The sequence below is a fragment of the Phaethon aethereus genome (genome assembly GCF_964289735.1).
Source record: "Phaethon aethereus genome assembly, chromosome: 6".
Lineage (NCBI taxonomy): Eukaryota > Metazoa > Chordata > Aves > Phaethontiformes > Phaethontidae > Phaethon > Phaethon aethereus.
Genome location: NC_138580.1, coordinates 17,130,480 through 17,273,857, shown reverse-complemented (window position 1 = coordinate 17,273,857; position 143,378 = coordinate 17,130,480). Strand labels below are relative to the sequence as shown.

The 143,378-nt window shown below is 49.1% G+C and overlaps 2 protein-coding genes across 2 annotated transcripts; one reads left to right on the top strand and one right to left on the bottom strand.

The window, feature by feature from the left end:
* The first annotated feature begins 50,495 nt into the window (after window positions 1-50,495).
* IGFBP5 (insulin like growth factor binding protein 5) lies at window positions 50,496-71,749 on the top strand. The gene is made up of 4 exons (XM_082001615.1): window positions 50,496-51,117; window positions 69,728-69,954; window positions 70,122-70,241; window positions 70,662-71,749. The coding sequence occupies exons 1-4, from the start codon at window positions 50,787-50,789 to the stop codon at window positions 70,791-70,793; spliced, it is 810 nt and encodes a 269-aa protein (XP_081857741.1). The 5' UTR covers window positions 50,496-50,786; the 3' UTR covers window positions 70,794-71,749.
* Window positions 71,750-80,310: 8,561 nt separating this feature from the next.
* On the bottom strand, window positions 80,311-141,777 carry IGFBP2 (insulin like growth factor binding protein 2; the record flags this gene model as incomplete). The annotated part of the gene is made up of 4 exons (XM_082001607.1): window positions 80,311-80,582; window positions 82,815-82,955; window positions 84,454-84,677; window positions 141,375-141,777. 4 exons carry the CDS (start codon window positions 141,775-141,777, stop codon window positions 80,415-80,417), a joined length of 936 nt encoding a protein of 311 aa, XP_081857733.1. The 3' UTR covers window positions 80,311-80,414.
* Window positions 141,778-143,378: the final 1,601 nt, after the last annotated feature.

The following is a 143,378-nucleotide window of genomic DNA, read 5'->3' as shown; positions in this document are numbered from 1 at the left end:
GCACAAAGTTAAAACCGAGGGGTCTCGGGGAAGGTGGGAATGGGAAGGATGGACCTGCTGAAACAGAACAGAGAAAAAGCAGAAGGGCAAGGGGATTTTGAAGAATGGTTTCAAGCCTTGGTGTGGGCTGTTCACACTGCCTGCCTGCTTATTCCTCCTCTTTGGACAATGCTTGGGAAATCATTACCTGATCCCTCCCACCTTTGTTTATAAAGGCAATCTGGTCAATTAATCCCTGCTTCGTTTCTTCTCATTCTATCTGGCTAGGAAGTAAGTGCTAACTAATCTCCCAGCCCATGGAGTCAGTCTGTCTTCTTATTTCCTTATTCATTAAAGCAGACACCTTAGAAAGGCCGGAAAATATTACCAAAGCCCAGGAGACTTGATCTTCAGAATAAGGAACCAGTATTTCAGCCTCAGAGGCGACGTGAGTCTGGGACACGAGACAGAGCTGGGTATGAAAACAGGCCCTTCAGCTGAGGAGCAAGAAGTCTTTGGATGTGCTGCTGTTTTCTTGGTTTGTCTGAGGGTTTTGTTGTTGGGGTTGTGGGATTTTTTTTTCTTTTCACTTTCTGCTCCCTCACCCCTCCACCCTGAATTGGCCTGACATTAGAAACTGATGTGAAATGAAGAAGCTGCCTGCTAGGATGACTTCTTCCCTCTTCATGATCCCTCCTGCATGCCAACTCTCCCGCTGTGTTATTACAAGTGTATTTCTGTACACCACCATGCTAGGTGCTGTACAGATTCAGACCAAAAAGAAAAAAGAAAGGAAGAAACACTGGACAAACAAACTGTTTGTTCATGTGGTACTACTGATGCCTGGTTTCCCACTGATTTGTGTCTGGTGATTAATGAAGACCTCTGTTTGAAACTTTTCCTGTTCTCAGGACTCTAATTTAAACACATGAACTTGTGCTACCACATATCGCTCTGTATATCTCTCTCTCTCTGTGCTTATTTTTGCTTATATCTCAGAAAATCTCTAAGAACTCTATCACTTCAACAACAGGTTTAACAGTTGTTTGGAGAGGAGCAAATTGGCACATACAAATACAGACAATACAATTGCTCAAGCCTAGTTTCCTTAGGAAATTGGGTGAAGAAGATTCTTCCCAAGAAGGATGAGTCCTCCCAAAGAAATGTTATTACCTTGCAGCCAAACAAGCTGCAAGATTTTGGGGCTCTTGTGGTCTGAACTAAGAGACAACCAGTCGATGCAGATGGACAGGCAGGGAAGTTCAGCTGAACAATCAGACAATATTGAGCTTAGTCAGCTCAAGCCAACAGGAGCGTGAACTACTTTTCCTCCTATGGCTCTACTGCTTGCCAACTACTGAGGCTTGGAAGGCATCAACCCTACATCTCTGCTGGGGTGACAAAGTTTTAGGTCAGCTTGTTCAGACATGAACTGGAATAGGAAGGACATTTCACTCTGTTGGATGAATGGCCCAGTTCATCTTTCTTGTGCTGAACTGCATTTTGGAGAGGGCATCCCCACTGCAATCTAGTGGTGGCTGTGGCTTTGGAAGTCACATCTCAACTAGTTTTATTCCTGAGGGAAATAATCAGTGTGATGTAAGGAGTTTCAGTTGGGAGTTCAAGATGCAAAAGCAGACTAGAAAGCTTGACAGGATCTCAATGAGCTTGACTCAGTTTCAAGTCTGTTCAACTTGAGCTGCAGTCCTGCCTTTATCTGCAAGGCAGTTGTACCCTCAGAAAGGGAGGATCTCAGTGCCATTCAGTGACAACTGTGCTGGAGAAGGTGCTCCCTCTGAGTTCAACAGTTGAACCAAAGAAGAGAAAAGCATTGAACTACTGTAAGGACATAGAGCTAGCAGAGGGAGAAAGAAAGTCAATGACCAAAAAAATGTGCCTTATGGTGACAACTGCTCCACTGAGAAGTCTCCTCAAAGACACAAGGAAAAGTCTATACTGTTTTTTTTTAGTGTGTTAACAGCACAATGGAGATGAGATCTGGAGTGGAGACCATATAGCACAATACTCTGCTTTCCTCCAAGAACAGACTGGAGAGGGAGGTCTAACTGGTCTTCACTGTTTTGTGTTTCTTCTATACTCATGGCTGGTTAGCAGTTTCTAAAGCAACTGTGGTTGTAATATATGACAGTTTGCTCCAAAACAGCACAGTGGGTTTTTTGTATCACAGGAAGATATGAACAGACAACCCATGTCAGATTGGGTCCTTCTATTCCATAGCACCACTGCTGGCAGTGGCTAATAGCAGATGCCAAGTGGAAAGGTTATGAACAAGGTGAATAGGGAGTGTTTCATTCTCCCACCAGTCTGCAGCTTAAGGACTTCCAGAGACAGAGACGAGGGCTTTCAGTATTTTTTTTCTGGCTGCCCCTTCTCTTTGAGATCCTGACTTAGTGCAGTTAGGGATGAACTACCTTATGAATATTACCTCATGTCAAAAAATATGTCAAGGTCTCTGGTTGTATCTCAAATAGAATAAATCTGTCTGTATGTTGACTACATTAATCCCTCCCTTTCAGATATATCTAGCATGTCCATCACTAATGAATCTCATCATCACCAGCCAGCAAATAACAAAATACCAAAAACTTGTGGGATACTAAAGACGTAAATATATAGTTACTCTTCCTTATGATTTGGCTTCATTCCCACCCTTTTCCTGTTTATGCTATCAAGGGCATGCTTTTCCTTCTTCTGACATGTTGGGTGGAAAGCCTTTCAGAATGCCTAACATCACCCCTCCACCTTCTCTTTTGTCAGTCATGAGACTAAGTCCCTTGAGAATAACCTTCCAGGAGACACTTAACACATTTGATTTGTGGGGAAGAGTTAAAGTGAACTTTATCACTTATATCACTCTTGGCATAACTCCTAAGGCTTAGAATCAGGCCTGAGCACAGCACAACTTTTGGCAAAGCTTTGTTTCAGGTGTTGGTTTTTGGTAGGGACCCTTTTGTCTTGACACAGACACTCGACACAAACCGATCTGCTTCCTCCTTTGATTTCTCTTAGAATAGAAGGAGAGAGAGAAAGTCTCCTACAGCACTGTAAGTAGCAACCTGAAGGAAGGTCATTACTTACTGGTGCTGAAGGAAAATACACCACAATACAGACCCAGCCCAAGGAGCGTGAAACGACACAGTGCAGGTGTGATTGTAAATGGCCATAGAAAATATAATCTCTTGAGATGAATTCTCAGAGCACTGCCTTCATTTGTCAGTTCCCAAGCTTACCTGGAACACAGGTAAGTAAACCAAGGAAGGATCACTTACTAGTAAAGCCACCCTCAATGTTTCCCCTCCTTCCCATGGCCAGCTCATTCCTGTTGAACATGTTTGCTGACTTAGCCAATTTGTCTCTATCGTCTGTCTGTCTGTTGTTCGGTTAATTCATCTATGGAAAATGGGAGGTATCAGATGCCGTTCAACAGAAACTTGAAACTGAGCATAAGTGCAAGGTGGATATCGTATCTCCTTGCAACTTACAGACACAAATTGCTCTCCCTGCCTTTCTCTCCTGGTCACTCTTGCCTTGCAACTGTTAATGCTCGAGACCTGCTCAGCCCTTGAAATAGGTAATTTAACACAGACTTTCCAGGGCAAGAGAGAGAAGAAAGTACCTGAGAGACAGCAGGATCTAAAATGATGCAACTCATTATGAGTTATTCTAATATCAAGACACTCACTATCCCATTCTTCATGCTGGGCTTTGCCAGAATCGCCGTACATCTCTGCCTTAAACACAAATATATTGGCTTGTCCCCTTTAAGTTTTTGGCTGCCCCTGCCTTATGTGGTTTGACATTGCTTGATAATTGTTAATCCAGTTGAAGCCTGAACCACACACGGATGGGCTTCCCTGACCTCTCCTGTGGTCCTAGTCTAATGGTCTGATTAGTCCCAAGCAATATGTGGTTCCCACCCTCAATTTCTGTGGGTCCCTCGAAGAATTCTCTTCATAGAAACCTAGTCCTTGGGGTTTCTCAAACCCTGACTGGATAAAGCTGGGCTGAAAATTGTTCCTATTATTATTATCATTATTATTATTATCATTATTATTATCATCATCATTATCATCATCATTATTATCATTATTATTATATTATTATTATCATCATTATTATCATTATTATTATCATTATTATTGTGCTTTTGTTTTCTTTTCCCATGGAAAATGTTGAGATTTCACCAAACAATGAAAATGTTTGGCCAAGAGCCCTCCATTTCAGTTCAGAAATGCTCCCCCGTGGGAGTTGTAGCTGGTATGCTTTGTGTCCCTGTCCTTCCCTGTGAGCTGACATTCCTGGCTTGCCCACATCTCTCATGGTGCAGCATGGTCCCCTCTCTTGCTGAGACAATGCCACGCACCATGGAAGTCGTATCACCATGGTGCTTTGTGAGAAACGCAGTTCACATGGCAAGCCCGGCTGCTAGAGCAGGATGGGGTCACAAAGCTCTCTGCAGTGACAGCCTCTAGGAGACACTGTCCGAAGATTAGCCAGCTGAATCTCCAGGCCTCCTACCACACCCTGAAGCCTTCTTGAGAGATTGGTCATAACTCAACACAAAACAAATTTGCTTTTATTGAAAGGCAAATTTTCCACTGAAAAATATTCTGATGGAAAATTTCAAGCAGCCCCAGAAGAAGTCCTTTCCAACACCCTTTGTATTGCAGTTTACTAGCTTAATCTAACTTTTGTTGGATTTCTTTTCTGTCGTCTCTGCTTAATGTCTGATAACAGAGGGAGCTCCCTTTCATGCAAATGTGAGATCAGGGGAAGCTGACATATGTTTATAAGAACATATGGAAGGGTTTGTACCTTTCCAATTGGACAGGTTTACAAGGTGGACTCTCATGAGTCCCTGAAGAGAGGAAGATGTTTCCCTGTCTTTTGTATGTATTAACAATGAAACAAAACCCTTTCAGACCTAAACCCAGCCCATAAAAATCCCCTCTTTTTTTTGTTTCTTTGCACAGGGTCTTGAACCTCAGTATCCCACTCAACTTGTTTGGTTTTTTCTTTCTTTTTGACTCATTTCAGGCTGGTGAAAGGTGCCAAACTGCCTGAGCTAGAGATCTCGCTCCCTCTTTTTTTTAAATTTATTTTTTCTTTTTTCCCTTTTTTAAGACAGAAGCAAGAGAAAAGTCTCATGCTGTAGGCTGAAGACCTCCAACTCACTGGACATCTCAGATGCTTTCAAAGAGCTTACTTTTACAGCCAACATCTACCTTACTACCTTACTGAGATAGTAAGCCTGTCCACCTAGGCTAGTAAGACCTTCTTTCTTCCCAAACTACCAAACAGCGGCTTCCACTCACTCTCCAATGTTCGTGAGCAGACTGAGACTGAAAGAGGTGACCCAGAGGTTAAGAACTGGGCATCCTTTAGCAGGGCATTAAGCTATGTGACATCCCACAAACTTTTCTTATTTTCTTTCTGTTCTTTTTTCTCTTTTTCTTCCTTACATCCCTAACTTGCCTATATTCTTTTGTCTGAAGTGATGCTGCAGCAACTGCTTATTGCCCAGTGGCATTTTTGCTGTGGATGTGCTCTAGATCAGCTGCATTTCAGCCTGGAAAGGGGGGTGGGGGGCATGTTTATATACTAGCAGGTGGGAAAATGCAATAGACAGCATATTCTGTTCCAGGCTAGCTGTACAGTTCATCTCCAGATCCCAGGTTCCCCCATTAAAACCTACCCTCTGCCCCAGGGAACAGCCTGGCAAGCTCTTCTGACCTGACAGCACTGGCAGCTGTTTGGCAGCTTCTGAAGTGGATCCAATCTGGTATGAGTTTGCTGCACTTTCATTTTGTCTACATCTTCCAAACAAATAACCAAGTCCAGAATCCCAAGCTGTGTTTTGCAATGGAAATGCTTCAACGTCTGGGAATTGCTTCTGCTACAGGGAAGATATAGAGCGCTGTTAACTGTTTAAAGGGTCAATGAAGAAGGGAAGACAGTCCCACGCTTATGGGCCAAACACTTGCTTTCAGGGCTTCTTAATGAATGCCTTGTGGTTAGGGAACCTGGTGAAACCGAAGGAGCCTGGTGATAACTGTCCCTCTGAGTCAGTACCCTCAAAATTTTTGGATCAGCATTTTCCTGTTAATTTCCCATCTCTTCCATGAGTCTTCTTTTACTATCAGACCTCTTAATTGGAAACACTATACCTTTACTGAGCAGTACAATTCCACTAAATAACTGTGAGGCCCATTCCACAGCCTTGTGGAAAATCAACACAAATTGAGAGTTATCTTGGTTTTCAGACAGACATAACTTCTCATGTTTAACACCACTGGACTTGATGTGAGGAGCAGCAGAAAGAACTCAGCAGTGTTCAAGGCTGCATCACTTAGTGATGTACACGGATGTCTTTCTGTACCTGACATTCCAGTATAATCCAAGGCAAGAGAGTGAATCAAATAACAGCTGATGCAAACCTCCACTTAAAGCTGGAAAACAGTGGGGGAAATATGGCTGAAGGAAGGTCAAGTTCTTATTCTTGTTTGTGCAGTGCTTGAAAGAAGAAAAATTAGGAGAGAAGAAATCCTTATCTTCCATCCAGAGGTCTCTCGAGCTTTTGATTCTCTTTGCAATGGCCTCGGAGTATCCACATGATTTGACTTCATGGATTAGCTGGGTTATATTACAATGTATGTGTGAATGGACGGTCTCAAAACTTTTCCAAGCAAATATGCTTGCCTTATTTTACAGCTGGAGTATGGGAACAAGAAGAGACTGGCCATCCTGCCCCAATCCACGCAAGAAATCAGCAGTAACGCTAGATGTGGAATCCCTGCCCTTGCTTTATTCCCACTACTGCTCCTCCAGCCCCATCCCCCCCTTTAACAGGACACTCCTTTCTAAAACCTAATTAAAAGAAAGAAGGTTAAATTATTTTTTGCAACTTCTCTCTAGAATTTCTTCTATCTCCCCATGAGAAATCCTAACTGGACAGTTAGAAAACAAAACCGTCAAGATTTCTGCGTTATTAAATTACATATGTCTTGATCACAAAACCAATCACAGTTCATTTCATCTCCCATTCTTTTCTTATGTTACTCCAGTGCAGCAACAGAAGGGCTGATCCAAAATCACACAATTCCCTGAGGAAGGCATGTCAGTTCAGAGTTGTGTGTATCTTTAAAGCAAAATTTGCCCAAATACAGAAGGATGACAGATCAGCTCAATGCAGCATCTTTGCTTTTCCTGCCAGACTAAGTTTTATTCAACTTTCCAGCTGCTCTGACTCAGGTCAATGATTTGCCAGAGGTCAAAAACTGAGTCAGGAGCTTGAAAAACCCACAATCCTGCTGGCTCCCAGCTCAGTTTAGATTCTACAAGCCCTCTAGGTCAAACCCCTCCTCACTTCCATCAATCTCTCCTATCCCAGAGCAAACAGCTCTCTTCGAAGAGGTAATAACCCTTCCAAGCCCCTAACTGAGCAGGATAGACACAGCTGCACTAAAGCACACCTGTACTTTTTCTCGCCAAGTACCTTGCAAGCATCTTGAGAGTGGCTGATGTCAGGTAGGTTCAGAAGAAAAAATTATCTTAACCAGCTCATTTGCAAGACACCTAATCCCTAAGGCATAACCAGCTTGATTCCCCTTTCGTTCACAGCTCACCCCAGAGCACTGCCCTACCCCAAACTACATCCAGCCCCCAGAAATTCCTTCTGTCTCGGAATCGCAACCCTTCTCTGATGACAACACTGGCAGGCAGAGGCCAGGGTCATATTTACCTCCTTTTTAGGACATACCCCTCTCCCTCCATCTTTGCTGCAGCTCTGCCCTGATCGCAGTGCAGGGCATCCTGCAGCTCCATCATAGTTCTGACCTAAGCTGCAATCCCAGCTGGTGGTGGGATGGCACTGGCTTGCAGCCCAAGGACTGACAGAATTTGGATGGGACTCATCTGACGTGGTGCTGACATGTTCAGCGTTCTCTACAGCCCATTGGGATGTAACTAGTCAGCAGAGACATGGGCATGGATCACCACATCCAAAAGTAACTGTCTACATTCATACAGATGAATTGTATCTGAAAGTGCCCGTTCCTCCTCCCTAAATGTGGCTGGAGAAACTAGTTCAGATGGCAACGTCCACATCACAGACAGCTAAAATAAAGTTGGGTAAGTCCTTTATTGCATCCAGTTGAACCAAGGGACGGGCAGATATTCTTCCCATGCAAAATCCTCTTCTTCTTCCACTTTCTCTGCATCATCTCTTCATCGCATCAGAGCAATGAAAACTCTGAGATTTTCTCTGTTTGGAAGAGCTCAGTCAACACCTACCCATTCCTCACTCTCATTTCACAGCCACTGCCATATTTGTTCACAGAACAACTACCATTTCATCTTAATTTTATTCACTTAGAAGACTGTTATTCCAGAATCTGCAGTGTTATTCCAGAATCTCAAGTGCAGAGGTGAGACCACTCCTCTCAGCAGCAGACTTGCCATTAGATTGGGTTGTCCCAGGCACAAACCCCACCTAAGTAGCCTAGAGTTCACTCACAGTTTCTTTGAAACCCTTGGTAGGAGGTGTAAGAAGAACTTACAGCCAAGCTCAAAGAGAATGCTATGGCGATGATTCAGCAGGAGACACCAGGACATCAGGAGTCCTTGCTCACAAACATCTATAATTTGATTTTGGAACAACATTTTGATAGGGAAGCATGACATAAAACAGAGGAAAAAGCAAACAACCCATGCCACAAAATTTGTTGGGTCTGTGTTGTGCCAAGTCATTGAAGAATGATTTGGTTTGGGGAGCATTTGCATTTTTTGAACAAATGCATACAACCATCACTCCTCAATGGGCACATATGTACCCATGACTGACTGCCTGGTGGCTTTGCAAAGTCTTTGGGATGATCAGATCAGAGTGTGGTGCCTCTCGAGCAAAGAATTTCATAAAGGAAGACCTGACATTAGTTAGCTATTTCAGTACGTTCAAAATTATTTCTTAATTTTACATTTGCTTTCCTTACAGACCTCTCAGAACATCTGACAAAGTTGATCAGGAGCATTATTGTCAGGGGAGAATCTTGGTGGGGAAACTGAAGCACGGACTTACCAGAGTACGCTCTACCCTGCAGACTGGTGTCAGAGTTGGGAAGAGACTCCAGCTCCTCCCATCTTGTGGGTAGTGATAGCCAATATTTCCTCAGAGTTTCCTCCATGGCAGGCCTCCAAATGGAGTCCTCATAGCAAAGCTGGACTCATATCCCAAAATAAGTGCCGATACCCTCAATGGAGTCTGTAATTATTCTCTTTGCTGCCTGGCTGCCCTCTCCCCTGCCTTCCCTCCGGGACTGGACACCTGTGTTGCACCATGATTGCCTCCTCATTTATGGCAAACAAGTCTGGATTCTCCCGCTGTATATTTTTAAAACATTTTGAAAAACTCTGTTTTCTTTTTTCTCTCTTTTTTTTCCTTGGCGTGTGTTTTTAATTGGATCCACTGCCGTTCTTCCCGTGCTTGCTAGTGCTTTTCTTTGGGGAAGCACAGGTTTTTAACAGCCCTGCAAATACTCACTCTTCTTTGCCAAGCCAAGTCCATTTCTTGGGGATAACCTGGCTCTGACCTGCTTGTCAGTTATACAACAAACGCTCTGCTTTCAGATCAGCCTACTACTGTTCAAATCCATGCTGCTCAGCCATCGTTTGTACACCTGCAGGAGAGCGGAGGAAAGTCATGCTTGGCAGCTGGTTTCTTCAGGGAGACTCGGTGCTCTCCCTGCGGGAAGTTGCTCACCCATCCCAACAGTACCGACACCGAGAGAGGCCTCTCGCTGGTGCTGGGCTCTCCGTTCATACCCCCCCGCAATGCCTTTTCTGCAGCCACTCGAGCCTGAAGCCAGGCGCTGGTGTCAAGGATTTAATCCCTTGCAGTTTCTCTCTCGTACCGTTTGCTTCGAGGAACATTCCTGTGGTTCCTGCCAGGCTCCTTTCCAGGGGAAAAGATTCAGGTGGCTTCGTTCCCTTTGTCTTTGCCAAACATTTACATTCCTGCTGACGCTGCAGGATAGCAGTGTCACGGGCAGGAGCACTGGCAGGAGAGCCTGGCCTCTGCTCCCCGGCCGTAGTTACATGGCACAGGTCATGGAGCAACTGAGAAAGGACCGATTGGCGTGGCTTCCGCTAGGAGACCCAGCAAGCACATTTTATACTGATGACTGCGTGCTAATTAGCAACGCTGCCCAGCCCAAAGGTAGAGGATTCTTTGACTTTTAAACAATGGTAGTGGTTAACTAAATTCTCTATCTTCCGGTCAAAGCTTTGGGATCTTTCCTTCACTGCAGATCACACTGAAGACACCTGAGGACAAATTTGGTGGCTCTGTCCATATTGCTCCGAGAAAGGGTTGCTGGAGAAGCACATGCAGCACCTTCCACCTCACACCTCAGGAGAAAGGACAGATGTGCTCAGCAGGTCTCCCTTAGATAACTTAATGTTCTTACCACAGGAACAGAAAGGCAAATTTCTGTCCAGATCCCCTAGTACCCAAGATGTTTTTCGTCTGGGGAGCTGCAATGTCTTTGCATTTTGCAGCTCGGTGACAGATATCCAAGCTGGACATCTTTGAATTTTCAAGAGCAGGTTTGATGGTCTCATCCAGACTTCTGAACTAACCCACTGCCTTAAATCACTAAGTACAGTGATTTAAGGCACAGTAGGGTGGGAGATAGCAATCCAGGAAAAAAAAAAAAATCAAACCACAGGTTCTATGTGTGATCAGTAGCCTCAGGAGCTTTCTATCCATTGCAACCAGATTTGTAAGGAGCACTTCCAGGCCTCCATAACCTTGCCTTGCCTGTCAGATCAAGAAAAAGTGGTTGCTATGACACCACAAACCATATTTCTCAGGCTGAGATGTGCCAGAATTTCAAACAGATGTGGCAGTGCAAACAAGAAGCCCCCTTGGGAGCGTGCCAGGAGGCTCAGACAATGCAACAGCATCCAAACATGGTTAGAAGCCATTCAGAACCAGCCCAGCAATAATGGCCCGTACATGTACTTTCTGGCCTGCCTGGCAGCCAAGCCCAGAGCAACTCAGCAAACAGTGGTACTGGAAAGCTTTGAAAGAAAGTTGCTGAGTTGGGAACTCTGCTGAAATAGCACCTGCCTTTTTTTTTTTTTCTCCCCCCAAATCTGCCTTCTTTTCTTTGTCTCTCTCTTTCTCTCTCTCTCTCTCTTTTTTTCTTCTTTTTTTTTTTTTAGGGCCACGTTTATAGCTTTTTAGCTACTTGGAAAACCTAACCCCAGGCCTGTTTGGCATTTGCTCTTGGCCTGAGCCTTCACATGAAGATCCTCTGTAAATAGGCTAATGTTGGTTTCATTTCCACTCTGAAAGCAAGAAGGGATCCTTCTGTTTCACTAATGCTTTCTTCTCTGGCTGTAACGGAGAGGGCTGGAGTGGGGCAGGAGGGGGATTTTGGCTGGAAACACCACCAGCCAGACTGGAGAGGTTCTGCGGGAACAGGTTGACTTTGTCAAACCGTTTGCCTGAAAGCAAGGTTTCCCAGGGAAATGTGCCAGCTCATCTTTCACATCGAAAGGTCAGAAACCCACTTCCAGCAAATTTGGACATTTTGAGGTTTCACTCAGAGGTGGAATGAATTATTTTTATTAGAAGTAGGTTTTTCAAAGAGAGGGAATATCTCTCCTTAGACTAACTCAGAGAGTTAGAAAAACAGATGCATTTTCAGGATCACCAGCCATTCTTCAGGTCTGAAACTGGAGTGCACGGTTTTCAGCTGCACACAGGTGGGGAACACTTGTTTTTGGTTTAATGACTCCATGTCAGCTGTTCAGACAATTTCAGGAAAGAGCAATCAGCCTCTGGGGGATGAGGGGAAGAGATATTAGCAAAGAGAAAGGGGTCAAGGTAATAGTGTGAAACAAAGAGAGTTACAGGTAGCTGAAGCTGTATGTCTCTGTTAAATCCATACTTTTTACCTCCAGTTTTAGTATCCAATTTTTTTTGCATTTTTTTAATTATTCTTTTGCTCTTGTGGCAATTCTGGAACATTCCCTGGTGTAGGAGCCCTGCGCTTTACCTCCCATCCTACACTGGCATTAAGGAGCAAGTCTGCTGCTCTGGGAGAAGGCAGGAAAATGCTGGCATAAGAACAGACAGTAGAGAGTATTTTTTCTCCTTTCTCTGAAAGGGAAGCCTGTGTGGCCCCCACAAGAGGTGTTAAAGCAACTAGAGCTACCCTCAGTTTTATTCCAGCTGCAGTTTGCTATCGGTCATTGCATTAAACTGGACTAACTGGTACATAGAGATCTCCTGACCCTGACTCTTCTCCGTCCCCAGCCCTTGTCGTACCTTCTATGGGAGCCTGGTAGCGGGACAAGGATGAATTTAGCTCAGTCGAAACATCACTTGAGCAACTTATGTGACAAAGTGAAAAACAACTGTTCCCTTGGATGGCTTAGTTCTGCTACTGGTGGTGCACAGAGGAAAAGGGCGTTTGTATTTGAATAGAGAGGGAGCTGAATGCCTGGCAAGAGCAGGCAAAGACAGACCCTCTTTGCTGTCACACATTTGGGTCCCCGGGCAATTCTGGACACTGAGCTCCCTCCTGAATTCCCAGGAGTAGATGGGATAATGCAATCGCTAGATCTCTGCTTATTTTATTGGGAGACAATTCATGAGAACAAATAATGGATTATAGACATGTTCTCTCTATTTTTGCAGGTGTGTTCGCAGCTGAGGACATGACAAAGGAGGAAGGAATGGTGCCTGGTTGTGGGAGACCAGCTCCCAAACAGGAGGGTCAGCTGGGGGAAGCTCAAAGGAGCCACTTGAAAGCATAGTGGTATTTTTTCACATTACATGCACTTTCCACGAGAAGTTCCTTTGCCACTGAATGTTGAGGATGCCAGAAGCAGGACAGAGGAGGATTCACTGAGGATGTTGCCTACTGCAACTGTCTACAGGGCCTCCTTCTTGGCAAGTCCTTTAAGGAGCTGATTAATAAGAGTTGGGAGGTCCCAGCTAGAGAATGGATAGCGTTGTAACTTTCTTTCTTATGCTCTTTCCCCAGGCAATTTGCCACTGACCATGGTAGAATAGCCTGCTCAGATGGGTGGATGTTCAGTCTGACATTTGCACAGGACGTTTGACAAACCGCTTGGGAACTGGAGTGCCACCAGCACAGGCAAACAGGGAAGCAAAATGACTGCCAGCGGGTTGCACTCAGCCAAGGGGATACATTTCTGCAGTGAATCTGAACTTTCTGAGGATCAAACTCATCAAGATGAGAACTAAATCATTGGGGAAACTCAAGCTGAACCCAGCCGGTGCTGTCTGATCCTTGTGAGCTTACGCAGCAGAGAGATTTCACTAGCGAGAACAGGAGACAGTGAATGACAGGTCTCACAAAGAGCAATCCAAAATTCTCTCCTAGGGAATAAATATCATGTTTACCAGCGCTGTCAGCACCCAATGCCCAGCTCTGCGCACCTGCAGATGACTTCCTCCTGAATTTTATTCCAGTCCCTCTCTCTTTATTTAGCTGAGCAAGGTAGGAAGAGCATAATTTATTTTATTTGTTTGTTTATCTATCTATCTATTTATTTCACTTACTGCACGTAAACCAATTCCTCCTTTGCCGTCCTGGCAGGGTTTCAGCAAGAAGGAGGATGCGTGGGAGCAGAGGCTTCTGAATGGTTGCACACAACTCCCTGACTCCTTCCTGGCATGGAAAAACGGTTTCCCAGCACTGGGTTTCCATATTGCTCTACTGGAAGAAACAGAGCCAGGCATGCTCTCTCTGGGCCTGATCTTATCTAAAAACGCTCCCATCGCTGTATTGCGTAGGTATGGGATGGCTGTGGAGAACCCTATTTTGGCAGTCTTCAGCAAGCTGTATGGGAGCTCTGATTTTCACATACCCTGCAGCACGTTTTGTCTCCTTTACATCTCAACTTTTTTTTCTCTCTTTGATCTAAGAGAGACAGAGCTTCCTCCTTTATTCCCTTGTTAGGTTTCAAGCCCTGGAGGATTTATGATCATTGAGTCATGATCATACAGAACCTGATTCAAAGTCAGAGAGACCTCTTCTTGTATCTGCCTCTCCGAGAAATGAGTTTCCAACCTGAACCTGACCCAGGAGAGGGAGGAAAAGTGACACAATCAGTATCAGCATCGAATCTGAAATTGCCTAGCAGGGAAGAAGATAATTTGTGTGAGAATAAGCTATTGGCATCTAACCCCAAGAGGCAATTAGTCACCAGAGACTCATGGTGGACCAGAGCCACAGAGTCCGGACTCACAGCTAGATCAGAACTCACCTCTCCCTTCACCAAAGTGAAACCGCTGATATTTCTAAATCTGGGCTCCCACTGGCAATGGGCCTGAGTCAATTCTGCAGTAGCATTCAACCTAAAGTCATATACTTTTTCCTTTGAGATCAAGCAATTAGGACACGTCAGTTTAAATGGATTTACTTTGCTCTCTTTTGTCTCCTCATGGCAAGAGGCAGGTGCCAGAAGTGTCGCTCAGCAAAGCCAGCTGTCTGGGAGAGACAGAAGAGTGGAAAGAAGCTGCCTGTATGTGTCCTTTGTACGTGTGTTCCTTTTGTCCTCTCCTTCATCCAGATTTCTTCTGTTTCCTTCTGCCGCTGCATGCCTTCCTCACCCTCAAGCTACATCACTGAACCTACTGTTGGCTTAGCGGCCTGGAGAGGAACCCATGGGGCACCCATCAGCAGGGCTTTCTGATCAGCTGGGGACAGTATGGTAGGGTTTTCCCCAGATCCTTCTATACACTGCTTTAGAGAAGTTGAGCAAATGACCAGAGCTGTAGGTGTCCAGCAAAGCAGAGCTGGCGCAGGTAGGCAACCACCGCTCGTTTCTGAGTAAGGGTCTTGTGGCTTAGCTGAGGCAATGACAGGTTTCAGCCATGATCCTGCCCCTTCCTAGCAAACTTACCTTCTGAATAACGAATTGGCAGACATGTCATGTTGGCTGGACCCCAGGCCTTCCTGGATCCTTTCCCTGACTTCTCATCATGCGTGTTTTAAATTACTGTTTAAATCAAAGATGTCAGTGATTCAGGCCAAAGGGTTTTGCTAAGAGGTAATCTCATACTTTTTCTCTGGCATCCTTTCTTGTGCTGATCCCAGCACCAAAGGCTTGGGGATCATGACGGGGCTGGAGGAGCTGCCTTTCCATGCTGCACAGTGCATGGCCTGCTTCTTTGGAGGACCAGAACATTTCATGTAACATTTCATGCTATAGGAAGGACATGGGACAAAAATTACATGCCAGATCTCTCCTGGTTTTTGACACGTTCAAGTTGTAGCTTTTAGGTTTGTTTGCTTTTTTTGTTTGTTTGTTCTTTTGCAAAAGAGTCACATTTGTGCCAGGGGCTTGGGAAGAGGTCGGGGCGGGTGTATGCAATGGTGTGAATGATGTATGGACCGTGACAAGAGCAAATTTAGTTTCGCAGGGTTTGGCTTCGGTGACCCAGCTGCTCTGGTGTACCTGTCCCTGGGTACAAGGTCACCTCCTGCTGATGTGGGATGTACCCACACCCCACCAGCAGTCTCAATGTGAGCTGAAGGATACTTTCAGAGTCACTGCAGACTAGAAGGAATGTTTTAGAGAGCTCACCAACTCCTCTAAACCTTGGACTATAGGACCTCAAAATGAGGGAGAAGGAATCTACCTGCTGCCAAACTCTGCAGCAGAGAGGAACTCCTCTTTAACCATAGTGGCTATTAATGTATAGTCCCTCCCCTATGACAGCATATCCCACTAGGGACACTACCTATACCATTGGTGATATTTCAATGCAGAGGATTAACCTCTCCTGTTATAGCCTCTCCTGTTTTGGAAGGTGTTTCAGTAATTATCTGCAGTACTGAATTCCCGAGGTTGGATAGAAAGGGAAATGCATTTCCTTCCCTGTCACCTTTAACTGCATTGCACCTCCCCATCGTTTCTCGGCCACAGCAACGCTAACAAGATGCCTCTGGTGTGATGGCTGGCATGGTGGACTGGTATTACATCCTGCTCCAGGTCCAAGCTAGCTGGGTAGGATCTGGGGAGGCTAATCAAGCTGTACATTTGCCTTTAGTCTGATGGATAAGTTTAAAGTGTCTAAGTCAGATACTTGCTTTGACACAGCTCTGCCTTGTCTTCAGCTTTGCCCAAGAAGTTCTCTATGGGGACTTATTTCTGCTTTACCCTCAATCTGCCCTTCTGTATTTACTTGTATCACTCAAGGTCCTTCTCTTGTCTCTCCCTTCTTGCATGTGTCTCTATCTCAGCTTCTTCTGTTAAGGTTTAATTTTGCTAGACCTAAGAGGCCTTCTTATAAAAGCCCAATAAAATACGATTGTGGCTTTATAAAGTGCACAAACATGAAAAAGTCAAGTCGTGAACGCATCTCCAGCTGAAAAAGTTCAGCACACAGACTAATGCTCTCAGGCATGACTGAATCTCCTGGAATTAGCCTGAGGGGCATGAACCACCTTCATTTCCAACCCTGGCAAAATCTTCAGTCTCAGCACCTCGGTAGCGATCTCTGGATCCCTTCCGTAGGGGATGTTTCCCCCAGCCCCCAACTTGGCTATAGTGCAGCTCTGTTACTCTCCAGACTTCTATCCTCACCAGTCCCTGCCAGGGATTTGTGTCCAGATCAATCTTTTCTTGCGGGTTTTTTCTGTCCTAAGGCCTGAACAGCTGCATCTCATTCTAAGAAGCAAGGAAGTCCCCAGTGGGTGGGAAGGATGTCTCTTCGTCGTGATCTAACCTACTGTTGTCTTTTGACACCTGATTGCTTCGCTTCTGCTCTCTAAATGCTGAATCCAAATGGACCTAGTCCTGTACTGCTAGACATGTCCTGTTCTTGCACTGTTTTACAGACTGGACAACACAGACTTAAAATTTACTATCCAGCTTTTTAAAAATAATAATTAAAAAAAAAGTAAATATAGATATGTCAATATAGTCCTCAGTTGGATCCTTAATACTTTTTCCCTAAAAAATATGTATAAATGCTGTCATGCACTTGTCTCGTATCTGTCTTCTGCGGTCAGTCAATGCTTTCCCTGGCATCCTAGGAACTTTTGTGGAAATATTCTGGTGAACGTTAAAACCACTCTGGTTCTATGAGATTTCCATGGATAGATAGTGTCCAAGGTATCTTGCAAGTCTCGTTTTTAATGACATCTACTCAGACATGTGGCTGGGACATCAGCGATATTGAAAAACAATCTAGAGATTCTCTCTTTCAGCCAGAAGTGCAACAGGAGGGGACATTCACGTCACAGGGATATCTGCCTTTTCTGAATTTCTAAATAAGTTACTCCCATCAAAAATTAAATCACAGCCACCCTCACACTCCAACAAAGGTTTAGTAACAAAGCACTACTAGACAGAGGTAGTAATAGGATAACTTACTAAGGATTCATTTGTGTAGCAAAACATGCATTACCCATCATTCTCTTGAATCTATTAAAATTAAGCATTAGATGCAACTTTACGTAGCTTTTGAAGGTTTCAAATTTGGAGCCAGAGAACTAAGCAAAACTAGAGCACCAAGCCCAAACATCTCCCAGTTTGAGAGAAGGCTGGAAAGAGAGATGAACCCACAGTCACAGATGATTTTTAATTGATTTGTCCTAGGTAAGGATACATTGTCTCCTTTGTGAAGTAGAATCTGGGTGGTTTGGAGGGCCAATTCAAGTTTATCCACTATTTTTCTCACTTAGTCTACAATGTTTCTGAGATTAGGTTGTTGGTACTTTCTTCCTTCTAGAGCTAGAGCATCGATGCAAAGCTCTCCTAGCACTTACGTGTAAAAGGGAAAACCTTGTTTACAGTTTTATGCTCAGAAGGAAGCCAGAATACCAAACCAATACAAATGTGGTGAGAAAACATTGCTCTTTAGATCTGACACCTGACTGAATTACAGTGAGACAACAGGGGTGTCTTGCACCCCTCCCCTCTTTTTTGTCCTATCGGTATTTCTCAGGGTTTTTGTAACAGACAATTCTAACATCTGAGGGAGATATAGACTCCCCATTTAGTCCTTGTCATCTCTACTGGGTTGGCCAGTTAGTGCCAATGGCCAAAGGGCAACATGCTCCATTTTCTCTTCCCCTGGGGTATCTATTCCCCGAGAGAAGAGACATGGCCAAGAGATAAGCACGGACACTCTTTGTAGGCTAGAAGTTTATTTCCAGGATTCACAGCAATTCAATCAATCAGCTGCATATGTGATTAACGCCACTGTGAATTCTCTCTGGGAGGAGATCTCTGGAGAAATGTCTTTGTACATACAGAGTTTCAAGGTCTACAGTTTCTGCCTGACACCCTTTTCCCTGGATGACCAGGTACCTCCAGTTCCGTGTGCCACCAATCTTTGGATGCATTTCACATCTTCTTCTCCAATGAAAGAAGTGACCTAATGACGTTATAACCAATGAAACTAGAGATGATAACTAATGAAAGAGCAGAAATGAACTTTGTGTGAGGAAGGGGAGATCTTCATGTAATGAAGGTCTAAGGGATGATTAGCTCCACAGTCCAGAGGTAACCTCAGAGCTTCTGCACCAACTTTTCGGGGGAAACAACAGACTTGAAAAATACATTAGCAGGGGTTAGTCCCTGTTTTGAGGCCTGTCCTCTCCCTTCAAAAACATAAACACCCCACACCTCCATACCTTGATGAGTTGAGTTTGTGGAGGAGAAGCCCAGGTTTTATTTTGTACCATCTCTGTTTGAAGGGTTCAGCCATGGGCTAGCCCCCATGCCCTGTAACATTTCAGAGCAATCAGGGAAGACAGACAGATGGAAACACAGGGGGATAGAGGGAAGCTGATTTATATGCAGCTGAAACACAGCCATGGGGCTGCTGCCAAGCCATATAGATGTGGTGGCAACACAAACAGAGACACGCAGAACAGCCTGTGCAAATATAAACACTGCCACACGTGATGAGGGTTCACCAAGTTCATGCAAACACCAGGGAAGGAAAAGAAAAAAGAGACTTAACTAGGGAGGCAAGTGTAAAGATTATGTCAGGCACAGGAGCTCTGTTAAACAAGAAAACAAAAAGAAAGTGCCTCTTCACTTGTTCTGCAAAAAAGCATGCTTAGATAACAGGAATTTGCCAGAGATTTAAAGGACACAGGCCCATCTTCTCCTGTCGTCAGGAGATATTCTTAACACTCCTATGCATAACAGTTGTAATCAGTGATGGGTTTTCCTCTCCCCTCTAGATCTGGTGGCTGGTAGTTCATTAAATCATATGTCTCAGTTCATTCATTATGTTTGTTTCACTGTTAATTCAGGATTGTTTCCAAATGTAGAAGGCTCATTACAGAAAGCTGGCCTGGCACTGGCCACTCCACTGAACCGGCATTTCTCCTCTAGCTTTCCCACGTGAATCTACATCAAGTTCAGCAGAGACTAGAAGTCATCATCCTGCTAGAAGGGGCTCGCATGGAACAAATTTGTGGAGCTCTGCATAGTCCCTAGAGGTTACGAATTGCAGGGTAGAAACCACTGAAGTAATTATTGCTGACTGCCATCCTAGGACAGAAGGGACGTGGAAACTAAACACTCAGCCATAGCTGAGGACGTCTCCTTCACCACCACGGAGTCCTACTGGCCACAGATGTAATAACAAACCGTACTCTTGCTTTTGAGTATCATGTTGCAGAGATGCCAGTGCAGCATTTTTTAGCAGTACCAAACTGCAAAAAATACTGTATTCCAGACAGTTTGTTTTCCAGGGTGGTGTGCTTTTCTTTCACAGAAAAAGCAATTCCAGCACTACTTCTATTGCACATACTCCTTCTATTCAGATCCTGATGTCCCTCTGTCTGCCTCTTTGCTGCCATCCTTTGGCAGCCTCCAGGTAGAAGAAGGGAAGAGAGTCACTGACTGCCATCTGTGAAACCTTCAAATATCCCCATCAAAAGCTAAGCACTCAACAAACAAAGCTGTGGTGTCTTACCAAGGGCCCACAGGGACACCACAATTTCCTTTGGGCTGAGAGATTAGATGGTTAGAGCACAGGGCTGTAAGCCAGAAGGCTCCCATCCAAGCCCAGCCACTGACTCAATGTCCATAACCACCTATAACCCTTTGCCAAATACAGCTGTAAGCAGAAAGTTATATCCATGAGACTGATGAGACACAGTGTCCTCTTGTTTATTGCTGTCCATAATATTGGCCTGAGCAGGCCACAATGGTTAGTTGAAATTGGTTGAGTTATCCTTGAAGAACAAGCCTGGCCATTTCAATACCCTTAGCTCTACGGACATGTCTGTTGGCATGTCCTTTGTCCACCCACAGAGGATGCTGATGTCCATCCCACTCCACGGATGCCAAGAATATTCCAGCCTTACCTTTTTCACGGAGTGGTTCTCCCCTGCAGAAAAATGGGGACAAGACTAGGCAGTTCCACCTATTTTGTATCCTATAGTTTCTTGTTTCTATGGAATATTTTTATCCATATGGGGTTAGCTGGATACTCATCATTTGCATCCTCTGTTCCAGCTGGATGAGGCTGTGCTGGAATCTCTCATGTACTAATGAACCTGCCTGCAATAACAAATAAATACATGCTATTTCAAGATTTCAGTCTATCATAGTGATTTCCTTCAGACTCTTACATTCTTGATGATTCTTTCCTTTTTCTTCAGTGTCTTAATCTCTCCAAGTCTTTCCCAACAGCTGTTAGGCACTGTTGTTACCTCATCTACTAGATGACTGTGTCTTTTGCTCTCCAGACAGATTGAGAAAAGAAAATGAAGTGACTATTGTATTTTGCATCGTATTTTTGATAAAGAGATGGAGTGAACTCCAAAATATAGCAGCATGAAAGTAATTTGTCTTTTCAGAAGACATGCATCAAAATGTCTCCACATCTGTTTACATTCTCCAGTTCTACATCTCATCTCCACAGGGACTGAGCAACTCTGATTGGTCTCACATTGAAGTCTGGATTTTTGTTCTGACTCCTTGTGAAGGCTATACAACCCAAAGCACAGTTCTTTTGGATACATCTCCATTCCAGCATGATTACATTTCACTTTTTTTTTTTTTTTTTTCATTTATAAAGTGCTCTCTGTAGTGTGAAGAAGGTTCAGCTGACAGCCCTGGAAATGGAGGTCCTCTGCTTAGCCATAGTAGATGCAATATAAGTTTCACCACTCCACCCACTGGCAACAAGATATCAGCTTAGAACCTCAGCAATAAGAAGAGCAAATAAAGTTTACTCTCCATGACCAAAAGTTAGCTTTTCTGCTGTTGCAATCAATAAAAGTGGCAGTTTTGAAGAAAAGGCAGATCTGGGCAAGTCTTGCTTACCCTCTTTGGATTATATACCATTTGTTCTTCCTCCTTCCATTAACGATCAGTTCCAAACATTCACATTTCACCAACTCCCCTTGGTTTCAGCCAGGAGCCGTGCTAGCAATTATTCAGACTTGCTCCCAAACCAATCACCAACATCAACCTCAGTTCATGTAGTACTTTGAAGATCTGGAAAGCCCATAAGAGTCCATATGACTCTTGCCCTGTGCACACCACCCAGCGCTTGCCATTCCCCAGCTCAGCTGGAATGCATGGCCAAGCCAAGAATGCTATGATGCATTGGGCATGTGGGAGGGCCAGTAGTGAGCCCAACAGCAATCATGGCTTCAAATTAATAAAATAAAAAAATGTTAAAAAATAAATTATGAAGAGGATCAACTTCTATATAAAACTTTTTTACATTTTAAGACAACTCCTTTCATATATTGTTCCCACATCCTTTAAAGGAGCCCACTATGAATATCTACAAAGTTACGATGTTATCTTCTTTGAAAACTTCCTTTCTTTATAACATGGAAGGTGCTTCTTAGATCTCTGATATCCTGAGACACCTGACCATTATATTTCATTGTTCTCATTGTTCAGTATTGCTGTATCCATTTTTCTGTGCCCTCTCTTACAGAGGGCTATCTTTTTGCTTATCTAGTTTATTGAATAATCTAGTGTTGGCTTGTGAATGAACTTCATGAACACCAATGAGTATAAATAAACCCCATTCATAATATGCACTTTAAATGTGATGCATTTATATTCTTTCTTACTTTCAAAGATAGCAGCTATGTTCTGTGGAAAACCTGAGGTTGGGAAAATGTTCTTTAAAGAATGAAATGGGGAAAAGCAAGCTGGGAAATGGTTACAAGTGATACCTTCTTTCCTGGAAATGACCTTTAAGAGGCACTAGTGTTGGCACTGTGAGGCCTTTGATTGCTCACATCACCCCTCTTTTTAGCAGAGCTGTGCCACACAGATAAAGTGTGAAAGAAAATGAAATCTGAAGGGGGACTCTGAACTGTCCTCCTACAGTATAATTTCAGGCCAGTTATGTCCAGACTAATTAAAACCCATCGGATCTACATATCTCTCCCACCCAGAATCATTGTTTCAGTAATCAGAAAAGAGTGAGGACTGTTGTGTGTTATTTACAGCTGTCAGTGATTTCATGAGCTGTTGCAAACATCCCTGCCACTTAAAGATCATGAAGCGTGTTGAGAATATATTGACCGTACAATGTCACGGTCACTGCCTCTTTAGTAGAAATGAAAATGTATTTAAGACCCCGTGGCTGACTGTGATGGATTGGTTTCCATCATAAAAACTGAAATGCTTTAATGAGAATATGCTTTTATGAGTCTAGCTGCTAGCCATGGGGGTGTCATCACACTGTAACTTTCCAATTCTTTCCCTCTGGGATGAATTGAAGGCGGCTGGACCTCTAATTTATTACAAAGACAGGTGCTGAAGACAGCAGAAAAGATGAAAGAAAGAGTGAGAGAAAAAGAGAGAAAGCAAGCAAGGAAGAAAGAGCAAGAGAAAGCAAGCAAGCAAGATGGAGAGACTGACAAACTTAACTACAAGATAGAATTTGCCTGGGCTGCAATTTGTTTGCATGCCAGATGTCTGTATGTTTCAGGCTGACAGCATTGCAGAGGGTGGGAAGTTCAGCACTGTCCAAAGCCAAAGAGAAGAGAAATTTAAACAAAATAAAACCAAAAATGACTTTGCTGTTTATCTCCTTCACCAGTAAAAATTGGTTCCCTCCAGTCACGTAGTTGACCATACCATGCACTAACACTTTCCCTTGCAAACATGTGGTTGGAGTCCTCCTCATAATTTGGCCAGACCAGTTGAAAAATTGATTTTAATGCAGTAGACTGACGGAGTCATAAAATGCATCTCTCTAATTAGTTTGTCAGTTTGAGACTGAAGGACTTGGGTGAAGAAATGTAATGATGCCAGTTCTGTGATATTTGAACAGGCTTATTTACATTCTTTTTATCTTTTCCTTTTGCACCCATCTTCCTTTCCTGACCTCTCCCTCTAACCCCTGCCATCCTTGTTTCTTTCCTGCTTCTTGCGAAGTCCATCACGTACCCAGGGTCCACCGGACAGTTCTGCAGATGGGTTGATGATACTGCAAAACACTCAGTATGAGATGTTTCTGTCTGGCCTACAGATGGGAGAGTCATCAACACTTGATACACCCAGTCCCCCATTACTGGTTTAACAGTTTTTCTACTGGAAAGCCAAGAGCTTCCCCAGGCAGTGCAAGGAGTTCCGTACACTCAGGTAGTCCCTCTAAAAACTCATGTGTTTTCAGGCTAACATAAGAAGTGAAATTCTTTTCTTCTTGGTATGTTTTTAGTGGTTGAGAAATGATCCAACTATATGGGCTGTTCTGAGGGTATTGGCAGGCTTTAACTGGATGTGTGAGAGTGTGAATGATGCTTTTTGTCTTAAGTCATACAGACTGATTGAATTTAAATCATTCTGCATCAATATCTTCTGTCCCTGATGGTACCTCCTCACAGCTCATCAGAGACACCACCACTTAATCTGCTTGAGTCAGAGCACAGTGTTTCTGAGAGAGTTGCATATACCCCTGTAAAAACCAAGTGGGAAAAAGAGGTTGCTCCACACCTCCAGAGCTCTACTCCACCCTGCACAGAGCAATGGACCTCTTTGAAGCCAGACTGTCCTGGAGTAGGAGATAAATAAGAGAGTCTTTTTTTCCCTGTGAGAATTCAAATGTGAGCTTCGGAATCCACATCTGCCGGAAGAGAAAGTCGCAGGAGATTCTTCAATATGTGAGGCCTAAAAGTGTTCAAGTATCCTACTGGAAGAATCAGTCTTCTTGAATTCCTTTGGCTAACCTGAAATGGAGATGGTCAAACAATGATCAGATGCTGTAAGAAGCAGTGAACATGATAAAATACTCCTTTATCTTCTCTATTTTTTCATGAAGTGCTAGGAAATGAACACCGTGCCTCTGTCTGATGGTACCCTGAGGACGGAGGACTTAAGCAAAGACCACATCAGTCTGTGACAGTGGAGGATTCCAGCCTGCATTTAGTAGGAAAAAGCTCATTAGCCTTGGTTTTCTGGCTGAGTTACTGCAGAGAAATGGCATTCTTCTTCCTGAATCTCTTTTGTGGTTTAAGATTGACAGAGCATCCTTCTTTCTGCACCAGAAATACTTGAGCGGTTGTTGTTCCATGCCACCTTCCGTCCTAGCTATAGTCATATTTTTTGTATTTTATATATGTAAATCCCTAAGGAAACTGTAACAATTTCTGCAGATCTCGGTGAAAGCAAACTGGCTTCTCAGTGAGATAGAAATGAGGTGTGCTGAGAAAAGAACACCTCTAAAGGGAAATTCAGAGCGTTGTTCCCTGAGTTTTGTGCCAAATTCCTTTGTAGCCTCAAGGTCCTGGTGGCCAACAGAGACTACATCACTCTTAGGAAGAGGGTAGAAAACATGACTGAAAGTGCTAAAATGCCATTGTGTACACAGCATCACTCCCTGACCTCAAACACAGTTTGAATCACCAGCCCTCAGAAAATGTGTAACATAAAAAAAAAAAAAAATCTAGAGCAGAAACATGGAAAGACTTCCACATAGAAAACACTTAGAAAGGAGCCCTCTGATGTAGACCATTAACACATAAAATACAAGAGAGGAATATAAAACTATGACTGAAACATGGCAGTCCCTAATGCCCTCATCATACTTCTGGAATGTGGGACTTTCACCTCTTTGTGAAGCACAAAGCTAGTTTGAAATCCACTAGCTGTTCTTGTAACACCTTCATGAGGACCCCTTGGATTACTCATAAGATTTAAATTTTGGCACCTGCCTCAGGACATTGCTGAGTCAATGCCCTAGTTTGAAGAACAGCCAGTGGACAGGACTGCCCCATTCACCGCAGTGGGGCTCTGTGGACAGCGAAGCAACAGTTGTGATTTCCAGTCCCAGACCAGCAACTGACTCATCCTACCTTCATTCTTGGAGCCTTAGTTTCTTCCTGCCAGAAACTGTTCTTCCTGCAGATTAATTCAATCTCTATGACATTGGCTCCCGCCTGTGTACCCTGAGGGTGACTTTCTCTGCCCTCCCCTGAACATTTTAGACCAACGAATAAAGTTCTATCTAGCTATGCTACATTAAGTAACCTAATAGTCCTCAGTTGCTCCAGACCCCACAGTGATCCCCATCACTAATATGAGGAACATTTATGCAGAGAAAATGGGGATTTGTGTTCAGAAGAGACTGATACATGCTGTAGAAGCTATACAAAAGTCTTTTGTGGTGAGATCTTTGTATATTCAAGCTGCCTTTAAGATCTCAGTTTCATAAAAGGCTCTGTCATCTCCAAAAAGAATACTGACATATTTACATTAAAAACAGAAGTCTGGAATCTTGGAAATTTGTTTCTTTTTCTGTTAGTTGCAAAGGAAAGAAGAAAATAGTCCACATCATTGGTAATTCTTTTGTCTACAATAACAGCACAAAGGCCTTGGGGTCCTATGCCATCTTGGCAAGTACTTCTTATTGTTAGTCACATGGTGAAAACAACTTTCTATCTTCTTAAATGTGGTGCAGGAGAATATTTATGTAATGAATCAGAAGAAGGCTGGAAGGACTTATTCTTATCTTCACTGGTGTTCATCCCACCAACTTTAGCCATTTGTAAATTAGGTGCCTAAATTAAGTACCTGTCTAGATTATTCACTTAATGAAGAAAAGTAGGCATTTCTAACCAGGAATACCCTCAACCTCTGGGAGAGGCTAGGATAAATACTCCTTAGAAATACACATCTTTTTCCATTGCCTCAACTGGGATCTATACAGCTTGCTGTGGCAAATACCTAAATACTAGACAGCTTAAAATTAGATGAGTTTGATCCCATCTTGAGACTGGCCTGCTCTGTAACATTAACCATACCACTCACTGGATGAATTCCTTCACTTTATCCTGTTTCTCTAACCTGCTGAATTGTTCCCTCTCTGGTAAAGCTGTGCCAGACCCCCATGGGACAGCAGAGTGATTTTGCTATTCTCTTTTGTCCCTGATGTGATATTTTCTCCCTCACAGCCTATCACTGGGTTGGTAGATCTTCTTGTTTCATGCCACCACAACAGCAGCCTTCTCTCCTTTCTACATCTGCCCCTTTTGCTCTTGGTGCGAGTTCTGGGGACTTTCCCAGCCTGTGTCACTCCATCTGGTCACAAAGCCACAATCCCACCACAGCCTCATTTTCCAAACGCGTTGCGTAAGGTTCAGCCTTGTGGGTTTCCTCCAGAACAAGGAGACAACAAAGATCCTCTGTGGGAGCCGACACACCAGCCCGCTCTCTCAGGCTGCACTAGAATGGGGTTTTGGCCTCTTCATTTCCAAGTGATGTCAGAGTTTAACCTTACATGGGATTACAGAACAGGAGGAAGATGCTCAGAAATGCCTGAAAGTACTAAAAGGAGATCATTTTAGTACTAACTCCCCAGCTAACAGCCAGGGTATGCCTGGGGGTACTGCCAGCAGTACCTTCTAGCTGCCACTCCAATAACCTCACAGATGAGTGGCTCCTGACCCTTACTTGGGGCAGGTCACACTTCCCACCGTTCGCCCCTAAATCCCCTGCCGTATCCCCTGGCTGTTCTCCCTGTACCTCTGGCAATCCCTGTGGTGCCTCTGTACGGCAGTGCCAGTAAATGAGCCAGGGTAAGCTTATTAATCTGTGTCTTGCTCCACACCTACCGTGGAGCAGGAGGCTCTGGATTAGATGCAGGTGGCTGGACACTAGACACATCTAGTCTCGTGGGAGCAAAATGCCAAGAAGGTAATGAGGCTGTGTGGTCACCCAGCACCGTACAGCCTGTAGCAGGAAAGCAGGCTTTACTGCACACACTTTGCACGTGGGGAACCAAGGGAGAGCATTTAGCTCTCATCGTTAGCGTGGAAACTTCCCCCAGCATGTTTAAGCAACGTTGTTTTGTGGACCAGCAGCTGCGCGTAAACATCTCGGCTTATCATCAAGTAACATTTCTCCCCTCATTCTGTTAATGGCAACCAAGAGGGAAGTATATGGTATTCTCTATAAACACTTATGGCAGTTCCAGGTGGGGCATACTTAGGGTCTGTGGCCCATCCCAGGCAATGATCAGCTTAAGGCAGCTGCCAAGGAGCTAGAAGATTGTATAAGGACATGAAGGCAGCTGAGCAGGGTCTGACCACACATACACCTAGGTCTGTGTCCTGGGAAAAGTAAGAACAGGACAAGTATATACCCTGTTTCCCCCAGGTCTACCTAAACACATTTAGTCTCTGCGTATTTATTAATCCCCTGTGAATTTCTTCTTCATGAACTCATCCAGTCTCCCCTGGAAGCTTTTCTCCATCCATGACATCTCTGGCCATGCATCTGACAGATCAACGACACGCCACAGGAGGAACTGCCTCCTTTGGCTGGTTCTGTCCAGGCTCCCCCAGCTACATTTGGTGCCCACCCCATGGGTACCCACTTTAGTTCCCATGCATCCTCATGGGCGGCTCCACATCCCCCTGCACCAGTACTGCTAACGTATGGCAGCTGTGACCAGTGAGCAGGGACCTTTGCAGTGAAAGAGTTAAAGCTCAGCTCCTCACCCATCCTGCTCCAGTGCCCCAGCCCCTCTTTTGCGGAGTTAATAGTCCACACATGGTCTGTACTAGACAGGTATTCGAGACAAGATAGCGATCAGCTGACGCACTTCGGAGTTACAAACTGGCCGGGAGTGCTGTTCTCCGAGACCTCCTCGTGTGCACCAGGAGAAAAGATGCTTAGCACAAGGGAAGGAGACGGCTCAGCGTGTCAGAACATGACACCTGGTCCTGCTTCTGCTTGGCAGTAGTAAGGAGGAAGCAAGAAAGCTTTCTTCAGGCTTTCCTCAGTTAAAGTGTGTGAATAGCTGAGGTTGGGGATGAAGTTGCCCCCTGCCAACACACACACACAGAGGCACAATCATTTCTTCCATCCATATCTCCTGGGGGCAACTGTGTTTCTGGTTAAGCCCAGTGCTGAATCACTGAGGTATAAACTCAACCAATATAAAAACTTTCCTCCTTGGCAGCGATTCAAAAAAACACAAATGAGCAGAAGAGATGGAAGAAAAAAAAAAGTTAGGAATGTATCAGAGCCGAGAGCCCTGGAGAAGGTCCTACAGGAGGTATCAGCACCTTCTCTTTGCAACAGTCTGCCCTGGCAAAATCAGAGCCATCCCTTTCCCCACAACAACAAACCCAAAAGGATTAATGCTTGTTCCTGAGAGATGCCAAGCAACCCTGCTCTCCTACTTAAATCAGGAGATTGCAGAAAGCTCTGCACCTGGCAGGATGAGGTCTTCTGGGTCTTGGAGGGGAGATCCCATTTTATGGCTGGAGACGAATGACAGCCATCTGAGCCCTTGTCCCATGCTGTGATGGGTGGCAGGGCTGCTGTCTGAACTGCTCTGGCCAATATTTACAATGGTGCCATTATCCATCAGCCATCTGGCAGGCGTAGCCTCTATTTTTTCTGCATTCAGCCCTGTGTTGGCAGATGTTAGGTGGAAAGGGAGGTTGGCGGGGGGAGACTGGAGATTTGACATCTCATCCTTTCTCCCCTTTGCTAACATTCCTTTGGCTTGTAAGTCTGACAAACCAGCAACAGGAGAAGATGGTTATCAGATAAGTTATTTGCAAGGACATGGGGTCATGTGTTTTTCATCCATTTCTTTTAAGACTTCAATGGCAACGTACAAGCACGTTTCCCAGGAAAAGCCTGTTTAGTAAAGCAACTAGGGGAAACTTTGGGTCTAGTTTTGTTGTTTGTAAGAAGGTAGGAATGACACATCCTCCAAAACATCCTTGAGGGTCGCTGATATTCTTGGTTATTAAAAAACCTCTCGTGAGTGCCAATGGCAATGTGGCGGGTGTAGTGCAGAGGGAAGGCAGATGGTGGATGAAGGTCTTCAACACATTATCGTCGCACAGGTTTCACATTCAGGCTGCCGACGGGCTGAGCTGCTCCACAGGCTTGTTTCCTGGAAGGAAAGAGTGCATCCTCCCCAAATAAGGCCCGATTGCCTCAGCTGATGATGATGTTATTAATTATTTTAAGACCCAAAGCAGGGATTGAGGTCCCATTGTTCTTCGGCACTGTTTTAACAGAATAAGGACAAGACGAGCTGTGGTAACCAAACCCAGCAGGAGAGGGCCTTCCTTCCACCCAGCCCCTCTGCTGGGTGGCCCCAGCAGAGCTTGCTCTCTTCTGAGGAGACGGGGCTTGAATGGCCAGCATTTCTGCGAGCGGCTGACTACTAAAAGCTAAGGCAAAAGGAAAAGTAAGCAGGCAGAGGAGCTGCCCAAGGCGCTCGCCTGCACCACGGAGCAGGCTCGGTGGCTTCTGCCAAGGGCAGACTCATCGAGAAGCTTGTCCAAAGACAGCGTGTCTCGCTCTCCGAGTTTAACGTGACGCCTTTTGGTCTCTGCAATTCCCCTAGCACCTCTCAAAGGATCATGGATTTGACTTTGGCAGCTGTTCAGTGGGCCACATGTTCAGCTGATCTGGATGATGTGATTGTTTTTGGGAGGACTTTCCAGGAACATTAAAATTGCCTGGAGGATGCATGTAGCTGGCTGGAGCAGGCTGGTCTGAAAGCAGAAACCCATCCAACTGTGACTAGTTATGGTCCCAGGTGCAGCCTGTTGGTCATATCGTATCTTCAGCAGGGTGTGCCTCCACCTCCAGCCAGGACAGACACCCTGAACACAAACGCACCCCGGGAATGGCAGCTGAAAGGAGGCACTACGGCCCTGGATGAGGTGTGCGAGTCCTTGATTTTGCTCTGTATTATCTGGCAAAAAAGAAGGAAGGGGAAGGACACGTGAAAGAGCATCCTGGATCTGCATTCCCAGCCTGAGGATGAGCCTGTAGCAGCATTTTTCAGCTCACCTGCAGTGCTTGTGTGGACAGCAGTGCTGAGATGCTGGTTCCGTTATGTGTCCGTGTTGCTTTCCTCCTACAGTGGGACTCAGCTTTTGGACCCAGGAAATTAAGGTGGGCTGTGTCCCTGCTGCAGCCGTTTTGGGGAGGTGGCATAGAGCTGCACACCCCCAAGGGAGGACATATGAAGATTTTTTTTGAGTTAGCTGATGGTGAGGAGAATCAGGTGATGTTCTTTGGAGTGAGATGTAGGGCTCTTTTTCCAGCAGAAGGACCTTGAGCCTGAACCTCAGCCCAAAGAGCTGTCATGAGTAATGGTCGGGTGTCACACTGGCTACCAGCAAGCAGGGGCACTGAGCCCCCTGGTCTGGCAGTAGCACACTCGGATCACAGATTGTTTTTTGTAGGGCAGGGAGTAAAGTAGATAATGAAACACAGAGATTTCCACTGTCATGCTTGGCTGATAACATGCCAGAAATGTCTCCGTGTTAGGATAGTTCTTCTGTCTTCACAAAAATAAAAAAAAGCAGACAGTACTATGCCAGCTTCTCTAGATATTACAGAAAGACAAATTTAAAAAACCTTACTTTCAACTAGCAAGATTTAAAATGACCAGCAAGTGGCGGCTTTCTAAAAGTGGGGACACCACAGGGAAATGAGCATAGTCCTTGTCCCAATTGCCTGATCCTTCATCCTGGAGTCAGTCCGTTCTTCAGGAGTCTTCTTCTCAGCCAATTTTCCCCTGTCCATCTCTCAGCATCCAGTACAGACCTGTTCAACTGGGCACCTCACAGGAGGGGCACAGACAAACCTTTCAGTGGAGAAATACTGAGCTCACATGGGGATACCTATTTGCAGACGTCTGTTGTAATACAAACCTCACACAAACATTCAAAACTTCCTTGGAGCCTCCTCACATTTCTTCCTTATTTGTAACAGGCTTCAGCACAACTCATTGTCCATCAAATCCATGTGTCCAAAATCATGTAGTAGGAATCCTGAAGCGTGTGTGAAAGCGATTGCATTTTGCTCTTGGATGTCTTAGCTAAAATGCAAATTAGCTGTCACTCTTCAGTAAATTATGTGGTACTAAGCTTTACTATGCTTCCTCCTTTTCCCTCGTGTTACAAATAAACATGCGGGGAAGAACAGCCTCTCCTACACATCTAGAGATGCGATCGCTCAGGCAGCAAGATTTGGCTGGGCCTTTCTGTTTATAATAGCTTACAAATCTTGCAACTTAAAAACTACAAACCACACGCACATGCTGCTAAACCACTCAGCTCCTCACGGTTGGGGGAACCCACCAAGCCTAAGCACAGCACAGAAGCCCAACAGAAAAATGGACATCAGATGGGGTATGCAAAGAGGACTGACAGTCTGGGGGGGGTTGGCCCCTGCACAGCTAGAAATCTGTTTGAAATTGCCTCAGGTAGGAGCTGTGGCCCATTTTCTTACAAGTCTTTGCTAGAAATGTCAACTCCCATCTTTCTATGTTATCTTGTGCTGGTTTTGGCACCACCGAAATCCAGGTGCACTTCATGTCCCAAGCACAAGGTCCTCCTCCGATGGACTGCCACACCTGCGCCCAAGAGCGCCTGCCTCTCGCACTGAGACCTTCTGATGGGTGGAAATATTGTTTTATTACTAGCAATTACAGCAAGAGAAAATTAATTACTCATCACAAGTTTGGATTACAATAAAGCAGCTGATGCTGGGTCTCTTGAGACAATTAATACAGCTTAGCTTGGAGAACAACATGAATATGAGAGCTAACAGCCAGCTGGAAGACTGCAAACAGCCTAGTAAAATGGCAAAGTCGGCAGTTGCTACCTTTTCCCGGCTGGTTGTGTATCTCATACTAAAGAGAGGTGACAACCTTTGGTCACTTTATGGGCTTTAATCACAAACTGTGCTCTCAGCAAGAGAACCCAACCTCCCACAATTTTGCATTCCCTGCTGTAGTCCCATAGAGGACCCCGTTGCACTGCAGGCAACTAAACACGGACCGCCTGCCAGCTCCTCGGCTGCACAAAGTAGATGTATCAAAAATCAGCAAAACGGTGTTTCTGTGCATAACAGGACATTTGTTCCCAGGTTCAGCAACTTCTACAGTTCAATCCAGCCCTTGAAAAACATATGAGTGTGTATTATCACTCAGGCCTGAGCGTGATCCCAGGCAGGAGGAGATCTGGTTGCTAGAAGGAAGACTTGGGAGCCAGCACCAAAATCAGTGAGTGCAGGTGGCTGCAATGGGCCAAAACTCCAGGTACTACTGGAAACAAAAAGTCTCAAAATCTGGGGTTGTCTCATGCAATCACTGAGCACTTGACAGAGGAAAGCATCATTTTCCAAGGCTGCTCCTCTCTCTCTGTCCCTCTGTCTAGCGTCCTGTTTGCTGAGGAGCTCTGCTTTGCACCACTGGGGTCAAAACCTGAGAGAGAATGCAGGACAGAAACATAACACACTGTACAACTGTCCACCAGGCACATCTGGATGCAGTGTAAACCTCACCTCTTTGTCAATATAATAGTATGCATTTATTTCTCCCTCTGGGAAAAGCAAAAACAGTTCAGGTCTGTGCAACAACAGCAAAAACCAAAACAAAACTCTGATTAGTGATGTGGAAATGCTACTACAGGAGGAGACCCTGCAAAATGTGGACTGGTTTAGATACAGCAGGTGAAATATCCAACTCTGTCCAAAACAGAAGCCAAAGCCCCCTCCAACCAGATTTTCCTTTCCCCAGGGGAAAGAAAAGAGAAGCACGGGACTGCAGGACTGCTCACGATAGAGATTACACCCACCTGCTCCCTCCTGGATACAACCCTGAGAGTTACGGTCTCGTACAGTTTCAATGGACTTCCCATTCCCCACTCTCCCATCCTGGTCACCTACCATGTAACAAATGTGACAGCTTCTCCCGTTCTCAGCTAAGCAAATATCCTGTCCAGAATCGTGACCACACAGATACATCTCCTGAACTTCCCCACCACCCTTCCTGCCCTGCCTGACATGATGCTGCCCACACGGGATTGGCCACCCTCATCCTGCCATAAGTATCTCAAAAGTTTTTCCTGCTGTCCTGCCATCACAGTAGGTTTCACAAGAAGCTGACACCAGGCTCTCCTCTCCTCAAATGGTCCACGTCCAGCGGATTATGTATAAACACCGATGGTTCTGCCCCATCAGCTAACTGGGGATTGTTCCTTTCTATCTAGTCACTGGGGCTCGTCCTGGGCAGGGGCTCCCCAATTTCTTTCTCTTGATTTCAGAGGGTTTTGTAAGAAGTTTTCGGGCAGAATTGAAGAGTTGGTGGACGAGGCTTTCATGAATGCCTCAATTCGCGTGGCCTGCCAGGCAGTCTGTGGCTGTGCAGTCAAACACATTGGTGGCTTTTCAAGGATCTTACCCTGTCTTCACCGGGCAGCAGAGTCATGCAGCATGTACAGAAATGTGACCCAAAAAAGCGTCCAATCCCCAGGACAAGGATGAAAGTGGATTTAGAGTAGACATAGATATGTTTCTCCTACCAGCTCACCCCCTCTGTCAAGCCCCTGAGTACCAGGGGTGAATAAGCTCAGCATGTGCCACAGGCCAGTGTGTAATGAACCATTTTTATCACCCACTTCTCGGAGGTACGTGACATCCATGCACTGTTCTACTCTGCTCCGCTCTGCTGGGGGTGACGCATGGGAAAGCTTCAGCTTTCTCCACTTCCCCATCTCTGCCTGCCCATGGCTGTAAAGCATGGGCCAGGAGGGTGCACGCAGAGAAGTGACTCCTGCGTGCCTCTGAACGGCCTTCTCAGGCCACTACAACTCCTGCCTCCCTGCTCTGCTTCCCTCCCTAACCCACCTTAGCCTCTCTGGGTGAGGCAGCCCAGAGCACAGGGTGAACGGTGGGCAGAAGGAGAAGCTGTAAATACATCATCCAGATGGACAGAAAGACAACTGTGGACACTGGAGGTGTTGCAGAAGAAAAACCTGCTTGGAAGTGTGGGGAGAGCAAAGAGAGTGCCCCAAAAAACATCAATGTCACAGTGATGGAGTAGTGCCTCCCACAGCAAAGGAGCAGGGAGGAGGAGGAGAAGATTTTGAAGCAACAGTGAGCTCCAGCTCCGCAGGAGGCTCAGCTACAGCCGTCCCCTCACAGGTGTCAAACCCACAGCAAGGAACAGGCTTCACAAACTCATCAGCACACCTAGCCACACTCTGTAATCTAGGGTGGCTCATCCCACCGCCTCCGTTCCCCTTGTGGACACAGTCTGCTGGCAGCTCATGGGAGGGCTGAGCGGATGGTGTGATTCTTTCCTGTATTAGCCTTTAAGAGGGAAAATAACCCTCAATAGGACATCCAACACCTAATAAAAATTGCCTTAAAGGGAATTCCAACAATATTCCCTGGACCTCACATTTCAGTTACACCTAGGCACAAAACCTTCTGGTGGCAGGGGCAATTCTTATGCAGGTGAGGCTATCGGTGAGCATTTCCCAATGTGGGAACACCTTTGGCAGAGGAATGAACTGTCTGGTTGCAAAAGATCATGCAGGTGTTCCTTAGATGGCCATGACCAAACCCTCACCATCTTGCAACAAGTGAGACAAGCAGATAGACCTTCCACTCTGCTGTCGAGTAGCAGCATCTCTGCGGGGGAGCGCTCCTTTGCCCTTCCCATGAGCGTCCAGGCATCATTAGCATCCCTAGCGTGTGGAAATCCTCATCAAGGACATGACCTCATTATTTCAGCGGCTGCACAAATGAAGCTAAAAGATGGTCTCTGCCCCCAAGGAGCCCATAATCATGTGTAAAATGCTGGATGGGGAACACATTTTGATTGAAAGAGAGCATAAAGGAATAATAAGATAATACTGTAATATGTCCTTGGCCTGTCTCCCTTTCCTCAGTGTGTTACTCCCTCAACCCTGATGATGTGATGTCTCATTTACAATTCTGGAACTGCATGCCATATATATCCTTGTAACGAAGAGATCAGGGACTGTACTCTGGAGTCTGCCTGGCATAAGTCAGCTCAGCTTGGCTCATAACTAAATTCCCTTCTCTCCTCCATGCTGTGGTAGCCACTGCCACAATCCTTACTGGGAATGGCCCTGGGACATGCTATTCCCCGGGCCAAGTCTAGGAAACACAGGTATGAGCTGGACAACAAAAAGGAAATGTTTATTATGCCCAGTGTGTAAGGCTAAGTTGAGGCTAAGACTTGCCTATGGCCACGGGGAAAGTCAATGTCAGAGACCAAGCTTTCCTTTCCAAGGGTCAGACCAGGAGACAGAGAAGCATTTTTTCAGGTTAGGATTAGCCCTTACTGCATATCTGTTGCTTTTTTTAACCCATCATTCAGAATTAGTTGTCACCTAAGGCTCAGCTTCCTAAGAGTGTGCAGGTACATAAATCCTAATGTCCTGTGCTGCGTGCACTTGTGGGTCTTGCCAAGGTGTGAGGCATATTGTCTGCACGTGCAAACACCCACTGCCACGACCGCGAAGCCTTTTCAGCAAACGTAAATGCTCTTTCTCAACCGGTACATGGTTGGTGCTGCAACCCTGGCAAAAACGACCTTGCAGCAACTTATTGCAGCGCTCAGCAGAGGTCTTCTGGCACAGGCTGCTTGAGGAGGATCAAGTTAGCTCCAGCTGAGCCCCAGATATTCAGCCACAGCTTCTGACCCTGCACTCACTACCGAGCTGGAGAGCAGTTGTTATCAAACCTTCACCAGTGGTGTCTTTGGCCACTTTTGAGTTATGGCTTAAAGTTAATCCACTGGAGGTGATTATCTCCAGTGCCATGGCTTGTGGTATAAGGAACTTGGATCTGGGAGTCCTGGATAGCTCAGGGTTCCCGTGAATCACTACTCCTTTGAATTAGGAGGTAGCATTTGTCACACCTCTGTTAAGAAATTATAATTAGCAACTTTAAGCTACAAGATCACATTGCCTAGACGTGAGGCTTTACTGTGCGTGGCTGCAATGGCAGAAATGTCACGCTGTCTGCCTGTGCCTCCGTCCTTCCTCTGTGCTGCCATGGTGTATCTGCAGTAAGAGAGCGGGGAAGGGATTTTTGGGGGGGGTGATATAAAGTGAGTGGGGAACAGTGAGAAGAGAACTGCTGATTTGACCTTGAGCGCCGGGAGAAAGCATAACACACAGTCTGTATAAAGTTTCCTCTTGAAGAAAAATAATAATAATAATAAAAAATCTTTCTGTTCCTCAACCAGAGAAGACTATAAAAATCTGCTCCTGCAAAGCTGAAGTGGATTTCACAGCCAAAGCGAGGTCATTCAGACACTGTTGCCAGGTCAAGTTTTCACTTTGAACATTTTCACAGTTAAAAGAGGATCCAGAACATGTAAGAAAACAGCCCCAGCCTTTCCACTTTAAACTGCTTCTTTCTTGAACTATAAGGTGCAAAGAAGAGAGGAGGATTGCGGGGGCTGGAGTGGCAGGCTTGGGTGATTTGTTTATCTAGAAAATCTTTGCATCTGCTCTTTTGAGTGAAGTTCCCATTGCTTTTTTTTTTTTTTTTTTTTTACTCCATTTTCCAGCTGTGTAGCACAAAGCACAGGCAGGTCAACAGCCTTGCCGAAGATCACAGAGTGAGTCAGTGGCTCTGGAGAGATCAGAGCCAGGACCCCACTGTGTGCCAGCTCTTTGTGCTTCCCTCTGGTTTTAAAATTCATTTCAACCCCAGGTGTTAAAACAAGGTGAAATAGGACAAATTCCAGACTGTGTCTTTGGCAGAGGCTCATGGAGGACCCAGAGAAAATGCCACCACAACGCTGTGACACCAGACACCACGGACTGAACAGCGCTCAGTCATACTTATGCTCAGGGGTATGGGCATTTCTGTGTCCCCATGGCTCTGCAATAGCTTTGTAACCCACTGGTCCGTTTCAACCCAATCTGACAGCACTGCGGAGTCCTCCAAGATGTAACATTTCTACAGTTTTCATGAAAACTGGCAACCAGATAAAGGAGAGAGCTGGAAATTAAGTACCCGCTATAGGAAAAGGTGACTCAGCCGCAGCATTAGCCACCAGCAAATCCGCCCGAGAAAGGGAGTGGGCGCAAACCAGAGGCTGTGGCTGCACTTGCAGAGGCGAGTTAAAGAGGACAGGCTCTCCAGCACCAGCCTGTGACTGTCTGTGCTGTGTAACGGCTAGCACGCTCCTCATCACAGCTGTCATAGCATCTCCTAAGCCTTGGGACAGGTATCACATAGGCAAGAGACATGCCCAGGCATAAGACGGATGACATCCTCCTCTTTGGGGGGGATGGACGGACAGAATGAAGTCCCATAGATGTGATCTGTGGCATGCTACAGGTCTTGGATCCTCCGGACTGACATTGGGTGTTCCTTCTTTTTCCTGATTGGACAATTAACCTATTAAAAGTGATCTCTGCCTTTTCCCCCAGATTACCATTTCTTTGCGTTCATGTTAATCAAACTTCTGACCATAAGTTTTAATTTCTGAAATGGCTAAAAGAAAAAATATTTAGAGAGCTGTTTTGAGGTATTTGCAAAAAAAAAAAAAATCTGACTATTTTGCCAGCAGTGGACCTCAATTTGTTATTGTAGGGTCACTTGAAAGTAATGGCTGGCAAGGGTGAAAGTAATTTGCAAGCCCTGAGCTACGTTGATTAACTGTGGACAAGTTGTGCAGTGATAGTGGGGTCTTTTATTGGGAGGTCACCAAAGGGTACGGGGCTGAACAGAACAGATCATTACTGGAAGGCTGCTGGTTAACACACACTATAGAGCTGTTTATGAACAGGGGGCTCGGCTGGTCTGAACAGGATATTCATGAAGACTGCGCTACAGAATGGTTTGTTGTTGTGGTCATGCGCTCTGGGCTGCTAACATTCGTGGGTGCACTTGTGTGGGCATGTTCCGTTTATTTAGAAAAAAAGGGCATTGAAGCACTTGTTTTCTAAGAGATTAAAAAAAAAAAAAGCACAGAGTAAGAATTACTCCAACTGTGCAAATATTGAAGAGAAAGAAAGGAGAATGTCTCATTCTCCTTTTTACAAGTTTTTAAATGACAAAGCAAAAGATGTGAAATGCTGGGCAGAGCTGTGCTTGCCATTGCCTGGGGTCCCCAGCGCAGCAGAAGGCTGCTAAACCAATAATCTTGCTTTCCCGACCTTGCAGCCTCCTAACAAATCCTTTCTACTTTAGCAGGATTTGTTTCAGAGAACTAGGCTGTGTAATCTGGTACTCTGGTAATGTCCTCATTTAACAGATTCAAGGCCAAATCCTGCTCATACCTCCACTGGCACGATCTCATCACTTTTGGTGTAACTGCTGTGGCTGAGAGCAGACCGTGACGTTTTTCACATTAATCTCATTCCGCCTTCCCATTGTGTTTCATTTTACGGTGTCCTTGAAACTGGGAAACCTGTATGTCTTCAGCTATTTGATGTACAGGAAATGTAGTTGAGCAACTAATCTTTTCCCTCAACAGAGGTGGGGGGGTTTTTTGGTTTGGTTTTTTTGTGGTTTTTTTTTCAGAGCTGGCCTCACAACGCTTATGGACACTGCTTATGGTAGAGAGGAAAAAGATTAGAGATGGTAACTCAGCAACCCCATACATCATGCTCGGTTAAAACTGTAACCAAGCAGCCCCAGGAACAGAAGTTCTGAGACCAAACTCTGTCTAAGGCCACTCTCCAGCTACCCTTTCAGCTAAAAAAGCAGCCTTCCTGGCTCATCCACCAGCTGGAACGGATGCAGGCATGACTGAGCCTAAGACGTCCCGTGCAGGCTGCAGCTGTACCAGGGAGACTGCAGCCGTCCGCCCCTGCCTAGTCCTGGAAGCTGAGCGGCTGCCAGCCAAAGGGCTCCCGAGCCTGCTGGAAAAGCAGCGGAGTCCAAGGCACAAAAGCCAGACTGTTTTGGAGGAAGGACTGAAGGCAATAGCCCTGCAAGCACTGGAGCAGTCGCCACTCAGTCAATTGACCTTGGAAAGGATAGGATTTCTAAACATCCACCAACACTCTCAGGTCTGGGGACATCTCAGATCCCCCACACTTACCTTTAACCATGAAAGAGCTCAATAACTGAGTAAAGCTAAGGATGAGATGGTGGAAGGATGGAGATAAAGGTCTTACAGGACTCTCACTGTGACCCCTCCAACCTCTTGCACCACTGGACTTGAAATATGTTTAGATTTAGGAAGGTTTTGGTGGAAAGTGAGACATAAAGTACAAGGTCTGAAAACTTTGCCCGCTCTTTGAAAAGATGAGACATTAAAACAAGAAGGTCTTCAAGGAAGAGATGGGAAATAGGCAACGTGTTATTCACAGACTTGGAGACATCAGAAAAGCATCAAGGATCTGGCAACTAGTGGCTTCAGGCAGAGCTAGAGTGGAGAGAATAGCTACAGGAGCCAGTCACCTGGGAAAGCTGCTATAGTAAAGTTTATGTTGGACCAGGCTGTCCTGAGGGATTTCTGCAGGAAGATTGAAGAGGCTGCTGAAAACTCCGGAAAAAGAGTGCAAATGAGCCATAAAAATGAAGGCAAGTGGGAGGCATGATCTTTTTCCTTTGGCCTAAATTTGTGCACAGGCTTTTGTTCACAAAGTTCTTGTCCTGAGGAAGAATCCATCACTCTGGTATATGAATGTTGGCAGAATTGGCATCACTGCCAGGATGCTTGTTTATTGTGCTGCTTCCTAATGTGACATTTCAACACCAAGAAAGGGCTCTCCAGCTTTCTTATGCTGCAGGAGAGGGAGATCCCTGCTCCTCTTCCTAACTCGGTTGTAAATTGCCTGATCTTCGTGGCACTATGTCCTCTAAGTCTACCCTGTTAGGTTGGTCCACCTTTCTCTTGAGCCTTTAACCCTCTGTTGCCCATTTTGCACACACTGGTTCAATCGCAGGCACCCATCTGAAATGTTAAAATTAACTGCCTTAGAGGAAGCCCGATGTCTTAAGGCATCATTTACACCAGACTTGCTCCAGAGAGAGGGATGGTGACCAAAGGTCCATGGATCCCAGTGAAACGTGAGCGCCATGAGTACAGAGAAGCTCTTCTGGAATTTCCTTTTGTAGGAGGGCTCAGTTTCCTTGCCTTGTTCCCGTTACCCTCCTCTTGCCAAGCAGCACACAGTTGGCTGGCATTTTCCAGAGACCGTTGCAAGAAGTGCCTTCAAAGACGCTATGTCACATGTGCCAGAGCATGCCTCTGGTCTGAGCAAGTTCCTGTCAGCCCGACGCGTGGGGAGAATACTGAATTAATTCCTGATGCCGTTACATGCATCACAACACAAAGATGTCACCCACTGGCATGAGCGTGTTGAGTCACTACATTTCCCCAGGCTGCAAAAGCGCAAGAATCATAACCATTTCCCAACACGGACCCTCCTGCCGAGAGACCTGTGTGCTCCTCTTGACCTCCCAATGGCTTTTCCGAGGAGTGAGCACCAATGCACGGCACAAGCGGGTCTGCCTTTCCCTCCCTCTCTCTCAGCCTACCATGGCATGGCTGTGAAAGGAAGATAGGAAGAGTCCAGAGAAAGCTACGCGCCTGCCCCAGGTTGTGAAACTTGGTTCGTATGAGGCTGTGGAGATTCCCCCCTCCAAAAAAAAAAAAAAAAAAAGGGTGGGGGGGGTAAGGAAGAAAAAAGCAACGATGGTTTGGACCAAGTTCAGGCCTTTGATGTGTGCTCTGAGTCTGGGATCCCAAGAGACAGTTGTACCTTTAATGCCCCACTATTTCTGCACTGGGCACAGATTCCGTTTTCCCTCACCGCCTCTTGGATTGCATCTGATCTTTTTTCAACTACCTTTTTTATGCATATGCTTTAATACCACTTTTTCATTTTTTTTCTTTTAATATTGAGTGAAATATTAGGTTTTACAGGCCAGTCTCAACCCTAAGGACCAGTGTGTCCCAGGGCTGTTCATCAGAGGGTGGCAAAGCCCCTTGCTGGGTCACCCGTGAGTGACACTCCGCTCCACCAGAAGGGCTGGCAGGGCAGAAACGTGAGTCAGGATGCTTCCTAGGGAAAACAAAGTGCAAGGGAAAGGATGTCTTGTTCACAGGCTGAAAATGCCTCCCCTCACCAACGCAGCAAGGGAGTCAGGGTAGCAGACTGGCAGTGGGGTCCTACAGCTCTTGCTCTATGTACTTTTGCTACTAGTGCACAAGTGGGACAGCGAGGGGGGTCACCGCTGCCAGCCGTTTGTCAGGAGTGCCAGGGAGATCTGTCCCTGGCTTGCAAACACCACCCGTGGCTTCCTGCTGTGAGGACTATGCCCGTCTATGTTAAGGGAGCTGGCAATTGGAAAACAGAGGAGGATGATGGAAAAGGGGAGGTGGGAAGGCTGTTGGTCCTCGATGGACAGACAGTCGGTTAATTATTGCCTTTAGGATCCTGGGGGATGGGTAAATTGTAAGGGAAGCTGTAATACGCCATAAACCAAATATCTCTTGTTGGGGCTGTGATTTGTCACAGCCAGGAGACTTATGAATTTTAGTTCAAGAGTCGGTATTATTTTAGCTTACCCTTGAGGATCAGGATTCACAGGCTGGAGATGAAGTGGATGTTGTATAAGAATGTTTCCCTACTGGTAGGTGGGCGTTTCTGCTCTTCACTGAGTGGTCTGTGTGATATGCAGTTTTGGGGAGGGCATTTGGTATAAGGCATAAAATATATCACATTACAGGTGAGAATATGTGGGATCCAAAGCTTTTGATGGGTCTGAAGTGAGACAGCTCTGAAAACGCAGATAACTGGGTCATGACAAAACACGTTATTTTAATGCCTTTGAGGTTTTGCTTCTGATGACTATTTGGGTCCCCACACCTCTGGCTTATGATAGGAGAGGGGGTCTCAAGCAGGAAATGTCAAGCACAGGCAATGAGAGGAGATAATAACTTGAGCCATGGTGCAAGGGAGAGATTTGTCAGGGATCTCAGCACTGCAGGAGACTGGGGAGGATGGTGGCCTTGGAAAGAGGCACCGGGGGAAGGGGCTGATTGCAGAAAAGCCACACACATTTTGACATCTCTGCTCTCTTCCCTAATTGCTACACCCCTCTGGATAAATCAGGAACAGTTTGACTCGCAGGGGCTGCTCCGAATCGCTGTGTTTATCCATTAGACCCATCCATGCAAGGGCATGTTCCCAGGAGATCTGAATGAAGCAGAGCTCAGCCCATAGCCAGGAGATGGCATCCCTTAATTTTTCTCTGCCTTGAGTAACAGCTTTAGACAGTCACCCCCAGTCCTGCATCCTGCACCTAGCCTCTGCCATGTCCTGGACTGTCAGGGGAATGGGTTAAAGGAACATGGCACTGAAATTCAGCCTCAGAGGAGGCGGCAAATTGGCAAGCCATGCTAGGACCCATTCATGGGAGCAAGCTCTGCCGTCAAGGGGGTGAAGCCATCTGCCCTCCCTGCACACGCACGTTGTCCTCTCCAGCACACTGGGGAGGGAGGTGATGCAGCAGCAGCTGCAAGTCACAGAGGACTTGTTCCAGAGGAAAAGCAAAGACCCAAATGCGCACACAGGTTCCCCTGCAAGAGCTGATCCCCCCGCTTGTCAGCAGTGTAACTGTCTGGAACAGTGTAATTATTGTAAATGTAATTAATAGTGATCTGGGAAGATTATAACTTTCTCTCTCTTCTTCTTCCCCCCCCTCCCCTCCAAAATTTCTGGTTGTGCTTTTTTTGGCAACCCCAAAACAGTAATTTGATGCAAACTCTGGCCACAAATCCAATGGAGTTTGATAGGCTTTAAACGAGGGGAGGGGAAGACAGACAGGGGTGATTGCTTTAATAACTGCTCTTGGAGAAAGGCCATTGATGTGTTTTCATTACTCAGAAGAAGAAGAAAGCCAGAAAGAAAACAAGTGGCAGGACAGCCATTAGAAAATAACTATGAATAATTATAGAGTGGGGGTAAGGGGAAGTCCAGGGAATTACTTCAGGGATATAATCATGAGCCCACATCCAGGCCAGTTACTGGTGGCTAAGAAGAGGATGTATCCAAGCAGTGTTTGAGGGCCCCTCTGGTTTGGGTCCACCTCCATCCAGTCTTGCATGAGCCTGCATCCCCATCACAGAAGCTGTTGTCGTCCGTGTCTCAGCAGGACCCTGAAGGGCTACACGCATTCCTGACCTTACAGTGCTCTGCAGAGCTTCAGGGATGAGGCTCCATGCGTGTGTCCGGGACAGGACGGAGACACGATATTTTCCTTTCACAACGGGGAAGCTGAAGGTCTAAGATGCAGCCTGGATTAGACTGGTGAGGGTCTTAATGGCCCTTTGAATGGTATTACTGCTCTACTCATTGTGGGTATTTAATGAAAGAGGCTGTACACAGGCATCCCACCAGCAGAAAGCTCTGCAAGAAATTGAGGTGTGACAGTCAAAAGGAGGAGAAAGGAAGGAGTTTTCCCTAGTCAAAAGGGCTATAAATGGAAACTGCCAGCTCTTCCCATCCCCACATCCCAGAGCAGTCTGGATGTCCCTGGGAATATCTACAGCACCTCAGCAGAAGAGACAGCCTGGTTTCTGAGCATTCTCCAGAGGCAAGCTGTAGAGGTCATGTCTCCTCATCTCTAGAAAGTGTACAAACCATCCAGACACCCACCCGTGGGGCTCTCTGTGAAAATTACACCTTCCTGCCCTTTGGAGAGAGGTTTCGGTGTGTTCCTGATGGTGATATTCATTCAGACAAGAACATTTCTAGACACGTGGCAGTGCAAAAGGAGATGAAAAGCTCAAATCCATCTTGGCTCATGCACAGAGCAGGAGGGAGTCCAGAGTGGTTGAAAGATGAAAAAAGGAAAAATAAAATCAGCAGAGACCAAGAAGTTATTTTCATGCCAAATCCTCGGGCACTATGCAAAGGTTCAGGAATGAACGTGCACAGCAGGCTTGGAAGGAGGTGATGGTCACAGTCAGGAGTCATCTCCTCCAGGTAGATCACTGCTTACTGCTGTTTCATGGGGCCAAGCAGCAGGTACATGATGACAGAGGCAAAGGGCATCCCATGTCACACCCAGCACACCCTGTAAGGGACCTCTGGATTCTCGGTCAACTACAAGCATAGTTTCTACCCTAAATCATTATCCTAATCCTCACAACAGAGCTTGCAAAACCTGACAAGGGCAGAAAGGAACATCCTTCTGAGGACAACTGCTTCTTCCAGGAGATGCCCTTCTTCCACCACAGCAACAATATATTGTATTTCTTGATCACCCATCACCATGACATCCATCTGCACCACAAAGTTTCTAAAGCTCCTTAGTCTGTGGCAGAGAGACACAGCAACCCCCTGTATTTTATTGCACTACAAGGTAAATAATTAGACAATACCTTCAGAAGACAGCAGGCTGGGGCAGCTGTTTAAGTTTCCCAGAGACCATCTGAATTTATACTCTTCCTTTTATTTATACCATTTTTTCTTCTCGTTATTGATGATGTTTCTCATTTGTTTTTATTAGATGCAGGTGTTTTCTGAACTTCAGCTGGGAGCACTTTCCCTTTTCAGCCAATTCCAGATCTACTTTGTGTCTCAGTCACCTTTTGACTGTGATACTGGAGAGGCAGAGAGAGAGAGAGAAAAAAAAGAGATACTGGGTTTTGCTGCCTCAGCAGATGTGTGTTAAAGTGTTCTAGTGATTCAGCCAGTGCATCTGCCTGAGGCCAAAGGAGAGGCATTGTCTGAATCTAAAACAATTAATAACAAAAAAAGAATGCGGGCAGCACAGAGCAGGGGAAGGTGGAGGTGGAAAGCGAGCGAATCACAGAGATATTTCCAGCTTGCCAAGCGCCTTGACAAGAAGATCTCTAACTGCTTTCAAAGACAGCCCTTTAAACCCACCCCATCCCCGCGGAGATACAGCAGCTTCATCAGCCCTGTTGCGCAGATAAGGGAACCTGAAGCTGCTTTTGCAACTCATGCCCAGTCATCCAGCGTCCCTGGACGAGGGCCAGCCTCCTCCCCAGAGCCCGACTGCACTTTCCCGATGCCCCAGGGAAGCCCATGCCCGTGGCACAAGTGGCCAGGGGGGTGGGAGAGTCGCGGCACCCACGCGGTGCTGGGCCACGCATGTGTGCTGGGAGGGACACCGAGCCACTCGCCCCTCGCTCTGGGAACATCCTCAGTCCCTTTGTGAGACATCAACAATGCAATGACCTCTGCTGTCCACTCTGTCCAGGAAGGTGCAAGGGGGAACCTCTGTTGACTGCTCATGGTGAAACATCTGCTTTTTCCTCGTTAGCAGAAGAAACTAATTTTGTCTGTGCTCAGGCAAAGAGGAATTTGTCCCCTGAGCAACTTCTGCCTCTACCATTTAAACATCCAGTACAGCCTTTATGATTTGGTCTTTGTGAAAGATTCCGAGGACCTCCTGATGCTCAGGATCTGATGTCCCTCACTTACTGAGCGTCCCCATCTTGCTAGCTGACTCGGGCCATGGGGAGATGGAGGCACCCCAGCCACCAGTCACTGCTGGAAATCTTGGCAGCCGAGCCTTGATAATGTGAAACAGAGCCAACACAGCCCCACAGAACACCCAGGCGCTGATCTGGTGAAGGGAGACTCCATTTCTACATGCGGTTTAAAATTGATACCCCCATGAGGCATGTTAGAAAGCAAAACATCGATGCCGTCTTCACTGGAAGCATCGGTTGCTTTGTTTTTTTAATGACACAGAAAGCTGCTTGCAAAGAGATAATTTCATTCAGCCTAGCCCTTGCTGGATGTGGAAGGAAGTCCTTGGAGGTGACTCTCCAACGTATCCAGTATGCCACCTAGCCCTCGCTAGCTCTACTACACCCACCGCTGCGGGATGGGCTGCTCGCGCCTGCTGGAAAGGGGCTCCCCCCATGAAGCTGTGAACGCTTGTTGGGGTTATCATCGCGAGTGGGAAGGCACTGTCCAAGGGAAGGACAAATATCTTGTGAAGAAATCACGTTTTACTCCTGACACTCAAGCCAGTCCCCATGTGAAGTGAAATACCTTGTCGATACCTGCACCGCCTGCTCGTTGCCCACCTTCCCTTTCTGCACTGCTGTCTCAGACTTGCCCCATCAGTTCCACTGCTGCCACTTGCCATTTTTCCCTCTGAGATTTTTAGCCAAGGATGAAATACTGGCATTTTTTCATAACGATGCTTCAGGCACCTGATTTCAAAACCTGTTGGTGTTTTACAATACTCGCACATGAAAAAATAAAAAAGCATTCTTCTGTATAAGCATTATTTTCCTAATGAGTTTCAGATTTACACAAACTGGGCAGTGGTTTTGGAGGGATAAGAAAAAAGAAAATCTCACTCGTGTATCTGTGATTCAGCTCTTAATCTTTCTAGATTGCCTGAACTTGTTTGATGTTCTAAGTGCCTCCAAAACACACAGATTACCCCAAACTGATTAAAGCGTATGTTCCATCCTCTTTATCATACCCAAGAAAGTCAGTGCTTTTGCCCATTACAGAGACTATCATAATGAAGTGTGACGTATCTTGAGATGTAAGGAAGGGTAACTGCTTTCCAAATAATTACTTCTCTTTTTGCAACAAAGGGCCATATGTAACACATGGAGCCTATAGCAACGAAGCATATTAGAAGACGCTAACAGAAACCTTGGTTTCCTCTGAATGTGCTCTGTTCACTCCCCCAGAATAAGAAAGCATGTCTTATAAACAGAAAACATGATTGTGATCTCCTCTGGAAGAGCACAAGCCAGGAGAAATGTGATCTTTGTTAGCTGCAGGCTCTCCTACAGCTCACGACCGGCTGGTATGCTGCGCACTGCCCCGTTGCTGTCGTATTTTCCCAGGTTAGTGGGGCTTTCTGAGCACCAGCAAACGCGTGCCAAAAAGGCAGCGGATGGGCATGTACCAGGCGTTCACCTGCAACTCAATCCCAACTGCTGGGCTCAGTGGTTCAATGCAGGTGGTAGACCCAGGAGCCCCACGGCTGAGGGTCCCTTCGTAACGCGGGAGAAAACCCACCATCAGGCCACGTCTCACGGCTAAAACCTTGTCATCTTCCGGTTGAGGACATGACTCGGTTTCCAGGCACGTTTTCACGGATGAAGGTCCTCGCAGCACGGCATGGGAGTGCAATGAGGGTGGCCGCCCGACACCTTCACACCACCTGGATTTTGGCCTGCTCTGAAAGCCCAGGAGAAAGTTCCCGGACAGCCCTAAATTAGAGAAGCTTCCCCAGGGATACCTCACAGGATCTCTGCCCCATGGCGATCCAGCCGTGCCCAAGCCTCCTATGCCAGGGCTTGCAGCTGGGCTGGATGGAGGCAGTTCTCTACACGCCTCACCATTTTGTGTCTCACAGGTTGGAGTGGGAGTGAAACCTCCCCTCCACCCCTCTAGATACTCTCGCTGCCTCTGTACCAGGTATTAATATACGGGGCACGCAGTTTCTTAAGGGGTGGAAGAAAGAACGAGGAAAGCAAATTCTCTCCCGCCCTAAGCCCTCGCAAAGTGCTTCCAGATCTTCAGGTGAACTGTGCTCGCTCTCTGCCCAGTGCTATTTTCTGCAAAGCACCCATTCAGACCAGCGGCAGATTCTCATAAAAATCAGCGGCAGGATGCAATTAATATGCTGTAAAAGTCGTGTCACCTGGAGAAACCATTTAAAAACATTTCTAGATAAAATCCTAGGGGGTGGCTTTTCTTGCCTTAAGGGTGTCTATTTTTTGGCAGTTAACTGTGTTCTAAGCAGAGATTCAGGTAGCTCTAAATAAAACCTCCTTTTTTTTTTCCAAAAGGAAAACCTGTTGGTAGAAAGAAAAGGAGGAAAAGCAAAAGCTTAGAAATGTGGCTTTCTTTTTTGAAGGGCAGGGGGGAAGAACAGGAGGGAGTTGATCTTTACTACAGAGTCCACATGGGGTAGGAAGGCAATAAAACAAGGAACACCTGAGAGGTGCAAAAAAGCCTTAAGCACGGAAATTTTGGAGAAGAAAGAGTTAATGCTTTTAAGCAACCATCCCTCCTCTTACCATAGATAAGGGTGCATTCTAGTGGCAAAATCCATGCAATGCAGCTGCATAGATGACTGATCTAAAAAGAAACCTGGGGAATATGAGGCTTTGGAGGAGTGTGTGCGTATGTGGAAGGGGGGATTAACTTGAATCGCACGCAAACCTCACCCAGAATTGTCTGATCCCTTTTAATTTCCCACTCCCCTGGTAAAAAACCCTGCGCTTGTGCTCCTGACCGAACTCCCACCCCTTTGCTCAGCCATTCCTCCCGGCTGGGTTCAGCTCATCCTTCTGCTCCAGGTGTAACATCCCGCTGCACAGCTGCCTGGGCGGGCCACGGGCCGCACACTGCAATTTCGGAGATTCCCTTCGCCACGCTTCCAGCTTCCCTGCTCCTAGCAATGACTGAGCGCAGAGGGAGGCAAGTGTGAAGGACCACGGCCTGGAGAGCTGTAACCCTTAGGAATGCAGCGGTGGAACAAAAGACAACAAACCCCAAGCTGTCCAGGGCAGAGGATGAGCATTGCAAAGCGCATTTTTTTTTTTTTTTCCTTCTCCCTCCCAACTTTGTACAGGGCAAGAAGCAGAAGAAGAATGAGCTAAAACGTGCAAATTGGACTTCACATGGCAAAATTCCCCTTGTTTTCTGGCATGCCCTAAGCAACAGCAAACTTTTCCAAAGAGGAATCTAACACAGTTCTTACAAGCAGCCCAGCCCTGCCTCCTGCTCACTGTCCGGCTGCATTAACCCTTGCTGTTTGGGGGTGTCGGGAGCGCACCCTGGCACTGGGCAAAGCCTCACCACGTTCTCACCCCTTGCCCAGGGCAGAGGGGCAGGAGGGGAGAGCTGGGCACCCTGCACACACAAAGGCTCCTTCCCGGACCAGGGCAGGCGAGAGCGGCTCCCTGGCACGCATCCAGCCATCTCCCTGCCGCGCTCACCTTTGGAGCTGATGGGTGGGTGCACGCACTGGCTCCCCCCTCTCTGAGTGTCCCCAGCCCGCCAGCTACCCAGGCAGCAGATGGGGGTCCCTGCTGCATCAGCACAGGGTAGAGCCCGCAGGATCAGGCCCTGCTAGCTCAATCCCCCCTCTTCCTCCCCAAACTCAGAGCCCTGACCTCTCCCTCCCAGACTCCCTGCAGCCCAAGGAGCAACCCAATTGTAACCACTTTTCTCCCCCCCCCTCTTTTTTTTTTGCTTAAACCGTAAAGATCTGAATTCCCGCCCCCCCCCCCATCCTCGTCTTCCCCCTTCCCCCTCCTCCTTTCCCTTGTCTCTCCTCATAATATTATCCTTGATCACTGCCCGGGGTTTGAAGCCCAGAAGTCAGAAGCTGTGCACCCCACCCCCACGGGCTGGAGTGCGCAGTGATAGGGCCCCGGCTGCTGGCACCCAGTCAAGCTGAGGTGTCATTGGGATCTCAAATTGCAGCTAGGGGCTGGCAGGCAGCCAGAGGCAGTCTATTTAAAAAGACAGCCTGTTCTGCAGTATTCAGTCTCTTTAGAAACTTCTCCAGGGGAAAAGTGTTGGGAGATCTACAAAGTGGATTTTTCCCCCCTCCCTCTCTTTTCTTTTTTTTTTTTCCCACCCCTTTCCCCGTTTTTTACCGCTCCTCTGCCGACTTTGCAACAAAACACTCTAACTTTGCCGAAAACTTTTATTTTTACTTTTTTTTTTTCTTTTTGCCTTTTTTTGGCTTTTTTTCCGCGGCTTTTTTTTTTTTTTTTTTTTTTTTTTTGCCATCGCAAATCTTGGAAGAGGAAAAGCGGGAGGGTTGAACAGAGCCGATCGAAACACAACTTTGCTTCATACCAAGCTTCCCAGCAGCTCGCTGCGCCGGGAGAGACTTCTCCTCCTGCAGAAGAAGAAAGAGGGAAGGGGAGCTTTGCACCCCCTCCTCCTTCTCCTGCCCCCCCCCCCGCCCTTGACTGCTTTGATGCATTAATAGCAGGACACTGGTTTTCAAGGAACTTTGCTCCCTTCCCAACCTGCCTCCTCCCAGCCCTTTGGGAAGAGTGTGTGCGTGTGCGTGAGTGTGTGCAATCGCCGTGCCACCTCCCTGAACCCCCCCTGCTGCCGCACGCCTCCCCCTGCAACCTGTAGGCTGTGCAACACCCCCAGGCTTTTCTCCCTTTCCCCCTCCTTTCCTCCCCCTCTCTTTTTGCGCTCCGGCGGATCGCGGTGAGAATTCCCCCTTTCGAGGCGAGAAAAAGCTGAAAGAACGAGAAAAAGGAGGGGGGAAAAAAAGACAGAAAGCAAACCTAGACGCTCCCCTCTCCCAACGGCAAAAGCAAAGCAGGAGGGTTTCGCACCCCGAGAATAAACCCCAGAGTGGGGCGCCTGCAAGCAGGGGCTGCGCTTTCCGACCCTCTTCCTTTTTGAATTTTTTTTTTTTTTTTTGCCCCCGAAGGGGCAAGCGCAAAGCAAGCGCCGCCCCCCCAGCCACCCCCCCAGCCGGCGGTAGCCCCCCGCGCCCCGTCCCGCAGCATCCCCGCCGCGATGCTGCTGCGGCTCCTGGTGCTGCTGGGCGCCTGCCCGGGGCTGTCGCGGTGCCTGGGCTCCTTCGTGCAGTGCGAGCCCTGCGACGGCAAAGCGCTGTCGCTCTGCCCGCCGCCGCCGCTGGGCTGCGAGCTGGTGAAGGAGCCGGGCTGCGGCTGCTGCCTCACCTGCGCCCTGCCCGCCGGGCAGCCCTGCGGCGTCTACACCGAGCGCTGCGCCCGCGGGCTGCGCTGCCTGCCGCGCCAGGGCGAGGAGAAGCCGCTGCACGCCCTGCTCCACGGCACCGCCGTCTGCCTCAGCGAGAAGAGCTACCGCGAGCAAGCCAAGGCCGGTGAGTGACCCCCGCTTCTCCCGTCTTCCTCTTCCCGCACGCTTTTCCGCCCTGCCGGCTTCTTTTCCGTCTTTCCGCCTGCTTTTTTTCCACCCCGCCATGGTCTCCCGGCTGCTTTTCCCCCTCTTTCCGGGTGTTTTTCTGTGCCCCTCCGCTTAGCTTTTTCGCTTTTCCGGCTCCCTTTTCATCTTTCCGCTTGCTTTTCTACTCCCTCCCACTGGCTGCTTTCCCATTCTTCCGGCTGCTTTTGCATCTTCCCAGGTGCTCTTCTCTGCCCTCTGTTGCTTTTCCGCCTTCCCGGCTACTTTTCCATCTTTCCAGCTGCACCTCCATCCCCCCTCCCCAGCCGTGTGCTTTTCTGCCATGCTGGCTGCTCTTCCATTCCCCTCCACCACCATCAGCAGCTTTTCCATCTTTCTGCCGGTTTTTCACACACACACACACACACACATACACACCCCGGCTGCTTTTCCATCTTTACAGCTATTTCCCCATTCCTTCCCTTCCCCACCCCCTCCACTGGCAGCTTTTCCAAGCCTCTGGTTGCTTTTCCGTCTTTTCCGGCTGCTTCTCCACCACCACCACTTCCCCTGGCTGCTCTTCCATCCCGCTATTGCTTTTCCACCTTTCCAGCTCCTTTTCCATCCTTCTGGCTGCTCTTCCACCCCCCCCCCCCCGAACTACTTTTCCATCTTTGTGGGTACTCTTCCGTCCCCCTAGCTGTTCTTCCATGCCCCCTGCCGCTTTTCCCATCCTTCTTTCCATCCATGCCCTGGTTGAACCTCCTGTTGCATCATCTCACAGCCTCCCCTACCCCCCTGCCTTCCATCATCACCTCGGGGTTGTCCCATCCCCAATGAAAAGCTTTTCTTCCCCCACCTCCCAGATGCGCCTTCTTAGTCACAGCTGCATCCCAGTCCTTCCCCAGTTGCATCCTTTACATCTTTCCTGCATCCCTGTTCTTCACACCCTCTCCCTGACCCCTTTCTCTCACCATATTCCTCGCCTTGCTCTGGGGCCTGAGCTGGGTTCTGCAGCTTGAGGTGCATGGGAGGGCAGGGCAACCTCTTTGCAACCATCTGCCCCATGCCCAAAGTCTTCAGCCCCCCCCACCCCGGGTTTCCTGTTCAGCCTCCGGCTCTCTCCTTGCGATCATTGCAGCCTCTTCGTCCTTGCTGCCCGCTGCTGGACCTCTTTGTTGGGCAATGGGTTTTAGCCCATGGAGATGCAGGTGCATTAGGGACAGGGAATCTGTGAAAGCAAAAAATGATGGTGGTGTTGCCAATAATCAGAAAGAATAGGTTAAAAGCAAGCATGAAGGCTGGCATGGTAGCCGCAGTGCAAAGCCAAGCTTCTGAAATGTTTGCACCTTGCACGTGACACAAGCACGAAGGAAAGCGCTCCTTCGCTTTGGCACGCGTTAAACTCCCATTTCTGGATCCTGCAGCTTGTGCAAGGACACCTGCCCTATATTCTTCCAAATACATCTGTATTTCTGCCATGGTGTGAAGGGGAGGCACATGTCTGCACATCCAGGGGACCAGGGAACCACTTGGCAAAAAAAACACTAGAAACAAGCCCCCCACTTCTTTTTGGTCCATGAAAAAGTCATTTTTGCTTGTTAGCAAGCTTCTGCTTATACCCGCGCAATGAGAATCCGTTTCTCCTTTCTAGCGCCTAATAAATCTCAATGCTTTTATTATTTTTCCCCTTCGCTGCTTACAGGCAGTGGTTGTGTTGCTACGCCCCATCCTTCAGAGCAAAACCAAATTCTGTGTGTATAACTTCCCCCTCACCCCCAAATGGCAAGAAATGTTCAAACTCCCCGAAAATTGGCCAGAAAAAGCAAAGCTGAGCTTGGTTTTCTGAAGGGGAGCTGGAAGGGGCGAGGGCTGGGAGGGGACCCGTGTTGGGGAGTGGGGGGTGAAGCCAGGAGCCGCGTTCCTGCTGTGGAGCCCAGGAAGCCGGGCAATAACTCGCTGGCAGCGGAGCTATGCGAAGTATCCCGGAGCGCGTCATCCCCGGCGTTTATTTACTCTGCGCGTGTGTGTGCGCGGCTGGGGTCAGGCGGTGTGGTCAGGAAGGCAAAGCTACACAGCCGAAACGCAGCGGTGGCTGGGAGAGTTGGGCCGAGGGTGCCCTGTGCAGACTGAAGGCACCCGAAAAAGCTTCGGCGCTTGGCTCCCAGCGTGAATCTCCTTTCATTCCACCTGCCTCGCTCTTCCTGGGGAAACGGGTCCTTTAGCAGGTGCTTTGCATGAAAACTTTGGCCTGTCCCCTTGTAACATCGCTGCTTTTGGTTTCCTTGGGATGGGGAGCACCTGTTGAATGAACAAGGAGAGGGATAGGAAAGAGGTTGCGGATTTGTTGCAAAACCACCCCCCCGGCACCACCTGCACTTCCAGTTTGGACTCCCCGAGTGCCACAGGGGGCTCTTTTTGACGGGTTTTGTTCACAGCCGGGAGATGAGCCCGGATCGGAAAGGCTGCTGCAGGAAGCCGCGGGAGACTGGCAGGCTCCTCTTGAGATTTGTGCAATTGCAAAAAAGAAATAAAAAATAAATTAGGAATTCCTGAGGACGGGAGAAGGAAAAAAATTCTCTTGGCATTCGAGTGGTAGCGTGTGAGAACAAAGTATATTTTCATAGGCGTGTTTCTAAGCAACGGGGCAAGGAAAGAAATGAAGTTTGACTTGAACTTTCTGGCCTCTGCCAGTTTGGCCAGCAGTGCCGGGACCGTGCGCTGGGGAAGCTGGCCTGGCCCTCCGATCTATCAATGACCAAAATTGGCCCTGAGCTGCGAACCACTGAGAAAGAATCAGCACTCTGCAAAATAAACTATGTGACAGCGGCGAGGACTAGATCAAACTGCGTTTCTATCTATTTCTGCTCTTGTGCTGGCTGAGTTTAAAATCGCAGATGCTTTCCTCCTTATAGTCGAGGTGGAGACACAACAAGCAGTATTGCAAGAGCCCAAGCCTGGGAGGCCGGGCTTGGCTCTCCTCTAGACCAGATGTCTCGCCTGGGGATAAGATGCTCCCAGGGACCGTTGCCTCAGTTTCCTCATCTGTAAACTGGGCACAGCGGTACTGGGAAATGCTGGCGCTACGAGGGAAAATGTACTCCTGATTTGCTGAGAGGTCGGAAATGAAAGCAAGTGTGGGATTAAAGGGCTTTGGTAAGGCTCGCTGTAAGTAGATGGATGTGTAGGTACTGACGGTACGGTTCCTGTAGTCCTTCCTGGCACAGCAGTCAGACACTGTCCTTTACCAAAAGCCAAACATCACGGCTGTAACTGACTGTTCCTGGTAAAAAACCATGAATGAGCTTCATTTATGGCACAGGCTGCAGGATTCTGGGTTTTCTCTGTTTTGTTTAGGTTTCCTTTGAAATACACCACGTCTTTCCATTTTTCTCCCCCGTGCTCCCGCCAGACTTCCTCCTGCTGAGACAGCAAGGTCAGGCCGAGAGCTGGGGAGCGGAGGGCACAGATTGGAGCCTGCTGCCCTGAAAAGGCTCGTGGAAAAACAAAGGTTGTCAAATATTTCCTTCTCCTCTCTCATTCCTGCTCTCTTTCTAGAAAGCGAGCAAGACTTGGCAAGTTTCCTCACGAAACCGTGAGCCAACGATAACCAGGAGGGGAAAGGGGCGGGGGGGGTGTGGAGAATTAGCCCTAAGAAAATCGTCTTTGCTGTGTCAGCTGGAAGTAGGCAGAGGAGGAGTGCTGCCGAGCCCAAGTTTCCTGTGGCTCGTGTTCGGTGCAGTCCTTTATCCCTCCTCGGCATATTCCCCCCACCCCATTTCTCCTTCCCGTTTGGGGATGCGGGGCTTCAGGGGTGAGCGACGGGGACGCAGCGGGGCAGGTGGGCAGCCCCTCGCCGAGGTCCGGGGCGAGGGTGAGGGTTAGGGCAGGGGTCGTGGGAGCGGGGCGCTTGGGACACGCTGGCTTGCGAACATGTGTCACTCGGGGAGGGACCCGGCTGGGGCCGAGCAGCAGGTCCTTTGTGCACAGCAGCTCGTCAAGGCGAAAGCTTAGTAGCAACAGGCCTGCAAAGCCTTGGATCTGAAACAGGAAAATCTCAATTTTTCTTTTGATCTGAAGTTTCAACAATATATTAAAAAAAAAAAAAAGAGGGTGAAATCCATCAGGTGCCAGCAAGAGAGCTGGATTTCTGCAGTGTGTACGGGGGAGGGAGGGATGGGGTGGTTCAAACAGGAAAGGAGGGGCCTTGGCTGGAAAGATTTTTCGGCAGCCTGGTTTCTAAGGAAGGAGGGAGAATATTAAGTAGTTGATCCAAATGAAATTCTTGCCGGGTGCCAGCGGAGTTCACCGGAGAAAAGACGTGGCTCTGTACGTGCGTGCCGGAGTGACAGAACTGGGCTCCCGCACACCACTGTCGGTCTGGACCCGCTCCAGGTGAACGAAGGGAGCCCCTCCAGAGCCTGTACTGCCGCAGCAGGGAACAGGGCTGGCCTCAAATGGGAGCCGCTGCAAGCCTGAGGGATGCTGGAGGAAGGCTGCGTGCTTCCTCGTGTCGGTATTTAAGCACCAGCATCCTGTGCCCAGATGACCGTCGCAGCTTTGGCACGTCAGTGGTGTCAGCACAGTCGCGTGTGACTGGAAGCGTTTGCATGGCTGCGGGGTGAGGTGTCCCCTCGGTCTCGGGAGAGAGCGGTAGGAGAGCTCGGGTACATTTTGTGCCAGCTTCAAGACAGCCCCTGGGTTCTTTTGTCGCGTAGCTTGGCACATGTGTGTCAGGGCAGCCAGGGAGGAAGGAGAGGAGGAGAAGCAGCGAGCGGGAGCTGCCTCGCACGGAGCGCGGTGCTCTGCTTCCTCCTAACGTCTGCTGGAAGTTTTACGCGCGCTGGGTCAAAAGACGTCGCAGATGTAGGAGCAGCTGCAGGAGCTGTTATAGTAGTGATGGTTCCCAGCGCTCTTCACCCAAACTGGAAAGCCTGGGAGCAGCCTGGGAAGGGTGGCTTGTCCTCCTCTGCTCAGGCAGGCAAGCCGCTAAGAACAGTTGCAGCTCGTTTCACCTGTGCTAAGACACAGGGGAGATGAAAGGGCCCGTGGCACGGCAAATCCTGCCTATTTTTTACCAAGCACTTACTAGTGCAAATTGAAGGTCAGACACAATTAAAAGCAGAATTTGGCTGGAACACACCTGCCCCTCGACGTGGGCTGCAGAGCAGGAAGATTAACATGCACAGGGAAGATACGCGTGTGAACATACGCACACATGTACCCGTGTTCACACACCCACATACGCCTGCACAAACATTTAATGTGTGCAAACACACACATGGAACATTTTTGTCTCTGGGGGCAGAATGGTTTCCAGGCAGCACACACAAACCTCTCTTGGGTGCAGTGGTTCTGCTTATGACTGACACATGGGTATTTTGCCATCAAGATCAGATACTGGTGTACAGACCAGCCTGCCCTATCCTCCCACTGAGGGCTGAGAAACGAGATGCAGCAGGTGAGCGTATCGTAGAATCATAGAATGGTTTGGGTTGGAAGGGACCTTAAAGATAATCTAGTTCCAACCCCCTTGCCGTATCAAACAACAGGAGGCAAAGAAGGAGATAGACACAAGATATTCCTCCCAGCCAGCTGTGTGGATCCAAACTCACTCCCTGTGCTTGGAGGTGGGTTGTGTTTTCCGGATAGACTAAGTGTACATTAAATACCCCAAGAGATATCCCAGTGGAGATGTGGAGAGGTTGCAGCTTGCAAGGGGCAGCCAGTCCACCTCCTGCCCCATGCCAGGGCTGGAGGACATGTGCAGGGGGCAATGGTGCCTAGTGGCATTGGTGGAGGAGATGGTGCTGGGGGCACTGAGGGCGCTGGGACCCTGCAAACTTCTCTTTGCACAGGCAGCAACAACTGGCCTTTGGGAAAGCGGGAAAGAACAGAATTGGGAAACGGTGGCAAATTTTCTGAGATGTGGCAAGCTGATGGCGGGAGGAACAACCTCCAGTGTTGAGGAGGAAGAAGCAGCAGGACGTGAAGACATGGTGCATGCAGAGGTCAAAGATGATCCAAAGAGTTTGGCCTGGGTGAACTCACTGGCAGACAGCATAATAACCACCTAGTAATTTGTAAGGAGATTTTTTACAGGCAAAAAGATAGATACTATCTGTTTATCCTCAGGACGGGTGTAGCCAAAGGCATGAGGAGGCTCTGCTGGCAAGGAGGAGGGGGATATCTGGCCCCCCATGCTGGGATCCCCTAAGACCTGGACCTGCCAGGTCCATTTAGCAAGAGCCTCCACACTGGGTCACTCTGGGGTGATGTGCAGGGCTGCCTGTGGGTCTCAGAGTGGGGTGGCAGCTGTGCCAGTGCTCCTGGGCCCCAGGCCTGCCTGTTCGACATCACTGGGCATGGGTCATGCTTGATGCCTTGGCCCATCCTGGAAGGGTCACATCACACCTGGTGGTGAAGGAGTGACATTCCCCATTCCCTCCCCACTTGATCCCCACAAGATGCTCTCTGTTCTTTCAGCTGTGTAGCCAAGGCAACTCTCAGCAAGACATTGTTTTTGAGGTGGCTCTTTGATGCTAGTGCTCTGAGGGGACCCCTTAGTGTTTATGTCAATCAGCTACTTGCAGTTAATCCCAGCAGGAGCCAGCGTCATGTGTTTGCAGAGATTTGGGACTCTCGGTGGTTTGATGTGGGCAAATTTGCTCCCAAGGAAGCCATTTCTCAGCATGTTTTAGTGGATCTGCTGTCTGTTTATGATGTTTCCAGGGCAAGCGTGCTGACTGCCCATCACTCCATGTCTTTTAACCATCAGCTTCTGGCTGGGAGACAACACCTGCCTTAAGCTATGCCTGCAGGAAGGTCCAAGCCTCCCCTGGCTGCAGAGAGACTCTGGTCAACAGGCTAAACCTTGGGGAGGCATCTTAAATTTATACCTGTGAAGTCAGTGGCCGTTTCTTGTGTGTGTATGCGTAAAGCCTTGCTCTCACTATTGCCCTCATTCTCCAGACCCCTCTGATATTCCCATCATTTTTGCCCATGCCTCCACGCCGGTCGCCAGTGGTACTGCCTCTTGCATGCAGAACGTGGGACTGGGGGGTCGATAGCCCCCACGGCAAACTGGCACATCGTTCCCTATTAGCCTGGCAGGGCTTGATCCTGCAAGATGCTGAGCACCTTTCCTTTCCTCTAGGCCCAGAGCACCACAGGCTTCCAGGCACCTAATCCCCTCTGTGGGAGCCGGCTACCTCAGCCCTCAAAGGACTGTGAGGCCAAAGCCGAAGACGCTGTTGGCTTCCGTGGGACTGGAAAGCTCTTAGCAGCTGCCTGCCTTGAGGGCTGTTATTGCAGTTTGGTTTGTTTGCGTGTTGGATGGACGCAGCTGGCTCACTGATGATGGTGATTGTTAGATCGTTGGAAATAACTGGTCTGGTTGCTATTTAAGGGCAAGAAGGTAATCCTGACAGATATTTAAGGAAATGATCCCCTAGGGAAACAAGAGAGGGAATGTATCTTAAAGGTAACTTTGGGGGCAAAGTTGGACAATACTCATAATCCTTTTTGTAGAAAACCAGTGGGAATATTTTCTTTCTCCAAATTCAGATGGCATTCATGCTCAGAAAACAATTAAATCAACAGACCATTTATTATTCGTGCTTAAGACATCAGATGTTATGCACTGGACCAGTGATGAAAATCTAGTAATTAAGTAAGCCAATGAACAACTATAGAACCTGGCTTTCACTTTTTAATTTAAAGGAGATGCTGGAAAAGAAAAAAGTTTTATTAGGAAGGCACTGCATGTCTTATACCTGTCCAGTAGTCAATTATGCTGCTGCCACAGCTACATGTATGTCCTAGTATATCTTAATAATGTCTAAATACAGAGTGACATGCAGTCACTTTGCTTTCACTTGTGACTCCCGCTTTCCTGAAGAAAGAGCAGAAATGGGTGAAATTTTACCGCATCATTTCATAACCATTTCAGTGTTGTTGTTTGGCTTTGTAACATCAGAGGTGGCTTGAGGTTGCAGGAAAAACAACAAAGTGCAACAGGGGATTTTATCATTCCAGAAAGGCTCCAGACCCATGGCAAAGGATGATCAGTTGTCTTTCTTGGAGTTTCAGACCCCAAAATGGAGCCCTGCACCCTTTGCTCCATCAAGGGACCTGAGATATTTTTTTAACATTGAAAAGCATCTTTGCATCGTGTTGCACCAAAGGGAATTGGTTAGTGTATGCAATGGTACAGTGCAGGGAGGGAAATGGCTAGGAGACACAAGAATCATCTGTTAGGATCAAGCTTGGGCAAGTTTCTGCTTATCAATAGTGTCAGAGTGTGAACATCAAACTTCTGGTACTTTTTTTGTGGTACTACTTAGGTGGATTGAGAGATTAAATAATGGCCACACCTACTCAGGTGAAGGCTTTCTGAGAGAAGGAGCCATTAAGAAAGTAGAAGGGAGTCCTGAGGGCAGAGGTGGAAATCTCATCACTCAGAGCTCATAAAAGTCGGGTTGGACGGTACATGTGACAATGTCTCATCTGGTGGTGACACAGAGATGAGCAATGGATGATCTCGCAGATTTTTCCATCTGGTTGAAGGCAGAGCTGTGAAGGTCAGGCTGAAGGCCTAGAAATTAATCCAGGCTAGGCTGGAGGTTGCAATCACAGCTGCACACCTGAAATATTTGTGGTGTTGGACCAGTTCTCATCCAGCACCCGACACAGGTGCATCTCCAGACTCCACCTGATGTGCCTTCACTTCTCTTTGGGGCGAGTAAAGGGTTTGGCTTTTTTGGCTTTTCCATTTACTGGCTGCAGTTGGGGCTGGCAGAGACCCTCAGTAACATAAGTGGGGATGGATCTTTTGATGGAGACCACAGTGGGACCAGTGTCTCCCAGATTCAGTTCCAGTAGGCCAGTTGCTAAAAGCTTCTGCTCAATATGAAACTAAATCAGATTCAAAACCCTGACGAAAAGCCACCTTCATCCGTAAGCAGGCCAGAGAGCTTATCATAAACCATAGTGGCTATGTCTTTGGTAGGACATCCTGTTCTCAGGATCATCACCTGAAGAGATAGAGAGTTTTCCTCTTAATTGCACAGTGTTCTTAGGGTAAAATCCTGCAATATCCACAATGATATCCCAGCTTTTGATAGCCACCAGCAACACTCTTCTTGGTTATAGTTCTGTTTCTAAGGCCTTCCTAGCACCTGGCTCTACTATGATGTGTCACATTTGGGTTTCAGTGATCAAAATAGCATCAGCATCCTGGCAGCATCCTGCTTTCAAGTCCAGGTTTCTTGACATCTCGTGTATATTGACAACCTTCAGCTGAGTTTTAGAGACAAGCCCCACATAGTCCAAGAGGGCAAAGCTACCTACTCTTTCCCCCTAGTGACATTTCCTCCATTACTACTGTTGAGCTACCTGCATTCAAAAAAGTCCACCTTGTCCCCTTCTTTCTCGTACAATAATGATAGTTGGTGGATGCTATTAAGGTTCTCTTCCAAGCCATCACACCTCCTAAGGAGAGGTCCTTCCTAAGGACACAGCAAAATTTTTTTCAAGTGATCTCTTTCCATCTGGTAGCCAGATGAGCAGTTCACACCCTTTTGTTTTCATTCAGAAGACCTGAAAACATGTCTGTTTTCTAGGTAGGGTTTTCCTCTCTTTTTGCCACAGATAAGCCCCATGGAGAAATTGCTGGTAAACAATTCAACAACACTTGTCAGGAGCTACTCCAGGTTTTCCTCACCTTTACTGTCAGTTAGGCAGAGGCTGTCATGCAGTCTTCTTCCCTGAGTTTTCCTTCTTTGCTCTTTTCTGCTCTTAGTTCCTTGGCAGCCTGGTGGGGTATTTGCCGCCTTTATTACAACCAATGGAATCTGTCAGTAGGGTGGATTTGTTGGAAAACATGCAAGACTAAGAAAGACTGAATGATTTCATCCTTTCCAGGAAGGAAAAATATGTCTTGGTCACTATGATATTGAAAGATGATTTATTTAGGTTTCTCTAGGTCATTCCTCAATTCAGCTTTCAGCTTCTTCTGCAGTTTCAGCATATGGAATGGGGAACATCTGCAGTCTCCAGATGATGTGAAGGAAATATGTTTTATCTTCCTATCATCAGTGCATCAGCAACAGGAGCTTCTTGATGTAAATCTAATCCTGAAATACTTCCTTCCCCTCCACTTGCCAGTTCAGTTCCCTGGAAGAGAACTTTGTTCAGGAAATGTCAGGCGGATACAAGCAGCTATCTAGAAGCAAAGCCTGCAATTTTGCAAGATGGTGCACATCGGCATCGTTTAATTGAAATGGGTGGATGTTTGTTCATCATCTTACTAGAGGGAGAAACTCTGGAAAGTTTCCCCGCTCTTTTACTGGTTAGACATTTTGGGTTCTATCTGGCACAGAAATGGTTGTCATTGGGAACCCAAAGTCTCTGGCCATGCTGCCTGTTGACCCAGACACTCACCTGGACTTTGTGTGTCTTGCACATGCCTTGCAAACTCCCAAGCCTGTGTTGAGAACTGATCGTAGACAAATTTGGGAGCTCTCTGGAGAGAAGGAGACAGATCAAAGACAACATCTCTCTGTGAGCCCCAGTCCTTGCTTGTACATCCTGGGTCAGAACCAGTGCAGCCCACCAGCTGGTGCCCAAGCTTGGCTCTTCCAGCACAGCATGGAGTGCTTGGAGTCTGCTGAACTAACAGCTAGCAACGTGTAGGGAAGGAGCTCCCCATATCTAAACCTGCTTTTCTCCTTGCTCTAGAGAGTTGCTCCCAGGGAGTTTTATTTTGTGGCTGCAGCAAGGAAGGGCAGCTCAGGGAAGTATCATTTGGCACACAGCAACACTTCTTTACGCTTCCAGTTCCCATAGCCATACCTCTCCCACCTCCGCAGCACTTGCTGGCACTGTGGAGAAGTGGTGCTGACCCAGAGATCCGTTCCTACAGATAGGCCCTGTGCTTCCAGAGCAGACCAAAACATGAGCTGGTTCCCTTGAGAGCTCCTTTCCCACATGCTGAGCTGCATTTCTCCCCCATCCAGCTCTGTATGAGGACACCAAGGTCATCAGGACAATGATCTCCCTTTCCCATGAATCCTGTGTGAACCTGGGGGCAGCCCAAGCACCTGATATTCACGCTCTGCAGGTGAGCCCTGGCTGATGCAGCAGAATTGGCATCCACAGGTTTCTGCTGAGGAGACATTAATCTCCTGAGAAAGAGCTGCTCTTCCAGGCTGGTTCAGCAAAGCCCAAACAGTAACTTTAAAAAAAAAAAGGCCACCATATAGCACATCACTCTGCCATCCATCCCTGCTCTCTGAGCCTCTTTCAGGTATTCACAAGCATCCTCTGGGCTCTTGGCTTAACAAAATGGAGATAAGTCTTAACTTAGAGTTGAGTCCTTCCAGCCCTTTGGCTGCTTTTCCATCTCTTCTCTGAGCTTGGTCCCACTGATCCATATCCTTCTTTTAAAAGGTGTGTCTGTGGGACAAGAGAGTGAGGTCCCAGCAACCCTCACCATGCTGTCACAGGAATTTAAGGCACTGGGATACCCCAGAGCTCTCTTCCAAAAGCTTGTGTGGCTTTGGGCCGTGGACTGTTTGGACTCATGATGGGGTAGAGCAGGTGTTTTTGTGGGTGCTTCACGATGCTTTGACTGCTAAAGACTTCCTTCCACACTCTGCAAATCACAAAGGTGATTTGCTGCCTTTGGCAGCTGTTGAGGTACTTAATTCCCAGTGAAGGGGATAGGGTCTAGGTTTTCTTACCACTGCTCCTGTGCCTGTAAAACCGTTTGGAAATGCCGCCCATGAGAGCTGCATCACATGGTCTGCAAGAGGACCAGTACTGAAGAAGTGGTGGGATTTATCTTTCTTAACTTCAGACCTTTGGAGGCCCAGGTGAGACCATTGGAGTCACAAGAGGAAAGACTGGAGCCTCCAGAGATATGTCATTCCACCCTAAAATCAGCCCCCAAGCCAAATAATGGGGCTGGTCACAATTTGGAGGGTGCAGCATCTCTGCAATGACTCAGACATGGAGTTTAGCCATCCGGCGAATGGTGTTAGTGGAGGGGTGTTATTATTTGACGTAGATCTGCCATAAATGCCTGTTGTGCATTGCTGGGACTTAGGGGAGGTGGGGTGGCAGGCCAAGCAGGGCTGCTGTTTTTCTGTCCTTCTTGGTGTGTGGTGTCTCCTCCCAGTCGCTCATCGCCTGCGAGCACCACCAGCATGCTCCCTCGCCGGTCCCCACCAGACCAGCCATGCCGGCCTGCCGCCGAGTCCCCACCAAAGCACAAAAGTTCGTCGAAAGTCCAAGGCACGTTGCAGCTGGCCGTCTGACAGCCAACGCCCTGGGCTAGTGGAGGGACGGGCCGGAGCCTGCAGCCCCGGCCCTGGCTGCTCTTCCTCCGGTGGGTGCCAGACGGCCTCGGGCTGGGCGGCCGCCTGAGATCACCGCCTGACTTCACCAGGGCGGTGGTCCGGAGCGGTGACCCCAACCCTGGGCATAGCGCCTGAGCCGGCGCCATCGCCCACCCCTGTGGGGCTGCGCGCGGGGCTGGGGGTCGTTCGCCGCCGCGCTGGGGAGCTGCACCTGCAACGGGAACGTGAAGGAGCCGTTCTTCCTCAGGGCAGCAACGGCTCCCTTCTGTCCCGGCTGGTCCCCGTGACCTCTGGGGAGCTCCGGGATGCTTTTGCTCAGTTGTGCTCTCCAGCTGCCAAAAGGCGCGAGAGGAGATGAACCTCCTTGCTCTGCATCCCTCCCCTGCCTGCATTATCCCTCCCCTGCCTGCATTATCCCTCCCCTGCCTGCATTATCCCTCCCCTGCCTGCATTTCAAGGCAAACACAGACGCAGCGGCTGTCCCTGCCTGGTGACCAGGAGGGAGGGATTTTTACTTTCCCGTCATGGTCACAGGTGCAAGTCCAGGCTGGGGAGGAACTTGCCTGCTCATCGCAGGAGGTTTTGGCATAGGTCAGGCACATCCCCTCCTCCAGAGCAGGGACGAGTGGGGAGGGCAGCTGGGGGAAAATGCACGATGGAGTTTTTACCAGCCAGGGACCTCAGCACAGGCTTCCTGTGTAAGACCCAATCTGAAGAAAATAGGTACATCTCTAACGTGATTTGCAAGTGCAAAAGCTGTTTTTGGGGACAGGACTGACGTTCCTCCTCTCCCAGCAGCAGGGAGCCCAGGGAAGCTGCTTTACGTTGCCCAGCAAGAACCAGTACCATAAAGGATGGGGGAGGAAGGAGAAATGGGAGGATCCCATCCCTCCAGCAGGTACAGGAAAGAAGACAAACATTGATTTTAGCAATCATTGCCTCTGTCTGCGTGTGCGTGTAAAGTCCAGCAAGAGCACATAAGCAGCTGACGTGGGGCTGGGCAGATAATGGAGCCGCCGTAGATAGGACAGCTGTTTGTGCCGGGGAGCTGATGTGATGGGTAAAGCTCGGAGGGAGTGTCTAGATCTGGCTGTGATTAGTGCTTCGGGGTCCCAGTTGATGGGAACTGCAGAAAAATGCCTCCCTCTCTCCCCCAGGCTCTCCCGTAATTTTTTTCCCTTCTCTGTCGCCAGCGTTGGCTGCCGAGGTGTCTTATCCCAAAACGTTGTCCCTCTCCAAAAAAAGAAAGCCAAGGTGTCAGAGATTACCCAGCCAGGTTTGGAAAGCGCCGTGGTGTTGTAAGCAGTGATGGTACAGAAAATGGTGTCCTCCAAAGACAGCTGCCACCAGGGCCCAAAATCACAAGGAGTCCATTGGAAAAGCAGGGTGGAAGGGTCACCTGTGAAGTCCTGCAGCTGAGGATATTCCCTTCATGGGCATACTGGGAAGTGGCACTTCACCTGGAGGGTAAATCCTCCTCCGGTGGAGAGCAGAGACATTGTGCACTGTTTCACTGTGCTGTTCAGTGAGAGACACGTGCTGCTCTGTAATGAGCGATGTTTCAGCCCTGGGTAATGTAAGCTTTAATTTCCATCTTGCAGTGAGCAGCTCTGAACAGCGATGGCACAGTTTGAGGGCAGAGGAAGGACTGGGCAGCTTCTCAAAGTCTCCACCAGCTGTCATTCCTATGCTAGAGGTTTAACTGAGATCGCCTTTAAGTCTTTCTCCAACACCTTCCTGCCTAAGTGGTGTATTATGTTAGTGCTTATGCTGTAAATAATAATAATCATTATGATAATCAAGAGGGCTGTTTAGCAAGGTTGTGCTATGGTTGTGCTTGTCCTTCTTAGGTGCATGTGGCTTTTTTGGGGTTTTTCGAACAGGACAGCAAGTCCTCTAGCAGTGGGCTGGGGACGTAACGAGCACGGATCATTAGCAACAGTGGTCAATAAATACTTTTCCTACCTTCCTGCCAGAAACCAATGAAAATGTGTAACAAAAATTTAAGCCTCCTAGCCATTTGGAACAAGCTTCCTGCTCCGCTCTGTAATGTCAGCAGGCAGGGAGGCGATGTTCCTACACGCCCCGCACCCACGTGTGAACACACACACACACCCTGTGGGGACCTCACACATGTCCAAAACGTCTGAAGCACGGAAGCACCCAGCCTGGGTTTTGGCCCAGGTGCAGGAAGGTGCACAGGCTGCTCTGGGTGGTATCTGTTCAGGACAGCAGGCAGCCAGACGGGAGCAATTTGCGGCTTCCCAGAAACTGTGCCTGGTATTTTGCTACTCGGTGTCCCTTCTGGAGGGGCAGGGTGAGAGGGTTGGAAAAGGCTTCTGCTAGGGAGCTCCTTCTGTCCAGCCCAGAGTGCGGAGAAGGCACTGTGCCCTCGGCCCGGGGCAGAGGACTGCCCATGCTCTGCTGTGGGTATTTATTTTCTGCGTCCCAGGGCTCATGGAAGCCTGCATGGATTAGGACATCAACAGCACAATCCTTCTGGCCTGACCTGTGTCAGGAGCATCTCCAGATGGTCACCCCTCTTTCCCTGGGGCCTTCATGGGCACCACAGTATCAGACCAGACATGAAGCAATGGGGTGGCTCTGAGTTGAGTTCAGTCTCCTGCCTTGGCTGTAGGGTCAACATTCCCTTGAGGTGGCTACAGGCCAGGCGTCACCTCCAGGCTAGCCAGGCATCCTCAGCTTTGCCAGCAATGCCATTCTTCTCTGTGGCCAGCAAGCCTGGGACCTCTGCTGAGAGGTCACCTCCTCCTGAGGAGTGGGGAGAAGGGACAGAGCCACCTATGTCTTGCTTCCCACTGTCCTCTGGCTGGGGTCATGGTAAGAAGGGTCTTCCCACCTGTGCCTTGTGCCCGTAGCTGGAAGACGGAGATGTAGCATGCTTTGCCTCTGCGCCTGCCGCCTGCCTGAAACCCTGGTGGGGCCGGCAGGGCGGATGGGAGTAGGCGGGAAAGGGCTGTGCAGCGGGCCAGATCCTGACAGCGAGGGAGGAGGAACTCCAGCCTCCTTCCTGAGTCTCAGACAGGCACAATTAGGGCTCATTCGGGGAAACTGGGCGTTGCTTCTGCCGGCGTCTCCTCAGGAGCAGAGGCGCAGAGGTGCCGATGCTGCCTGCCACGAGCCAGCCCGGGGTGGCAGACGGAGGTTAACCACTGAGCTGGTGGGTGAGGACGGGCAGGCGGGTCCGGGGGCTCTGGGGGTGCTGACGTGGGTGTCTGGCCCCGGCTGCAGGGAGCAGCTGTGGGTTGATGCGGATGAGCCAGCCAGGAGGTGAAGGTGCGGACTGTGTGGGTGCTGCCCGCTCCAGCTCTGCCTTTCCCTCTCCTGTTGGCACCGGGAAGGTCCCCAACCAGCTGCCCGGAGCTTGTTATGAGTTTGTGTGTCAGAGATCTCTGCCCTTCAGTTTGTCAAAATTGGCTTGTTAGTATGAAATTAGGGGACAGATAGTCAGGTTCATGAACAGGGACTGCTTCAGCTTGTTGCTGAAGGAAATTAGGCTATAAAAAACATCAGCGGCTGGAGGAAAAGGATCCCTCCAAGGCATCCATGGGGTTCTCATTGGGAAATAAAGACCCAAACTAGACACCACTGTTGAGCAGATGGAGGAGTCCCACCACAGCCATCCCTTGTCATATCACTACTTGAGGGGGGACCCACGCGTGCTAGGGAGGGCGAAGGGGGTCAGTTCCAGGTGCTTTTTCGGAGAACAGCTGGACTCAGGCTGGGAGCTGGGCAGCTTTTGGTGCATGCCAGCCCTCAGCAAGCTCTGCAGAGCGCTGGGCTCCTGTGGCTCCCATCTTCCCATGCCAAAAGGAATCCACATTAGCGTGCAACTCCCAGCCCTCTCTGGCTTACTGGCAGCTTGCAGGAAGCAGAGAAATAAGGTGTTTGCAGAGGCTGAAGCTGCTGACCATATGAGCAGGCTGAGACACTGCAAACACCCATTGTACCATGAGTCCCAGATACTGGACACCCCGTGCTGTTTTTCTGACTGAATCCTCACTGCCTTGTCCCATTTGTTTGTTATTTTAGGTTTGCCCAGGTAGCTGTGCTTCTCATATTTGTTATTGCAGAGGTAATGAGCTGTGCCCCTCTTGTGTTATTGTTTGGTTGCCTGCACCGGTGTAAATCCTCCCCTTAATTAATGTAGAGCAGCCCAGGGAGATGCCCTGGCTCTGCCTTGCCCAGCCCTGGCAGTCGGTGCCAGAGGGGATTCCTGGGACAGATCACAGTGTGTTTCATTGCCCTGGAAGGGCTTAGTCACTGCGGATGTCTCCGGTCTGCTTTCAGACCTCGGGTTGCCGCAACATCTTTGTGGCAAAGAACGCGCTTCTACTGCACCTTGTACAGTGTCATTTCCTTGGGGACAAGATTGTTCCCAACTTAATCAGTCTCTTCCCTATCCCTTGTCTGTCATCCCCCTATAATAGAGGAGCCCCGACCTGTGGGGAAGCAGCAAGGAAAAAAAAAACAAGCATAAGAGCATCATGGGGCAAAATGGCAAGACGATCCAATCCTGGGGATAGGTGTGAGTCCTGGGGGTGCTGCATGGGGTCATCTGCATTGCCGTGGGCTGCTAGGAGGGTGCTGAGTCTGGGATGATGACCCAGCTCTGTTCTTGTGGAAAGAGGAAAAAAAGGGCTGCTTCAATAAATAAGTGGCTGTGGAAAACTTTCCAGCTTTGCTGGGAGAGGGCAGGTCTGCCTTAGCAAGGAGGAAGAGGAGACCAGTACCTGCGGCAGGCTTGGGTGCCCAGCCTGTCCCCTCGGCCACCTCCAAGGCCACCCCGCTGGGTGTGTGACAGGCCAGCGCTGCCATCTGGCACTGAGCAGCGCCTGTGTCCCCCCTCACCGGGCGTCCCCTGGGCAGCCTGGTGGGGCAGAGCCATCCTCCCCGCCCCGGGGTGCACCTGGGCTCCAAGGAGCAGCCAGTCTGCAGGGAGACTCCTGTTTGCCTTGTGGGCGGGGGGTGTGTGTTTGTCGGCTTTTATTTTCATCCTGAGCCTTTTTCTTTTGTCCAGACAGTGATTTTGCAAGGGCAAAATTGGTGCCCTGCTGTCATCACCATAGGGTTGCAGGAGGGGATGAGCCAGGTTCGCTGGCATCGAAGTCGCACGAGACACCATGCGGGGAGGGATTTCAGCCATCCTGGTGCTTTTCCTCCCTCCGTGGTGGGTTCCCCTGCGCTCACCACCTGCCCAGCACAACCCTGGTGTCAGCACAGGGCTGCTGGGAACCAGTGACTGGGAGACCGGGAGCCTCAGGAGCTTTAAATTCTATTCAAATTTAGCCCAGAAATAACCCTTTTTCACTCCGGTGGCTGTACTAAATGTCACAAGTCATCTAATTTTAGACTGTCACCAGCTCTCTCCTATATATAACCGCGCAGGCCTCCTGACTGCATCCTGCTGGCGCAGGTCGCGGTGCGGCGGTCCGGGGGGTGTATAGGAAGGTGGCTGCCGTGGGCAGAGCCTAACGCGCTCCCCCCTTGCCATCGGTACCACTGGTGGCAGCTGCGGTCAGGCTGCACCGCTCGGCAGCGTTGCCCCGGGCTTTGCTGGCTGCTCGGTGCGTGCCAGCAGACGGGGCTGGTGCAGCCCTGTGGGCATGGGGCTGCGGGCTGAGGACCCTGGAGATCCCAGCACTTGTCAGCCACGTCTTCGGTATTGCTGCCGAAGCGTCTGCCCAACCACGTGGTGGCTTTGCTGTGCGATTGACCTTGACTTTGGAGCCGTCACATCTTCGAGCATCCCTGGCTTTCACTCTTGCATCTGCAAGGTGGGGTGGGGTGTGAATTTGCCATTTAATCCCCTTGCCGTGGCTAAAGAGGGGCTTCTCTGCACATTTTGTGTGTCATCTGGTCCTTTCTGGGTGTGGGCTAACCCTCCCGCTGGCCCTTCTCTACTGACACACTGCAAATGATGCTGGCCTTGTACATAGGAGCCCATCCTGATCCCCAAATCCTCCATGCCCTCGGGCACCACCCTGTCCTGGGCTCAGGGGGCACATAAAAGCCATGCCGAGTCCCATGCAGTGGGATAAAGCCAGGGCTGTAGGCAGCAGCTGGGAAAGCGATTTCTTTGGTCATTTGTTCCCATCCTGCCTGGTGCAAAGATGGCCTCTGGGGTTGGGCAGGAGGCTCTCCTTGCAGAAGGAGGCCCCGGTCAGCTCATGGAGACCTGACAGTTTGGTATCCCTTCCCTTCCAGAACGGGAGTCCCGAGAACACGAGGAGCCGACCACGTCGGAGATGACAGAGGAGACCTACCCACCCAAGGCCTACCGGCCCAAGCACGGGCGCCTCTCCGAGCTGAAGGCTGAGGCCCTGAAGAAGGACCGCCGGAAGAAGCTGACCCTGGCCAAGTTCGTGGGCATGGCGGAGAACACGGCGCACCCCCGCGTCGTTATCCCAGAGCTCCGGCAAGAGTTTGAGCTGGTGGGTGCCTTCACCGTCCTTCCACGGGGCTCCCGTGGGCAGGAAGGGCTTTGCCCGCCTGGGGAGCGGGTGTCGGTGGCGGGGACAGGGGACCCGGGGGCATTTGCAGATGGAGGCTTGCTGCAGGGTGCTCCCCTTCTCACATGCCATCTTCTCCCCGCTTGCAGGGCCCCTGCCGCAGGCACATGGAGGCGTCCCTGCAGGAGCTCAAGAGCAGCCAGCGGATGGTCCCCCGTGCCGTCCACCTCCCCAACTGCGACCGAAAGGGCTTTTACAAGAGGAAGCAGGTAAGAGCCGCAGGGAGGGATGCTCCCCGCCCGGGGAGGCTTTTCTCTGCCGCTGCCCTGGATGGAGAAAGGACGGAGGTTTTTCCTCTGCTGGGCTGGCGGGGAGGTTGCTGTGAGCATCTGCAGGCACATTTGGTGGTGGGCGGCCTTGCTGATGGCTCCAAGTGCCATCCAGCCTGAAGTGAGCATTCTGAAGGAGCTGGTGAAGGGAGGAGGAAAAGTCAGAGAGCCCCGGGCTGGGGTAGCAGCGGGGATGGAGATGTGCTGAAAGCAGAGAGCAGGAGCTAGGTCCTACCCAGGGGATTGCATCCTTGGGGTGAAAGGGGCAAAGCGCCGGGCTGATCCTGATCCCCAGCGCGGGGGAGCCGCGCGGCGGCTGGTGGCCATCTCCTGATCTCTGCCCTTGGGTGTCTTCCCCAGTGCAAGCCCTCCCGAGGCCGGAAGCGTGGATTGTGTTGGTGCGTGGACAAATACGGCATGAAGCTGCCAGGGACTGACTACCTGAGCGGAGACCTGCAGTGCCACGCGTTCGACAGCAGCAACGTGGAGTGAAGTCGCATCCCCTCCCTCCACCCCATCACTACCTACCCAGGCTCCCTTCCACCCTCCCCTCCGCACCTCCCTGTGCCCCGGGACTCCGATTCCTTTCATCTCATGTAAGAAGAAAAAAAGAAAGGAAAAGAAAAAAGAGAAAGGAAGGAAAAGGAAAAAAAGAGAAAGGGAAAGAAAGAAGTAAAGAAAGGAAAAGCAAAAAAAGAAAAAAGAAAAGAAAAGAGAAAAGGAGAAAAGAAAAAAGAAAAGGAGAAAAGAAAAAAGAAAAGGAGAAAAGAAAGAAAAGAGAAGAGAAGAGAAAAACAAACCCTGAAGAAACTGAGGACTCGGAATCTACAGCAGCCTCTTGACTACAAGGACTCAGCAAGGAAAGGACAGAGCCAGAGACAAACCAGCCACGGCCGCTCCGCCATCCTGTGCCTCCCTGCGCCTCTCCCCAACGCTGCCTGCACCTCCCTGCCATAAGCACAGGCCACCCTGATATAGGAAGCTCTCCGAGCTGGTGATTTTCCAGTATGGGTTTCAGGCAGGTTATTTTTTTTTTTTTTTTGGGTTAGCTGGTTGTTTTCTAAAGGGTCTCGAGAGAAAACCTTGTGGCCACCAGCATTCCTCCTCCTCGCTGCGGTCCTCCGGAGTCTTCTCCCCACATTGCTGGGACTCACTCGAGTCAATTTGATTTGACTTCAGTCTTGAACGACCACCCCGGATCCAGGCAGATTTCAACATGTCGAGAGGAGAAGTGGGACGGCTGGCTTCGTGTCTGGAGATGAGCCGGGGAGCGAAACACAGCTCCTGCAATGGCATGAGTACTCCCCCCAGAAATATTCATGGACTTCAAAAAGAAATCATCCAAAAAGGAAAGATATCTTTCTCCGTCCAGTTCCTCTCAAATGGGAGGTGAGAAATCTTTTTGGACAAGCGGGACTCTGACTGTTGTCCATCCAGGTGTGGAAGCATTTGTCGCCTGCATGCGTGTGCGTGTGTGCGAGCTTGTGTGTGCAAGGACGTGGCTTTTCCTCATTGCAAAACTTCGCCTCGAAACCTGCAATCTCAGAGGGCTTAATTGTAAGCAGGGGGAGAGATGCTGCCCCCCGCAAAACCAACAATAATAACCTGCCGGACTAAAGGCGGGAGCAGTTACGGAGGAGCATTGGTGCCTGTGGGATCAGGGCTCCGCCGACGCCGAGGGCTGCATCCAAGCTGACCCTGCAGATACTCCATCACTGTCTAGACTGAAGCATCCCTACGTGGGGACAGGGGGATCGGGGCCAAAGCTCTTCACCACCCTTTGCCGCCATGAGGAAGACCAACTATGGAGATTTTTCATTATTTTTTTCACAGCCAAAAAAGTGGTTTTCTCCAGGGAGGGAAAAAACCCAAACCTACACTTTGTTTTGTCTTGGATTATTGTTAAGGATGGTTTATAGCCTTTCCCATGGGTAGGAAAATGCCGGTCTCCAGGTCTCCATCCTTTCTCGTTGAGGATACTGGTTATGTTGCCACAGCTGATTCCTGCCACCGTACAGTAAGATCCTGCGACAGGCCCTCGCCTTTAACCTGGGACCCAGCTCCTTGTTGAGTGACAGCAGCCACCACACCACAGAGACCCACTGCCTCAGGCATGCTGGGACAGCCCTCAGCTGCCTTACTGACTTTTTTGTTGTTTTTAATTTTTATGTTTGATTTTGGGACTGTTGCCTCTCATTTCCCATGACAAGGGTCTCCGGACATTGGCGCTGGGAGATCCTGCAGCAAAGGAAAGGAAGGAAAAGAAAGCCAGCCGTGGGGTCTGGGTGCTGTGGTCCCAGTGGGCAAACATGCACCCACCAGGGACCACATTCCACTGCCACGGCTGGAGATGGCAGCTGGTGCTGCTCAAAGGACATGACCAATGTGAGGGGAAAGGTTTCTGCACCCCCCGAAGCCCCTTTGGGCATCCTGCAGTTGGGCAAAGAGGAAAGCGGGTCTGCAGCACCACCGGGTCCCCGCCAGCGGAAATGGGACAAGGGGTATTTGACGCCAAGGGGGTCTGGTGGAGGTTCCTCTCCATCACTGGTCAGGCACCCTCATAGCCTCCCATGGCATGGCACCTCTCCCCCAACCGCCCTGCCAGCCCCCCACCAGGACGCTTGCCCCGATCAAGGGCAGGACTGGACACCCCACAGTTATTTCCCTCGGAGTTACAGCAGGGGCGAGTTTTGCCAGTGGACTTCCATGGAGGCCCAGTGGGGCATGTTTGGAGCTGGGGGGGGCAGGGTTCTTCTCATGCTGAAAAGAAGGGAGAATGCCACCAAATGCAGATCTGCCCCCTCAAAAAACCTGCGACAGCAGGGTGACCCGTGTTGCTGGAGGGGAGCACCGCAGGTGCTGGGGCTGGGGCAGGGACCCCTCTGGGCCTTGCAGAGATGGAGCAGCATCAGTTTGACCGGGGTGGTGGCTTAATGGTGCGGTGACGGTGGGGTAAAGAATGAGGTTACGAAGGCAAGTGGATGAGGAGGAGCCTGTGCCAACCCCAAGGGCCACAGGTCGGCATTGTCACCACTGTCTCCCATATGCGCTTGCTGATCCCCGTGCAAAACCTCCTGACTGTTACAGGCCAGTACCACCTTCCCCAGGACACTTCCCTCCCTCCCTCTCCCTCTTTCTTGCTTTTTTGTTCATTTGTTTGTTTGGTTTGTTGTTTGATTTCCCAAAACTTGAAAGCCTTTGGCTGCAGAGAGAGAAGATGTGCCGCCAGGGCAGGGTGGGAGCAGGCAGAGGGACAGCAGCTCCCCATGGACCTTGCCTTTCAGGGCTGGTGCTTTTGCAGCATGAGGGTCAGCTCACCGGGCCCAGTGGTGGTCTCCTGCTGTGGCTACCACAGTGACACTGGGGGGGACACAGGGTGCCTCCCTGACCTCTCCCTACAAAGCGAGTCTCAGCCACGGCCCCGAGCACCGAAATCTGTCCTGCACAGCCTCCCTGCCGCACATCCAGCACTAGGATGGCACTGCCTGTCCTGTCCCCACCAACCTTGGAGGAGGAGAATGCGAGGAGGGGGTTGCACCACCCTCATCTCCCCAAGCCATCATGACTCCCCAGACAGGGCACCGAGCAACCCCTTGGCCGCCTGCTCCCTCGAGGATCCCCGGCAGGACGAGGCTGCTTGGAGGCTGCGCTAATATTTAGGACCAGGGTTGGAGCCTGGCTCAGGCTGGGGGCAAGAGCAGATTCAGGAGAGGGTGTCCCCCTGCCTGGGGCAGCAGTGACGAGGTGTTCCTGTTCTCAGCACCCCTTAATGTTCGGGGTGAGAAAACCAAAAGGGCAGATTTGGGAGCTGGGGAGGGCCGAGCAGCAGGGGGGGGTCAAGGCACACGGGGAAGTGCTGGCAGTTTGTACCTGGGGAGGGGCGTGAGGCTGGGGGATCTCTGGCCACAGTGTTTGCACCAAGGCCATGCCGGTACCCAGGATGCTGACTGGGAAGGAGAGGATGAGGATGGCACAGGGGTCAGGACAGCCCTTCCATCACAGCCCCAGGGAGCAGCACTCAGCAGCTGGGCTACCCCTTGTCTGTACTGCAGTGGACTTTGAAAACCACTAGTACAAGAGCATTTTGCACTATTTCTCTGCTCTCTGTCCCCTTTTCTCCTTTTCTCCCCCTTCCCCATGAAAACTTTCTTGTTGGTTTTTTTTGTTGTTGTAGTTGTTGATTTTTTTTCCCCGAACGGAGCATTGTATATTTAAGGACCGACAGTTCACCTCGCTTCCAGACCGCTGTCCTGGCCCTCACTAGGAGCCCTGCCTACTGTGCCCCCCTCCCCAGCCCCCCGCCACTGCCACTGGGACAGACGTCACCGCGCACGTTACCCACCATTGTAACACAGTTGTTAAAACACATCAGATTCCGAGTTTCCTGCCTGGTTTTTATCTTTAAGCAATACTCACTACACATTTTACGGTAGCTTTTTATAGCTTTACATACATACGGTAGCTCTGTTGTTTCGGTTTGTTTTGGTTTTGTTGTTTTTTTTTTTTTTTCCAGTAAACAAGAAATACTCATAATCTTACTGGTGGGAAAAAAAAAAAGCAGTTTGTGAAAAACTGACAATGGAAGAAGAGCTTAATGCTCTGTTTAGCATTTTGTACTTAAAAAAAAAATCTCACATTTTATTAAAAAGTGAAGATTGCTGTATACTATTTATTCAACTTATAATTTATGTTACTCTTTGATCTTTGTCTTTTCTCATGACAAAGCATTTATTTAATAAAGTTATGCATTCAGTTAGCTTGTGCTTGACCCTTATAGAGCGCCTGCGTGCTGGGGCCTGCCAGTGAGCCGCTCAAACCCCGAGCATTGCCCGGCTGGTGGCTCTGTGCCACATACATAGGGGTGCTGGGGGAGCTACAGAGCGCAGGGTAACATGCTGGCAATGGTTTAGGAGAGCTTTTGATAGCAGAGCAATATGCTAAGACAGTGGTAAAATCGCAAGCTTTAGTTTAGAGCATCCTTAAAGCACAGCCGCCCTATTTTTTTTAATCAATGTATTTCCATGGATGTGGCAGGGGGGCACAGCCACCACATTCAGCCAGGTTATGGGGGAAAGAGGGCCTGGCTGCTGGTGATGCTGAGCCCCACAGTTTGTGATCAGACATGATATTTGAGCCTCAGACCTCTCCAGGCAGCAGGGAGATTTGCCCCAGTGTGCAGGAGCATCCCTGGGCAGCCCAGCCAGACCGTGGTCCTCAGACACCTCATAGTAGCCCGCAGTGGTCCTTCTCACTGCCCCATGTCCTCCCTGATGCCAGATCCAGCCTCTGCCTCCACCCACACAGCCATCACCCTTCATCCTCCCACCCACCTCCTGTGCTCCCCATTCCTTCCATCCACCCCATGGGCCCAGAGCCGGGTGGGACGCAAATACATGGTCTTTGGCCCCCAAGGGGAATGGTGGGTTGCCAGGGGTGCGATAAAACATATCCCCCACCCTAACTGCAGCAGCCAGGGCTGGCTCAGCCAGCGGCTCCCCGATGGCTTTCTCACCCCATAGCGCCGATGAGGACAAACCTGCCACCCCGAGCGAGCGGGGGAGGATGAGGGGGGGTATGCACCCCGCTGTCCCCCTCAAGCCATCCCGCAAGGCTGGGTCCTCTTCCCCCCGGGCAGCCCGCGCTGCAGGAGCCGCACGGCGCCGCAGCCAGCACCAGGCGGCGCTGCCTGTGCTGCCGGCGCTGCCGGGCAGGGAGGCAGCGCTGGCAGTGCTGCTGCTTTCAGCCACACAGGCACTGAAAAGAGGCTTTCCACCCAAAAAGTTAGGGCTCTTTTCCCCCTCCCCATCATACTCCTACCCACAGGCTATAGCTGTGTGCATGTATGTAGATAGCTATAGCTGTACACAGATATGGTCATAGTCTTACACTAATGATATTCAATTAAATATTATTTTAAGTACATAATTTTTATGCTATACTAAAATTGTTGTTTGGCAGTGTAGATAGTTTTGTGTGTGTACACCAGAGGTGCTGGGGTTTCCGCTACTACCCTACGCGCACTTGGCCAGGTCCCAATGCCAGACTGCACACCCGATTACCTAGAACCCAGGAGGCACAAAGTTGGCCCAGACAAAACCCCAGAGCCACGATCCAAGCAGTGACACCCATCAAACCCATGCACACACAGGCATCCTTCAAGGCCAACCCTGGGAAAACCTAACCAGCAGCTCTTTGCTCCCCTTACCTTACTGCTGTCCCTCTGCCTGTCTGCAAGGTATCTAGCCAGCTGCAAGCTCCCTTTGCTGGGCTGAGGGTCCTGTTCCCATCCAGCCCTTGAACTGGAGGGTGGCCCCAGGCATGGCTGGGCTCAGGCACCTCTACCACTCCCAGTCCTCCCTGGGCAGCACCTGGCTTGGAGCACACTTATACCCCATGGTGCTACTTAGCATCACCCCCACAGCAGCTCCTGAGCCACCTGCCACCAGGGGCCCAAAACAGGATAGTACTAAACGTTAGCTTTGCTCTTTTTCTCACGTTCTCCAGCTCCCTCATCTTGCCTGCCCTCCCCACCTCCCCTGCAGCCCCATGAGCTCACTGCCTCCCAGCCCCAGACATTTTCCTGGTGCTCCCCACGCCTGCCCAGCCCCTCGGCATGCACTGGTCCCACTCAACATACTGGCACAGGGTAGGAAAAAATAGATGGGGAAGCAGCCCCATGGTTTATGCCATCCTTTGGGGAGGCCAAAGGGAAACCACAGCCACCTGGATGCTGGCTGTTGGGGTCACACACAGCCTCTCCTTCAATGCTGCAATTTTAATTGAATATAGCATGTTGTGGGGTTTTTTTTTATTGTTATTCTTTGCCTCCCTGTGGTTCCCCAAGCACTGAGCTGTGCCATCATGCTCCCTTAGACAGCACCTCTCACCCCTGGAGAAGGTGCAAGACCTTCAAGGGACCTGTCTCCATGGCCCCATGAGTGGAGCAACTCAGCCAAGCCCCGATCCCACATGCAGCCCAGGTCTTCCTGCACCTTCCCAGCAGCCCATTCTGGGCAAAGACCACACAGAAGCACTATGACTGGCTTTTCAGCTGGCTCAAATTTTGCTCTACTTGAGCATCAAGCAAAGGGGAGAGTGAGCCCTTGGAAGGCTTCCTCTGCAGTGCCCTACTCTGACAAGGAACAGGGTGCAGAGGAGACCAAAACCATAGTGAGATGCCTGAAGGAGCCTGGATGATTCATGGACACAGGTCCATCTGTCAGCTAATAAACAGCACAGTTAGATGCAACTACCAACTCAAGAAGCCCCTGAAATACCAGGGTTGGGAAGCTGGAAAGAGCAGGGTTCCCTTCTCCTTATAGCCTTTGCCCAAGCACCTGCCAAGGTCACCAAGGTCCCTGCACCAGGTAAGAGGGACCTTCCCTTGCAAAGCTGCTCCCCGGCTCAAGGAGCAGGAAACTACCACTCTCACACAGCCTCTCAGCAGCTGAGGGAGCTCCACGAGTATCATGTCGGGCAGGGCATTCACACTGCCATCCTCCCTGCCCAGCAAAGCAAGACACAACCCACCCTTTTCCACCAAATCTATCTGCTGTCAGGCAGGGAGGTCACCTCCACACACATGCTGGCCAGACATCGGCTCGAAAGGACTCAAGGGTATGGCTGTGTTTTGCGGACTCACAAGGTACCGTGTGTAGAGCAGGAACGTAGCAGGCCAGCAAACAAGTGACATCAGTTCCTCCCCGCTTATCCAACTGTGACCAGTAATGACAAAAGGCTCAACTCCCATTGCTGCTTGTCCAGCCCACTGTTTAAACACCCCCAGGACAAAAGCTGAAGAGGCCCAAATTTGCATGTGATGCATCAGGAAACAGGTCCTGTGAACAGACGGGAGTGGGAAGATGACAGTTTTCTGGCATCCCATTTAATTTATTCCAACTTTATGCAGCTCAGCTTTTCCAAGAAGAGAAAAAGAAAAACACAAAAGAAAAATTCCTGATTCCTAAACAAAACAAGAAGTACAAACTGCAGATGAGAGCCAGCGTGTGCAAGGCTTAGTGAAAAAGCAGAACACCCTCAGATGTTAACAGAAAACAGGTAGCATTTTTACAGTTACTTGGCTTTGCATGCAGGTGTGTTTCCTTTCTCTGTGCTCTCGCTCCCTCTGATGCACATCCACATGTACACACCCCTGCCCCTGACTTTCCAAAGGGGGTCATTTCCTGTATCCTCCACTGCCACATCCAAACCCCTGCGAAGTTGTGAGGTGCTTAATTTGCAGAGACCATGTGTGCCCTCTGCATTCTGGATCTGAAATGCAGGGCCCAGACAGGGGGGGAAAAAAGCAAACCCCAGTGCTCCCCTTCCTCCAGAGCCCATTGAGCTTTTTGCTTTTCCTTACCCAGATCAAAGTCCCCAGATGAAGGGGAATCAGCAGTAGGGACCCTGATGTGGTGTTTCTCCAGCAGCATTTGGCATTTTTGGGGTTTGCCAGCAGTTACCAGGGGCTGGTCCCATCCAGGCAGATCACGATCAGGCAGCTTGGCTGCCTGGCACGTGCAGCACAGGCACAGCATTCTGCCAGCCAGATCCCACACTTGCTGGGGAACCTCCTTCTGCCACCCTATTCAACCAACCCCACAGAGGACCTGGGAGCTGGAGGCTGTTTACCACTCAGAAGCATTTGCCAGAAATTGGGAGATGCTTTATTTCCTTCCCCTCCACCCCCCCACCTCCCCCTCATTTCATTTAAGGAAAGCCTGAGACTTTTACTGTAAGAAGATTTTTGCAATTGCTCTGCAAATGGTATCCATATTAAAAAGGGGGGCAGGGGGGAGGAAAAAGGAAGAAAATAGTAAAATCTCCTTGCTTAGGCGACAGGGAAGTTATTTATTCTCAGCATTGGCGTGTTCTGTACAGAAAGAAATCAATAGGTGAAATAACAGCAGAGACATCTCTCCTCAGAGCAGCATGTCCAGCGCAAAACCACTCAGAGCACCTGGAATCACTTGGATTTAATCTATACACATGTGTGTGTGGGCAGAGGGGGGTGTGTGTCAGGGCCTTTACAAAGCAAGATATATACTGTAATTTACTTACAAAAAAAAAAGTGTGCTGAATAGCAGATGCTTACTCCAGTCCCAAGCGAAAATGGAGGGACAAGGGCAGCTGCTTGGGAGTGCAGGTTTTAGATGGGTTTTTTCCTATCTAGAAACAAAGAAAGAATGAATGAGAGAGAGAGAAAAAGATACACGCCCTGGCTTGTTACCCTAAATCTACACAGGCATCCTTCCACCCAGCCCCAGCAAGTTCACTTTAGCTCCCTCAGCATATGCTGAGCCTAAGAAATACAGGGCAATAGCTCTTCAAACCCCCCAGAAAACCAAGCGTGTTGCTTCGCCATCAGAGGCCCCATCCTCCCAGACCAGCAGCTGAAGCTGGGTCCCTGTGGGGCTGACTGTACCCCAGCCCCAGGAAGAAAAGTACACAGGGGTGTTTTGGGGCAGGCTGTCTCATCCTTAGCCCTGTCCCTCACTGATGCCTCCTTGGGGGATGCATCCCAGCCATGCCAGCACATTCCAGCTGGGAAGCCGGGGGCTTTCCTCCTTCCCTCCCTCCCATACCACATCCCATGCCAGGACCGACGGCCAGGCTGGGGCACAGGGGACCAGTGGGACACAAGAGGCAGGCAACACAGTATTTACAGTCTTTGGTCTCAGGGAAGGGAGGGAAAGGGGGAAAGGCTGGGTTTTTTTCCTTTGTTTTTTGTCCCCCTCCTGCCCACAGCAAGGGGTTTTGTCCCCTAGGAGGTGTTGAGGAGCACACTGCGCTCCTTGCTGGAGGGTGCAGGAAGATGCCACGAAGCAGCAGGGAGGGCAGGGTTGTGGGGTGAGGAGCAAAAAAGACCAGTTCTCTGGCTTACATTGGGTGAAAGACTATAGGAAAGCAGTCCCTTCTCCTTGCAACCCCCCCCACCGCCCTTCCCCTCCTGTCATCCCTCCTGTCCCCAGGAGCTGGGCAGCAGGGGAAGGAGGGCAGCACGCAGGACCCAACCCCAGTCTCCTCCAGAGCTTAAAGAGACACGCTGAAACCCATGTAAAATCCAACACTGGGGCCACGGCAAGCTGCCTCCAGCAAGCAGGTCACGTCCATCTACTGGCTCCGCAGGGCATGTGCTCCCCGGTCCTCCTGCTCATGGGCTGTGTAGAAGAGGTGGCACTCAGGGTCCCCACGGATGGTGGGTGCACCCTGGATCACCTTCCCATGGATGGGGTCCACACACCAGCACTCGCCCCGCTGCCCGTTCACCGACATCTTGCACTGCATGGAGAAGGACAGGGCAATCAGAGGAGGAAGCAGGAGAACAAAGCAACCCCTTTCCCACTCCCATCAGTCCAAAGCCCAAACACAAGCAGATCTGGGGTTTCTCCAGTGGTTTGGCACTAGTCTGGATTTAGGCAATATTCAGGGATGCTGCACTTTGACACCCCAGGGCCTGTGCTGCACCAGCATCACTGCTTCAGTGGTCCAGGCTGAGGGCTGGACCTCTTCCCCCAGGGGCTGTGCCAGAGACCAAAAAGCCAATTTTAAGGAACCACAAGGACAACTGCCCCTGAGATGCATGTGTCAGCTGTGGATGAAAGCATCCAGAGAGTCAAAAATCCCTAGAGGAAGAGGGATGAGAGAGACTGACAGGGGAGCTACGTAAGCTTCTCACCGGCAAATTGGGCTAAAACTGAAACATGAGAGCAAGGCTGCCACAGCCAGATGGAAACATGTTTCCAGACAGGGTTTCACCATGTCCCAGAAGTATGGACCGTGGTGCATCTGGACCTGGACTCTGCCCACCCGCCCACCCCCCCCCCCCCCAGTTTGGTCTGGTTGAAGAGAAGTTTCTTGCCCTAATGGTTATTTATCCACCTCTTGACCTGGAAGGGCTGCAGGCACTTTGAACCTGATGCTCATCCCTCCATCCCCAGCAGATACATCTCAACAGGGCATAGCGGGAGATGCAGAGGTTACTCCAGCAGGCCAGCCTTTGTGTGCACTCTGTACAGCTGAATTCAAGCCATTTTCTGCAGCTGGACTGAGATCAAAATGCAGCCTTGTTCATGGGAATAAAAAGCACAAAAAGAGAGGAAGAAAAAGCCTCCCCAGCAGGAGAGTGCATACAGCCACCCTCCACCCAAGCACTATCCCACAGGAGGTGGGAGCAACTGGGAATGCTTTTGTTGGCATCCACTTTCCAGCAAATGAAAAGGAGCTGATGCTCAGCTCTGGAAACTCAGATGGAGGGAAATGGATATCGCTTCACATTTGCCTTGTTTGCCCTTAACCAGGGCAGGGTCCAGGGGGAGAAGAGAAGCGATTTTTGTCCCCTCTTTCTGCAGCAGTGACCAAGCGTGTAACCCATCTGTACCCTTCAGTGCAGGCTGACTTGTTTCCCAGGTACAAGGAGCAGCAGAGACTCTCCTTCCTTTTGCAGTGCATGCTGCATCACCCAGGCTCGATCCCCAAACATGGCTCAGCTCCTTACAGGGAGCTGGCCAGGCCCAGGCACCCCTTCCAAGTGTGCTCATGCTGGGGTATCCAGCCAGCCCGTGGGGCTCTTCAGGCAGAGGGTGAGGATCCAGGCAGGACAGGGAAGAGAGAAGGGATGGAGAGATGATCTCAGAGCATCCTACTTTTTTTTAATGCCTTTTTTAATGCTCCTGATCAGGGGGTGGAAGTATCCACAGCAGGTGGAAAACAGCAGGTTTTCAGGGGTCTCCTCCAAAGGCTCAGTTACACGCAACTGTAAGGGGTGCTGTATACTATTCACACAGGGCTGCCGGTCAACCCTGGGCAAGCTGTTTTGCTGCCCAAGAAGTTTTTCCTGGCATTTTTTTCCCCATGCCTCAGCAGCTGACACCTGCTGGTTTTGCCTGAATGAAGCCAAGAAGTCAAAATTCAGGCATACATTAAGTCATTTGAGTCCTTTTGGGCCCCGTAAATACTTTCAGAAGGATGCTGCACCCCAACTCCCACCTCATCTGGAAAGAATCCCTCCTGAAGCTGTGGAACCAGCCTCAATTTGTGGAGGAAAAGCAGTGAGGTATGCTAGAAACCTTCCCGACCCCAGGAGAAGTGCTTTCTGCTTTGTCTGCAGAACTGGCCAGAATTCAGCCCTTCTCTGCTTTTTTCCTGTAGCAGGACACAGCTAGGACAAGTCCTGGCACAAAGCACATCAAAACAGAGCTGGACAGATAAGTAGCTCTCTCAGGGAAGAAGGGGCTCTGAACTAAACAGATACTCCGTCTCTGGGCTGCCCACAGCCAAACACAGACATGGGTCTCATCTCCATGTGCTAGCCCGTGGCTGTAGATGCACCTGGGTGTTACTAAACCTGTTGATGCCACATGTGATGTTTGCCATTTACCCCACACTTTGCACCATGCCTGTGACATCACCCCAGCCCTAAGCTTCATGTGACCCCATGGGGGGAAATGTGTTAAGCCGAGAGCTGCCGCTGGGAGTGCAGCCAGCCCTGGGGCTCTGGGTCTCCCCACTTACTTGTTTGAGATTGTACAAGCCATGCTTGTCACAGTTGGGGATGTGGAGGGAGTAGAGGTGCTCCAGGGGACCTCGCTCATCTGGCAGCCGCATAGTGGAGATGCGTTCCAGGACCTGATCCAGCTCCTGCTGACAAGGGGTCTGGAAAGAGCCCAGAAAACAAAAGAAAAAAAGTCAGGGCAATAGGACCATTCAAAGTCAACACTCTGGACAACAGAAACACCAGTAGGGATGAACACCTGTGTGCACCTGCTCGTGACACAGGTTTACCACTGAGTCCTGCTGCAGACTTCACCTGCAGGCACCCAAAATCAGAGTGCTGCATGTCCGCACGTGACAATGTGTGGAGAGCCACATAGGGAGACATGCACATCTCTCCCATGTGCCTCACATGGCCAAGAGCCAACATGACACCAGGTCACAGGCCCTGAAGACAGAAAGGAGAAGCCTCGGAGATGCTCCCATGGGTCCCACTGGTAGTGACAAGTGATGCGAAGCAGGACTAATCCAGACAGACCAGGAGGATTTCCATGAGCATAGCCCAGATCCCACACCTGTGATGCAGTTTTGGCCCAGAAGTGCAACTCAAAGCGTGTGAGACCCCATGGGAGTGGAGGGGAAGCCCTGGGAATGAGAGTACCCAGCAAAGCCAACCTCTGGAGGCACCCCTCTTCTCCACAGCAGTCCCAAGCCAGTGTTCCCAGCCAAGACAGCCTGGTTGAATTATGCCTGATGTGAGCCAGAGTGAGTCCACACCTTTCTGCTTTTGCAGTTGCTGTTTTTTGTTTTTGGGGGGGTTTTCTTTGTTTTTGTTTTTGGGTTTTTTTGTTTTTTTTTTTTCCCCAAAGGAGCAGCAGCAGTGTGAGAGCTCTCTAAATTGATGGTGCCTGCACCTTATTTCGAACCCTTGCTTTGCCTCTTCCTTGGAGGGGATGAGGGCTCTCTTTTAAAGCCCTTTTCTATCCCTGCACTCCTCAGATGTCAATACCCTGTATGTTTAGAGAGATATGTATGTGTTATGGACCTCTTGGCACGGCTTTCCATCCCCATCCCACCTAGTTGCCTTGACCAAACTGCCCACTAGAGGGAAACCACGGCCAAGGACTGGAGAGCAGAGAGACAGGGAAGAAAGGGACAGGGAGGACTCCAGGCACTCTCCCTACTATGTGACAGCCCTACAGCCCATCCTCGGGGGCTCTGGGCCCCCCCAACCCGGACTGGGGCTACCCTGTAGCAGGCAGACACCCTCCCACCCCCCAAATCCCCTTGGGCCACCCCTAGCACTTGCTTAGGGGAAAAGGGTGTGAGAAAGCCAGTCTGCAGGCACAGGACACACTCGCACCCCTGCAGAGGTGGGTGGCAGCCAGCGGGACCCCCTTTCCCCGGCTCTGCTGCCAGGAGGTGAAGCAGCAATGAAAATAACGCCTCCTCGACAGCACATCAAAGTTCATCAGATGGTGTGTTCAGCCCCAGCTTCAGGCCAAAACAAACGTTTGCTTTTCCTTTTTTTCTCTCCCCCTCTCCCCACTTTTTTTTTTCTTTTTAAGACAGTTTGTTGCAGATGTCACTAATGCATTCAGCATTTCCCAGCAAGTCCACAGCTGTCTCCATTAGCTCCTCATCCCCCCTGCTCTCTCACCCTGCCCGTCGACAGCCGCGACTTCTTTGAGTCCTCATGGTTGTGATGGGGCTTGCCGACTTTGCCCATCTGCCGCTGCTGCTCGTTCACCTTCTCCCTCATAACCGCCAGCTCCTTCATGCCCGTCTTCATCGGCTTCCTCCCACTGGCTCCACTCAGGATCCCCGTGGTGCCATCCACGTGGTTCTCAGCAAGGATGCTCTCGGACCGGTCATCACCATTATCTGTAGGAGACAGGGCAGACAAGGAAAGGGTCAAGCTCAGCCAGGCGCAATCTCACGTGTTCATCCCATCCTGGATTGCTTTCAAGCATGGCTGGTTACCAAGCCATAAAGTCTTTTCATGCAAAAATTTTAAATTGCATTAGCCCTTTCATCTGGAAGGTGAGAATAAATCCTTTCATTCTGGAGTTATTACCACACTAAAAGACAGTTTAGAGAGCAGGGGAAATCGCTGCTGGAGAAGTTCTTTCTGGGTTTCTTTTTTTTTTTTTGACCTTCTAAATTACTTCCCGAAGAATGTAATTTTCCCATCAGAAGTCCAGTTGGGTTAGGGATGCCAAATGTACTTCAGCTCCAAAACTTAAAACCACAGTGATTAGTAACAATACCTTGAGTCTATCTATCATCCCCCAGAGTATCTCCAGGATACTTACTCAATATCAGTGTGCTAAATCAGGCCTGCTTTCAAAAATACCTTTCCTCTGTTTTATGGCCATCCTAATTTCCCTCGGAGATCCTGCCATTTCAGTGATCATCCTTGCCGTATCACCTTTCACATCATTCGTCATACAGTGCATTACTTGTTTAGCTTCTACCTACTTCTGCTGACCACAGAGCAGCCCCACATGTCCTGGGCCCAGCTCTGCCACTGCTGCAAGCTGTAAGATCCCCAGCTAATACAACCATTTCAAAAATCAGTTTTTGAACCAATAAGCTGAAACACATGGATAAACACTGGACTCTTTCCACCTCCTCCATGATGTTTGTGCATTTTCCCAGTTCACTGGGTGCTGTTTCTAGGAGCAATCCATGCCAAAGTAGGACATGATGGTCACGATGCTGCAAACATCAGTCCCTTTGGACTTTGCAGTGTCAATGAGGACAGATCTCAATTCTTCCTGCTTGCTCCAGAAGCTGACAGCAGACACCTCCTTGGTGCCTGGTCTGATCTGGTTGGGCAAGCACATTTAACACTGTAGCTGGACCTAACATTGAAGCTGGCCCTGCTTAAAGAAGAGGCTTGGACCAAGACTTCCAGAAGTTCTTTCCAGCCCAAATTATGATTTGACCCCCACACACACATCACCGCTCGCTGCAATAAGCCAGGCTAAGTTTGTCTCTCTATATAGGACCTCTTCAGGAATCTTCAGGAGCTCCACAGGTCCCACACCAGTGACAGACCAGGCCATTCTGGTCCTAAAGTGGTGACAAATATGTAGTGTTTTTAGCATATGCTAAGGAGGAACTATAGCACCCAGCCTCCCAACATCAGCATTCTCTCTGGTACCTCCAATTTCAGCTCTCCAGCACTCACTCAGGCACTTCTATGGAAATTATATCGCACTGTGCACGACGGAGGGCAAGCAATGCTTTAGCTCGTAACAACGCTTTTAGATCTCTCCTGCTTCTTGAAAGACCAAGTAGAGAGCATTTACAGATTTTAACATTTCCTTTTTTTGCAGAAGCTGCATTGTGATGTTTTGTCAGGGCATAGCTCTACTGTCATGACAGAATGAAAAATCATAATAGCAAGTGTTTTATTTCTGCTACAGCTTTTCAAGCTCTTTTCAGGTGTTACAAGCCCAGGCTCACACCGAAGAGTTTTGTCTGAACTTACGCAGCAAATGTGCAGTTGCCTGCAGACTGATAGCAAGAGAACAGCCCATGTGTCACCCCAGCCCAGCATGCTATCCACCCAAGACCATCAGCAGCTGCTTGGGAACATGCATCAGAAGGACCATTCCCAATCTGTGCTACAGATCAGCAGCAAAAGCATTTTCATGGCTGGAGACTGCACCTGACCCACAGGATTTAAAAGCCACTGACAGACCCATCCCTCAATGGCTTTGTCCAACATCCTTTTGAACTTCCTCACAATTTTGGCCTCAGATCTTCCAATACTGGGATCATCCCACTTCCCAGAAATACTAAATGCATTTGGTCTGCAGGTTTTTAGCTGCTTAGGTAGCAACTGAAAAGCAAACACAAGGCAAAACCACTCTGGCAAAGTCCATGACTTTCCTCAATACTGGTTCCAGATGAGAACTGGGACCAGGTTTGATAGCCAGATGGGCAAGCTCAAAGTCTGGGCTGCTGCCTGGCGATTGCCGTCTGGCTGTCATCCTAGGAGCCGGACAAGGAATATTTTGAGCAGGAATCTTCTGTTTATTCACCAGTCTCCCCGTTAATTAGAAACACATAGTGAGAAGAGAGAAGGCCATGAGGCCGCCCTTCAGACAGGATCAAATGAAAAAGCAGCGTGCAAGAGACGGGCAAGGCTGTTCAGGCTCCGATCCTCCACGAGCTGCTTAGGAGGGTTTTTAGCTTTCTGACATCTTTCATGTTCCTCTCCTTGGTGTCCCACCAAGCTGTCAACAACAGCAGAAGAACAAGCGCAGCAGCAGACAGCATCTCGGACACATTGCAGTCCCCTGCTTCATTCAGAAAACCAATGCTACAAACTGATGGAAAAGCAGCGAACTGGAAGCAGTGCCTTCCCCCATCGATTCTCGCTCCTTCCTGCCTCCAACTAAAATATATAGACATCTGCCCAAATAAGCACTGTGCTAGTAAATGAAGGCGAGCTGGTAAGCCTCTTGTCGGCTGATTCATTCACAAAACCTGCTTCTGATAATATTTTCACTCATTTTTCTCACTTTCCAATACTAACAAATATCAGACCAAAGAAAACCACCAATGGGAGCAGAGTGTGCAAGCCCATGTGCATGAACACACCCAGGGTCAGAAGAGATTGGTCTTGGCTCCCCAGGCACCATCAAAGAGCAGAGACCAGGAAGGTCTAGCTGCTATTGACTGCAAGCTCTCCTCTCCAAGGCCAAGCCAGCAACCGTGAGCCATACCTTTGCCCTGCTGCTAAGCTGGGCTGATCCACCTGGGGCTGATGCCAGAGCCTCATCACAGCTTTTCCTTCTCCCCAATCCAGTGCTGCTCTTCAGAGGAGCTCTCCTGACCTGGGGCTTGCAGGGATGGCTCAGTCACTGGGGAAGGGAGACGAGACAGAAGAGGTTGGCACCATGTGCAAAGCACTGGTGTTTCCTTCACAGACAAGCTGTGTGCATGGGAGGAGGCTGAGCATCAGGTGTGATGAACCACATTTCAAAGAGCAAATGGACCAGGGAGCAACGACAAGAGACATACTTGGCCTCCATACTGGAGACATCAAGCCTCAAGGCTGGGAGAACACAGAATGCTAAAAGGCCTTGTTTGACTCTTATAGCCAGATAACGCTTTTTAACACTGCCCAAACGAAGTTGTGCACGCTTGCTTTTGACTATCCATGAACCAGTTAAGCCATCCATCAACCCTACCAGCATGGGATGGGCAGGTATGCAGTTTCCACAGATATACAGCCCTAATCCACTTGTCATCCTGGCAAACACCCTTCTGCTGACCAATTTCAATTCACACTAAATATCTGTGAACAGACTGGTGCCAAACTCCAAAACAATTAAGTTTTATAGTTCTTCCATTTTCCTATGGCATGTGGAAAACATCTCCTGTGCTATTTTGGATCAAAAGGTAGAGCACTTTGTGCAGGGTGGGACAAGTGCGGCAGGAATCAAAGCAGATAGCTGAAGTTCTCCTGAACACTGATGTGGAGCCCATGAAACACCTCTCTCCATGCCAAGAAAGTGATTTCTTTATGGCCTTTTTCAAGGAAAATTCCCATTGGCTTCAATGGGGCGAGGACTTGGCTGAGGTGAAAGCATGTTCAAATGGCCATCAGCTAACATCTGTAGGGAGCTGCACAGCCTCGCCAACATTTTCAAAAGCAGCTACCAATTCCCAGTGCTGAAATTTTTTGGGGAATCTGGTTTGAGACCTCTAGGCACCTCCACTGAGATGGCTGAGAAACAGAGGGGCTTAAAAACAACCTGCCATTTCCAGAGCTACAAGAAAGAAGCACTGCACAAAAAGGCAGATGCCCGAAGTTAAAAATACATCTTTATCCCTTTGAAGAGCCCTAAAGCATATCTGGGCTGCAGGACAGGATCAAGCCAGTAGCACTCACTCAGCATGAGAGGGCCAGCCTGTATCATGGGGAGCACACACCATGCCAAGGTCTGTAGCTGCCCCCTCCAGCGCTGTTCTCTCTCTCTGCACTTGCTTTCCTTCAACAACAGCTTGCCCACATGGTTTCACACACATTTGCTTAATCTGTCCCGGGATGATTGTGTAGCTTTAAGTGCTGATTAAGGCCCCAGACCCACAGAAAATTTCACCCAAGAGGCCTTCAACAACCTGCCTGGAGCCCTGCTAGACTCTAGTCCCAGCTGTGTCCCAGGCTGGACGCTTACATCTCCTGCCCCCAGCAATCACAGCCTCCCTTGGCCAGTACTTTCCCTCTGAAGACATCAAAGCACTTTGCAGTTCATTAATTACCCTGGAGAGAGGGGTGTTCATCCTGGGTTGCACACCATAAAAAACAAAGGCATGGAAAAATTTGAGCATGCCACCCAAAGCCACACAGGGAATCGATGAGTGAACCCCGGAGCCTGCACTCCTGCCCTGGCACCGCACCGGAGAGCAAGGGCCCTTGGGACTGCAGGAATGCAGCATCCAGGCTTTTTCACCCTGGGCAGTTCTGTCTGTCTCATCTAGCTTTTCTCACCCCCACCCGTTTTAGCTTCTCGTGGTCATGAGTTGGACCATTTCAGGATAATTTAAAGTGCCCGTTCTGGGTTTTGCTTGCCACTTCCTATTTTAAGAAGCAGAGCTGCCTGTTGTCCCAGGCTGCCAGAAACCCAGCACTTGTCCTTCACAGCCTCAGAGCAGACAGGGCCTTTAAACCTGACCTTTAACAACAGCCATGGCTGGAGAATTACTTGCAGGAAGGTGGGGAAGGAGCAGACAAACCCCAGCCGCAGCCCCAGTGACCTCTGCCTCATCAGTCTGCAAAGTATTTCTAGGAGAGCCCTGGGCAAAGGTTCCTGTGCAATAGCTCTGGTGTGGGTGTTGTTGACCTGGAGCTCGGATACCTCAGAAAACGTTTGCCAGCAGGGATTATACTGGCGTTGCAATTTCCTCACAGCAGGAGCTGCCAAGAACAAAGTCCCCCCCAGGCCCTCTGGCCCATCCTACCCCAAAAAGGACCCAAAGTTTGCCGATTACCGCTGCCAAACTGCAAAGTGCTGAGCCACAGGACAGCATCCGTCAGCGCTCAGCTGGCAGCAGAGAGGAAGTGCGGGGGCACCCGTACGTGCTCTGGCCCCCGGCGTAATCAAGCTGAGCAGGATGCAGCTTTCCAGGGACAGATGAAACCAAAGCAGCCACTCAAGTTTCACTCTTACCTTTGCACAAAAAAAAAAAAAGCCCAACTGGGAAATGCCGCAGAGGGAGCACGAGCAATGGGCTGTGTAGGAGAGGGGGTGAGGGGAGTGGATCCAGAAACAGTGTGGAGCAGAGAAGAGCCCCTGCCCGAGGACAACATCTCTCACAGGGGCCAACCATGGATGCTCAGGGAGGAGCAGAAGAAATGACAATTACAGAGCAATCCCTCCTCAGCTCTCCTCCTGGCAACCAGCAGTTCAGGAGCCAAAGGCTGCATGTAGACTGGGTTTAATAGCCGCTGACAGGCCTAACTGGGCAGGAGTCATGCGTGACCCCTTTCTAGATTCAACTACAGGGACCCCACCCACCCCATACCTCCTCCTGGTCCCCTCTCCCCAGCCACCAGCCTGTTCTGCTTAACCTCATCTTGTTCTGCACATGCAACACATGGATGTTTAAGCACTTGATCTGCTTGCAGAGGACACACAGCCAGCATTCCTGGGCAGCCTAGGGGTGTCTGTGCCACACAGCTTTTGGGAGGGCTTGCAGGAAGGCTGGTCTCCCAAATCTTTCAGAACCATGGGCTCACGAGACAGATCAGCTTGGAGCATCTCTCCATCTGCTGAAGAGCTCCTCAGGGCAGGTTCCTGGGATCCTCTGCCTGCCTGTACTCCCCAGGTTATTTCATCACACTGACTTGCTCAGTAACAGCGAGGCAATTGCACACCACAGCCAAAAAATTCCTGCATCAGTCTCCAAGAGCTTGTTTTACCTCTGTGATAAAGCTCTTCACTCTGAGATCCCCTGGGGCCAACAGCCCTGGCACTCTGCAAACGCTGCTTATTTTTGCTGTGAGATCTTTTCAGCCCATCTCTACCAGCAGGGCGGGCAGGAATGGGGAGGGAACAGCATGTTCTGGCCAGGGGTTGCTTAGCAAGCTCCTCTCCCTGCCCAGAGCAGCTGGCACCGAGGGGTGATCCAAGGGGCACCCAGTGCCTGCCTTTGGCTCAGGCATCCCGCAGGAAATGCTTCATGCTCCTCCAAAGTGCCAGGGACATTGACTGCGGCAGCGCAGCTTCCAGCAGTCTGCTCCGCTCTTTTCTCTGCCCATTCCTGGTAGCTGGAAAGCACAACTTTCCATCCTCCATCCACCTAGGTCTAGAGCCAAAGAAAAGCCCAGTGCACAGTGCCCTATAGTGCACCTGTGCCCCATCACACACAGACTGCTCAAGCACCCTGGAGCAAGCACAGAAGTGATACTGAAACAGAGCTGGTGTCAGATGAGGGAAGAAGAGGGACTGAGATGTCCTTCCCCTGGGCTTTACTTCAAATAGCCACTTTTTTTTTAACCATGTTTGTAGACTGGTTTCCCAAGGATACAGGACTTGTGCAATAACACAGCCTGTCTCTATGTGTTTCTGCATGTGCATGTGTTTGCATGACTGCCTGTCTCCGTATTAGTCCTCCACCCCCTCCACCTCCCAATATATCTACAAACACGTCAGCAGATGCCAACTACATCTCAAACAGGAACAGAATTCTCAAAAATAGTAAGTTTCCACCATTTCATGGAAATGTGCAGCCAGGCTGAAGAGAGATAAAATAGCAAGGTTTGTTTTGTTAGCTTTCTTTCCAAGTGATTTGACTGATGGGCCACGTAGCACATCACCAGCCCACTGTGTGGGCTCAGCAGAGCACAAACCACTGCTGGGGAAGGTCTGCTCCAAGCCCTCCTCTTGCCAACAGCAAGCCCATGAGTGTTGTTTGCAACACCCTGCTCCCTCCCATGACAGCCATTCGCTGTGTGCCAAGAGCGATAAGGGAAAATGCTGTTCAGGTCCCTCAAAAATACAAGGGGGACACTTCAAGTCCCCTCATTTACCCACTTCTTCCCCCACACATGGGGCTGCTGAACATCCCAACATGCACCTACAGCAGAGGCTCTCTGGATTCACCTAAAAGTGAGGAACCAGAGGGTCTCATCCATGTGGCTGATGACAGTGGTTTTGAACATGTGCTTAACTTCAACATGTGTGAAGGCAGCTTGCTCAGGCAAAAAACCTCAACATGTCTGGAAGGTTTTGCTGAGTGAGGCTCTCCAAGCTCCCTGCCACCATAAAAGCATTCCCCCTTGTTAGCGAACCATATCTCAGCCCTTTCAACACACTTCTCCGATTAGCCCTCCGCAAAGCTGACCTGCCCAGCAGAACCAAATGAATTAACTTGAAAACACTTCCAAGCTTAAATTAATTGCACTGCAGCTTCCCAATTTGACCTTGACCCCCATCTGTAAAATCCCCAGAGTAGCTGCTACTTAGTCATTAGGGGCTTCTGCCTGAATGAAACAAGCCATTAACTTTATCAGGCCCAGGCTCTGCTCTCCTTCCCCAGTCACCCGCGTGCATCCGTGTGGTCTTCAGTGCCCCAGCCACCCCCAAAAGCCTGTACAGACTTCTAGTATAAGCTTGGCTCCTAAATCCTCAGTTCCTATGAATTTCAAGAATGAAAGCAGACCACAAAACCACTTCATTCATTTACTACAGGTTTTACTGCTGTGTTTGAATTACCTTTATTTCCCCAGTTTGTTTTAGGAAACACAGGCTCTTCTCTGACCCAAGTCCAAGCCCATCGGGGCTCTTGCATCCCACAGTCCAGACTATGCAAGTGCAGGAAAGCTTTCCTTTACTGCAGTCTCCATGAGGGTGCCTGCACGTTAATTATTACTTAGATGATCTCTGTTTGGCATAGGGATGCGGCACCTCTTTCCTGCAGGACAGCCAGAGGCTGGCAGAGTTACAGGAGCTGTGAATCTTAACAAGGCTGATTCCCATGTATGATGTTCTGCAGCCCACCAGAAAGGGCTGATGAAAGACTGATGATCTGATGGACACACAATCACAAACAAGAAGCTCTTTGAATTCACACTAAACACTTCCGCCTCCCTCACACATTTTTGGAAAAAGTATAATTTACAGGACCTGTTCAAACTTTTCTCTTGTTTTAAGATGATTACCTCCCTAGGTGCAGGCAGTGACAAGCAAACACCAGGTTAGCTAGAGACAGATTGTCAAAAAGCAATTCGAACCTCCACCAAGGAAATATGTGCTACTGGAGGACATGCTCGTGTCTGACCATTGGGATCTTCAAACTCACATAATGTGTCTCTTGGATAGCATGCTTTAGCCAAATACAAGACATCTTATTCCAAGAAGACGTGGCTGAGGGAAGTCCTGTGGTCTTTATCATATGAGCAGCTAGTCTAGGGGTTGCTTCTGGCTCAAGGATGGCTCAGACTCACCAGAAAGCTGTCCTTTGGCTCTGGAAGCCCAGCTGTGCCCTTCAGTGCCTGTTCACAAGCCCCATCAAGATCAACGGCTGGTACAGCAGCAGCTCTGGACAGGGCATGACCAGAGGAGCCTACAGCAGAGTATTTCTGCACACCTTCTGGGAAGGCTGTGTGCAGAGCAGTCAAAAATCTGACCTTCTGCCCTACAGAAAGGTGGAAAAGCTTCAAAGTCAGAAGGGAAAAAAAAAATACTACAAGCAAAGCAAAAAAAAAAAAAAAAAGACTTAAAACGCCCAAAAGGTCAGAGCAGTGCTCCACCCTGCTTGCAAGAGCCGTCTCTCGCCTATCTCCAGTATTGCTCCACTCCCTTCTCAGCCACATTGGCTTCTCTGGTTATTATGACTATTGCATGCAAATGGAATGAACTTCAGCCATTTGTATTACTAGTTTTTAAATAACATATCACTTTTCCACAGTTGATTTTCCAGACAGCGGCTCAGTCCAGGGCTCCCCTCACCACCCACCCAAATCTCACTGCATATTTCCTCAAAGTCTGCCTTTTTCAAAATGCACTATTATTACGGTAATTCCTTCCCACTTTCTCCTCAGAAACCCTGCCAGAGCCCAACAATAATTACCACCAGTGTCATCTCGAGGTCTGCTGGACCTACTGTCCCCATGCAGATGCCTAGCCAAGCACCAGCCCTCAAAGCCAGCCCTGGGAACGCTTTTTTTCCCCAGGAACCTGCATTCCCCAGAGACAAAGCACAACTGCCTCCAAATAAAACCAGCACACTGAATCGCAGGTGGAAAGAGGCAGTACCTGCTGTAACTTAGTTGTGAGTCTCTTCCGCCTACCAGCATCTCCTCACTGCCTCCAGCACTCTTCGACATTATCCTTCCCTCCTCATTGGGGCTATTACCAAGTCGCCATATCCCACATTTAAGCCCCAAGTTGAGCTGTTCACAGATTGTGTTGGGTTTTTTTTACCTCATTTGATGTTCAAGTTAAGTAACCCTGCAACTGTTTCAGGTTATGTCAAAATACTTTGTTCTCTGTTCTTGGGGCAGTATCACTCAGTTTTGCAGACACTTTGCTGGATTTCTTTAACCACTGTTTTATCCTTCTCCCAAGTAGGGGCAGAGCTGAATTTGAACCCTCATGTTAGGGTACACCATAAGAACGGACTGAACCTGGTCTTTCATGTGTCTATTATGCATATTCACTATTTAGCTTATGATGTGCATTTACTGAAATAAGGCAGCTGCCACTCTCTAGGCATGATGTCTTTATTGATACAACACTGCTATTGAAATAATTTTGGCAAAACTCCCATTTAGACTTGCAGATTTGTCCCACTGCAGGATGACACGTGCACACATGCAGTAATGCCATGAAGGGCTCAGGCTCGTGGACAGGCTTCCAGAAAGCAGCAATCTACTGCAGACTGGCTGATCTGCAATAACTGCTTATGGTACACAACAGCCACACGCATGCACATAGTGCAAGCTACCTTTGTGGCCCTACAGGGACTTCCAACCTCCAGAGCCTACAGCATGGACAGATCAATGTCACTTGGCCTTCAGAAAGCAAAGCTTCCCCCCTACACAGGTGGGAGGGAAGCAGTGCAAGGCAGCCTGCTGCTTCATTCTGCTGTCATTGCTTTGGTCTCTTGCCTTTATGGAGAAAGGGGCTGGATCTCACTTTGTTTCCAAACAACTCTGTATTTTGGGCCACCCACAAAGTTGCCCAAGCTCCAGCCTCAGGAGTATGCAGACTCCTGCTGAGCAAAAGGCAGGAAGAAAGAGTCATAAAACTGTGGTAGAGGAAGGAAGAAGGGAAAGGGGAAGATCAGTCAGCTGCATTCCCGAGGAGGGAGGCATCACAAAGCTTAAAAAAGACCACCACAAAACACAAGTGATAGAGACAGATGCCATAAGCCAGCTGAACCACTGGAAGGGAAGCTCAAACATGCAATGGTCAGCTTTCTACTCAAACAGCTCCAGGAACCATTTCATGTACATCCAGACAGCACAACTCAGCACCAAGTGTCCTGGTGTTTGCTGTGTACCTGATCTACACAACACCTCTTTCCTGGTGGGGGGATCCAGCTACCACGTAAAGGCTTGAAAGATGCCCAGGCTTTTTGGCAAGGAGCCCTTTAAAAGGGGAGAGCTACTGATATACAGTGGTGGGGATAGTTCCCAAGTTAGAGCACACTACCCATGCCTGTGTTAACAAGCCAAACAGTTAAAACACTAAGCTCCTGCAAGAAAATGCAAGGGGATCCCCTGGCTTAGAGGGACGGGTGTTCACATGGAGTTCATCCCAAAACACTGGACAGCTTCAGCTGGCTTGTGACATACTGGTAAGTTTAAGTCCCTCTCCAAACTAACCCTGCACATGGTCTATGTGTGGCCCAGGTGAGCATCCTGAGCCAAAACCCATCCATCTGCTCTGCAGCAGGTATGCCTTACCCTGTGTGTTGCAGGTGTTTTACAGCATGTGAACAACAGGTTTTACCTGGCCTTTGTCTTCTTCCAGCTGAAAGCATCTCACAGCTTTCTGCTGCATTTTTGAACCCCCAAGTTTGCAAAACAAGATGCAACAGTCATTTAAGGGTATGCAACTCCCCAGGCATAGGATCTGTGGAAGAAGCACATCAAGGGGGTCACTGCAACCTCCTGGGAGCACTAAGGTGGGAAGCTATCATTAGATAAATTACCCTGGAGTGCTATAATTAATCTACCCTTACTGCTCTCAGACAGACCACCACAACTGAAAAGCACTGTAACCTCAGCCATCCTAGGGGCAAGGGGGCAGGAGCTGAGGGGACAGGGGGAAACATCAGTCCCAAGCACCCACATACCCTCTAAGGACTTTCATCAGGCCCCAGAACAGGAGTCCTGCTGCACCGTTCCCTGTCAGGAAGCAACGGGCATATGCACCCACCTCCATCGCACTCAGTTCATAGAACTCCACTAGAGCCACTGTTGCCACATCTGTTAGTGCTTTAAAGCATATACATCTGGTTTAATTAAGCACTTTATTGCTGCTTTATCTCCATTTTCTGAACAGGTCTTTGCAAGAGGATTGTGCATTTTGGGGTTTTTTTTTTTTTCATTCTTCCTTTGTAAAATTTTTTTACTGAAATCCCACCTGAAGCAGGAACAAAAAGCAGTGACAGTTGCTCACACTCTGGGAACTGCTGTTAGGAAAGTCTCCCCTCTAGACAATGAACCCCATCCTAAATATTCTGCTTTATATGCTCCAAAGCTGCAGAGCCTTGAGACACCAATCCTCCCTTCCCCCTCCTCCTCTGTGCTCCCTAGGGAAAAAAAAAAAAAAAACTTACTGGTGAAAGGTACCACAGTACATGCCAGGGAGAAAAGAAAGAAAAGAAAAAGGATCTTGCTGCCCCTGCAGTCTCTGAAACTTTGCCTCTGCCAAGTTACAAGCAGGAAAAGCAGAATCAAAACACAGCCCACACGTCCCCCTCCATCCACCCAGCACAGGCTGTGCTAGTGCCAGCTACTGCTCACCAGTGATCACGCTGCGAGCCACCTCTGACACATCCTTCCAGGTGGCCTGAACAACCGAGAAGCTCAGCTCAGGAAGCCTGCATCCGATGCATGGGGTGCTTGAAATCCCTTCCAGGGAACACAAAGGTCCTTCATGTCCCCAGACAGAGGAAAGGTTACCCGCAAGCCCCTTTGCCAACTCCTACGCTGGACGATGCTTGTGTTTGCCTGTGAAAGGAGAAGCCAGGCATGCAGTAGCCGGGAAGAGAGAGAAGTACTGGCTGCAAATTTGGCCATTTTCCCACTAAGCCACCCCAAGTGCTTCCCAGACACTGGGAGAACAACAGGCCTGGTCCCTCCTGTAGGAAGGGGTTGGGGCACCATTGCTAGGCTGCAGCATCCTGCCAGGGGCCCATGTCCACCATCTTTCCACAGCTTTCAAGCCATGACCAGCAGAGTCTCCAAAGCCTGGCTTTAAAACACTGCCCCAGACAGTATCTCTCTTGCTACAGACTGAGCCTGGGACCACTCAGCAGGCAGCCTGGCTTTCACCAAGCACTAAATACACAGAAGATGCATGATGCTAGTTGATGCTAACACAGGATGGAACCCACATGTGCAGCCCAGGCAATTTAATACCTGCTAAAAGCAGGACTTCAGGGTAAGTCAGGGTAAGTGGCTAGATGAAAAGTGATGCCTCATCACACCACCATACATCATGGCTGTGATGCAGCAATCCCCACAATCTGTTTCAGACACTCAGAAGCAAGCTCCTCAGTGACATCACTTGCTTTTCATGCCTGTCAGGTACATTCCTCACACCCACCAGTAATCTCCCAAACGTGCTGCCCTGACCATCAGCTACTTTTCTCCTGCCTCCCACCCACAAAGGAGTCCTGTTCATCCAGCATCACTCTGATCCCTCCTTGCAAGCTCTGGCTTTCAACTCTTCCGATGGAAGCAGGCGTCAATGTCCTGCCTGTCTCCCCTCCTACAAGAGTAAGATATTCAAAGCACTGGCAGCTTTCTCAATGCTGTGTTCCAGTTTGATTTCATGCTGCGGTGCCACATCCAACGATCTTTTATCCCTGCTGCCCGGTATCTTTTCTCAGATGTCTAAACACAAAAGCCACCCTTGAAGCGAGCAAAAAGCAAGACGTACTAGCAGCAGCTGAATGAGCTCCCCTGATCCTTCCTGCCTCAGTCCAACAAGACTTTAAGCCCAGAAGAAGAAACATCTGAATAGTGAAGTGAAAGAGGGTCAAAATGTAATGAAGCTCTGCACTTCCTACCCCAAACTGTTAGTGGGTGTTGCTGTGGGTTTGAGAGTTACTCAGGCACTCTTGTTTCACTAGTGGGGAAAACAATCCCATCTTCAACAAGACAAGCTCTTCTGGATTCCTTGGGATGAAGGCAGTAAGCAAATTGCTATTTCTAAACCTCTCCCTGTTCTCTTCCCTTCCTCCAGCAAGGTTCATATGGACGAATCAGAGACATCTTTCCTACCAAAAAAACCCTCTTCAGGCTTTCCAACTGAATCCAGATGGATTCTACCCATGGGAAGACCAACCCAAGCCATCTTCACAAGGACACCTCATCTTCTGAAGTTGGGGCAGGAAGAGAATTTAGAAACTGTAAGTCTGTAAAAAACAAAACCTATGACAACAGCCTCTGACTGTGTGTCCTCCACTCAGGGTCCATGCACCGCTATAGCTGAGTATGGCTTACATACAAGCCATGTTAACCTTCCTTTCAACTAAGAGCCATGGAGAGGGGACAGTGAAGGACACCTCACCACTGAGAGGGGGAGTCGTCTGTGGCAGTTCCTTGTGGGGAGATCAAACCAGTCATGAGTCCAAAATACAAGCTGCCCATGACGCAGAAGCTCATCCATGCAGGGGCTGAAGGAGGAACAGAGCAGACCAGTCCAGCTGCACACAGCTTGTTTGAGGCCCCAGCACATGACTCATGTCTCCCTGCCAAGGCACCAGCGTGCTCTTCCAGCACCGGGCTGCTATCTGTGATCCACCAGCAGCTACAGCTGTGGTCAGCAGCAGATGTTAGGAGGAGTGTAAGGACTGATCTTTTCCTCTGCTCCTGGAAACCAATGGTGTAAGGACTTTCTGAGCCAGAGGCTGCACATGGATCTTCATATTTCATAGCCACCCATCCTTCTATTAATGTCTATACTTCCTTTTAGAAGCCATTTTTATCAAGGACATTTCCAACTTCCTACAGCAATGACTTCCATGGTTTAATTGTGTGCCCTGCTTCCCCAGATGGGCTACTTGGTTTTTTCATGGGATGCTGAAACTGAAAAATAGTGGTCTTCTCATTCCTCCCCCTATTCACAGTTTCATAGCTCTCCATCTCAGCCCACAGGAAGAAGTCAGCAGAAAGACATAAACACCAAAGTGCAGGTCTTCATACTCTGTTGAGACAGGTTTTGCAGACCCCTTAATCAAGGGGTGACCTTCAGAAAGCAACATGCACCTGCTGTGTGCCACACACCCCTCCATCACACCCCCAAAAATCAACCACAGCCCTCACCAGGGACTAGGAGCCAGGACACCTCTTCTTTAAAAAGAAAGAAAAATGCCCGGCCTTTTCACAAATACAGAAGGCTTTGGCACAAGCTGAGGGCACAGGAACATAGCCAAAGCACATGGAAAATAGCAGCAGTTCTTACTGCTGCCTGTCTAATTGGAGAGCCAGGATGCCACCCCAGAGCAAGGGATTCATTGCAAGCTCCTGACAAGCTGCACAGTGTGCCCTGATGCAGGGACAGACCCCTCCAGTGCCACCCCCATTGCTGCCCTGACAGCCCCAGTCCATCAGCACTTGCTCTTGTCACAGACTGCTCTTTCTCAAAAGCCTGCAAAGCATGTTGGCTGGGCCCCAATGAAAGCACCTTCTAATGGGATTTTTCAGGTTTCAAGGATATCAGTGTCTGGCACAGACTGAAGTAATTAAGAGGACATCCAACAGACAATCTGGCATTGATTAACCACTGTGAACATTGCGAGTTGCAATCTAAAACTCTGCACCAAAACACTTGCTTTTTCCTAATTGTCTTCTCCCTTGCCTCATCCTTTCACAAAGCCCAGCCATGGTCCCTCTCATACCACTCCCTCGACCTCACTGTGCTTTGCCTTGCTAAATAAACCGTGATGGTGTTGGCCGGGTGAAAGCTGGAAGGCTTGCTGAGGGTTAAAGGGAAAAAGGGTGTTGCTCTTGGCAAACAGATAAACCCAATTTTCACTGAACAGGCCTCAAGATGGACAGCCACAGCCACATGCGTTTGCAATCATCATGTTTGCATTTGACTCTTCCTATTGAATACCAGGTTAAGAAAATCCTTGGGCTGATCTCACTTCCACCAGCTTCACTGGGTTGGACCCTACACAGCCACAGATCTGTTTATCACCAAGTTCTTCCAGACCAGAGACATCTCTAAAGCTGCAACAGCTGAGTTATAGACTCATTTCACTACATCTTCCTCCTACACCATTCAGAAATGGTGCCTGGAGGAGCAGCAAACAAGTAGCCCTGAAGGGAAGGGTTTGTAGTCAGCAGTGAAGAGTAACTGGTGGCACTTAACAACTCACAGGAGTGGCAATGCAAGTTCTGCAGGGAGAGAGCATTCGAAGACAGGGTTTGTTACAGCAGCAGGGACAGCAGAGTTTGCAGGTCCAATTTCTCTGGAAGCAGGCTGGGTCCTCTGCCCCAGCAGAGGACGACCCCACACAGCAGCCTGAGCAAGCCCTGGAAAGTTCATCCATTGGGTCTCATCATGCAACAGCCAAACATTATAATTAATATTATTTAATACAATATTATTAAGGGAGTGTAAAAGAAGATAACGGAAACTGCTAATCAATAATTAAAACCAAAAGTGAATAAAACCTGCACAGAAAATTCCCCACAAAGTCCTTATTCATTCCCAAAATACAACTATAATGGAGCACCACAGAAGAAAGCAGGATAAATTGGCCAGATAAGACATTAAAACAGAAGAGCAATCAGGGAAATTTTAACTTCACCTATACTCAAGTATATGAAGACCAGAAAGGAATTAATGACACTTGCAAATAGTCAACTATTACTGAGATGAAGACTTTACTGGATGAGACAGACATGGATGATCCAACTAATTAGCTATTTGCACAGTTTACAAAAGGGTTGTGATGGCATCTCCTGTGATGTGATTTTGAAGTAAAAATTAAATTACTTTTATAATGCTGTAGTCAAAACAGCAATCTACACAACAAAAAAATCTGTGGTCTGAACTGGACCAAGAGTCAGGCTTAAGGATGGGACACCCTCATTCTGGCCTTAAAGCTATGAAAAGTGAACCCAAAAGTACTAGAGATGGATGCACCTAGGAGAAGATCTGACATTGCATGGGCCAACCCCTAAACTGAGTACCTCTACCAAAGAAATCTGCTCAGATCAGACCTGCTACTGTGGAGCTGGTGAGTATGGGATGGAAGTCTCCAGATGACACATTCCTTACAACAGCAGCCTTGATCCGTTGCCACAAGGTTAGCGTAAATCCTTAAATCAGACAGAAAATGAGGCAGCCCTGATACAATGAGACAGCCCTGGAGACGGACAAAGGAACAAACTCTTAATAGAGCATCAGGTGGTGGAAAATTGGAGAAGTCATCCAGACAAATTAACTGGAAAATGGCAGAAGGCTGATGAATATTTGGCCTTGAAACACCCATCAGCTTCCCTGTGATGTTCCCAGAATGAAACTGTAGAATGAGCCATAAATAGTCTGAAGTGCATCTTGCTCCTTTGCCCCAAAGACAGCACGGCCACACTTGGGGGAGCTTGGAGGTGGGGAGAAGCAAACGCCTAAAATCCAACCCCCACTGAGTCACAGGAATAAATCGCTTTACAGCAATCTACAAAGGACCACTGTAAGCTGGGAAAGAGCCTTCTGGAGACCATAAAGGCATGTGACACTTCTCAATTTCTCTCCTGCCAGCTTTTGTTTCGTTTGCAATTAAAGCATCAAAGATGCCAGCTATCCTTTTCCCTGTTTCTGTCTGGGCTGTTGGCCTCAGACAAGGTACTTGATACCTCCTCTTGAGGAACTGCTTCTCTATCAAGGGCTTCCTAACTTTGCCACATTATCTAGTTATTGGCATTGTACAAGGGCTTTGTTTTAAAATCTTCCCCCATTTCCCCATTGCAAATATTCACTTTCCAAGCACTTGCCGTTTCTCCATTCCCCAAATCCCCTTTCACTGAAAGTTTAATGTCAAAGTACAGATTTCCTCACTTCAGTTCCCCCCAAAGCTGGAGTAATTTTGGCTTGGCTGCAGGGCAAATTCTAGAACCTACAGAAAACAAACACATGGGACACTTCTGTTACCCTGAAATGCTGAGCAATAAAATCTCAGTAAATAAACACATGGAAACTCACTTTAGGCCAGAGTATGTCATGCTGCTTGGTTTGCTACAATTAAAAATAAAATCTATTTAAAAAAAGAAAACAGACAGGCAGACTGGGGTTTTGCACCTAGAAAACAGTATTAACAAAGACAGGGGAAAAAAAAATCTGTCTCCATTTCCTTTGAAAATCCAGTACAGCAGCTTTTTGTGTAACAAGAACACTGCTTTAGCCTACCTCCAACTGCACTTTGAACCAGACCCCAAATTCTGAGCGCACTATTTTATTTTGAATTTGTTAGATAAATATTGACCTTTAACAACCACTCTCCCATGACAAACGTTCCCTTTTTCCAAGCTGAAGGAGCATTAGTATGGCATGGTTGGCCCTATGTTTCCCTGTGCACTGACAAAACCTGCTGGGCCCAGGAAATTTAAAAAAAAAAATTGTTTAAAGGAAAAACAAAATCCTTCCTGGGATTAGTGCAAGGGCCTTCTGAGCCACTGGACATGAGACTTGTCATCAGCCACACTGCACCACCCTCCTTGGGAGCAGAAAAGCATCTGCCCTGCCCTCAAGGTTTCACCTGGAGAAGATGTCCTAGAAGGACAGTGCTCCAGCCAGCAGAAGATGCCATGTTTTCTAGACGGGATATTATTAGGGCTGAGTTATGGTACGCTGTCCTTGTGCCAGCATTCTTCTCTAGCTCACAGCACTTTCTCCTCTCCCTGTCTTTGTTTCCCTCCTATATCTCAAGGGAGCAGCCAAGTCCTCCCCTGCCAAGCCCTCCCCATGGCACGTGCTCCTGCTCTCCTGGAGCTTGTCCCTGCCCACTCCCTTTTTTTTCCCCAAACTCATGACTGTAGCCAAGGGTTTGCCAGCTGCTTTCAGATGTGTCAATGCTTCCCTCCCCCTGTGGGACACTTCTCTCTGGATATAGGGTGAGACTGGGTAGTTTTAGCAAAGCAGAACACAAGTGGCAGTCCACCCTTACCCTGGGATTGATTAAAACTTACAGGTTTTACTTGTCCACTGAGAAATCCTTGCTAGGAAATGTCGTGTTCAAAGCCTCCGGTCTGGTCTTTCACTGCCTGTCCCAGCACTCTGCACTATTGCATTTTATCCCATTCCTGACCCTGTCACCCCTCCACATCACTTATCCTAAGGAGTCTTCCTTAACTTTCTCTCTCCATGACAATGAACCCAACTCAGTGCAGTCACAAGTGTTCAACAGCTTCACACCTATGGTTTCCACCAGGGCCATCATTGCAAACCCATGGCCAGGTACACCTCACGTCCTATCCCTGGGGTCCTCTGCAGCCAAACTTCACCATACCCACACAACCCTCTGCCACTCTCACCTACCACTTCTCAAACTGACTCCCCTTGCCCCCATTTGTAAGGAACACTTCCTCACACACGTTTGTATCTACTGCTCCACAGGAGATCACACAGACCAGATAGCTGTTTTTTCAGAAAAGCAACGCAGTGTATCAGCCAGAAGTATCAACTCAGCGTGCCATGATCCGCTTTCGCTTCATCTGCTTGGCATTTACCCTCAAGTCCTTTATTACTCTGTCCTCCAGACCTGCTACAGTGTCAGGTAGATTAATGGGACTGTATTTGTTTGAATCACTCCACCATTGCTGATCTTAAATTTACCACCATGACCTAAAAATTTTTATTGATGACAGTGACTCCTCCCACCCCAAGACCTGGTCCCTTCAGGAAATAAGGTCAGTGTTCCTGGCCTCTGCTCTTCTACCAATTTCAATCAATCTAGTTCTTTGTCTTTTGTTTTTCCCCTCAGTTTAAGGCTTCCATGTCCTCATCCCCTCTAACTATACTGACAACTGAAGCAAAGTTCGGTTAATACTGGAGCCATACCTAGATCATCTTTAATCTCCAGTTGGTCCTCACTGCACAGCGGCTTCAAGTCTCTTTTTATTTATATAGCTGAGAAACCTGTTGCTATTTGTTTTAATTTCTTTTGCCAGGCCTAACACAGCTTGATTTTTGGCAATTCTCATTTTATCCCTACCCCTCCTGACCTTCAAGACATTGCTTTTTTGCCGATCAGTCTTTTTTTCCATTCCTTACAGACTCTCTGCTTAATCCCAACTATCCTTTTTAAGGTGGCTATTCACCAGCTTCAGCCTGGAACCCTTTCCTGCATGTTTTCCCCCTTTGCTTGGGATCCTTGTTTCTGTGCCTCCAAATTAGAGGGAGGCTCTGCATCCTCACATTCAAGTTCTCATGCTTCTCTGCCCAGATGACTTCACCAACCAGGGTTTTTTTTTCATTTTTCAAAGTTTGCCCTTTCAAAGACAAGTATCTTAGTTCCAGAGCTACTTTTGTTTAGGCTTCCATTTAATTTAAAAGGAATCTGTTTTATGAGCACTAAGTCCAAGACAACCAGGCCCTCCTGTAACATCAACACTAGTTACCAAAATAAAACCTAAAATAGCACCTCCATTTGCTGGTGCTGTTACTATTTAATGAAAAAAATCTGGGCTAATCACATCCAGGAATATCTATGTATCTATGTTTTACCTTATTAATACAATGTGTTTGCCAATGTGTATTCCTAGATATAAAGATACATTCCTAAGCTCCCACAGCAATATTATTTTGGTAACATTTATCTTTCTAATAACACTACAGAGATCTACCCACATAACCCCTGCCACCCCTCATTTTGCAGTCTGCAGCTCTTTATCTATCCTCCAATGGCTATTTCCCCAAGGTACTTGGACAAAGTGCAGTCTCCTAAGGTATTTTGTGAATATCTTCAAGTGGTCCTATCACCAGGATGTCTCCCAAAACAACCAGCCCATCACAGGAACTCTAGCAGGTCAGACCACAGGTCCACATAGCCTCCTACAGCAGACAAAAGTGGGTGCAGATCAAAGACTGTTGGGGGGATTTTAACCCCCGTTAACCCATTAACTTCCCCAGTCTCCCCTTGAGCACTCAGATTTTGAGCATTCACAGCATACTCTGGAAAGGAGTCCCAGGGCTCAGCTATCAACACTATGAAAAGCACATCCCTTTAATTGGGCAGCCTCTGACCTCTCAGCCATGGTCCTCAAGAGACTTCTATAAAACACCTTCAAAGGTGAGCTTGGAAACAAGCACTCCTAACCCTGCTAGATACTAGAAATCCTGGTTTCAATCAGGAAATAGTCTTTATTGCCTACTGTAATTCTGTCCTGCCTCCTCCCAGCTAATCCTGTGTTCAACAGATGGTAAATTCTCTCTCTTCCCCATAGAAGGTAATTTCCTTAATTTCACTTTTTTTTTGCTAACACCCCCCATATGTAGGTATTAATTACTCTCCAATGACTTACTTGATCACATACCTCATTAAGTTCACAGTATTTGCTCTTAAACTGAATTGTAGCTTTGAAGATTGACATCTCTGTTTCAGACTTCAGCTAGTGTACCCGAAAGCTTGGCCACCAGCCTAATAAGAAAGGTTACCCTTCCCCACAAAGCTGGCCTTGCCTATCTCTTTAGGCTACTACAGCTAGGACAACACTACCAGTCCATATAGTTTACGTGCTAGTGCTTGTAGTGTCAAACTCTAGGGCCCTTGACTTTTGATCACAGTCACCAAGACCCTCCTTCTTTCTGAGGATGTTGTTAACAAAAACAAAACACACCACTACACAAACCCTTCACCAAAGATCATTTAAGTCTTTGCTACTTGTGTCCTCATCTTTGGTCTGTTTGAGATGGAGTCAGGAGTATTACCTTAATGTGAGGGACTGTCAATAGATTTGTCATGGAAGTCACAGGCTCTGGCATGTTTCTTCATCAAAACCAAGGTTATCCAAAAAAAGAGGAAATGCAAATGAAAGAGGATGAATTAGACTACAACAAAAATGGATTCTGGTAGACCAAGAAAGTCCCAGTGCCCATTCTGTTGCTAAATGCGAGGCCAAAGAGCTTTGCTTTCAGTGTTGTCTTTGTTCCTACTCCCACTCCAATTTTTGTGCACTGTGTTTCACAGTAAAGTCCTTGAAAGCAGCTAATGTGGTCCTGCCATAATCTGCTCAAGGCCGTTTACACTGGTGCAGTATAGCTGACTTCAGGGAAGCCAATCCTGACACCAGGAAGGTCCCATAAACAGTCTCAGGGTCAAGTTCATGAACTGAGATTCAAGAGAATTGGATTCAAGCCTTCCTACCATGCTTCCACCTCCTTAAGAGACCTTGAGGAAGTAATTTTACTACTCTACCCAGCAGTACACAGCTATAAAAAAATCATAAAAATCCTGTCTTTGACAAAATGACTGTTAGCATCAAGCCAGCAGATAGAAGGAAGTCCTTGTAACTATGGCAAGGACAGCCATATAGCCACACTGAATAGATATTTAGGTGCAAGTCCCTTGTTCTGACACTGACCATGCTTTTAGTGACACAAATAATTCCACTTTATTTTGGCACACTATTATCTCTGTGCATACAGGTTAGAGACAAAGGGTGGGGGGCAGGTTGAGAAGTCAGGTTTCTTTCTCTCTTCAGCCCCAAAAAGGCTGGAGCTGTTTAGTGAAATCTGAGAGGAGAAGTATTGTGGTAATTACCTCACCTGCCTCACTCCAAAGATTCCCTCTTCACAAAAAAGCTCATGCACTGCAGCTGCCCAAGCTGAGACAAGCCCAGGCATTAACCCTGAGCTGTGCATCTGACTTGCTTTTTATCTCAGACTATGCAGATTAAGCAAAGCTGACCCCATGCAGAAACCCAGGAGACAGCTGCCTCTGGATGCTTACCCTGACATGGCTCCCATCCCAAACCATCCAGCAGGGTGGGGAAAAACACAGCTGTTTCCCCACAGCAGCAAACACAACCCACCTAACCATATCACCTTGATACCTGCTGAAAAACTCTTGTTCTTGCTTGGCACCAGGCACTGTGATTACCAAGTGTGGCAGAGGTTGGACACTCCTCAAACTTGGGACTTTCAGGAAAGATTTGGGTGTGTCTTTCCTCACATAAAACAAGAATCAGCAATTTTGCAGAAGTGATTTGCATTTTCTCAACCTAGTCATTTTTCATATCAAAGAGGCATACGTGCCAAAACACACGTGAGCCTAGGCACGTAAGAGGCAACAGTAGTCTCCAGCTGGCCCATGAGAAAAGTTAGGCAGTAATGAGCTATTTACTCATGGGGAGAAAGTTGCTCCCAGTCAGTGAACATCTTCAGAGGGATCAAGGTTTGGTCCTGAAAGAATAGTAAGACCCCATGAGCAAAGGTCAGACTCTGCCTCCTAGAAGTGATAAATCTAATTCTACACCTGAGCCACTTTGACATTACTTAAGATGAATGTGTTGACCTGAGTTCCCTTCAGGACAACAGTCCCAGCATACAATTTGCTGAACAAACCCATTTAGAGATAAACTTGTCTCCCAAAGACTTCTTCAAAGAAAAACAGTCAGACTTTAAGGGAAGAGCTGAGCACTCCTAATCTCATTGCTTCATGACTGGATTAGCTCATTTGATCTTCAGTTTCAGGTCCTGAAGCTGAGCTCCCTCAAATCTACCTGCTCCTGATGAACCTCCTGGGGCCTGGCTGACTCAAAAGCTGCAGTAACCAGCCACATTATGGAAAAGTCCTCTAGCCCAGAGCCTTCACTGTCCTTGAATGCAGCAAAGTTTATAAGTTATCCAAAATCAACACTGCACCATCAGAATGAAGCAGACAGTCAAGCTGGAGCAACTGAGGGTCATCTGCTCAAGATCATGCAGGCATCAGTGGCAGAGCTGGGAACACAGTCCCAGGCTCTGGACTCCAGCCCTTGTTTTTTTTCCCCCCACAATGGATAGCATAACTCCAGGATTAGGCAAATTGACTTGCACAAGTCTGGACTGGCTGCTCTTCCTACCATAAAGAATGCTCTTGCCTGCTCTCCATTGTATGGTCTCGATGGCCACGGGTTTGGAAGGAGGACAAGGCAAAGACAAAGGAACAATACATCAGTGTAAGACAGCAGCCTGGTCTCCCATGTTGCCCTATCTCCTCAGCTGGTTATAATCTCTTCCACAAAATGAAATAAGAAGATGACTAATGACTGAAAGATGAGGGCCTTGCTGAAGCAACACAGCAAGGCAAAGGACCCTCGCCAAGAGCAGTGGAGAATCTTATTTCATTGCTTCCACAAATACAGCAGCCATTTACCTATCTCACCAGATCCTATCATGCCTTCAGTAGGCTGCTGCAATGAAAAGAAAAAACCCAAACCTTAGCTGCTCTGAACCCATTTTCCCTTAATGAGCTAGGCTAGCTCTACGGTCTTCCACCACAGTTGTTCCCAAGCACCTATTAGAGACATCTCATACACCCACAAAAAGTAGCATGAACAAGATTGGCCAGGAAATCCCCAGACAGCCTAAGGGGAGGGAAAAAAGGCTGCATGATGCAACCTTGTGCTGAAGTAAGCCTGCCTTAACCAGTTTCCATCCAGAGTAATTTCTTCCCAGGGTAAATGAATTTCTTCCTGAGACAGCTGTTTGTTCATGTACAGATGTCCAGAGGCAGCTACCTCCATGTTTCTGTTGCCCTGTCTCCACCACTTAGCTATGACATCAATTTAAATCTAACATTATTTCACTCCCTGCTTTGAGCAGCAACAGCTCTTGTTTCAGGGAATTACACTCTTCCCTCTTTTCTTTGTTCCCCCTCCATGTTTCCACATCTAGGACCAACCCTTCACTGCCTCTCTTCTGAGAGCAACATTAGTTTGTGACCCTGCCCTTCCTTCTGCTCCAATACCAAAAAAGCACTAGTTCAAACACATTCCACAATGAGGTTTCCCACCTGGATGAACCTCTGGGGACTAACGCAGTTTCTGTAGCAGCAGCTTACTCTTGAGGGTTGTGCTGTGCTGCATGATCAAGAAACACTTGGAGAAAAGGAATTGGGCTCAGGGAGCTGAGGAAGAAACCTGGAAGGTCTGATAGACATCAACCTGCCATCAGCAGGGGTGGGGACAGCAGCAGCTCTTGGGAGAATGCAGAAAAGAAAGAAAAGGTTTGACAAGTCAGAAAGGAACAATTGCCTTAAGATGGCCAGATTTCTACCAGAATACTCTTGGGTTAGGGGATGATGAGGCCAGTTTCAGCATCTCTTTTGCCCAAAAGACAATGAAATGGTGGGTCCTCCAGGGAGCAGAACCAAGGGGGCCAGCTGCCCAGGAGACAGGCATGGATGAATGCTTTCCATGCAGTTCTCAGACATCAAATTCAAAGTACTAAAAGGGGTCTCTGCCAATTTTCACAAAATGACTAACAAATAGTTTAAATGGCTTCAAAGATTATTACACCAGGCATGCAATGGAACAACTGAAACATGGGGAATGTCACCACTTATGTTTGTTTAAAACAGGCTGAAGAGTCACCCATAGGGCCTGACTCATGTAGTCAGTCTAGAAAGATGGAGACGAGACTACAAGTTTGGTTACCACTAAATCTTTCCTCCCTGAGCACTGCCTGTCCCCAAAGTCCAGCCTAGCATGGAAGCATCCAGAGTCAAGGTGGAGCTGGAAAAACCCCTGGTGCAAGACAGTAGCTGTGTGCCACTGCAGCTGGACAAGGCAGAGAAAAAGGACTTGGCACATCCAAGATGGTGCAAGACAAGACAATGAATCTCCAATGAAGGTCTCCCCTTTAAGAGACCTAACACCCACAGGAAATGTGATAAAACAAGGTAGTCCATGAGGTTCCCCTCCCAGTCCCCTGCTTTAGCTCCTCACATTCACCACAGAGCATGTGACCTTCATGAGGGAAGTAGGGATGATGCTCACCCCAGGATAAGCTCCAGAGAAGCCCAGAAGACAGACATCCCTGCGACAGGAGTCTCAGCAAGTCATCTCCCAGAGCCAGAAACACTGACTAATTAGAAACATCTTTAAAGCCCCAAGTGGGGAAGATGCCTGAAAAAAGCCAAAACATAATAACAATGATGATATTTGTAACTGCTGTTACTTGTTATCTTCTCAAAATGTTGACAGCAGCTCTTAGTAAGCACACACCAGTGAATAGCTTGCACACACTAATTCTCTCTTTAAAAAGCACATGTTTAATCCTCAGAGAGAGCACTTCTCCATCCCACATGCAACCTTAGGGATTGCCAAAATGATTTAAAACCCTAGCAAACAAGAGCTCTTGGAGGTGATAATCAACCCCCTCTTGCCCACACGTGACTCTCAAGGTCTGTTTCTCATGCTCTACAGTTTCCAGCTGGGACCCATCAGCAAGCTATCAATTGCCCCTTACATATAGGTAATTAGTAAAATGACCTAATTAATATTAATACACCAGAGAGAGAATTAACAAAGCTTGATTTTTAAGTTTTTTTTTAATGTAGCTCTGTCCTGAGACAGTGCTCGAGTTGATTGGTGGTTCTCTGATGTCTAATACTGGATGAGTATTAGACAGTCCCACCACCCAGCAACTATTTTCATAAAAGCTGTAGGAAACCAGTATCTTAGAACTCAATCCCTCCAGTAAATTTTCTGGTTCAAAAGTTTTCAGGGTAACCATAGAGACAAAGATAATCCACACGTGCCCATACACAAGGCTCATTTGGAAGAAAGCCAGGCTCAAAATGGGACAGCCAGTACATTGGTTTAAAACAACAGAGAAATCTTTACTGAGTGCAAGAGCTAAACAAGGACTATGTTTGCACTTCATCTCCCAGATGCCCTCCCGACAGAGTTAATATGGCATGGGGGGAGATGTTAAGGGGGAAGGATCTGCACTTTGACTGTAATCATATGCTTAGAGCACGCTGGATACACAGAGCATGCGTGCACATGACAGGGATCAAAAACGTAAGATTTGGGAATTTTAAGGGGTGAGAGAGTGACAAAGAACAAGCACAGTGAACCCAGCCTCACAAAACAAATGCACACCTGCGCCAAGCAAAGATGTTGAGAGCTTCGCTGTCAGGTCCTGCAGCAGCACAGGGGATGCCGCCCACCTTCCCCATCCTTGGGGCTCAGGCGGTGGCACAGACAAGTGGGGACAGAGCAGCCCGGGGGCAAGCAGAAACCCAGTTGCTCACCTTGCAAAGCCCGCAGGCAATGTTTGCTCACCACCTGCTCGCAGGTGCTGCAGCAAGGAGGCATGGGCCCTGCGTGCACAATGCCAACGGGGTAGCACCCCAGGGGAGGGGCACAGATGTGCAGCCCTGCACATAGGAATGGGATGTTTTACCCCAAACACCATCCAGGCCTGGAGGTGTTCCGACATTTCTGACTCCAGCACATCCCATGTGGAGGAAACCTAGGGACAGGGCTGGATCAAGCAGGAGGAATTAAGTTTGAAGTCACTTAAAGCAACTTTAAGACCCAAACAAAATACAGCGGGTCAGGGGGACCCTGCTGGCTGGCTGAGCTGGTCATGCTGCGACTGAGGCACGCAGGGGCACCTTCTCTCGGTGAGAGACCTCCCAACTCCAATTAGCCTTGTCTGCAAGGAGTGATATTTGCCCCTGTGCCATGTCACCCAAGAGGCCATTGAACTAGTCAACAATTCAAATGTTCTCACAAATTTTCTGCTCTCCTCAGGTTGGGAGAGTTTTCAAGGAACATTGTCAAGGCTGACATACCACCCCCCACCCCCCAAAAAAAAAACCACATATCATATCCCCAGCCTGAAGCCTTCAAAAATTAGAGGCAGAGGAAAGGAAAAAGCTGCGTTGGGACGGAGGACGCAGCACAAAGGGTGCAAGCACAGGCACGTCGACAGCCCCTGGGAAAGGGGGGCGGGGGGGTTGAAACACAGCCCAGGCCTGCTGCCTTGCAGCTGGGATTTTAACACTTGCTGCAGCAAGAGAAATTAGTAACAGAAATCAGCACAGGGAAAGATGGGGGTGTCAGGTTCAAGGCCTGTGCTGCACCAAGGGATAAGCAGCAAAAGTAGTCTTTAGGGAAGGTAGGGAAGGGTTTATTGGCTTTGTTCAGCTGTTTTGGGGGTTTTTTGTTTTGGTTTTTTGTGGGTTTGTTTTTTTTTTAAACCAGTTCTTCAGACTCCTGACCACAGCCCCAGGAGATGTACACCCTGCCTTAGCTCTTCCTATTCCACCATCTTGATGCATCTCCAAGGCATGAACACCGTGGAAGCAAGAACAGCAAGTGGATTTTTGTTGTTTTCTCTGCTGGAGCTTTTAGGGAGTAGAAAGAAAATGCTTTTGTGAACAGCAACAGCTAGCTTTGTTATCTGTAGTCCCTTCCACTGATCCTTGCAAATTATTGAATGGGAAGAGTAAATGAAAAAAAATAATCCATGTTACCCCATCTCACAGCAGTTCAGCTCCAGCCCACATCCCACAGACGTTTGTACCACTGCCATGAATCAGAGCCAACGTGTGCATGTGTCAGTGCTGCCCAGACATCGCCCACTGCATGGCTCCTCCAGCACAAGGCCACCCCACAGGTCAGCCCCCCTCTCCTCCTGGGGAGGAAACACATGGGAGTGAAGGTGATCAGGAGCCACAGTCACCATTTTCTCAGGACAACCCTATCCCCATATTCCTGTTACAGATACTCTCCAACCATTAGGCCCTGCAGCCAGAGCAAGGGTGCAGGAAGAGCCTTCCCTGCCATCCCACCAGGCTGCATGTGCACAGGAGCCCCCTGACCCAAGAGCAGCACTGGTGCAAGGGCATTTGAGGCAGCACAGGGCACTCTCACCCCTCTCCAGGGCCACCAGCTGAGCCACAGCAGCCACATGCATGCAGGGCTCCCAGGAGCCTCAACACATCTGGCCCCTTGCTTCCACTTCAGTCAGTTTTGTATGAAACTCAAACATCTGGGGTGTTTTAGGCCAACCCATTTTGTTTCACAACTGGAGTGAAGGAAGAGCAGGCTTGTGCTCAATGGCCCTGCTTCTCCCAACAGGAGAAACCTCTGCCGTTCAAGATGCTGATGCTCATGCCTACACAGACCCAAACCCCATGGTTTCCTGGAAGTGGGGGATTTTTTTTTTTACATAGAACTACTGAAGCAATAATCCTTGCCAAACTATGATTTTAAACTGATGCATAGCACAGGTAGGCTCCTATTTGAGATTTAACAGGTGCCAGCAGCAGTTCAGGTTCCTATTACAAATGGCAGAGCTCTCCTACATCAGGATAAGCAGGGAACACCTCCAACCCACATCTGAAATTGAGCAAAATAAAACACTGAGCTCAGCCACCACCAATGTGAGCCTATATTACTGAAGTGAAGACTCCTGAGCTTTTCCCAATACCTTTGTGCTGGGACCATGTGCAGGTTATAGCTGCAGAAGATCACGCAGTCCTCTACTCCGAGATCTCTTCCTGTAAGGAATGTGAACCACTTGGAAACACTAGCAGCTTTCCCCACACAGATGCAGGGAGAGAAGCCGAGACACCAGGCAAGAGCAGCCTCTCAGAGAAGAATTCATTATGAAAGATGATGGCTTTTCCTCCCAGCGGGGTAACCCTAAACTGGGAGAGACTCTAGACCCACATGCTGCACCGCAGCCACTTGCTCCAAGCAGAGATCTCAGAGCACAGAGGGCTGCCGGATCAAGACTGCACCTACACATTAGGACTCCTTCTAAAGCATGTCAATCAATGAAGAGACTCAGCAGGAGCCTAGCTGGGCTGGTAGACAAAAGGGAGGGGGCAGGGGAAAACTGTGACAAATTGAAAATTCAACACGGATTGCATAACTGCATGAATAATTCCTTTCAAGCCAAAAGGGATTCCTGCAAGAGAGGTAGTTTGCTGCAGTCCCTCAGCTCCACTTAATGAAAGAACCTCCAGACAGCTGGGTGGCTTTTTTTTCCCCCCCTTCCCTAAAAAAAATGTTTATAATCCTGTTGCAAGCTGCAAGACACAACTGATCTTCCATCAGCAGCTAAGAGCCGAGTGAACCAAACAAGCAATACTGGAGACAGATTTCCTCACCCCAGCTGGACAAGAAATTTGCTCAGAATGGCAAAGATGCTCATTCCCTTTTGCTAGAGACAATTTTCATTAATGAAACCAATGTAAGAGATATTCGGGGGGGGGGGGGGGGGGCGGAATCTGCTGACAAGTATTTTCTCTAAAACACTGAGATTTGTTAAAGCATGGGGTCACCTCCCAGCAGGAAAGAAGAATTGGTGAAATGAAGAACAGAAGGCTGGAAAAGCAGGAAAAAAGTCCCAACATTAAGATCTACTCAGGTTCTTGACTGGCATGCCCAGAAGTGGGGAAGCCTCATCTCTCAAGCTATAGGACACAAACCTGGAACCACCCAGCACGAGGAATGTGTCATGTATCCCCCCCATTTCCCAGCTGCCATGGCAGGGTTAGGCTTTTTCCATATGCAAAATCTAACCCTGCAAGAATTTCTTCTGGCCACATCGCCCCCAAGAGATCTGGTCTCACTGGATTCCCACACAGCCATAAAAGCAGCCAAACTGACCCAGACCAAACGCAAATTTTTGCCCCACATCCTGCCTCCTACCAGGGCCAACTGAGATGCACAGGAGGGTGTCCATATCCCGCAGGACCAACAGCCTCCCCAAACCCCTGGGGCTGACCATATCCTCTCAGTAACAGACAAAATGACCCTTCCGCAAAGGCAGCAGTACCCAAGAGGGGAGGAGGGGGTGTCCAAAGCATTTCACCTGGTGAGAATAGGAAAATGGGAGGTGGAAGAACAGGGTAGAAGCCATCCCTGACCTAAGGGGAGACCTTATCACTCTCTACAACTACCTGAAAGCAGGTTGTAGTGAGGTGGGTGTCAGTCTCTTCTCTCAAGCAAGAAATGATAGGACAAGAGGAAACAGACTCTAGTTGCACCAGTGGAAATACAGATTTGATAGTAGGAAAAATTTCTTCACCAAAAGGGTTATCAAGCATTGGAACAGATTGCCTGGGGAAGTGGTTGTCACCATCCCTGAAGGTATTTAAAAGACATGTAGATGTGGTGCTCAGGGACATGGATTAGTGGTGGACTTGGCATTGTTAGGTTTACAGTTGGACTCTATGATCTTAAGGGTCTTTTCCAACCTAAATGATTCTACAGTTTTGGTGCAGAGTGTGCATTTTTTCCCAAAGGGAGAGGCAGCCATCTTGGGAGCACTGCTACACATCAGTGCATCTTGGGCACTAGCACTCACATAGATGCCCTGATGTCTAATGTCGTAGATGAACCCACACTACTGTCTTCCTCCCCAAGCAGGCACTAGCAGGGTCTTTCCTCCTCTACCTGGCTAGTGATTTCCACCAAACTTGCAAGCAGCAAATCATCGGTCAGACTTCTGCACCACCCCACCTGCAGGGAGCTGGTCAAACGGATCCAAAAACTAGTGAGAAAGGGAAAACCTTTCTACAAATCAGGCTAAAAGATCCCACTGGAGGGAATGCATTTAGGAGCCAAGCCCACTGGCTTTGGAGCTCCCTCCTTGAAATCCACATCGTATTTTACACCGTTTGCCTAAAACTAGATCCCCAATTCCCTGCCAAGCCCTCCTAACCCCTCAGCTTAGAGGCCAGGACTGCAGCCCACTCCACAAGTTTCTCCTCCCCTCTCCTGGACAGCGACAGCTTCTCCCCTTCTTCCCTGAAGATCAGCCCCACGACTGCTTATTTACCACTTTTTTCCACCTCCACCCAGTTCCCCTTCCTCCCTCTTCTTGCTTCCCACATGAACATTGTGAGCCTTAACACCCCTCCCAGCCAAACATCAGTCCCATTTTGTTCAGGAGAACCTGGGTGTCTATCATGAGCTCCAGGGCCAGGCGTAAAGACCAGAGAAAGGGACAGGATGGCAGGTTGGGTGGTTTGGAGGCTGCTGCTCATTGGGAGGATGGGAGAGCAGCAATCCCTTTTTCCCCTGCTTGTGCCCCTATTTGGGGGTAGAGATGCATGAAAGAGGTTCAGGACTGTCTCCTTCTCTTGCCCCTTGATCAGCAGAAGCAGCTTTGCAGCTCAGTGCTTCAGATATGCTCAGGATGGCTCTGAGCACCCACAAAGGTACATTGCTACCAGATGCTGCCACTCCACACATTCCCAAACCACCCCACACGAGACAGCACTCACATGGCAGAGCCAAGCCTCTCCATCCTCCCATCCAGCTTGGCTGGAGCACAAGCAGCAAAACCCACGGCCTCACTGCCAGCTCAGGAGCAGCCGTGCTGCAGAAGCGCTGACTCAGGCATGAGCAACACCAGCACGAGGGCATCACCTGCCCTCAGCATCCGGGGCCCAGACAGCCCACAGCTTCAGCCCAGAACATGTTCTGCCCCAGTGAATCATGCACCAACCCCAGCAAGTCCTTTCAAGACCCATCAGTCACCAGAGGGGGAAAAAAAATTACACGCACACAAAGTAATTAGAGGTGTAACCCTCTCCCCTCCCTCTGTGCAGGCTTAATGCTCCCTTTGTCCAGGCATGTTTGCCTCACTAAGTCATGCCTCAGGACAGCTTTCTTGACAGAAAACAAAGTTTAATTAATAAAAAAAGAAAAAACACAAAGAGAAACCCTTCATTAAAATGGCCACCCTCTCAGCAAGCTCTACCCAGACTGGTCCTTCCTGGAAACAGAGCACTGACCCATGGCCATGACCCCTGCAAAAAGCCCAAATTACACACAGCCAAGTAAGAGCCATCTCCAGCAATGAAGGGTGGGAAACCAGTGAGCAGAACAGACCCGAGATGCAGCAGGGTGCAAACCTGATAGTTGTTAGCCACCTCACCCACTGAAATGCCAGCCTCATTGACCACGTGTCTCCAGTTAAATTAGATTGTGGAGAATGGGGTATCAACTATCAAAGGTGCTCTGCTCCCACCCCTCCTCACCTAAGCAGCTGAAACCACAGCAAACCTCATTTCCAATTTACCACCTGCATTATCCAATGCTTCACCTCCACAATGGAAGTCTCATTACAGCACAAACATGAGAAACACAGGTAAAAGTCCGCTTCAAACCTGCACTCTGCAAGTGCAAAAATCTCTCCCATGTACTCATCCAATTTACCTCAGACAGATGAGCACTTCTGAGCCTGTTAGCTGGGGAGAGGTGGTGAAAGCACACATGCACATGCATGCACACCAGCCAGCTCATTAAATCTAATTAGACAGTCTTCCACAGGGAATTTTGAAATACATCTCCAGCAATTGCTGTGCACTGCTCTCTCCTCAACCCTCTGGATGTGTGAGCACGATTACTCACCACATGAAAAATACAACTAATATGAAACTTCATGGAACTGATACTTGCATATTAACAGAGGTGCACTGTAATTTAATTAGAGTCTTCCTGCTTAGAGACAAATACAGTGGCATCAATAAACAGAAAGAACACCCAAGGCTCAGATTTGGATCCAGACCTCTCCAAGAAACTGACAATCCAGAACACCAAAAGTTTCACCCAGTAACACCATAGAAGTTTACCCCGTTGACATTCTGGTAAGGTGTGGAGCCAACACATATGTACGCAACACCATGAAGACAAATAAGCAAAAAGTACAAGGGACTGAATTCTGAGGGACCCAAGAAAAAGAAAAAACCCTCTTCATGAACTTCTAGTGTAGGAAAATTGAGGCTTCGGACCTGATATATGATCTATAGGATACATGAGAGCTAAGCACTGAAGTGGAGGGTCTAATGCATTCCCCAAAATGTTCTTCATCCCCAGCTCTGCCAATGTTGCCAGCCAGGGGCAGTCAATGCCAGCTCCAGGGATATTCCCTGTGCTCAGGATAGATGTCCTTTACAACTTGCACTTCACTGCATCAATTCATCACACAAAATCCCTCAACCGGCTTGTTTACACAGGGGAAGCTTAATCTGAACTCACTTTCACAGTAGAGTAGCTAAACTATGTTAAACGTGCCAAGTCAATCCAGAGCATCCCTCCTTTGAGTTTGCCGCCTTATTTGCAGGGAGAATGCTGCTTACTTTGAATAAGGAGCATTTCGATTCTCAATAAGTGTACTGCATTAAACCTTCTATAGATAAAACTAATCCAGACTATATACACATCAGGAATGCCTGAGAGTCCCTGGGCATCCAGGCTCAGCAGCCTCCCATTGTGCCTAATCCACCAGATCCCAGATGGTCTTGCGAAATTCCTGGTTTCCTTGCTAATGTGAAAGCACCTTGGCACATTTGACCAGGAGGTACCAACATCACTGCTTATCTGCACCAGCCTATGGAGAATACTCAGGAGATAAAATAAGCATCTCTTCTGGAGCCCATCATTTCTTTCATGTTCTTTGTTAGGGTGACTGGTCACCTAGAACTGTTCAACTGAAAGCAAAAGAAATGGTGTCCACTGAAGCCATTTATACATATGTAAAAATATTTTTTAAATATTTCTTTTGAATTGCAGGGGTCATAGCCTACTCTCTCCATGGCCAAGTCTGAACAACCAAACCCAAGCAACACACCACTTGGGACACAGAGCTGTTATGTACCTCTGAACCCAGCAGCAGTAGGAACTAGTTTCACCTTCAGATCTACCTCTTTTCAGAGAAGTTTCACAAATGCTTTTAACACACAGAGGTCACAAACAACTTTAAACAGGCAAGAACCACTGAAAGTTGAAGAGCATTTGGCATTTCAAACCCCAGCATACAGCATGGAGGCCTTCACTTGGCCATGCCATATTCTACCCCCCCTTAAGGGTAATGCTGAGCTGCTCAGGAGAGTTTTGCATCAGTAGAAGGTCCTGGATCAGAGGCTACAGACATCAACTGCTGTTCCTCTTTGAAAGAGGATGAAAAAAAGTCTTCCTTACTGTTAACATAAGTGCTCTACCTCCAGCTCTCCACTCCCTGGTGACTTTGGACAAAGACCACCCACAGACTCAGCACCCCCAGACTGCATCACAGCATCTGGCTACCCAGTGATCAACATTACAATAGTGTATAGTGCCAAGACAGACTCCAGTCCTCCTCTCCAAAGCCTTGCACAGGACCAACCCCATGAGCGGAGGACAATTGCAGCCTGGCTATGCACATGGAGCAGCTATGTTTGATGGCAACCACAGAGCCATCAGCCTTGGGAGCACATGGGGCTGGCACTCTCTAGGGTACCAGCCAGCACAACCCTTCTATCTTTGGGATTGTCCCAAATGCAGCCTCATCAATGCACAGAGACATCTCAGTGCACATGTGGGTACAGGTGGCTGTGTGCCTGTCGCTGCACATGAAACTGGTAATTTCACATCAGACACTCTAAAAACAGGAACACAGATATGACAGACACAAAAGCCACATACCACAACTGTCAAAGACACTTCCCTAATCCTCCTCAGATGTACTTTGGGTCAAACCCAACTGCAGGCAAGGATGGTGGAAGGGCTTCCACTGACCTTCTACAAGTTGGATATGATCTTTACATAGATGCCCTCACATGGGGCACAGCTAGTTAAGCTTAAGACTGGCACCTTCAGTGAATTTGCGAGCTTGGCTAGTGAAGCCAAAGGGCTTGCAATTTCAATAAAACAAGCCACTCTCAGTTTTTCCACCCTTGCTCTTTCAGGTCTTAAAGATGAAAAAAAGATACACGCAAAAAGCTCCTGCATTAAAGTGGGAAAAATCATGGAATACAATGGGCTAAAACAACTGTCACTCATTCATATAGATAACATACCTGCAGCATTTGCCTTTGTTTGTCTTTCTGGTAGAGTGTTTAACTTACATTTATTACTGTTCACTGTGAACAGTAATAAATGTAAGTCCTAAAACATGCAGGACAAATCATATCCAGCTAGGGTCAATGCACACTGCTGCACTGACTGAGCTGCTCAAATTTCATTATTATTCCATTGCTACAGTTTTGTCATAGACACTACAGTTTCAATTTAAAAGACATCAGAAATTAACAGTGAAGTGCAGCACATAAAGCTAGAGAATAGCTAGATGTCAAAACAAGACAAAAAACCAAACAAAAAAGCCCCCACGTTTTCTCCAATAAGACCTTTCAGGAGAAGATCAAGGTTTCAGACAAGTGACACACAGTCAGTAAGTAATAGAAGGAAATTGTACTTAAACCCCAGAAACTAAAAACAGCAGCTTTCCATAATTTTTGTGACTCTACTTTAGATGAATTTTCATTGTGGCTTATGATCAGAGGCAGCAGTGACATTTTCAACTTTCTTCCCCATTTTGGTCTGAAATCTGAAAATTGTTAAATAAAAAGAGAACCTGTAAAAATTGAGACACAATGCAACCAAAGGCTTAGCTGTATTACAGAGCTAGCTTTGCTCTGTAGAAGTGTTGTTTCAGCAAGAAAACTAAAAGAAAAGATAACAAGACATTTATTCCAACTACTGGAAAATACAGATGATAGTCCTAAGATTATATCCTGTTAAAAACAAAAGCTACAGGAGGGGAAAAACTTTTTAAAGTATTCGAGTCACAACAGCTTTTTCACAGAGACAGAGAGAAGCAACTTGAATATAAATAAATGTCCAAAATAGGTCAGCACTCTTTTCTTGGCCACTTTTCACTTGAGGTTAGCCTGGACAGCGGTGGCACACACGCTGCAGGGACGGAAGCCAAGCCCATGGGCAGCTCCTAGCTCGGTGTGAGCCCCAGCACAGCCCCACGGTGCTGGGTTGGGGCTCACACTGAGCATTCCCAGGCACGCTCAAGGCAATGGCCACACGCTTTGCAGCGGTACCTGCGCTTCCCCTTATTGTATGGGTTTCTGATACAACCTCACCGCATCCCCGGGTGAGTTGAGGGTTTTGAAATTCTGTGTGTCCACAGCCAGTTTTGAGCTTATCAAGCAAGAAGCATAAGAAACACCAGGGATTCCACAGCCTTCACCAAGACCCACCAGCTCCATGAGCTCCCTGAGCATCCCACAGCCTCGCAAGGAGCAGGTCTTTGTGCCAGGCAGGATGGGCCCCGCACAATCCAGCTACAGCGGATTTTGCCATTACAGAATCACTAGGTTGGAAAGGACCTTCAACATCATCAAGTCCAACCATTAATCCAGCGCTACCATGTTTCCTAAACCATGTCTTGAAGTGCCACCTCTCCACCAGAGGTTACAGCCCCTTAGATCAAAACAGAGAACAGTTTTAGACACAAAATCAGGCCATGAGGTGCAGAGCATGTACCTCTGCCACTGCTTCCTTGGGGGAGGCTGGTGGGAGCAGGAGCATCAGGCTTCAGGAGAGCCATAGGCACTCTCTTTTTTTTTTAAGGCAAAAAGCAAACAAGTTATTTCTACAGCACAGAGACAAGTCTGCCGCTCCAGCCTCAGCAGCATTCCTGCCTAGCTCGCCTTGTTTACCACCAATAAAAAGCCCATTAGTTGCACAATGCGCCTGTTAAAAATAACTCAAAAAATCATCACTGGCAAATTAGTAAGACATCAGGACGCACAGACACCTCAGCATGGTGTTATGGAAACCACAGAGGAGTCAGACTTCCCTCAGGAGCTTTTCCCAAGGAAGACAGGGCCAGAGATTTCTCTCCCTTTGAGTGGGCCCAGCTAATTTGAAGGGCTCAGGACCAAAATGCAGCAGTCATGCAGCCAACCAGCCCAGCATTTCTGATCAAGTGACTTCCAGAGAAAGTAAAGTCACCAGGCTCAAATGCCATCAGTTTGTGCCAGTGCTAATGAAAGCGCATGGTCCTCCTCGCACAGGGGTAGCCAGCAGAGGAGGCTCAAATGCTCCAGAACTTCCCCGTGCAGAGTCTGATACAGCAGCAGCAATGAGTGCTGACTCAGCACACACCCCCCTTCCTGGCCACCCAAGGACCCTGCTTTAAAAGCATCACTGGTATAAGCCCAGAAGAAGGCATAGGGGAAATCATAAGCTGCCCTCCTTTAAGGGCCAGACACTCCTCACCAGACTCCAACGGGCACTGCTGGCACAAGGATACAGCCCTATGTTTTCCCCATACATCTTAACACCTGTTGTAAAGCAATATCGAGTTCCTAGCCCAGTCCCTGACCGAATGAAACACAAAACTTAGCTTTGCCACCTGCCACGCACAACATTACTCTTCAGCTAAGGAGCCCACGGTGAGACAGCTCAGACCTTGTGGGCAGGGCTTACAATGCCTCTTCTGATCACTGCCCCCAAATTTGTGCAGATCAGGAGTCACCCTGAAGCTGACCCAGGGGTTCACACAGGCAGTGCAAAGAGTGGAGGGTGCTGCCTGGCTCAACCACAACCCTCTCAAGCACACAGAGCCGAGGACACAAGGGGAGAGGTAGAGCGAGTTCAGGAAGGCACTACCCTGTGGGCTGTGGGCGGAAGAGCTGAGGGTTTTTACAACACTGTCCCTCTTAGCCCAACACCTCCAGAGACTGAGCAACCCTGGGAGCTGCTCTGAATTCAAGAGCAACATTGCTTTTCCTCTTGAGGCCAGCTGAACAGCCCAAACCCCTAGCATCAGCTCCAACCCCACCATTAACTAGTCAGGGGAAAACTGAAGATACCCCTTTGCAGGTATGTGTCTGTGACTCCTCTGCAATTCGGGTGTTTCTGCCTTTCCTCTACATAAGCACTCACAACCCCTCCCCTGAGCCCAGCCATCCCACTCCCCAGCCCCTTGACTGGAAGCTCCTTTGGGAATGTACCAAGCAGAGCCATACATTGAGGACACTGCATTGGTAAAATAAGACAAGGATCCCTTCTGCTCATAAGGTGTTAAGAGGGGACTTGAAAAACAGCTGCAAACATCCAAAGCATGATTTAGGCTGACCTTTTCACCAGAAGAAACCTTCTCTCCTCATACCCACACAGGACAGCAAATGTATTTTTCAGACATGCACCACATCCTCTAGATTTCTACAAATGAAGATGAGGTCACACAAGCAGGCAGGCAAACATTCTACTAAATCCTGGCTGAAAATATAATCTCTGGGTATAAGAAATAAAAGCATCCCTCAGCACACAGTACCTGCATTACCACTGCTACTAACAATTCTCCTACAGAGCCCTGAATACTGAAAACCCCCAAGCAGAACCCAAATGCTGCATCAGGAACACTCATCATACTCATACCAGAGGACAATAGTTGGTAAACCACACCTAGCAAACTTACACACAGGGAAGAAGAGCTCCTCTGCAGCCTCTCAGCCTGGGAAGAAAAAACAGCCAGCCAGCCTCACTGCTTACCCCCACCTAATATTTAAATTCAGGTGGGACTTGATGGAGACAACAGAGGGGTAAGAACTACAACCACATTAGTAGCCAGTGTTTGGGCCGGGATGATGAGGGTGCCCAGCTGCTTCAACTGTGATCATCTCAAATGGGAAACAGGTGAGAGCCGCTCCCCTCGCAGGGTCTCCATTTCTGAAACCAGTATTATGGTTTTAAAGCTACGCTCAGGAACAACTTTCCCACTGATGACAAGCCTCTTCCACAATGACTAAACCCGTAACACCAGTGAGGTTACACTGTGGAAGAGTTTGGCCTGTTAAGGTCCCTACCAGATATGTTTTTTAACAAACCACACAGGAGCTTCTTCAGACTGAGCCACCAAACCGCAGCATGCTTCAAACGCCTCGCGGGGGTGGACGTGGATGCGGCTATGTCGGAACAAGCCACAGCAGAGCTTTGCTGGGCCACTCTCTGCATGGAGACCTCATCGGCCATGGCTCGTGCTGGAGTGCCATCACCTTCAGCCCCACCAGAGTTATGTATTCCCGCATCATTTTAACCACATGGCTTACGCCCGGGTTTCTCGAGATACTAACTCCACCCTGAGGGTGCTTAAAACCAGACCCCAACCACGATGCCCAGTGACCCGCTCCACACTCATCCCTGCTGCGTCTAACGCGTCCGAAGCAACCTGGGGAGAGAAGGCAGGAGGGGTGACTCGGCTCCAGCAGGTTTCACGCCGGACGCAGCACCGCATTGGATGCACCGCTGTAGCGTGACGCCAGCAAGGTACCGTCAGCCCTGCCGCGGCGGGGCCTGCCAGCACAAACCCCATGTCAGGTGCTCCGGCCGGTTCGACAGCAACGCCACCACGTTCCCGGGCCGGATCCAGACCGCGGCCCGCCAGCCGAGCCGGACACACACGCCTCCAGTGCCAATGGCCGCAGGAACCGAGTTTCGGTTTGCCCTCGGGAAGCCGGTTTTTGGGTGCCCTCCGAGCCGGCACAGGGGAGGTGGGGGTGCAAGGCCCGGGAGTCTGCAATAAAGAAGATCTGTGTGGCTGGCGAGTGCGAGGTCTCCTGGGAACAGCCCCTGTACTGGGCTCCAGATGCTGTGGAGTGATTGCTTATATGAAGGCGGGGAAGGCCTCTTCACTGTTTCTCATTTCCTCCTTTTTCGCTTCCCCCCCCCGATTTCCTGGTTTTGTTCAGAAGCACAAGAGAGTCATTCATCATTTTTCTTCCAGCACAAGGAACGCTCTCACCTCCCCCTCACCCTAAATCCCTCCCCACCAGGAAAGGGCACGCGTTCGCCAGCCAAAAAGGCTCACAGCAGGGAAGTCAAAGCTCCCCGGCTCCCGCAAGCGGCTCCGGCACAAAGGGCCACATTCTCAGCTGGGTTCAGTGGGCGCCAGCCCCCAAGGAGTTGAAGGCCAAAACTCAATGACAGCAGAAACGCTAAGTCAGAAAACGGATATCAGCGGCGGAGGAAAGCAATTTGCACCGGGTTGAATTACAGGCGATGCAAAGCAGAGAGGAATTTGCATGCTGAGGAGACAGATAGTGCCTCAGGTAACCGGGAGAAAAGAGCTAAGGGATGAAGGCCCGCTTCCTCCTCAGCCCACATGCCCCAATGGTCACTCGACCCACTGAAACCTGGGAGAACTTTCCTTGCGGAGTTGCCCGCCCCTCGGAAACTGGATGGGCACCAGTCCCAGTGCAGTCCAGGCGCTGGATTTGCACTGCTCTACGTGACAGCAAGCCACCAGCCCCAGCGTCGGGATGGGCTTCCGGGAAAGCCCCATTCAGCTTGCAGGAGGAGGGAAAAGGGATGGCTACAGATGCAGACATTCAACTCACCCAGAGGATCGACGACACCCCCAGGAAAACCTCATTGTAGGGCTTTGCGCCAACACCTCCAAGGGCCACTTGGGTTCACAGTCACACTACGTTCTCCATAAACTCTTGATGGCCTTCTCCTTGCCCCATCTTGGAGGCAGAGAGACAGGACTACAACATCTCAGTACAGCTGTAACAGAGAAGGTCCCTCCAAATTCCCTCGAGAAAGAGAGCAAGTAGGAAAGCTCCAAAGTAGTTCAAATTCTTGCACAAGTTTTTATAAAGCAACTGTGCATTTGCATGAAAACCAGGACTGTGCAAACACCTTGGGCCTGTTTGGGGCCTTCTGGTTTGTCTGATGACCTGGAAAAATGGAAACAAAAGTGGACATATAGAAAATGTTCCAGGTTTTGGTTTTGTTTGGGTTTAATCACAGCAGTAACAGCAACCAAGTCAAAAAGGTCTGCTTATGGTCAAATCCAAGGCTTCCTTTTGGTGCTTTTAGAAAGAAAAGGAATAGAAGACTGTGGTCAGTACTGGGGCCAGTGCAGTGGAGCAGAGCCTGCATACCAGCAGCTCCACAAAGGAGGTACATTTATAGCACATTTTCAGCAAAACTGGAAGAGCAATGAAGACACAAGCCAGCAACAGCCTGGACATTTGGGACTAAACTCTTCCATACCCACTGAGCCAGAGATCCTGGGGCTCCTGAAGCTGCTGCTCAGGAGGCTCACCAAGTCAAGTGGGATCGCTGCACTCCTCCAGTCTCTCCCCCAAACGCCACCAGCTGCTTAGGTGAACTGGAATGACATTGTTTGGAAAGACCCAAGTGTTCCAGTGTGGGAGCCCAGATAGCCCGTGTTCACGTCTCGGCCAAAGGAAGAGTTTGGGGGCACTTTTCACATATCTTGGGTCACTGGGTAAACTGGTGGCATGCTCTTCAGGGCCGCTTTTGAGAGTCTGGCTGTTCATTCCCTTTGCTTTCTTTAAAATGCTCAAATGGGAAACTTTTTTCACTGCTGGTCTCCTTCAACATCCTTGCAAGATTGTTTTGAGGTTCCTTTGTGCTCCCAAGGAGAAATGCCAACATTTCAAAGTTACCTGATTAAAACCTTAGATTTTGCTCTTTTTTTTGTTTTGTTTTTTTAGTAGTTTGTCAGCCAAACCAAAATGATCAGCCCCAAGCAGGAACGAACATGTGGACTCCATGGTACTCCAAACCCAGAACATGTCGCCTCCACAGCTCCCAGCCGTGCTGATGCAGAGCTCTGCGCCTGACCCTCCCACCCCAGCAGGGCAGCCCCTGACGGCTCCTCTCTGAGCAACGGCAGGTTTCAGCAGGTCTTCACCACGCCAGACAGGTCAAAATGAGCCTGCTAGCACCCAGCTGAAAATATGCAAAGTAAATCTGAAAGCAAGCAGCATGGGGAGTGAAGGTGGGGCTGGCAGAAACACAGCAAGAGAAAACAAGAGGAGGAGAGTGCAGCACTTACATCAGGCAAAAAAATAAACCTGCTGACCAAAAAAACACAATGGGAAAAATGTACAGGGCTCTAGGGAGAAGCACAGCAGCAAAGGAAGAAGGCAAAAGGGGCTGGGATGAACACCCTGGCCTGAATACACATGGTCAGCATGACTATAATGGTACATATTTTCTTCTCAACACCCAAGAGATCCCAGAGAGCCCCCAAAAGCCTTTTGCAAATCAGGACCAAGCTCTTGAGTTCACCAGTGTGCAGCAGCTGCTGGTTCATTCCTTACCCATTGGGATCTCATCCCACAAAAGTCCAGGTTTCTGCTATTGGAAAGAATATTAAAATAAACTCAAAAAAATCCCAGGGGATTTTGCATTGGAGCCTTTTCGGTGTTTTCCTCACCCTGGCATCTTCAAACTAGGCGACATGCAGCACCATCATGGTTTCTGTAGGGTTCATCACTGGAGCACCTAGCAGGCTGTTCAGCCTAAGAAACTTGCCCTCCTGAGATACGCTCCCATCACTGGGCCTTCCAGGACCAAAAGAGAAGTATCCCCAAGAAAAACACACCCAGCAGCACCTGCCTCAGCTTCCTTGACTTCCAGGTTGGGCTTTCACAGTGCAGCAGAGGCGAAACGCAGGTGCCCATGGCCAGCCTGTGCCTGGGGGCAGCAGAACCACAGTCGGGGAGGGATGAGATTAATGACACCAACACGATACCCAACAGCCGGATGCCAGCCCCCACCCCACACAGGCAGCACAGGGAGGGAAATGAGTGACTCAAGACCCAGACACGCTCCCAAATGAGGCCAGTCTTACCCTATTCCAGCTACGAATCTGCATCTTAGCCTTTGCTAAGGGCCAGGAAAAGTCCTGCACATTTTCTTTAGAAAGGAACACAACAGTGAAAAGCCCCCAGCAGGAGAGTTTTCCTTTCAGCCTGACCTGGACCGTCCTGTGTATCCGCCGCGAGGGCACGGCCGCCGGGAGCCAGCTTGCCTGCTCGGGCAGGAGAAAAGGGGAGTTAGTTTTCGCAGCCAAAAGAAAATAGGGAGTTCTTTTTAGATGGCAGGAATGTAACCGTGACATTTAGTCACTTGCTATTTCTGCTTCCCAGGTATGCCTCTCTACAGGAAAGCCCCTGGACAGAAGTCACTCCAGGCAACACTGCAACATGCATTTGCCCAAACTTGGTGCCTTTAGGCTCCGAGGTCCCCACGCCAGCTCCTTGGGGAGCTGCAGGGTTTTCAGGGAGGTTGTGCCTTGGCTGCCTTAAAACAGATGCACGTGTCTAGTTGGAAAAAGAGCAAACCTGCAGCCCTGGCCCAAGGCCGCTCAGGGTCTGACTCACCAGCTGCCAACAGCAAAGCCCCGCTCTCCCCGCGGCATGCAAGCCAGGACACGACGGCAGCACTGCACTGCATCAGCGCCCATGCCGTGCCAGGGCGGGTTCGGAGCGGAGGGGAACCAACGCTGCTTCTCCAGCTCTGAAATGCAGCTGTTCATCACCACCACGACGGGGAAATTACATTTGCTCCACGTTGAGCTGCGGTGGTGAGTGACCCCACCTCATGGCATTGCTCCTGCAATGCAGCTAGCAGCCCCAGCTGGGCTCCTCAGCTCCATCACAGGGACAGTATTCGATCCGCCACGCCGCAGTCCCTGCCAGGCTGTGGCTCCGTGCCCGCCAGGCACCGTGCACGCTTCCACGGTTGAAGAGAGAAGAGAGCAACCCGAGTCAGGGTTACTGCAGTACAGGCCAGACTGCACACCTTGCACAACAAGCCCCGGGCACTGGCGTCGGGCAGGCAGCTCGGCTGGGGTCATGCTACTGACACTGCTCAGCCCGCGATTTCAGGGATTTCCAAAGCGCAGCCCAGTCTGCCGGCTGCTCACAGAGGTACCTTCATCGTGTTACTGCGCTAACTGCAGTCTTGCACTGCAGATGCTTTCTGCCACAGAGCCTGAAGTCCCACCCATTCACAGCCCTTTCTTGGACAAAATTTTGGGAACTTCCCCTGTTAAAAATTTTCATAAATTTGACAGGAGTCCACTGCTTCAAGAGAAGAGCTGCAGAAGCTTACTGCAGACTCTGCGGGGTTTCTCAGGACGTAATTTAGATGGCAGTGGGCAGCCCACAGTGGGTTGTAAACACTCCCACAGGAGCGTTCACACATTTAACACTGAGCTCGACGTCAGCCTTGAACACAGGTAATGACAATGGGAGAGAAGCAAGATGTGTAATTTAACTGCCACAACTGCAGCCTCGTCAGAGGATGCCATGGAAGGGATATGCATACAGTTGACTATCCCCGCATAGGCAGGGAAAATAGAAGAACTAGGGGGAGAGAACAAAAAATCCACAAACACAAACTCAGTTAAATATTTATAGGGGACTGCTGCATTTCAATTGCAAGGAGTTTTTTAGGTCAGTTGAGACATTTCAGTTCTGCTAGGGCAGATCAGTTCCAGGGGACAGGACACTGCTGACAACCACAACCCAGAGGCTGAACTCTCCTAGCACGTAACTCAGGGAATAAACAGACCTGGGTAGGGTTGTGCTTCCACTAGGCACAGCCCAAGTGATGGAACCTCCCTTCTTGCCACAGCTGTTGCTCCCGGACGCACAAGATGGCAGGAGATGGGAACAGGTAGCAAATTGGTCTTGTACGTGGAGATCTACCTATCCCGAAGCCTCAAAACACCGCAGCGATGTACACAGACAAGGGTTTGCTTGCGTCCCCCAGCGCTTGAGTCCCCACTGCTAGAAGTCAGGAGGGCAGCTCACACAACAAAGAAGGTACCTCTGTGAACAGCTGGCAGGCCGGGCTGGGCTTTGGAAACCCCTGGAATCACAGGCTGAGCGGTGTCAGCAGCATGATGGGTTTCCATAGCACTGTTCCCACCTCGCAAGGCTCACTCCATAATTTTTCATAAATTCCCAATTTGTGCACTGCTGTCTACCACCTAAGGCAAGATTATGGGCTTGATGGACCTTTGACCAGGTTGGTCTGCTGCCCAGTCATATCTGTACTGCTCAAGCACTTTCAGTATTGTCTGAATTTGCAAAGGTAGGTTTCAGCACGTGCAGGACCAGCCTAATGGCTAGGGCTTAAGGTAACAAATCCTTGAAACCAGCCTGATAAAAAGAATAAACAGAAAAATGGAGGAAAGCAACAACTGAAATCAATCACAGACATTACTAGAAAGACAGAAGCTTTCCAACTGTCTGAGATTTGAAGAATCTATGTCTGCATTATCATTTTTTACTCTTTTTTTACCAGGCACATTTTGTTAAAGTTTAAAAATTTGTGGTTTAGCCCTTTGTCAGTTCAGTTGGTCTTAGTCCCTGTAGGATGATGGTCACAGTTCCCAAGAGGGCTGAGCACCACCTAAACCATACTTTGTGCAATGGGACTTGCAGGAACTTTACTACCTCCCTGGTCAGCTTTGCCATGTTGAACTCACTTCACCCAAAACAAGGGGTAAAAAAGCCAACAAGTCAAGCCCTGGTTCACAAAGGTGGGGTTGAGCAGAAAGGAAAGGTTAGTCTCAAAAGGAGAACCCCCTGCCCAAACACAAGTATCTGAAACAGTATTCGTAAAGCAAACACTGGAATGACTGGCAAGCAGTGTGTATTTTGCACACCTGCCCCTTACCAGCAGGCAAATCTCCAGACAACATCAGTGCCTCTAAAAAGAGATTAAAATAAAAGCACACTGAGTCCATGGACAACTTTGTTTAAAAACCACGTGAGAGGTGATAAGTTTCTACAGGCTGACTCCCCACAAACATAAGCGAGGGAAAGTTATCAGCTCTGGGCTCCCGAAATATTTACTCAATCTAACGTTATCCTGACTACTCTTGAGCAGACCTTTCCAAAGTCCCATGCTGTCATTTTTATGGCATACCCTTGACCAAAACTCAAACGCAGAGCACCCTTTCCCAAGGGTATTTCCAAGCACTTTACTGCCATAGAGCCAAACACTGTCCTTGCAAGGTAGGAACAGCACTATGGAAACCCATCCTCTGGGGAGAGGAGGCTGAAGGTGTGCAGCCTCCACTGTGCAACATCCAAGGGTCAGATCTGAACACTGCACCAAACTGAAACTGTGGGAGTAATTAAGACACCTAGATGAATGTCTTAAGCTGAGCAGGGGCCAAGAGGCTGAGAGAAGACACCCTTGTGGAGCAGACTGGGGTGGTTTAGTGGCTGCAATTGATACAAAACCTGGGTTTAGATCTCACATGGCCAAAAGCCACAGCTTGGGAAGCACGTCTGGTGGAGGATGTCGGTATATCTGCGTGTTTCCTCACAAAGGCTTGGGATTCCAGTTCTTATTTTTAGTACTATTTTCATTTCTTCATGTAATGAGTTCAGTGTTTCAGGCAGCCCTGGAGGAGCAGGAAGGACGTGTCCTGTAATAAAACTAATTAATTCATGTGGAATTTCTAGCCATTATTGTGAAACTGGCCAAATTCCTCACTCTTGAAAAGCTGCCAAAATGGCCATTAATCTGGCTGTGGTCATGAGCAGGATTCCTGTGGCCTCCTGCAACACCCGACCGGCCCCTGGGACGGAGACTGCAGAAACCAAAGTGGATGTTATTTCCTCACACCAACTCCCACAGCCCGAGTTTTACTAAACAAGACGGTTGTCTCAGAGGGCTCCATGCCAAATTCTTCCCAGTGCCCCCAGACCAAGCATGCCCCCGTCATGTGTGCAGAGGTCTAGACCTCCAAAATCAGCCCGAATCAGGCATTTCAGAATTACTCAAAGCTCTGCAGACCAACTGTTTTCACCCGCCCAGCCTTGGCGATGCTCTCAGTGACAGGTGCCCTGAAGGGAGCAGGGTACCAAATTTGTCCTGGAGACATCAGAAGTTGTATTCCCACCACCCAGCTGGGCATGCTAGGAGGCTGAGCTTTTCAGGTCTCATCTGCAGGCAGTGGGGAGCTGGGCTCCTCCACAGGGAAATTCCAGGCAAGAATCTCATGGACCGAAATCCCTCAATAATGCACAAGAATTAATGGAATCTGTCTCTCTGCCTGCAAGCTGGGGGTGACAAGGTCTGCGGGGCCTGGCAGGGAAAAAAAGCATGGAATAAACTTATTTTAGTCACTAAAATCAACAACAACAAAATTACTCAGAATTCCCACAGGGAGCCAACCTATTGTGTAAGAAGGCACCATTTTGCCATAGTCTCTTTTTCCTCCTCCAATTCTGGACTGCTCTTTAAATTCAGTGATGGGTTAGAAGGTTACCCTCAAAATAGTACCTCTAGTGTTGTCCCACCATCCAGTCCCAGGAAGGACCATATTCCCTGAACACCACTAGAAATCCAGACTTTCTGCCCCAAATGTCCTGGGTAATGGGCCATCTGTAACAATCTGGATTTCTAACAGTCTGAACAAAATTCTCCAAAAACCACCTCTGCACAAGCCACAGAGGCAGCACTGTTCGCCATGGCCAAAGGAGAAGGTCCCCTGCCATGGCAACCCATTGCTTTAGGCCTCCTCATCCCAGTTTCCATAATGGCAGATGATTTATCTATCCATTCACACCATAGTCAAATCAAGATGGTGCTGCAGTGATTTCCTTGCCATTACATTGATCTGGTTCATATGATGTTCAGAAGAACAGAAAGTGCCCTCTACACATCAGGGATCGTATCAAACTCACGGCCCATGGTGAGTGGTGGGTACTGTGCTAGAAAAAGAATAGCTGTCGGAGCTCAGTAGTGCAGATATGGAGAAGGATCCACCACAGGGATGTTGTCCTTGACCAGTTGGACTAAGAGATGCCTTGCCAGAGCCTGGGATGGAGCCTGGAGCAGTTCTTCCAACCTTCATAAAGCAGTGGTAAGACTCTTTATAGTGTTATCACTCAGCATTTCCCTCACACTGGTTCAGCTGCAAACCTAGAAGAGTAAACCAGCTACCATGTGGAGAGTGGACTGCAGCACCCCTGACAAGTGTCCCCAAGAAGCAAGACAATTGACCAAGGTAACAGGCATTTGTCTTTAGCACAGGCACTGCAGGTTGAGTAAGGAGGACCAGGAAGAACAGAAAACAGCCACAGAAAGCTCTGGGGCTGCTGGGTTAGCCTCACTGCAAACAGAAACACTGTGGTCACCAACCACCCCAACCCTACAACCCCCACACCGAATTCTCATGGTAGCCAGGACCCAGAGGACACAAACCAGGCACCTCAGGAAGCCCCCAACCCAGCCCCCAACCCCCAACCCCAACAAGATTATCCACAGCCTCAGTAGCTCCACATTCCTGCTGGGGCTATGGGGCACAGCCCCAGTGCCAGCCCTGGGCTCCAACAGTGCAGGAGGATGGAGCCCCATGCTGGCCACCCCTCTTGCTCTTCCTTCTCATGCCATTCCTCTTTGCTAAACCTGAGTTCCTCTCCCCATTTCTGCTTGCTTTTGAAGTGCCAGATGAAACAGCACCAGATGGAGGCAAGCCGCTCTCCTGCTGAAAGCAACGGGAGACGAGCGTTTCCACATGGGCTGCGTGGGAGGGCTGCCATCGCGCCAGTCGCAAGCCCTGCATCTCCCCCCGGCTCAGCTCACAGCCGAACGGTGCGCTGAGCACTGCAGACAAAACCTCCTGGGTTCAAACAGAAAATGACCCCCAAACAACTTTCCAGATGCAAAAAAAGGTCAGATTCTGGCCAGTTTCACTGCTTCTGCTCTTCTGCCTTCACTGGGGACCCTGAGGATCTGTTCTGCTCCCCTCAAGAGCAAAATTTGGGCCTCCTAAAATACAGGGCATTCCCTACCCTACAGACAGGCCACACTGCGGGGGACACACACCTGATCTTTGGAGGTACCAAAAATGTCTTGGAGGACACCCAAAACCACAGAAATGCCTTCAACAACTCACTGCACACCCCAGTCCCCCCAGACTGAACAGCAAGCATTCCCGGGACATGGACATCAGGTGCCCACCCCTTTCTAGTTTTAAAACAGCAAGAGGGAAACGTGGGAAAGTTATCAGCAACCTCCTCACCTAGCCATGAGAAGTCCATTAGCATGGATTGGATCTTCTACAACTAGCCAGAAGAGCTGAGAACAGACTGCCCTGTATGAAGTCTGAAAAGCAAGACCTTACCAGGAAATATCCCTGTGGTCTTGAGCAGAAATATGGGGCAAGGCTTCATGAACTTTCCCAACTTTATAGGACCACAGGACTCCCCCACAAGCAATGCCATGCAAGTGACTGCAACAGCATGTCAGTGTTGTAGGTATCCTGCATCCCCTGGCTACAAGTACAAGCTGTGAGGAGGCACAAAAGCTCCTCTCTAAGGTCACCTCCAGCCAGTAAGGTGTTGGAGATGTTATTAATTTCAAGAGCAGAGTATTAGAAATCCCCTCATCCCACCTGGGCTGTTTTATCTGCGGAAAATTGTAAGGAAAAGCAGGGATTTCAACATGGTCCAATTCCCACCAGTGCTTTGTGTCATTCTCAATTACAGTCCAGAATGAAATACCAAGAAATCATTCCTTGTGGCCGGCAGAATTAATGGGATCTTTGACTACAGAGAGCACCAGGCAGTGAACTTGTTCCCTTACCAGCCAAGAGGCACAGTGCAGCTTTTCTTCAGAACAAAAGCTGCAATGTCAAAGGATAGTTTAAGGCTTATAAAAGTGACCTGATGTTTCCCAGTATTCCAGTCTGTAAGAAAGGCACATGATTACTGACCCTTTCCTTTCTAAAACAATTTTTTTTTTCTGCCATAGATTGATGCAGCAAGAGGCTTTATCTTCCCACTGGTACCTAGCTAAATACATGTGGGGCAAAACACCGAACAGAAGAGAATCAATAATGCAGTTAAAACAAGCTGTCAAATGCTGGGCTGCAGCAAAGCTCTAACAACTGCGCACTGTCCCCTTTCTCAGGAGTTTTGCCCAGGATAACCACCACATCACGTTCGCTTGTAATTAGATGTCAACTCGCATGTTTAATGAGGTCACACTTGGACAGTTCTTGAACAAGAAACACTTCCTAGCTTGCTGGCAGTGACTGCTGAAGGTGGGCAAGGATGTTTCAGACAGAGACTTGGTCTGCTGAAGGTAGTTTGTCTTTGTGGAAATAATAATAAGACTGGATGTGCAATCTGCTAAACTGGCAGAAAATTCATCCTTCAAAAAAAGTGAAGATTTGGTTGGATTAACTCCCCATCATGGCTCACCCAGGGTCCAGACAAGGACCGAGACCTGCATGATGGACCATGAGGATGTGCACAAGGACAGGGAGGGAGTGGGGCATGACTGCCACAAGATCAGCTCAGCAGGGATGAAAGGCAGCCAATAATAATCTTAGGACCCTCAGCAAGGGTTTTTCCTTCTCTCCTGAGTCCACACCAGGAAGATGCATCGTGGTTAGCCTCCAAATCCCATAGCACACTCGGCACCCATGAAGCAGCGTGTTGTTGCACTGGTATGCAGCAAAGGAACACGTAACACAGCTCCCCCAGGCAGACTTGGGGCACTAATGCAGCTTTCTCCACAAGGCTAATGCCATCTGGTAAAGCCTTGCTCTTCCACTGAGGTCAAACCTGCCTCTTCTAGCAGATGCAAACAGTCAGCAAGGACATGCTGGAAAGCCAAGCCCCATGTGTTCAGTATGTGCTGCTAAAGAACACCCTCAAAAGTGGTCACACATGCACTGATTTAGGCAGTAGCTCCCCAAGGAAGAGCCAGGGATGAAGACGGGTGCAAGTGATAGTGGAAGCGCACGCAGTGACAACAGGTTTGCATCCCTCTGATACGGAAGGGGTCTGCTAAGCAGACACTGGATCAAAGTTACGTATTTCACCCTGATTCAAAGAAAGAAGCCAGGAATTCTTACACCTGGAAACTCAGCACACCACCAAGCTCAGCCCTCCTCCTGAGGGCTTTATGAAATGCTTTAAAAGCATCTTTACATTTACATCTTTACATACATCTTTACATGTACATCTTTACATACACAGAAATGCTTTAAAAGCATCTTTACATTTTACCTTGTCCTTCCTCTTACTCTCTCTGCCTAAAGCAAAAGACCTTTCTTGAAGGAGTCAGAGCCCCAGCAGGGAAGGCAGCTGTGAGCATGCTCAGAAAGCTGGAATTGTCCAATCCAAGTAGAGATGCAAAAAATCCACCAGGAAAACTGCTGTTCCTCCCAGGCCCCTAGCACTGAACACGCGACCAGGAAAAACAGGCACAGGAGTACTGCTGGCCACTGGGATGAAACCCTGTCTTCACAAATCCAGTTGTGTTTGTGGGTAACAGCAACAGCCACTCATCAGGCAGATAAACTAGCCCCAGCTAATACTGCAGCCAGGTCTAGTAGAGCGCCATACACAAACATACCTCTCACATTCCAGGTTTCACTGTTTTGCCTCCTGAATTGTTTATCTCGGCTCAATTCCTGGATGTGGATAAAACAAACGACATGGACTTTCTCACAGACGAGGCTTCTTGCTGTTCCCTTGACAAATACCATGCTCAGTGAGTATGAGCCTGCAACCCAGAGGAAAGGAAACAACTGCAAAGGGCAAGAAGGAAATGGATCATTTGCCAAGGGACAGCATGAAAACACATTTCTCATTTGGGCCAGAGCCTTGAAATCTTCCCAGGCTTCCCCTTCCCTCCAAACCACCATTTTCACACCACCATCACTCCCCCTACAGCAAACTCAAGTGGGACTGGGGCAGGCAGTAGCATTATTTTCAACAAGCTGGTCCACAAGGTGTTATTGTCTCAATACTTCAAGACGACAGCCAGCCCAGGGCCTGACCAGGTTAGCTCTTGACTAGACGCAGCTGCCATGAAGGAGCTTGGAGACCTGTTTCACATACTGACAAAGCCCCAGAGGCAGCGAGGACAGATGAGCTCTGTGGGTTTTTTTCATTCACGTATCATCCTCAGAGCTGTTATTAATTGCATTTCACTTTTAATAATTTGTTCCATGGCAAGGAGCTCTGCAGACATTTGGCTTAGCCTGGGCTGAGCTGCTGTAGTCGCTCTGGACATATTAACACACTCCTGTGGATTTGGTTCTTGCGGCTGGCTTCTCTGGTGTCTAGTAATGTCCAAGCTTGCATAAGCCAGGCTGAACGTCTGGTTGCAGCACTCGTAACTAACCTCCCTCTTGCTCATGTGCTTCTGCCTCAATAGGCATCTAACATGGGACAAGGGGGACACTCATAGCCTGGCTCTCCTCTACTCCTCACCCACTTTTCAGCAACACGGTGCCTTCAGGACCTCCACTGCTGTGCTAGATCTGGCCAACTTGATAGACACATACACATGCAGATCATGATGGATGCTTCATTTCCTTCTAAAAGCAGGAGAAAAGCAGAAGTCTTCCTGGCAATTCAGTGGACATGAAAAATGCACTCATAGCATTACTGGCATGGTTTTCAAGTTGCTGTTAAAATTCCACTTATATTATGCTACCACCAACCTCAGAGTCTTCTGTGTTTTGGAGCAATAGATTAAACTGTCTTTTAGCAGCTGTCTGCCAAGGGGAAATGGAGGTTTTGACATTTGACCCATAAGGAAGGATGTGTGGCATTTGGGGCTACCCAAATAAGGATTTTAGTTGGATGCTAAAGCAAGCTACGTTTTTAACAGTTAACTATTTTGACGCTGGTTTTGTATCATAGGAGTTCAAAGTGGAGTCCCTGACCAGGTGAATGAGGCAACCCCAGCCCTGCAAGTTCGAGTTTGCCTGGGGCCACATTCTTTGCACAGCTCTCTTTCCACTGGGAAAGGTTCCTTTTTGCATGGACTAAAGAAAACACATTTGTTTTACTAAAGAAGTGAGATTCCAAAGTAGGACTCAATAGCCAGCAGTGGGTTCTGAAGCAGATCCCACTGAACTAGTACAAATATTCCAACAACAAAATAAAACAATACTACAAATATCCCAACAACAAAATAAAACAACACTACAAACCCAACTGAACTGCACTGGCAAAGGGAAGAAAAATTCCCTTAACTGGTCAGCTTTGAGCAGTGGCTCAAGAACAATTTTTAAGAGTGCAACAAGTTTTACTCCTAGGACCTTGTCTCCATCAGGAAAAAATAGATGTTCTTCAGCTATTCTCAGAACTCAGGCAAGACAATGTGGGACATTTGCTGACATTGCTAAGATCTGCCCTGCTCCATCTCCCAGCACAAGTTCCCACTTTGGAGCAGCACTGGCACCCTTCTGCACCTTGAGCCAGTTCAGGTCATTGATCTGACAGAAAAACATTGACTGGTTTCCTGGGGCTGGCTTCCTGCTCCTGAACCAGCCTTACTCTCACACAAGGTGAGAGCTAAACCCAGCAGAAGGAAGGGAGAGGGACATTGCAGCTGAGAGCTGGACAAGACCACACAAGCCCCTGATTCCAGTCTGTGATGGCCAAAGCAGAAGGCAGCATCCCCACCCTCCGGCTGAGATTGGAGAGGTTGAGAGATGCCAATGCCACCTGAAACACCTCTCAAAACACATTGTGTCTCCAGGACCTATTCGGTCCTGGGCCACTGTAGACCTGCTTAGAGAGAAGATGGCTACTGGAGACCGGGGTATTATCTGCTAGGACACAGGCTGCTAACGTGACGTACAGACAGTCCTCTGCTCCCAGTGTCCTGGCAGACCTCAGGCACGTCATTTAGTCCATCTGCAAAACAGCATGCCGATCTCGCTGAGGTGCTGAAAGAACAAACAAACTCAAGACTGACACGAACTCTCGGCGAGCTTCGCGCGCGCAGTAACAATCCTCTGTCCCCAGTTCAGGTGGTTCCAGTCAGTAGTACGTACCGTTTGTTACGCGATGACCTGAAATAAACTGTAAAATGGTGCGGTCCAGTGTCATCAAAACTATTTCAGAAGCCCTGATCCCTGGAGGTGCTGAGCCTCCATCTCGGTCCCACCATCGGTGGTAGTTCATGCACTCGCCTCCCTGGAGGGGGGGTAGAAGTTCTCAGCCTGATTTCCACAGACTACTGCTATTTTGTTCCAACATTCCCAACATCTTCAAAATACCCAAAGCCTCTTGTGCAATGAGCAACATCCCCTGCTTCCTAGCTACATGGTGGTTTATGTTACTTTCCGCCTACAACCATTTCAGGATTGGCTTTACAGACCTAAGTGGAAGACTAAACAATGCTGGAGCCACAGCAGGAGAATTTGCAGAGTTTTATTCCTTGTTTCATTTGGGCAATCCTGCCTCTCATCAGGGACAAAAAAACTTGCCAACCTCTTAATTTAGGAATAGCACGAGCTCTGCATTCCAGTCCCGAATGAACCAAAGGAGCCTTTTCAAGCTGGAAAGGGGAAAAAGGGCAAATACCTTTAAGCACATTTTAAAAAAAAAAAAAAAAAAAGCCTCAACACCTGCCTTTTGCAGGCAAAAACCTGCTCTCGGGGGCACTCTTGAAACTAGCTTGACATCAGCATTTGAAAGGGAATTCCAATCCCTGCTTTTCGGGTGCCAGACTGCTTTTCCTGTCACTGCTTTAAAGGAAAAGCAAACTCTCCCTCATATATGTTTTGCCGGCATGCTGCAGAGGGAAGCGACGATGTGAGTCTGAACAGAAGAGTATCAAGTGAAGCTGGCAGATTCGGGTCTTGTTTTTGTTGTGGGTTTGGGTTTGGGTTTGGTTTGTTGTTTTGGTTTGTTGTTTTTTTTTTTCCAAGTGGCTACAACAACCTGTTAAAGGTTTTGTAATCTGAAGAGAGCAAACCCTTTTCTGGATGTCCAAGCTTCTTTGCCAAGACATGCTCGACTGTGAATATTCCAGCTGCATGTTTCACATCACAATGGTTAAGGATGTGCCAGTATTTTTTTTATTCATCCCCTATATACATTACAGAGCACCACATACATTAAAGTGTTCTTAAACTGTGCTATATATGTGTGTGTGTATTACACACAGAGATACAGTCAAATAAATCACATCCATTGTCAAGAAATAAGGATAATAAAATCAAGCAAGTGACGTAACATAATTCTGAAATAAAGTCCATAAAATAAAAAAAAAAGCAGCATTAACGCAGCAAATCACCTCTCAGCCCATCACTGCAATGCTCTCCATGCCTCCCCTCCCCAGCTTCTTGTAAAAGCATAAGCCTGGAAGTCAGCGCCAGATTCCTTAAATCAAAATGCCCTTGGCTTCTTCTGGAGAGTGTAAAATTCACTCCCTTGACACTCATATTCTGTAGACAAGCTAGATTTCACATCAACGTGTTCTCCAGATTCCGGGCTCTCTACAGCCTTTCGCAGCTTGGCAAAGCGGGGCGGGGGGGGGCGGGGACAGGAGTGGGGACCGCAAGCGGTCACAGCACCTGGGTGCGCGGAAGCAGCAGCCTGCAACGTGTAGAAGTTTTCCCTGCTGCCGCTTTTTCTTCACACACACGCACCCCCCCCCCCCGGCTCCGCCTCTCCCCCGGGACCGGAGCCGGTGCGCAGGTACCCGGCTGCGCTCCCACCCTCCCGGGCAGCGACGCTGAGGGGTCCAGTCGGGTCAGAGAGCTTTTAAATTAAAGCCTCAACAAGAGAGAAGGGAGGGAATTCAAAGTCCTACTGCTGAACTAGTTATGCAAAAGGGGTCAGAGCCCCAGGAGAGCAAAGGAGAGCAAATCCAGTAAGGAGGCAGAAGTCAAGGAGGGGCGATTTCAAAGGAGAAAGTGTTGGTTTCTACTCCCAGACCCGATTCGGCAATTTTCAGCATCCCACGGAGCGGGAAAGAGCTTGCAGCCGATGGCAGGGAGGGGAGGCATTAATAAAGCCAAGCTTTGCTGTACCGGCATCCCCAGGAGCGCTCCCTCCCACGGCAATCGCAGCAACAGGTCAGGAGCCTGTTGGCGTCCCCGTCCCCGGGGCCGCGTCCTCGAGGGACGCTCCTCTTCCCCCCGGCACTCAGTGCCTGGACGGGGGGGGCAGAGGGAGCCAGGACGCCCACGGGAGTCGGCAGCGGCCACCCCAGCTCCAACGTGGGCTTTGCCGGGAAGGTGGCCGTAGGGAACGGGCTCCCCACATAGCAAGGCCCCCGCAGCCCCCCAACCACCCCCTTCCCAGCAGGCAGCACAAGGTCCTCCCGCACCGTCTCTCTTCGAGGCATCCGTCACCCTCCAGGGTGCTTTTACTCCCCCACCAAACCCAAACCTGAACCTCCACCTCCCTCTGCTCCCCGAAGGATTCCCCCTCAGTTGTATCTCCCCAAACTTGACCCTTTTCTGCCCTCATGGCTTTTCTTCTCTAGAAGACCCCAACCTCGACCCTGTCCCCCGGGGCAGTCCCTGCACCACACCACCCCACCCCCGTTACACCTCGACCCTGGGGTTCCTGCCGCGTGCCAAGGAACCCTCTAACCTTCGGGTAGCTGCACCTCCAAATATCCCATTTTCCCCGCACCCCCGTGGATGCACTCCCGCTCCTTCCCCGCCTCCAGCGCCCCTCTCACCCCTGCCACCTTCGTCCCGCGGGGATCCCCGTTGCCCGCCCTCCCGAGTGGTCCCCCTGTCCCGGGAGGACCCCGTTTAGGCCACCCGTTAGGATCCCCTTGTCTTCCGGACGTGCCGGTGCCCGCCTGCCCCGCCGCTGCTCCCCCCGGGCCCGGTATCCCTGCCCGGGTCGCGGTGCCCCGTGCCCCACCCCGGTGCCGGTGCGCCGTGCCCCGGTCCCCGGCGCGGAGGGCGCTCGGTACCCCGTCCCCGCGCGTGGCTCCCCGAGCGCCGCGCCTGACCCGCCGTCCCCGGTGCCGACTGCGCGGTGCCGGGCGCTGCTCACCTGCCGGGCGCTCGGCGCTGGCGCCGTACTCGGCCGTGTCGCGGCGGCGGGCGCAGGTGCCCTGCCCCTGCACCAGGGCTTGGAGGGGCAGCTCGGCGCCGGGGTCGGGGTAGCAGCGCAAGCCGGCGGCGCAGCGCGGCGTATAGACGCCGCACGCCTCGGCCTCCAAGCGGGCGCACACCGGGCAGCAGCCGCAGCCCGGCTCCCGCACCAGCTCGGGGCAGGGCGGGCGGGCGGCCGGGGGGCAGGCGGCCAGGCGCTCCGCCGTGCAGGGCGGGCAGCGGAACAGCACCTCGGGCAGCGCCGGCCCCGCCAGCGCCAGCGCCGCCGCCGCCGCCGCCACCAGCAGCCGCGGCCAGGCGGCCCGCGCCGCGCCGCCGCGACCGACCCCGCCGAGCGCCATGGCGGGACTGACGGGCGGCGGGGCCGGCAGGTGGACACGCCGCCCGGCCCCCCGGCGGCGCGGCGCGGAGAGGAGCGGAGCCGAGCGGCGCGGCACGGCGCGGCACGGCACGGCGCGGCGCGGCACGGCACGGCGCGGAGCGGCGCGGGCCGGGCGCGCCGTGGCGCCGCCGGGTCCTAAAGCCGCCACCGCGCCCGCCCCCCACCCCACCCCCCCCACCCCACCCGCGGGGGTCGGGGCTGCCCCGGAGGGGAGAGCGTGTCAGCCCCACAGGGGATCGGGAGCTTCCCCGAGGAGTTTGGGGGTATCCCAAAGGGAAGATGGGGTCTGACCTACACGGGGCGAGTGCCTGCCGCAATGGGAGTCAGGGTCTGCCCCACGGGGCATGGGGATCTGCCTCGCAAGGAGGTCGGGGTCTGTCCCACGGGGCAGAGGGGGGCAACCCCAGAGGGAATCGAGGCCTGCCCCACAAGGGGGATTGGGGCCTGCCCCACAGAGATGCGTGGTACAGGGAGGGGTGGCGATCCTACCACAAAAGGGTTGGGACCCTGCCCCACAGGGACACCCAGTGCTGGGGGCGGGGGGGTTAAACTGATCTCCACAACCCCAGAGACCGCCGAGAGGGGGGCTGGGGGGCAGGTGGGGGCCCACTCTCACCCAGCTGCCCCAGAAGTGCCAGGTCAGGCATGAGCAGCCATGTTTCAGGCCAGGTCCCTCTATGGGGATGGGGGGGAGCAAAACCTGGGCTCAGGGACAGTCCCACCATCTGGCCCCCCACCAAACACTGGGCCTGGGAGCCACCCTGCCTCTATGGGAGCAGGACACTGAGGTCAGGTGAGCCCCCTTGGAGACACAGGGCCCCATGCCCACAGGGCAGCCCACTTCTCCAGCCTGACTCCCCACAGGGCATTTACACCCCTAGACCAAAGCCATCTGCAGCAGGCTCAGTGCCTCCCCTGCAGTGCTGCCCTGCAAGGGTGCCCGAAAGCTGGGGTAAAACCAGGGCTACAGAGGCAGATCTCTCCTGGCTTTGGGGTTTTGGTGTAAAACAGCCATTTCAAACCCTATCACACTCCTCTCCCTGCTGCCCGTCACAGGTAGCATAGCGCAGCACAGAGGATTTTAAGTACAAGGGGTATTACGTAGAGGTGACTTTTTTCCACTAATAAAATATAATAACAACAAAGTCAAGGGAATGCAACCGAGCTAATGAAGCTGGAAAACTCGGTTAATACCATTGTGGGGTTGTATGGTTAAAGCCAGGCACTGAGGCAGCCTGGGTTCCCTCAGCTGCAGGAACGTCAGCTTTGGGGCACTTAAAGTTAACATTTGCTGCTGTAGTTTGTTGTTGGTTTGTGTTTGTTTTTTTCAAATTAAGAAAAATGCAAAATGCTGCTTTTGATGACTCGTGCGACACAACTTTTGGCACAGGATTACTCATGGCCCTGGAGTTATACAACAACATGTTTGTTTGTGGGATCGACAAGCATTCAGCACGCTCCATGAAATCCCTATGATACATCCTGCGACCAAGCGTGCGGTCCCATCCCAGTCACCAAGTCTTCCCAAACAGTAACTCGGATTTTACCAGAGTTTAATCA

Excerpts from the sequence above, each read along its gene's own strand:
- IGFBP5 (XM_082001615.1), top strand. The coding sequence starts at position 50,787 with ATGCTGCTGCGGCTCCTGGTGCTGCTGGGCGCCTGCCCGGGGCTGTCG. Across the intron at positions 51,118-69,727 it reads CCGCGAGCAAGCCAAGGCCG|AACGGGAGTCCCGAGAACAC; the intron begins GTGAGTGACCCC and ends CTTCCCTTCCAG. Across the intron at positions 69,955-70,121 it reads TCCGGCAAGAGTTTGAGCTG|GGCCCCTGCCGCAGGCACAT; the intron begins GTGGGTGCCTTC and ends CCCCGCTTGCAG.